We start from the raw sequence: 140726 nt of genomic DNA, 5'->3' as shown, positions 1-140726 counted from the left end.
TAGCAAATACCATTTAATATATAACATTTTATAGACATCATTTAACAAATAACATTTAATAATTAACATTCACAAATAACATTTAATAATTAACATTCACAAATAACATGTAATAAATAACATTCAACAAATAAAATTTAATATTTAATACCATTTAATAATAAATATTTAGCAAATACCATTCCATAAGTATGTTTGGTGTGTTTGTTTTGAATTTCGCGCAAAGCTACTCAAGGACTATCTGCGCTACCCGTCCCTAATTTTGCTGTGTAAGACTAAAGAGAAGGCAGCTAGTTATCATCACCCACCGCCAACTCTTGGGCTACTATTTTAGCAAGGAATAGTGGGATTGACCGTCACATTATAATGCCCCCACGCCTGAAAGAGCGAACATGATTGGTGAGTCTGGGATTCTAACCAGCAACCCTCAGATTACGAGTCACACGCCTTAACACGCTTGGCCATGCCGGGCCCATTCCATAATTGACGTTTGATAAATAACATTTAATAATTAAGATTTCACAAAGACGTGTTATAAATAGCATTTAACAAAAACAATTTAATAAACAACATGTAACAAATACCATGTAATAAATAACGTTTAAAAACACCATTTAATAATTAACATTTTACAAATTACATGCAATAAGTAACATTCAACAAATATAATTTAATAATTATCATTCGACAAATACCATTTAAACAAGTGACATTTACCAAATAATAAACAACGTTAAACGACTGACATTACTGAATAACATTTAGCAAAGATTATTTGATTAACAATATATAACAAATACAGCTTAATAATTAACATTTAACAAATATCGTTTAATAAATAACGTTTACAAAATTCAATTTAATAATTAACATTTTGCAAATAACATCTAATAAAGAACATTTATCAGATACGACTTCATAATTAACATTTCACAAATAACATGTGATAAACAACATTTCACAAATAACATGTGGTAAACAACATTTCGCAAATAACATGTAATAAACAACATTTCACAAATTCCATTTAATAAATAACATTTTTAAATACCGTTTAGTAACTAATATTTTATAAATATAATTTAATAATTAGCATGTCAAAATAAACATTTAATAAACAACAATTGACAAATAACATGTAATAAACAACATTAAATAATTAATATTTAAGAAATACTTTTAATAATTAACATTTCACAAATAACATTTAATAAACGACATTTAACAAATCCCATATAATAATTAAAACTTGACAAATATCATGTAATATATAACATTTGACAAATACCATTTAGTAAATCACATTTAACAAACAACATTTAATAAAGAACGTTTTACAAAATCATATAATAATTAACATTTGAATAACGCAATTTAACCGTTAAAATTTCAGAAATACCTTTAAATAATTAACAGTTAATAAATACCATTTAATTATTAACATTTTACAGATAATGTGAAATAAATAACATTTAACAAATACCATTTAATAATTGATATTTCGCATATACCATTTAATAATTGACAATTAACATATATCATTTAATAAATAACATTTAATAAACAACATTTAAAAATTACCATATAGTAATTACTAGTTAACAAATATCGTTTAATAATTAAAAGTTCAGAAATACCATTTAATAATTAACATTTCACAATTATCATATAATAATTAACATTTAATAAGCAACATTTAATGAATAACATTTAACAAATACCGTTTAATAAATAACATCTAATAATTAACATTTCAAAAATGACATGTAATAAATAACATTTAAGAAATACTAATTAAAAACATTTAATGAACAATATTCAACATATACTATGTAATAAATAATGTTTAAGAAATACAATTTAATAATTAGCATATCACAAATAACATATACTAAATACCATTTAACCATCATCATTTGATAATTAACATTTGACAAATACTCTTTGATAATTAATATTTATCAATTAACTTTTGGTAAACGATACTTATCAAATAACATCTAATAATTAACATTTCACAAATAACATTTAATAAACAATATTTCACCAACACCATTCAACAATTAATATTTAACAAATACCATTTAATAAGTAACATTTCCCAACTAACATGTAATAAGTAACATTTAACAAATAATATTTGATAAATATCATTTCACAAATAACATTTAAAACTTAACTATCACATACAACATGTAATAAATAACATTTCATAAACAATATTTAACAAACAACTTTCAATAAATAATATTTAACGAATACCGTATAATAAATAACATTTCTCAAATATCATGTAATAAATAGCATTATTAATACCATTTAATAAACAACATTTAACAAATACCGTTTAATAATTAACTTTTGACAAATAACATTCAATAAATATCATTTCACAAATAACATTTAATAATTAACATTCTAAAAATTTGTGAAAATAATGTGTAATAAACAACATTTGACAAATTCCGTTTAATAAATAACATTTAACAAATACCACTTAATAATTAACATTTCACAAGTAATATATAATAAATAACATTTAATAATTGACATTTCACATATAACATTTAACAAATTTTATTTAATAATTAACATTCGACAAATACCATTTAACAAATAACGTTTACCGAATAATAAATAATGTTAACAAATACCATTTAATACATGTGTGTGTTTTTCTTATAGCAAAGCCACATCTGGCTATCTGCTGAGCCCACCGAGAGGAATTAAACCCTTGATTTTAAGGTTGTAAATCCGTAGACTTACCGCTGTACTAGCGTGGACCCGTTTAACAAACAACATTTAACAAATACCATTTAATAATTAACATTTCAGAAATAATATGCAATAAATAACGTTTGAAAATACCCTTTATTGAATCCCACGAGAGTTGGTTAATCATCTACAAAAACAATAATTTTTTTCTCACATGTCTGGGTGAATAGGTGTGTGTGTTTTAATATTTATATACATATAAAAAGCTTGCTTTTTAAGCCTGTATAATTCAGTATTGTGTGGACATACGACATGCTAATTTACCGTTGTTATTTCGTTTCGTTTTTTTCATAACCTGTTTTTCTATAATCATATCATGATAAAATACAGTTTATATAATCAGTGCTTGAAGTGGGAAAAAGGAAGACGAGGAAGGGCTTGTGAAATTTTTGAAGTTTAAAAAAAAGCATTGATATGGCTTTGTGAAATTATCGAATTTGAAACCTAATTATTTTGTGTAGAATGTTAGATTAGGCCAACTTGTATCAGCCTAAACTATCCACTCTAAATTGTCTTAGTTTATTAACTAAATTTGTTGCATTGTCACACCTTTTCGCCCTTTCTTGAAGAAAACACAGAGTGAGAGAGTGTGTGTGTTTTCTTATAGCATAGCTACATCGGGTTATCTGCTGAGCCCACTGAGGGGAAATCGAACCCCTGATTTTAGCGTTGTAAGTCCGTAGACTTACCGCTGTACTACCGGGTGACAAAGGAGAGGGTAGGTAAAATATTTATTGTATCCATAGCAACTGTAAAATTTCTGAAGCTATTTCAATTCTACTAAATGGTTTTGGGCTCCTCTGAAAAGAAGTGGGGTGATAAGTGCCCTACCTGAAGCATTAAATATATAATATAAAGTATTTTAGATAGTCTGACAATTGTAATTTTGAAGTATCCGTATATGTTTGAAGAATTATCCATCAACGTTAGGCTTAAGATATTCTGTACGCTTTACCAAACGACGCGTAGTTGGACCCGTGTAATCTCGACTGCAACGAGATCACAAATATATCAGTAAATAACTCTTGACGACGAGAAACCCACTTGAAATAAAAGTGTATCTCAGAATGGCTGGTATGGGTATTAATCTGAAGATGACCTAGGAAGGTCGAAACGTTGTTCTCTGCTTATCAATAAAAGTGTGGGTATAGATCTTAAATATGTAGTTTGAAATTTGTTTATTTTGTTTTTAATCTCGAAAAAAAAAATCTCAAATCTCACGCTACAGATTTAAGATCTATACCCAATGAAATTTGAGGATTACTTTATTTCAAGATATTCTGATGTTGTTCTTTATGGTTAGAGACAACAAGAGTCCTGTTAGTTCATCTAAACTGTCCCATCCTCTAAATTAAACTAAACATATTAAATAAAAACTCAAAGTCAGCCCTTACCTTTCATATAATTATCATGTTTTGTCTTAAATTTCTTTAAATTTACTGCATCTACAACATCCGAAGGCAACCCGTTACACAGACCAACCACCCTGTTAGTAAAATAAAACGTCTTAGGTGAAAATTATTTCTATATTGCCAAAATTTATATTTGTGTCTCCTAGTAGTACCACTTTCACTGTTAAATATGAAAAAACTACCTTTACTCGTAAACAAAAGACTAACATGAACAAACTGCGTTGGTAATATTGTTTGCTTTCAAAGAGGTGAACACTCCATTGAAAGACAAATTAATATATTATTTAGTAATGAAAGATTTTTAAAAGCATTTTTTAACAAGATATTTTAACACACGCTACTTCCTTCTGAAAAGTCGCCCCGTGAGAGAGTCGTAAGTTTACAGGCTTGCAATGGTAATATGTGGCTCAATTTTGCGCGAATGCAATGAAAATACGATATGACTTTGTTTAAAAAAAAGTCGGACTCCTTACAAAAGTACTGGTAATAATGATCAATATAATATACTCTACAACACAAAATATATTTAACTTTGTATTTGAAAAGTAGGGAACTATCACCACAGTGTATCATACAATCTCGTATACATCGGTTTATGATATGTTTCTATTTATAAATTATCACCAGTGCTATTTATATCTAGGTCCAAAAAAGGCAGTCGGTTGTAGTTTTCTTCTACTACAAACTTAATACGTGGTTACTGTTCATTCACATATTTTTACTTTAAAAATAATTAATTTATTCTTTTTCCTTAAACATAACGAATCTGTTGCTAACATACCTAAGATATCTGATAAGTTTAAAATTTCAATGACAGTTATTCAATTTGATAGACGAAGTGCCGTTTCTAGACCTATTATGGTTTCATCTATTTGGCCATAAATGCAACTGTTAAACTTAAAGTGAGTTTTTTGCGATGTTTTTTTTCGGCGGCACAGTTCAATAATTCAGTGAAAACTGTTTGTTTGTTTTACGATAGCAAAGCCACATCGGGCTATCTGCTGAGACCACAGAAGGAAATCGAACCCCTAATTTTAGCATTGTATATCCGTAGACTTACCGCTGTACTAGCGGGGGTCCAGTGATTTAGTTAGGCATTGTATTAATGTATTATTTTGAAACGTCATATCTTCTATTTAAGAATCATAATAACAAACACAATTCCAAAGTATTAGAAAAGATGTGAATAATTATACCAATAGAGAGACTAAATATTTGAAGAAAAATATTAGTTTTGTTTATACAGAAGGAATGCATAATTTAGTATCATGAGCGGATTTTGCTCATTTTAAGGTTTCTTTAGCAACAGCACATAACTTATCTCAGCATAAACTTAACAGAATAAAAAAAAAATTATCTGCAGACTGTAAAATCTCAGTTGCACCACAAAAGGGAGATAATCATAAATACATTTATTTTGTAAAAAAAAAAAATTATATGGAGTTATTCATACCTTAAATGCTATATAAAAATATAAAGTTACAAAGGTTTTAGTTTGAAATACTGTATTCAACAATCTAGATGTAAAATTGTTGACCTGCTAATATTAGAGCATACGTATACGTTTTCAGTCTTAAATGTTTATATTTTTGAGAATATGACAACGTTAGTAACGTTTACAATTTTCCAAATTCAAATAATTCAGCGCCCTCTACTGCTCTGCGATCGAATTGCAATAGCTTGGAACGCGCTAAATGAGAAAAGCGCATCAGCTGCCATCTATAATATGTGGCCAATTAAAACCATGTAACTATGTGATTTTGCTTAATCTCAGCATACGGCGCCAATTTCTGGTATTATTTTTTTATAAAATGGATGTTGACAAATGTATTCGGTTTACAGAAAGCAAGTACGAGTTGAATTAAAAATATAAGTGTATAATGCCTATCAAATCAAAATTTTTAAACAAAAATAGAAAATTGTCTCTTGTTTTCCCGTGGTTTCATACACGATACATTTATACTATTTTTCTAGGCATGGCCTAGCGCGTTAAGGCGTGCGCTTCGTAATCTGAGGGTCGCGGGTTCGCGCCAGAGTCGCGCCAAAACATGCTCGCCCTCCCAGCCGTGGGGGCGTTATAATGTGACGGTCAATCCCACTATTCGTTGGTAAAAGAGTAGCCCAAGAGTTGGCGGTGGGTGGTGATGACTAGCTGCCTTCCCTCTAGTCTTACACTGCTAAATTAGGGACGGCTAGCACAGATAGCCCTCGAGTAGCTTTGTGCGAAATTCCAAAACAAAACATTCTAGGTTTGAGGTGCTTTCACATTAAATACATGCAGGTGTTATTTTATTTATCTAAAGTGGATGGAATATAACGACTGAATAAGTAAAGTTAGACAAATTCCTAGTAATTTATTTGTTTGTTTTTGAATTTTTCGCAAAGCTACACGAGGGCTAACTACGCTAGCCGTCACTAATTTAGCAATGTAAAACTAGTCATCATCACCCACCACCAACTCTTAGGGTACTCTTTTTACCAACGAATAATGGGATTGACCGTACATTATAACGTTCCCACGACTGAAGAGACAAGCATGTTTGGTGCGACGGAGATTTAAGCCTGCAACCCTCACAGCCTACGAGTCGAGCTCTCTAACCACTGGGGCATTCTCTAATAAGCTTTCGTTTTCCATCTGTGAGCCATCTACTGATCTAAATACAATTTTTTTGTCTTTTATTTTTGAAGTACATATCTGTCAAACCTAAATGTTAAAATGCTTAAAACAAATTTATCAATTTCGCATTTAGTATATATATAATAAAATAACTGGTTTCATCTGTGTTGTTATGTTAATACTGTTGACGTACTATTAAATGTACTTCTGGTTATTTCTATTCTTCCTTGAATTTTCACTTCTCTGTTACCATCTTCATGGCCCGGCATGGCCAGGTGGTTAAGGCACTCGAGTCACAATCTGAGGGTCGCGGTTTCGAATCCCCGTCACACTAAACATGCTCGCCATTGAACCATGTCCAACACTCGGCCTCAAAATTCCACCTAGCCAAAGAACAATACAAACATATCAACAGTGTCATAGCTGAGATTTGAGATGAGTTGATAGCGGTACAGGAAAGACACATGCAATGACTCTACGTACGTGAAGGATCACACATTTTTGAACTAGTCTTAAGCCATTATGTAAAACAGCAAACCGCCACTTGTAGACGTTAAGTAAAATGTATAAATTGCAATTTTACTTGTCATAAGCCATTGTTATTACTAGAATTTCAGTTTTTAAACACCACATTATCAATCTAGTCAAGTACTGTTTAAAAATGAAATAGGCCTAATATTAATGTCTTGTAACAAAATTGTAAACCTTTTTTCTCCAACTTGTAAAAGGCGTACACAACACTACAAAATGTCTAAGTTGTTAGTCACTCTTAAATAAAATATGAAAACTGTAAACAAGTAATTACATTTCACAAATCCATTGCTTTAAATATAACTTGATATTCATCTTAAACCAGGCTTTAACAAATATTTTCACATCTAGGAGTCAGCCCAACAACATACAACAAAGGAGTCAACCTTTATTATATAACATATATTAAAGTTAAACTTCAATATGTGCAATTATTTAAATAGTAGGCTAAATATATGTGTGTATTTCATTGTTGGATTCATGCACTAAATGAAAGTGAAATGAAAATAATCATTACGATATTGATAGGCCAATTAGGATTTTAGAATAGATCAAATCTACTAACCACTAAAACAATGTACAATGATAAGCAAAGATCTTTTGTTGTGCCTAACCTAACTTTACTACTGTTTGTACCAGGAAAGGGGGTTACATATATTTACTTTCATAGCAATGAGTGCATGCAAACAATCACATTATATCGACCACTTGATAGTACTATCTTAACTAACTGCCTTTGGTCTCGTCTGAGTCAAAACCTGCGCATTAATCGATTGAATTGAAAGAAAGAATAAAAACAAAATGACGCAAAATTAGTAATGTGTTGTACAATTGTAATGCTTCATTCCTAACAAAAAAAAATGAAGAAATGGTAAATCTGCCACTAAAATCCTAGAAACCAAGTTCAGCTTTGGACTCTAGGAATACAAAAAATAATTCCAAACTTCCAACAATCCAGAACTATTTTTTGTTTGTTTTTTTTAATTTCGCGCAAAGCTGCTCGAGGGCTATATGCGCTAGCCGTCCCTAATTTAGCAAAGACTAGAGGGAAGGCAGCTAGTCACCACCACCCACCGCCAATTCTTGGGCTACCATTTTATCAACAAATAGTGAAATTGAGCGTCAAATTATAACGCCCTCACGGCTGAAAGGGCGAGCATGTTTGTTGCGATGGGGATTCGAACCCGCGACCTTCAGATTACGAGTCGAACGCCTTAATCCATCTGGCCTAGCCAGGCTACTATTCTTAGTTAGAGTTCTATTTAGCACCTGCGATTTGTTGAAGCTTCGGTTAAGACAACTCTAATTCTGGGTTAGGGTTGATACTATTAAATCTCGTTTGCAGTATTGTCTGACAACCTAAATATAACCTAGTTAGCAATTAATGGATTAGGCTGGAGGATCCTTGGAGTCCAGATTTGAGATATAATGCTACTAAATATACTTTACATTATTACCTGTCAGCCTAAGCATGTCCAGTGGTTAATGGAATTGACTGAAGGATCGAGAATTTCAAATTTGAAATGTGATTCTATAAAACATACTTTAATTTGTTGGTACGTTATAGAGTGATAGTTATGTCAATCAGGCTATAGGAATAGCTGCTTTAGGCCGTAGGTATTGCTATTTGGTTACCTTCTTTCTGGTTCACAAGTCAAGATTAAAGACGACTATGCCTAGCTCTAAGAGGTCTCTGATCTCTCTTATTTAACCAATTCTGGGTCTAAGGTGTCATTCAGATAAACAAACAAAACCTTCATGGGCTTACTTTGTATTATTCTACTTGCTAATATAATTATCCCTAATACATCTATTAACCAAAGAAAACTCATTAAGCCACTCTTACTATGTAACGTTAGAGAATATTGGCCTGTGGCAATTGATGAGACGCGTATTACTGTTTAAACTATGTTAGTTAGTAGCAGTACTTTTTCTATAACACAACTGAAACCCTGTGTTTATAAAGATACAAAATAATAAACAAGAAAAGGTAATAACATATGAACAATACATGGAAATATGACAATGCTAAATGCCTTTTTAAATGTGATTCTTACGTGACGATGACTCAATACTATAGGTCGAAACGTTGTAATTATTAAGATCAGAACCTGCTTAGTTTAAATGTTTCTACTATTGTATTTCTGAATTAATTATTAAATTTAGTAGGTTCCTCATTAATACTTAGGAGGTTTTAAGTCTGTTTCACTTTATTACATAGTACCCTAAATCGATTTTGTTTACTATAAGGTGAAGTAAAACGAACTTAAGATCAAAAAGTATGATTATTAGTTTCTTAAACGACTTCGAAAAGTATAAACTTTTGTTTCATAAAAACATATGTTGAATCGTTGATGATGATTGAATTGTATTAATTATGTATAATATTTTCATAATGTTATTGTTTTTGCTTTTGGTAAAATTTGCATAATTTCAAACTTAATCAGTGTTGTCGAGAAAACCCACTTGTAGAGAAATATATACGTAAAAACGGCTCGTTTGGGTGTAGAAAAGTAGCTCCATAATCAGTTCATATTATTTATATTTCCTTTATAATCAGAATTTTATGAGGCATAATTTCAAGTTGCAGTCCACATTATTTATTTATTTTTTCCACATACAAAATCGTTTCCTTGCAATAAATCTTATATATAATATAATAAAGCAAATATATACAAGATCTCGCAAAGTAACGATATTTAACGTTTTGGACGATAAGTTCTCTTACTGTTTCAGTTGCATATTGGAAAGGTTAGTTTTTCTTGGGTGTGAAATATCTATTTACATCTTAATCTACTTTTGCATTATATACCAGCCAGTTTCAAAATAATGTGACTAACGATTTTAAAAGACTAAAGGAGTATTTTATTTTTAACTCTGTATTTTAAGTAAGCTTGTCAAATTTCCTCTAAAACGTTCGGTTTCGTGGCTAGGACTCGTGGGAAAGCCATAATTGAAACAACTCATGTCTCAACATTAGGATTACTTGGTTACGCAAAAACGTTCAGTAACTAGAACTAAGTTAGACTAAATATGATTTGTGTAATTTTCTTAGGCATAACCATGCAAATAATCTTCCTCCTACATAGCTTTATTAATAAATATTAAACGTGAAAGTATTAGTAGAATCACTACCACCAAGTTCAGAATTACAATGTAATTTATTGCGTAACTGTAATTATAATGTTATTTAATAATAGCAATCCTGATAATATTAAGTAATACATTACGTTTTTTTATCTTGTAATGTCTTGTGTATATATGGAGTCTTGTGGTTTTTAACGGGTAAGAAAAAGACCAGAACATTAAAATGATGGACATGTCTTATTAATACCTCATATTTACTTGTTGATATTACTAAAGTGTGTGTAATCGTCTTTCTTCCATTTCACCAGTAGCTTTATTTTTCTGTTTTTATTTGGATACCTGTTTAATGTGTGTTCTTTCACAGTGCTCACTGGTACATGAGTGGCAAGGTGAACATTTTCATATTTATAATTTCCCCTCAAATACATAAGATGTGTTAGTAAGGAAGGAAAAAAAAAGTTATTACCAAAGACATTTTAACATTATAATTAATTTAAGAAACAGTGAAAATGATAATCTTATGAAATTTTGGTGCTTTAACCAATTTTATGAAAAATGGATAGATAAACATTAACCACACAATATCTACTGCATGCATTGTATAGTGTTAGTGAGGCCTCTGTCTAAGTATTGGGGCTTCTCAGGTTAAATAGGATATTTCATTGAATGAGAGAGTGCATTGTTCCAGCAGTAATGGACATTGTGGTCAGTCTGTTTCTAGATATTTCTATAGTGGAATTATTGTAGTGAGAGTTGGGAATGTACTTCCATATTTGTGTTTTAAACTTTGATCTTGCTGTCAGTATTGTGGACGAAGAAAGACTTAAAGTGATTTTTTAGTAGACTGTAAACAAAAATTACAGGTACTGTCCTTTACATTAATGTTCAGTAGTAATGTGGATATTCATACACCAAATTTTAATGTTATTGCCAGTGTAAGCAGTGGGATAATTACAGGTTTAGGATATACTTTACTCCAGAACTAAAACACGAAGTCTATTATACTTTACAAAAAAATTGTGCAGATACAACTGGGGTTGGACAGTTTTAATGTTTCACAGTTGCTTTGAAATACCTCTCTCATATAGTGAGATACAATGTTGTAAGTAAGAAACCAAGATTGAGTGTAGACAGTTATTTCTGTGAAGATGATTGGCTTATAAAATAAGCTGTTGGCAACTGTAGTGGGGGACTGCTTTTTACAAGAGTTTAATGAAAATTAATTTCTTTAAAAATGAGTCTTCAAATTTATTTTCCTCAGAGATGCTTATGCAAGAAACAGCTTTGAATGACTAAATGGTCTTTTGTTGACTATGTTATATTTTACTATATGATTATTAGGTATTTCAGATTGGCTGTGAAACAGTAAAACTATCTAACACCAGTTGTATAAGTACATCTTTTATAAATATGATGGATTTGGTGTTTTAAGTTCCTGAATAAACTATGTCCTAAAGCTGTAATTATCCCACTTCATACACTGGCCACAATATTAAGATTGGGTAAACAAACATCCACATTGCTACTCAGTATAAATGTAGAAACCAGTAGGTACAATAGTTTGCTATCAAGATATGTTACAGATTGCAATCTCTTCCCCAAGATAACCCTTCCATTCCTGAATTTCCAGAAAGACTCAAATAAGGTGCCACACAAATGATTAGAGGCTAGGCTAAGACTATAATCAGTGATGACAAGAAAACCCACTTGTAGAGAAAATTATATATGTAAAAACCACTGGTATGGATAGAAAAATCACCAAGTAGAGGAGCGAACAATGTTTCAACCTGCTGCAGTCATCGTCAGGTTCACAAAAAAAGGGTTACTGTTCAATAGCTGACCACATGTTTGAAGGCTATATATGTACATGTCATAATGAGACTTAAGCTACTTAAATTAAACATTAGTATTTTTGTGTTATAATATGTAGTCATTCTCGCATGAAAAAAGCATAATTTGTATTTCCTAATTTTTTTATGTTTGAGTTTTGTCAAGTGACACCCTACATAGAGTATGGAAAATGATAAAATCTCGCTGAACATAAATGTTTGAAATATGTTTAGGAGGTTTTAATGATTACATAAATAATTGTGATTTTGGGATGAATAGTTTTTAAATCATAACATGAAATCACTTTGTACTGACACTGGAACAAAAACTATTTTCAAAAATAGTTCTTTAGTAAACTTAAAAAACCTGATTTTTGTTTACGTAAATAAGTAATCTTTTCTAAAAATCTACCAAATTTTGTAAAACACATGCTGTATCAAAATTTGTAGTGCAAATACTTAGTATGTGCAAATATCTAGATGAACTTGTGTATACTATACTGAGCCCTTTGTGAAAGTTTTTTCATTGAGTTTGATTGTTGCTTGTAAGATCATAAATTGAGAAATCCTTGCTTGTTTATAAACTTTATGGGTGAAAAGGAAATGCTTATTCTGATGTGTATTTATTTCACTCAGCAGATTATATATATAATATAATAACCTTTCATCTTGTTTCACTGTGACTGATACTTCCGTTTAAAACGTTGAGATATAATAAAGTTGGTAGAAGATCCGACCTTTGTGTAGATGTAACAGTGTATCACATACTATTATATTACAATATTAAATTTGTTTCTAATTTCAAATAACATGCATTATCTTTTCATGGGAAGCAACAAGTACCTACAATTGAAATAATTGAGCATTTGAAACTAATGTTTTGAATTTTTTCAAACAGTTGTAACGGTGTGTAGATTGACTATTGATTATTGTTAAGGTGAGGAATTTCATAAGGACTGATTGAATTGTTTTGAAGAGTTTGAATTTCATTTTGTACAATACCATTTAAATGTCAAAAATATTGCATTTTTTGTAACTTTTCAATCTTCAATCGTTTTGCAATGTCCGTTGCAAAAAAGTCTCAGCTCAACTAAAAACTATCAGAGTATGAAAACTGACATTCTCATAGTGGTTTTTAATTCAGATCTGATCATGCTGTAGACTTCATAGTTAGCATAAATATACATTATAAATTTATAAGTTGTACTAAGGTAAGTAAGCCAAAATGATCATTAACAAGTCACTGTTCCCAGGCCATACTCAATAATGCTGTAATTTCACCTTGAATTAATTTTCAAAGCTTTCCTAGTTCAGACTAATTCTTCACATTCCTTTAATATCTGGCCACATTTTGGGGGCAATTAGTCATGTTTGTAGAAGTTATTTAACAATATAAGACATTTCTTTATTTTTATAATATGCATGTTAGTAACATTGGTACTATTAACTAGTTTTAGAATATCGGGAAATATCTTTCTACATTTTTCAGCTCATACAAAAGATGTGGTATGAAGATGTTATTTGTTTTGTTTTTATAAAAAGGTAAATAAGTTGTAAAGGGTGTATGCTATGTTAAATCATTTTATATAGCCATTAAATTTGACCAAGCCAGATAGAAGTGTTTAAAATGTACAGGTCTTTCAACTGACTGTTCTGAGGTCATCAATAGATCATGATTATAAGTTGTAATGAGTGGACAAATAGGATTCACTGGACGATTGAGCTTCATTAGAATCACTAGCAATGTGTCATTCTGTGTGATCCAGTATACATAGTAAATATTGAAATCTAAGAGACTCTTTTGTGGTGTTCAGATACTAATCATAAATAGTGAATACATTATGGCATTGTTTATTAGTAATGACTGAAAGATTTACACACTTTTATAGATGATTTAGGCAACCTTTATGGTGGATCAACAGTGGTTTGACCTGAAGGTGAAAGACCAGTTTTTTCATCTGATATTTTTGTAGATTAGTCCTCACAGACTTACTCTGTAGTAGTCAATACAATATCTGTCCAGATGTAGAAGTTTTACCAACAGTTTGAGACTTCTGTAATTTATTATCTATACCACTGATGCTGTCTTATTTAAGTACTTCATATTTAACAGGGATTTTATTTTCAAGTCTCATGTTTGATTAATTAATTAAATGGCAGCTGGGAAGAGAAGTAAAGAAACAAAATTAATCTGTATCTATAGTTTTTACTCATGAAGACTTGAGAGGTATTCCTTATCTTGAACAACTGATAGATGAAAACAAAGTTGAACAAGACAATTACATAAATGTTGAGCTTGTTGAAATAAAATTTGGAAGTTTAAAAATTATAAGGCCTCTTGGCCAGATATTTACTCAAGGATTGGATGTTTGAGCCACCTGCCAAAATTATTTGTAAATCCTTGAATAGTGGACACATACCAACAGATTGGAAAATAGCTAATGTCAATTCCATCTTCAAGGAAGATGATAGTTCTCCAGTAAATATATTAGTCTTATATCAATTATGGGAAACATTTTGAAAAGTCACATGACAAAGTTTAGAATTATTGGATAGTTAACATGGTTTCACTAAAAGAAAATCTTACCTTACAATTCTTTTAATATGCTTTGAAAATGTTGCTACATATCTCGATAAGGGTAAGGGCATAGATTTGGGTATTCAGAAGTGCATTTGACAATGTGCTACATAAAAGACTTGTAAATAAACATCTATAGATGTAGATAAGTTATCTAATTAGATTGAAGAGTGGCTTGATGGAAGTTGTTATAAAAGGAATTCAGTTAAACTGGGTCAGTGTCAAAAGTGGTGTACCTCAGGGCTCAGTCTTAGGACCTTTGCTAATAGTCAATAAATTACTTAAATTTGCAGATGTTATTAAGGTTTTGGGTGTTGCTAGCTCGGAAGAGGATGCTACTAATTTAAAAAAAATATTTAGGTTATTATTTAGTGGGGCAAATGTTAGATGGATTTTAATTATAAATAAAAGATGTTGCATGTAGGTTGTCATAATTTGAATTATAAGTATAATTAACAGTGTCATGAAAGATAAGGATATTGATGTAATGGCTGATCATTCTCTTAAACCATTCAAGCAGTGTGCTGTTGCTAGAATTATGGCAAATAGGATTTTAGGTTGTATCATCAGAGGTATTGAATACAGGTCTAAAAAGGTTATTTTGTTGTACAGGTCACTGGTTGGGCTGGATTTAAACTGTTGCCTTCAGTTCTAGGTTCTTTACTTTAGGAAAGATATCAGATTGTTGGAAAGTGTTCATAGGAAGGTTACTAGAATAATGTTTGGGATGGAAGGCTTGTCATGTGAGAAATTAAGATCATTAAAATTTTCTCTTGAAATAAAAACTAAGAGTTAGAGGAGATGTGACTAAAGTGTTTAAGATTGTAAAAAGAATTGACAGTGTTAATGTATTAACATTTTCCATGATTAATAGAAAGCATTATAGAACTAGGAACACAGATTTAGGCAAGATAGAAGCTGTCATCAGCTAAGACTGTTCTATTTTCAGAGTGGTTGGCTAACGGAATGATTGGTCTTCAGATGTTTTGGAGGCTGTAGATATGAGTAAGTTTAAAAGAGAATGCTTGATAGATGTATGAATGATAAGGGCTGACTTTAATTTTTTTTAATAGTGTTAGTTTGGCTAAGAAGATGGGACAGACAAGATGAACCAACATGTCCCTTGTTTTCTGTAAACATTGTTACTTGTGTAATGTTTTTGATTTTAAAAAAGTGACAGCATGGTACTCAAATATTCATCCTTCTTTATTTAATCATTCATTTTCAGTAGAGATAATTATTCAAAATTCTGATTTTTTTCTGTATAAAAGGCTTAACATTTACTCAAAAGCTTGCCAATTTTTATTTTTTAAGATACATAATTATTGCATTGAGGCTTCACAACACAATTAACTGTCCAAACTGATAGCAGAATAAGGAATACACTAGTATTGTCCTTATCAGAATAGTCTATAAGAGTGACTTGCAGACCAAATGCTGTGTTCAATAAATTGGTTCAAATGTCTTCTGTGGTGGCAAATTACTTTTAGCAAAGATGTAATGAATAAGTAACCTTACTGAATTAACACTCATCTACCAGGCTACATGGACTTGTCACATGCTCTTTGTACCTACTTTTGTGTATCTTAAAACTCAGTCACTAACTGCAATCTTTTAGGTTCTTCATCTTTAAAAAGTCAATCATTTTGAGATAATTTCTAATGTTTTAGACAAGCAAAGAAAGCTGACTTGCATCATACAGTTATACATTCTTTTCAGTCAGTGGACATTTTCTTCTCAGCATCATGAAATAAATTCTGGTTGTACCATTACTGGTTAAGTCAGTATGATGCATTGCATATCAGAATCTTGGGTGGAACAAAGTTACTATATTTATGATATAAATAAATATTTTTTTTCATACTGCTCTTTCTGTTATTTTTTGAAAAGAGACCCAGAGAGTGTTTCTAATAGTTTTATGTTTCAAGATATTCCAGAACCTATCCACCACAGCAGGATTATATTTCCAGTAGATGTTTAGTAGGATCACAGATACATTCTTATTGATAAAGAAAACCCTGCTGTAGTACACTTATTTATTACTCATTTTGTGCATGCTGCAGCAGTAAGTGTACCTAGTGTATTGATTTTCATTCTGTTACATTTTTACTTCTCTGTAATCATTTGCTGTTATTTTCCAATTTCAGAAAAATGGCTCCACGTAAAGGAAAGCAAAAGGAAGATCAACCTGTTTTAGCCCTAGGTCCTCAGGCTCTCGAAGGAGAAAATGTCTTTGGTGTGGCTCACATCTATGCTAGTTTCAATGATACTTTTGTCCACGTTACAGATCTTTCAGGAAGGTACATATGCTGTATTTATATGGTTTCTTTATTCAGCTTGTGTAATAAATTCATGTTTTTGCTATTTGATCTTCAGATAGTATTTTTATTGTCTTGTAATCTTAAAGTGTTTGATTTTCATCCACATTTTACAGGAATTAAGACAATTTAAATGTGATACTTAATAGTAAGCATACTATAATTTAAATGATATACCTACTTTCAGAGAGACTATTGCCCGTGTGACAGGAGGTATGAAGGTAAAGGCTGACAGAGATGAAGCATCTCCTTATGCAGCCATGTTAGCAGCCCAAGATGTTGCTGAAAAGTGCAAAACAATTGGAATAACAGCTTTGCATATTAAGCTGAGAGCCACTGGTGGAACCAGGTAAGTGCTGGATATTTTAAATTCAAAGAGCATCCACTGACATTTATGCTAGTGACCTTGTGTTTGACCTCTTGGTGTGGATTCCTGTACATGGTGAGGGGACCTCCCAGAGAAGGTTCTGTTCTTTTAGTTTACTGCCTCTCGGTTTAAACATCCACCCACGTGTTTGCCGTGTGTGGTGACTCATGAAGGGGAGGAAAGGGATCCTGGAGATTGAGGGGTCCAACCCTAACACATTACTTTGGCCTTGAATTGCTGTCGGCAGATTTACTTGGATAAGGGTCAACCAAGTACCAGTATTGAACTTGACTGGTGTTGTGGACATTGGGTATAGTGCTTCCAAATGCCTGACGTTATTGCAGTATCCTTGTTTGGCATTATAGTTCATCCCCTTGTAGAGCTTTCTGGTGGGTGGGGTCAGTGGGCACCAAAATAATCTTTCTTTATCATGGATCCCCCAAATAAAAATAAAATAGTGGAAAAAACAGGCCACAGGTAATCAACCACATCTTGAAGATTCTGAGCAGCAATCTTCAACACCTTTACTTCACTTTCTGATGTCACATTCCCTTTCAAACAAATCTTTAAGGCAAATGTCTCCCTCTTTTATTTAGAGGGGGGCTGGCTGGCTCTCCATAAGTCGGTCAGAAAGCTTTGTTCTGGTGACATATTGGTGGAAATATTCACTTCTAAAACACGCTGAACTCCTTTTGTATTTGAAGGCCATTAGGGATATACCCAATGAGGTTACTCCCAATGTTATTTTGAATTCATCATGAGGAGTTATTTTTGAGAGGGATTTAAAAAGCATCATCAAGTTGGAGATCCTTGTTGGTTTCTCCACCCAAGTAATTTCTGCAGTGAGGGAGGGGTATCTGTATTTCCACTTGCAAAGATGGAATTATGATGCTCACCAACAATGTCCTAATTATTGTCCCACTTTTCATGGGGATTGCCAGTAACCCACACGACAGTGATCATTTTGATAGAAGCTGGCCATGGTTGATGCCACTCAACCCACATGCCCTGGTAGAAGCTGGACCAAGTCAGTTGGCCCTCTTTCACTGCTCTTGTGGAACTTGATCCCCCTATCATCTGTAAGCCATCAATAGATGACTGCATGGCAGCATTGACTGACTGTATTGTTCAGGTAGTTCCTCAATGTGTTCCTAAAACCTTGACATGCTTTTCCACAATATCATTTTCTGTGGTGGAATACTGCCTGCCACATGGCATGGAAGGCTCAAAAATGGGCTTAGGATAACTTTCATAGGTATACCACACTTTTGAATTGCATTGCTTGTCAGCAGGCCCATGCACGTGCTTGGCAGGTCAGAAACCATATGGGACAAGATTCGGAAGGTCAGTGGGCAGTATAATTCTGTCCCCCTTGCAGTCTTGCTCTCTGATGGCCAGGAAGTTGCTGATGCCTAGAACATTGCCAATACTCTCGATAAAAACTTTTACCAGGTGTCTAGAACTTCTGCTTCATCCTCCACCTTCTTTGACATCAAGACTTGGGCAGAGTGATTGACCTTTATACTGGTAGAACTGAAGCTGGCTCTTCATCAGCTAGACCTGATGATATACATTATGAGATGCTGTGCCATTTCTCTCCTGCTTCTATTACTATTCTTCTGGTTTTTTTAACTGGATCTGGCAGGAGAATGTTTTTCCTGATGCAGGGCACCAGACTTTGTCCTACCTTTCTCTAAGCCTGAGAAGGATCCCAAGATTCCTTCAAACTACCATCCAATTCCTTTGATGAGCTGTCTTTGTAAGACCTTAGAGATGATGGTTAATGCTCATCGTATTTGATTCTTTGAATCAAACATCCTCCTCTCACCCACCCAGTGTAGGTTCTAACAACAGAGCTCCACCGTAGACCACCTGATTAGACTTGAAACCTCAATTAGAGAAGCCTTTCTGAAGCAACAACATCTTGTGTTAGTATTCTTTGCCATTGAGAAGGCTTATGATACTATGTGGAAGTATGGCATTTTGCAAGATCTACAGCTACATGGCTTGCGTGACCCTTACTACCCAATCTTTATTTTAAAAAATTTTAATGGGCTGGAAATCCACGTTTGTGGGTTCAACAATTCCCTGTTCTTTCCTACAGGAACTTGGAGTCCCTCAGGGCTATGTCTTGGGTGTCACACTTTTTAGTATAAAGATTAATGCCATCACTGGGCAACTCCCTCTTACTCTTGCAAAACTGGCTTCATGTCAGTGACTTCCACATCTCATGTCAGTTGTCGGACATGAGGTTTATCGAGCAGCAGCTACAGGATGCCCTGAATTGTTTACTGAAGTGGACCACAGCGAATGGTTCTAACTTTACTCTCTAAAACCATCTGCATGTGCTATTGCCACTAATGGGGGGTATTCATCCCAATCCTGAACTCTGTGTTGGTGAGGTTGTGCTTCCCATGGTCCCTGAGACAAAGTTCTTGGAGCTTATCTTTGTCCTTAAGCTAACCTTTATACCACACATCAAGCAGCTACGAGTCAAGTATACAGGGGAACTGAACATCCTCTGTGTTCTCTCTTCCACCTCTTGGAAATTGGATCGATGTTTTATGCTAAAGATCTGTTGTGCCCTCATTCTATTGAAACTGGACTATGGGTCTTTGATCTGTGACTCTGCCAGGACCTTAGCCTTGAATATGCTGGATCCCATTCATAATCGGGGAATTTTCCACACCTTCCTAGTCCAAAGTTTGTACAGTGTCGTGAACATCCTCTAAACCTCTTTCTTTTGTAGCTGTCTTTACTCTATGCTCCAAAACATCAATCCTTGTCATGCTTTTTCAGAACAGACATTCTGCTATTGCTCCTTTTGACCTTCCTACCCAGGCACAGTGGGATTAATTGGGTCTGTTTTTGGATAACTTTGCTGTATCCACTGGTCAGCCCACCCCAGCATGGCTTATTACCATCCCCAAGTTTGACCTTACTTTGAATCATCTGAAAAAAGCAGATACTCATCATTGGAAGTACTGTCTTTTATTTGTTGAACATCTTTCAAACCATCCTTCCATTTCCCTCTACAGTTTGTGTTTGCTGCAGAACTCTATGGCATTTCTTGTGCCTTGGATCATGTAGAAGTTAAGCAGTACTTTGAGTCATATTATTTATACCAACTCGCTTAGCTCTCTCCTGACCCTCGAATCACTTCACATTAGTTCTCACCCTATTTTAGTCGATATTCAAAATCAACTGGCCCATTTCTCTTTAACATCTACTTCCATCCAGTTCTTCTGGATATTTGGCCACATTGGTATTCGTGGGAAAGAGCTCGCTGACATTGCAGTTAAGTCTGTCTGATCTAGCATTATCACTGTTGTGCTTGTCCCACAGATGGATTATGGTCCTGTATTCAGGGCTCAGCTCTGCACCAGTTGGCAGTCAAATTGGAGCGAGCAATGTGAAAACAAGCTTTTTCAAATGAAACCCTCTATTGGACTTTGGCTGTCTTGTTTCCCTAAGGATCGGAAAGAAGTTACCAAACTAGAATACGTATTGGTCACAATTTTTAACTTTAATTTTTTTACCAGTTGTTTGGTGCAGATAGGTTAGTTGCTTTGCACCATAAAATGCCAACCAACCAAGTGTTTAGGACACTTTCAAGTTTGTGTATATATTACTAGAAAGTCAAATTTTGATTGAAAGTTAACAGAACATTGCTACATACAAACAGTATAAAACAATAATTGAATGGTACTTAGTGATTGATTATACATTTTTCATTGCTAAAGTTTTTACTGTTAGAAAATCACATTTAGTAAAGTTTGTCCAAACAAAACTTAGTGTTCTTATTTTAATATGATTTCATTGTTTTTACCTTTATAAATTAATAAAGACTAAATGCAAAGTTTTCTGCATACTGTTACATAATCCCTTGGCATGAATACCTGCATGTGGTGAGGGGACCTCCCAGGGAAGGTTTTGTTCTTTCAGTTTACCTTCACTAGAATCTAAATATCTACTGACGTGTTTGCCGTTCATTGTGAACCATGAAGGGTAGGAGAGGTTGAGGGGTTCAACCCTAACACCCGACTTTGGCCTTGAATTCCTGTAGACGGCAGCCTTGGGTCAATCAGTTGGTCCACTTGGGCTAGGGTCAACCAAGTACCAGTGTTTGATTTTCTCAACAGGTGTTGTGGACATTGTATCTGATACTGATGTTTGGATATAGTACTCAAGAAACCCTCGAGTTGTTGCAGTGTCCTTGTTTGGCATTGTAATGTTTCCCCTCATAGGGCTCCATGGTGGGTGGGGTCAGTAAGAACCAAAATATTCCCATTTTATTATGGATCCTCCAAATAAAAACTTAAATAAAAAAAATAGTCCATAGGTAAACAACCATTTCTTGAAGATTCTGAGCATTCAGACAAACCTTTAGGGCACGCCTTCGTTTTTCATTCAGAAGGGACTAGAGGGACTTCATGGGTCTCCATAGTCAGTAAAGAAGCTTTGATCTGGTGACATTGGTGGAACCATCCATATCTCAACACAGTGAACTCCTCTTGCATTCAAAGCCACTGGGTATATACCTATTGAGATTACATCTTATGCTACTTTGAATTCATCATGAGTTATTGTTGAGAGGGATTTGAAGAACATCCCAAGTCAGAGATTCTCACTAGTTTCTCCAGTCGAGTTTCTACAACGAACACACGTCAAGGAACCATGATGCTTATGTGTGAAATGGATCCTCATTGCATCAGTTGCAATGGCCTTCTTTGGTTCTTGCCCTAAATGGTTGGAAGAAAAAGAGATGCGGCATTTGAAAGTGATTCAAAACATTACTTATCCTGAGGCTCGAAAATGATGCTGTCCACCACTTCATCTCGGATGTGCGCTGCTGCATATCATTCTACAACTACAGTGGCAGTGCAGACAGATCTCTCTCTGCCTCCAAAAGAATCATTCTCAAAACAAATGAAAAGCTAAGTCTTTTGACCTCCATGGTTAAAAAAGTTGATGAATAAACTTCAACACCCATCTTTGTCCGTTACATACATTCCAACATATCCCAAGATTCACTTCCTTTGGTTCCAAGTACAGGCATTTCCTTGGATGCATCTTCTTCTCTTACCCCAAAATGCAAAATGATCATTTGTTTACATCCTCAGTTGCTGGAATCCTCTTCCTACAGCAAAGACCTGCCCAATTGACCCAGGCAGGATCCATGGAGGTCGACGGATCTCCCTCGAATAAGGACACAAAGGAAAAAGATGTGGTCGTAAACCGAAGGGTTCTCCATCCAATTTGCCTACACATAAATAAAAATGGCCACCTTGATACAATGGAACTATCGAGGTTTACGTTCTAATCTGGATGATATCAAAACACTGATTGCTTCCTACCATCCTGTATGTCTTTCCTTACAGGAAACATTTCTGAAACCTGCTGATACATTCACCTTTTGGCAGTTTTCTTTGTACAGAAATGACAGGCTGTGTGATGGATGAGTGCATGGTGGGGTGGCACTGTTGTTTGATCAGCATGTGCCCACCCTGTCTTTGCCACTTGACACACCCTTGGAGGCTGTAACCATTTGTTTCCTTGGGTCATACCATCACTGTTTGTTCTTTCTACCTGTCACCTGGAGAGACATAGCATCAATCAGACATTGATGCTCTCATTGAACAGTTGCTGTCTCCCTTTTTGATCCTGGTGGACTTTCATGGATGTCATTTCCTCTGGGGAAGTGCTAATATTGATAGGACGGTTTGCTCTGTACAGTTTATGCTCTCTGATCACCACCTTTTTCTTTTCAATAGCAGTTCTTCTACTTATTTCCATGTACCTAGTCAGTCCTTTACTGCTATTGATCTCTCAGTTTGCTCCCCTTCATTATTCTCCCATTTTTCATGGAGGGTTGACAATAATCCCCAGGTGGAAGCTGGATCAGGCAGACTGGCCCTCTTTTACTTCTCTCGCAGAACCCGATCCTGCCATCAATGGACGACTGAATGATAAAAGCAGCGGCTCAATGTATTCCTAACACCTCAACATGTTTCCCACTATATCCTTGTCCATGGTGGAATCCTGCCTGCTACATGGTGCAGAAGGCTGCAAAACAGGCCTGGGATATTTTCATTAGATATTCCACACTCTTGCACTGCATCGCTTTCCAGCAGCCGTGTGCACATACTTGGTGGACAAAACGTCAAAGGCAGAAGGAATCTTGGATCTAGTTCACAATCAGCATATATTCTACTGCCAGCTCCAAAGTCATATAAGACAAGATTCGAAAGGTCAGTGGGCAATATAATTCTGTCCCTCTCTTGATCTCCCTCTCTGTTGGCCAGGAAGTAGCTGATACTCTAGGTGAAAGATTTTGCTGGGTATCTAGCACTTCTACTTCTTCCTCCACTTTCTTATCCATCAAGACTCTGTAGAATGATCACCTCTTTCCATTCAAGCTGATTGTCTCTGTGATTATAATCATCCCTTTACACTGGTGAAACTAAAAACTGGCCCTTCATTGGTCTGGCTGTAAATCAGTTGGACCTGGTGATGTACACTATGAAATGCTGTTCCATCTATCTCCTGCTTCTCTTGCTATTCTTCTGATTGTTTTTAACCAGATCTGGCAGGAGAATTTTTTTGCTGATGCAATTGTCCTATCTTTCTCTAAGCCAAGGAAGGATTCCAAGATTCCTTCAAACTACTGTCCAGTTGCTTTGACAATCTGTCTTTGTAAGACCTTAGAGAGGATGGTTAATGCTCATTTTGTTTGGTTTCTTGATTCAAACAACCTTCTCTTGCCCACCCATTGTGGGTTCCAACAACAGCGCTACACAGTGGACCACCTGATCCAACTTGAAATGTTAATTGGAGAAGCCTGAGACAAAGTTCTTGGGCTTTATCTTTGACCATAAGATGACCATTATACCACACATCAAGCAGCTATGGGTCAAATGTACAAGAGCACTGAATATCCTCCATGTCCTCTCTTCTGCTTTGTGGAGTGGATTAGTGTTCTATGCTAAAGATATGTCATGCTCCTATTTGATCGAAACTCAGCTATTGATCACTGGTTTATGGCTCTGCCAGACCCTCAGCCTTAAAGATGCTGGACCCCATTCATCATTAAGGACTTTGGCTTTGCACTGGGGCTTTGCGCACTTTTCCAGTTCAGAGCTCATACGTAGTCTCATGAACCTTGTTTGCACCTCTGCTGTTTGCAACTGTCTTTACTATGTGCTTCGAAACTTCATTCCTTACCAAAACATCCCACCTGGGGTTTTCCTTCCTCGGTGGGCAATACTTTTTCAGAACAGACGATCTGTCATTGCTTCTTTTTGCCTTTGTATCCAGGCACAGTTGGATGAATTGGATCTGTCCTTGAATAACATTGCTTTATCCACTGGTCACCACATCCCATCATGGCTTATTACAATCCCCAAATGTGACCTGTCTTTAAGTCATCTTGGAAAAGCAGACATTCCCAATTGAAATTACTGTCTGTTATTTGCTGAACATCTTTCAAACCATCCTTCCATTCCTATTTATACAGATGGTTCAAAACAGGTGACTGTGTGGGCTCTGCCATGGTTTTTTGTGGTTCAGTGGTTGCACACAGAATCCCCTCTACAGCTTCTATGTTCACTGCTGAACTGTATGCCATTTCTTTTGCCCTGGATCATGTAGAAGTTAAGCAGTATTCAAACTGCACTATTTATACTGACTCGCTTAGTTCTCTACTGGCCCTGGAATCGCTTCACATTGGTTGACACCCTGTTCTTACTGATATTCAAAACCGACTGGCCCATTTCTCTTTAATATCTACTTCTATCTAGTTTTACTGGATACCAGGTCACGTTGGTATTTGCAGGGAACGAGCTCACTGACACTGCATCTAAATCTATCTGCTCTTGCACTATCACTGCTGTGCTTGTTTCATACCTGGACTGTGGTCCTGTATTTGGGGCTCGGCTCCATGCCAGCTGGCAGTTGACTTGGAGTGAGCAACACGACAACAAACAAAAAGCTTTTCCAAATAAAACCCTATATTGGACTTTGGCTGTCTTGCTTCCATAAGGATTGGAAAGAGAAAGTTGTTCTAACTAGATGCTGCATTGGTCACAGTTTTTTAACTCATCGTTTTCTTTTATCTGGAACTGATGCACCAGTGTGTAGTTTGTGTAACACTCAGGTCACAATAAGCCACATTTTACTTTCCTGTCATCATTACGACTCTCAATAATGGCACCATTTTAAACATGTTCTGTCCCAAGGTTTGTCCATAACGTTAGACAGTGTTATTAGTAATGGTGACACTGTCCACCTTGGTAATGTTTTTAGAGTTTTAAAAGGCCATTAAAGTTTTTAATTTATACGTAACTTCAAATAACTTGGAACCAGGACTTGAAAGGCCATCTTCAAGTGACTGATGGTGGTTTTTGTACTTATCTGTAAGTTTTCCTGGCAAGTTATGATAATTACAATTATACTACAGAAAGTCCTTTACAATTTGTATTACTGTTGTTTTTCTATTTACGTTGTTGTTGTTGTTTAAACTTTGTTTTACCTTCATCTCCTTTTATGAATTTTACTAAATTTACTTTAATTTTAACTTTTTACTGGATGCTTTGTGCCATAAAACACTAAATCTACCAACTTGTTACTTAAATGTTTTTCTCTGTGTATTATGTGAAAGATACATTCCTATTTTATATGTATATTTTATTCTTAGGACAAAAACACCTGGACCTGGTGCCCAGTCAGCTCTTAGAGCATTAGCTCGATCTGGAATGAAGATTGGACGAATTGGTAAGGGATTGATTAAAAGTGTTAAAAAAAAAATTGAATACAAAAAAAATTATCTAATGAATTTTGTATTGTAAGTTATAAGCTGTAAAATCCTAGAAATGTATTAGAATTAATATTTACCTTTTGAGGGCTTATACTGGTCAAACAATGTCGCAATTTTATTGTGGCTTTAGGTTATATGGTGCATATAAATAGTAGATAACTTTCTAGAAGTGAAATGTACTTTATAAGGATTTATAGTGTCTATTGATTACGTTAAAAGTTGGAGTGTCAAGAAATTGTCATTTCTGGAAGGAAGTACTATTTTTATACAGTATGTTGTTGCTCCCTCAAGATAAAGCATCTAGATGGGTGTCCAAATGAACATACTAGCAAATGCAAGTACACATTGGAATTTCTGCTCACATGTGATGGTATTCTAAAAACCTAGATAGATTGGTGGGCAAAACACTGAGTTGGTATATTCCAAAGAATCAGCATGTGTAGGAGATTACATTGCAGAGCAATAGTTGTTACTTTCACATGTAGCAATAGTTGTTACCTTCATGTATAGTTGAATAAATCCTGTGATACCTACATACTTTTCATTGTTTGCATAGGTTATAAACACTTCCATATACTTGACACTGAACATTTTTGGAATTTCAACATTTTCAGTGTGATAATTTTATTAATGTTTATTGAAAAATAATTTAGATTGTTTTTTATAGTTTTGGTAATTACTTGGTTATTTACTTTCCACTGGTGACATTATTTTTAATAGTGAATAATATCTTACTAATACATGTTTGTTAACATTTTTGGTTACTCTAGAAAGAACTTTATGATCAGTGTTCTAGTTTATTTTATCAACTGGATGTGGCCAAACTTGTGCACATTACACTGAGCCAACTGCTAAAGAGTTAATCACATTGTAACTGAATATTTACTATGTGATTTCATACTGAAAGTATTCAGTTACTATGTGATTAACTCTTTTACAGTTGGCTCAGTGTAATATGCACAAGTGTGTATACACATTTGCACACTAAGTATTTATACTATAATGTTTCATGTAGTATATGTATATCCACAGAAAATCAGATTTTTTTGATGAAGTATTTTTACTGAAGATTTGTTTGGAAATATATCAAGTGTTTCATTACTGGTTCAAGTATGAAGTGATTTTGTTATGATTAAAAAAAAAACTATTCTACATTTCAAAAATCTCAAATATTATTTGTATAATCTTAAACCTTTTAAATATATTTCAAATGTTTGTTTTTAGTAAGGCTTTGTATTTTGTGTATTATTTTCACTATGTGTGGGGTTTGTCAATTTGACTGGCTTCATAATTATCATAAAAAAAATTAGAAAATATAAATTTGTGTGTTTGTGTGTGCTAAAATTACTACACATCATAACATGAAAATACAAATGTTTAGTCTGAGTACCTTAAGTTTCATAATGTTATATTAGTTTTTTATTATATTGACTTTCCAGCTGTGCCTGGCTAAAATTACATGCTTGCATTGATGCAGTGCATGTGCATTTATGTTACCGTATCCAGTAATATAAAACTGACCTTTATTTTTATATCTTTACAAAGTGACCCTGTCTTAGCTGTGTCTTAGTGGACTAGAATTTTGTAAAATAGTCACATTTCAATTGTAATACATTACATATTTATATAAATACATTTCAATCATAATACATTACATATTTATATAAATACATTTCAATCATAATACATTACATATTTATATAAATACATTTCAATTGTAATACATTACATATTTATATAAATACATTTCAATCATAATACATTACATATTTATATAAATACATTTCAATCATAATACATTACATATTTATATAAATACATTTCAATTGTAATACATTACATATTTATATAAATACATTTCAATCATAATACATTACATATTTATATAAATACATTTCAATCATAATACATTACATATTTATATAAATACATTTCAATCATAATACATTACATATTTATATAAATACATTTCAATTGTAATACATTACATATTTATATAAATACATTTCAATCATAATACATTACATATTTATATAAATTATTACTATTGTAATACATTACATATTTATATAAATTATTACTATTGTAATACATTACATATTTATATAAATTATTACTATTTAGAAATAAGCTATTGAACTTATTTTTCTTAAAATGGAGAAAAATAAGTAAAGCAAACTTGACCATGATCTTTGAACTCTGTTACTGCTGAACATTGATTGCTAAGCCTTTTAAAATTTTGCATGTGGAAAATATGAAACAAAAATGTTTTTAGGTTTTTTATATACAGTTGAATAACCAAAAAAAAATCATAAATTACTATGTCGATACCATAGAATTTTACTAATTTTATCAAGCTTAGTAACTGAGTTGTATTTACGTCTGAAAAAATTTAATAAATTTGAAGAGACTAAAGACAAAACCTTCCTCCTTGAAATTTGGTTCAGAAGAACATTGTAGTATTTGAACAGATTAAAGTGGTTGAGAAAACCAGCAGGGGGAACATTGTAAGTTGTTAGTTGGCTATTCACGTGTCATGTATTGAAGTGTACATAAGGTACTGTTTCTAAAAATGGAAAGAGTCGAACTGTGTTTCATTCAGTACATGAGTCATATCTTGGCACAATAAAAAAATATACAAGGTTCTTATTTTATATTCTAGCTTGGTAATTTGAATTTGTAATTTATATAGAACTCTAGACTTGGTATTCTGACAAACAAATTTAGCCAGTGTTGCATTCAAACATGTCACTTGAATTGCAAAAATTGTTATTTTAGTGTGTTCTTTTAATTTTGAAGACTGGATTATAATTACAATTGAAGACCAGGCTTACTGAGATAAATTCATAAAATAGTAGTGTGGTAAAATTTTGAAATTGCCTTTCACCTGTGACCCATTACAACAGGGTTAAAGGAGTAAAAGATAACTGAAGGGCTAATCCATTCTATGTTATATAGTTGAAAGCTGTTTGACACTGCAGCTAACATTACAAACATGTAGAGAAATGACATTTGATCAGAAGGCTGATACAGTTAAGATAAATAACTTCTGAGTAAGGTTAGAGTTAATTTTTTTTAACTACTTTGTGTTTTGTCTGTTTTTCCTCCAATTTTCACTTATTTGCTACATCAGATACTTGAGTAAGTTATGAAATTGAAAATTGTATGTACATGATGTCTTATAATAATTGGCAGTGGTAATTTGTAATTTTAGTACAGTGCATCTGGCTGTATTATATAAAGTTATTGTTTCTGTTGAATGAAAACCTGTTACATAAGTTGATACACAGTACTGGTTATCTTACAGAGGATGTGACTCCTATTCCATCAGACAGCACAAGAAGGAAGGGTGGTCGCCGGGGCCGACGTTTGTAAGATTCTGATGATGTGGATACTTTGTAACCTTTAATAAATGACAATGTCAATGGCACGTCAACTGTTGTTGGTGGTTTCTTTATTACATGTATCCCAAACCTCTAATGACAAACAATATCACAGATTGCAAAGGGTAAAATAAATTCAATTTTAAAGTTTGAATAACTGTCAAAAACTCTGGTGAAAGATGTTTTATGTTTTGATGGCACAGTATTCCAAAAATATAAACTTAAATTGATATGAATATAATTATACTACATTTACATTTTTTGTAAATTTTCACAGTTTTGAATGAAAAATATAATTTATTTCTTGTGTCATACAATAGATTCCTTTGTTTGTCTTGGTATTGAAATAGGTTTTAAAGTGTGTAAGAAATTAGTTTTAAACAAGCTTCAATTTATACCTGGTCATTTAACCATTCTATACTTAATATAAAATCAGTTTACTGTAAGAACTGGTTTCTAAATTCCTACTTATTTATGAATGGTATGAACACTCACATTGAACATCTCTGTTCCTTTCATTCATAGAAGTGTGGATAAATCTCACAGAATATGTTACAATAGTTTCTTGTTACAGTCCAAAGTCTTCCAAGACTGTTTGTGTCATTGAGATAAAATATGGGAAGGTTTGAAAGGTGAAGCCTAATTAGGCAAGCTACTATGCATCCATCAGCTTATTTAGGACACAAGGAATAAAAAACACCCCAGAATATTGGTATCATGAAATAAGATTGGGCATATGATATGAAGTCTCAGTAGCACAGTCAATTACTCAATCTTCAGTAGCACTACATAAAGCTAGGGTGATGTCTATACTGTCAGTGACTTTGAGTCTTAATGCTTACTGACGAAGCTAGTTTTCTGTTTTGATTTTTACTGGCTGCTGGGGTTTAGAAGAAGCCATCAGATTTATACATCTGTTACATACTGAAATCTCACTAGTTATGTGTTGAAATGGACAATGTTATGTGGATAAGGTTAGAAATTGAACCAATAAATTCCATCTGTTGTATATCTAAGTGTGACAACTATACAACCAGTTCCTGTGTTGACATGTGATTATCTAATATTTCAATAAATTCCATCTGTTGTATATCTAAGTGTGGCAACTATACAACCAGTTCCTGTGTTGACATGTTGTGATTATCTAATATTTCAAGTGTGAAATATACCCTAAAAATGTGTTAAACGGAATTGTTCAGACAAAGGAAGTAACCAGTGTTGAACATAAAATCTTTAGTACACTACTGCTGCTTTTTCCATAACATTTCACATGTTTCCAGAATTGTCACAAGTAACTGTACTGTGTTCTGTTGCACTTCAAAGGTTGTTAGTGTGACACTTTGTTCTCATATGTTTTATTACTGTATGCAGTTTTAGAGGACACTTTGATCATTCTCTTCACAATTGGGTTTGAAGTCAGTAGTAGTTCTTTGATTCCCAATACTTATTTTCTGGGCATGTATAACAAACCGTGCCATATTGTATAATAAAGTTAAATCTGAAATATTTTTCTGTGCAAAATCTTTATATTGAAAACATCACACAATAGAAACTTGTTGTGTAATGATCATTTTTATGTTCATCAGTCTAGTCGATGCTTTCCTTTGATTCAGATTGAACAACTTGGTTGTAGCGTGGGTAACCAAACTTTTGTTCTCAAACAGACATGTATTAATTCACTTATTTTTTCCAACTTTCACCAATTCTAATAATTACTAGGTAGTACATTCTATTAATTAAATACTGGTCATATTTTTGTCATCAAAATATGTTTAAACAGTTTTATTTATTGGGTGAATAAAACATTACAATCCATTGTATGATCTGCTTCATCATGGTAACTTTAAAATGTTGATTTTATTAAGAAGATTAAGTAGGCTTCATTAATTACTATTACCTGGTTAAGGTTTGGTAATAAACCATATTTTTTATTACAATGTAAATATGGTTTCAATAAATGTGATTTGTTCAGATACTGCCTCCAGTTTCAAGATCACAGTCATGGAGCTGTGTTTTCACAACATCGTGTTCCATATCTTAATATAAACATTATTTTCATACTATAACTTATATACAAAGTTAAAATTATATTTAATATACAGTACATAGAAATATTGAATACACTAGCCCTGAACTGAATGTTGCACCAAAAGGCCACACCATTAATATGGAAATCTAATCTTTCTATAGGAAAACGACTGTTGAATGGAATTCGTTAACCTTTTCAGTACATAACTATAGGTTTGTATTTTTATTGTGTGTGTGTAGGACCCATAAACATATTTTGCAGATGGTACCTCTAGGTGTGTCATAGGTCATTTATACTTTTCATTTTAAGGACACAGAAGTTGTTCTGGTGATCAGTGTGGCCACACACTTTAGACTCGTAATTGGGTAATTTTGACACTGGCCAACATTATGTTGTATCTTTGAGCAAGACACCTTATCTTATATATGCAAAAACGGCTCGTTTGGGTTGAGAATATGTGTTACATAGAAGGTCGAAACGTTGTTCGCTCTTCTATGTATAATATTTTCTCAACCCAAACGAGCCGTTTCTACATATATATTTCTCTACAAGTGGTTTTCTCGACATTACTGACACCTTATCTTGTTCCTGTCCAGGAGGCAATAGGTCACTATTGAAATCTGAGTTCAAAAGTACTGACCTTAAGTGCCTAGTAAATTAAAGTCATCTAGAAAGGTTTTAACAACTTGTTTTTAGTACCTGTCACTCTACTACATGAGACTAATCAACGTGTATAAAACAAGGAATAATTAGTTTTGCTACAAAACATTTCTGACACTTTCTACTACAGCTGACACTTCAGTTTCTTCATCGTCTGTAGAAATACGATGTTAAGTAATCTTCAAGCTATTGTTATGGAATACTCTTGATATGTATCTTGTGTTTCAAGTACAACCCTCAGTAAACATTATAGAATACTTTTGATATGTATCTTGTGTTTCAAGTATAACCCTCAATAAACATTATAGAATACCTTTGATATGTATCTTGTGTTTCAAGTACAACCCTCAGTAAACATAGAATACTCTTGATATGTATCTTGTGTTTCAAGTACAACCCTCAGTAAACATAGAATACTCTTGATATGTATCTTGTGTTTCAAGTACAACCCTCAGTAAACATAGAATACTCTTGATATGTATCTTGTGTTTCAAGTACAACCCTCAGTAAACATTATAGAATACTCTTGATATGTATCTTGTGTTTCAAGTACAACCCTCAGTAAACATTATAGAATACCTTTGATATGTATCTTGTGTTTCAAGTACAACCCTCAGTAAACATAGACTACTTTTGATATGTATCTTACGTTTCAAGTATAACCCTCAATAAACATAGACTACTCTTGATATGTATCTTACGTTTCGAGTATAATCTTCAATAAACATAGACTACTCTTGATATGTATCTTATGTTTCGAGTATAACCCTCAATGAACATAGACTACTCTTGATAACTTTCAAGTATAACCTTCAATAAACACAGCTACAGAACTTTAAGGAAATTAAACTCGAAGAATGGAACTTATTTTTCCTTCCAAACCGGATTTATACATTGAAAAAGTGATTATTCTTAAAAGTAGAATATATTCAGTGAGAGCTGTCTGCAAGTTGTCTTTCTTACATTTATAGCTAAAAATAAGGTAGCCTAAAACAAAATTTCTAATTAAAATTAAATTACCATCTTCAGGATCTGTGATATCTTCATTATAGTAACCGACAAATGTCATACCATCGTGATTTTGAGCCCGAGCTAAATGGTCTTTAGGACGTCCATGGAGCATTACCTTAGATGAATGTAGACAGTCGAATAGCCTCTACCCATGAGTCAGTGAATAGTGTGAGCTGTCTCTTGTACGATTGTGTGAGGTTGATGGAAGCCCATTTCAGGAGAAAAGGTGACAGAATCTGATATATTAAGGTGCTTGTTTCACATCTCTATTCCAGTAGCAGTGAAAAAACACCCAACTTGTTCTAAAAATGGGTTTTAAAATTTCTACTTGATTTAATAAATTGAAATATTTTATTAATCAGAAAAATTTCATTCATGTTTGTTGAGTTATAGCTGTTGTAGTACTGTTTGCTAAGTGGTATTTGCAAAATTTCTTTGGCGTGGTATAGTACTTAACCCATAACAACATGTTATTTGATGAAAGCTCCATAAGAAGATAGATATATTTTAAAATTCATTACATGTTTCTCGGCCTTAACCAATTATAATACTACTAACAAGAGATGTCCAACGTAGGTCACCTGTATTAGCTAGCCTTTCTTCAGTAGCATTTCAGCTTGTCAACAAGAAATACACATGGAAACAAAAATTATAGGGTGTGAAAAAAATCTAATATTTACACATATTATTGTAAAAAAAACATGTTTGCTAAATTAGGCTTTACTTTAATTAAAAAAACAACATTTTAGCCTAAATTACACAGACTTATAGCGTTTTCAACTGACTAAAGATACAAGTTTAGAATGTAAAAAGCAATTCATTTGCTTCGTTTAACACTATTCATTCACGATTACTACAGAATTAACAGTAAAATATCATGGATGTCTGGGCAATACATCCCAATAACAGCTGGTGAGTGTGAAACTAAAAATGTTAATTGAGAAAGAAAATCAGTATATTTTTAATGGTACTCTCAAACTTTCCTATATTGAATGCACTAAAATAGGTCTAAAAGTAAACAATGGCAGAATCAGAATGTAGTTAAATACATCAATATATTCCAGACACTTGCATAATTAAAGTTAATTTTAAATCCAGTGATGAAAGGAGTTCCAACATATGTACAGTAAATTCTTTAAGTAACAGAAACATTTCATCAAAAGTATAAAAATACTACAGTTTTTATATTACCTGTTTCATATATAAAAACTTTAGAGATACTTGACTTTACGTCAACGATATAATTACTGATCCAAAAGCATTATCATAAAAAACCCTTTGTGATTTAAGCATAAGGAGTTTTGGCAAGTTAGAATGGTTTTCATGATGGTTACATCATAAATTTATATATTATGTTGAAATACATAATAAATTTATGTTAAATTATCAAAATGCTGCTAAATACAAAAGTAGTGATTCGTGTTTGTCTTCATTATGTTCACCTCCATTCTTCCCACCAATCATAAACATTCCAAGTTCTATTTTTACATGCCTATAATTTTAATTTGGTGATTTTGGATTCAAAATGCCTTTAATTTTGAATCCAAAATCACCAAATTAAAATTAAAAGGAAAGTGAGAAATAATAGTGCAGTTCACGTGCCTTACATATTCTAGTCCCAATGGTTTCTAATCTTTTGCTAGCTTTTCACATTCAAACCATAATTTATAAATGTTTTAATACTGAATATAATCAACTGAAAAACTGACATTTTTTATTAGGAACAACTCTGTTTAGATTGTGATTATTTTTAGAGAATAAATTGGTTTCTTTTAGATCTACATGTAATAATATAGTCTAAAAGCTCAAAGACAACTGAGAGTTACCTGCAAGAAATGTTTTGATTTTGTTACTAAGAGTGATTGCAGTGTTAGTGCTAGAACAGAGAGATCTGATTCCCACATTTTGATGTGTAAGAAATGAAAAGTTCAGGGCAAGAAAAAAAAAAAAGATATTCAGCCTCATCCAACAGATTGGATCTAACAATGCTTGAAAGATGGGTCGTTCCTCGTAAGATTTCCAGAACTTCAGCATGACTAACATGTTCAAAACTTTGTCTCTTTGCACCCAAATCTAAACATTAATCAGTTATAACGTTTAAAATTATCTCTGAATAGTTAAGTTAAAGAAATTACATTTTTTTTTCTGAAAGTCACAAGACAGAAGCAATAGTACTTACTGAAATAATTTAATTTTAATACACTACTCAAAAATAGCCAATTGATAAAACTGATCTTAACTTATAATAACAATAATAAAAGACAAAAATAGAATAACAAACTGGTTTTCCAACAGTTGTTATACAAAACCTATTTCTGACCACTTCTTACATTGTGTTTATATTAGTTTTTAACATTGACCAACCTGGTCTCCTTTTGTTAACTTTAGAGATGAAAATCCCAACTCCCCACTCATAGTCACCAAGAATAGAAAAGTAAATGACATCATCTCGTGTGGACCGAACCAAAGTAGCAGTTCTACTACGAGCTTTAGTAGCACAAACAATATTAAATAACAATAACTGACTCTGCATTTTCTGAAACAAATGATAAACATTTCAAATACTTTACATATTCCATGTTTATTTCATATTTCAACTGATTTAATACCAACAGATCAGATTTCTATGTGAGAACTAAAAAACCTATTCAAATTCATCCATGTACGAGGATATAAGTTTAATTTTTGTGAAATATTACACAAACGTTTTAACTAAAGCAACAATTTTATTTATATTACCTCTTGTTCGAGAACAGACCCAAATTTTTCCAAAACTTCCATGTCTGCATCCTCTTAAAAATTTGGAAAGTGGTAAGTCACCCACAGCAAAACAACTCTTGTGACCTGGAATATGTTTGCTTAAAATAGATATAGATACGACTCCTCTTAAACTTCCGAACTAACTATTTACACATGAAACTGAAAAGAAAACATTACAGATAAGATTTAATCTCATTAGAAACAAGTTACAAAATAAAACAATTAATTGTTATTATTGCATAATGCAGCCTGGAGCATCTTAGACATTTTGTAGACTGACACTGATTTACAGGTATTTCCTCGAAACATCTTAAAACAATATCTTAAACAACTTTTTCAAATAATTTTCACATAAAACCATCAACATAATTTCACAGAAAAGAAACCTAAAAAACAGCCTCACACGAAAAGATATTAATTCTATAAACAACTAAAAACAAGACAACAACATCAAAATTCTAAAAGCAGATAAAAGCAATAAACTCAAATGAATACATTCAAAAAATGAACATCTTATCAGATACAAACAAATTTAAAGTAATAAACAAATTCAACAAAAAACACCTGAAACCCAATTGAACAAAATACTACTAGAAATGACAAAAACAACAGAATCTCATAAAACCTTTATTCTTACCTACGAAAGACCGACTCACGCACACCACAACTATATGGCACCCCCAAACCTCACAAACCCGACTGTCCACTACGACCTATGAATCATTTAACTGTAACCTCGGTGAATATATGGCATGAGCATTTTCTAAATGTGTAACATCAGCCGGTTCCTTTTTCAAAGACTCTTTTAGCTTTAGATATATTCTTAATCAACTAAACCATACAGTCTTAACGTCCAGTTCTGATGTAATCTCCGTTTTCATAGAAGTCCCAACCACTGAAGCCTGCAAGATAGTTTTAGAGCTTTATATCCAAGACCCTAACCCACTGATATACATTCCCAGCAGCCAATTAGCAACCCTTATAAAAATCACTACCACCAAAACTAACTTTATGTTCAACAACCAAAACTACCTACAAATAAATAACCTTAGTATGGGAAATCCCGTGTCACCAGTTCTAGCCAACATTTTTATAACACAGATTGAATCACAAGCGATCAATTTAGCCTTACACCCACCACTATACTGATACAGGTATGTTGATGATACAAATGCTGGATTAATATCTACAAAACACACACTTAGATTTTTGTTAAACCACGTTAACGCGATACACCCCAACATTAAGTTCACCAGTAAATAATAAAAAGACTAACCAAATAACATTTCTTAACCTTAAGATTACTGGAACTGATACACAATTCAAAACAGAAATCCACAGAAAAATCCCCCATACTGGATTATACATTCCCTGGGACTCAGCACATGAAACAAAACAAAAACTCAACATATTAAGAAACCAAATAAACACAGTCACAAAACTGTGTTCATCAGATAAAATTAACGATAAAACTATCAAAATAAAACAACACTTCATCAACATCAACAAATTGCCTCAAAAAACCGTGGAAAAAATTATACACACACACCTAGACCAACAACAGACAAACAACAATAAATTCCAAGACACAACAAGCTACCAAACCTTATACTGCTGCATACCATATGTTCCCAACATCAACGTAAGAACAACCACCATTTGCAAAAAGCATAATAAAACACAACAATCCAGTAAACATCAATTTTTTTCAAAATCAGGTACAAAACTACACTGACAAACACAACACCAACATAATTTATAAAATACAATGCAACAACTGCCACCACTTCTGTATTGGAGAAACAAGCAGAAAGAATGAAATTAGATTCAAAGAACATAAAGAAAACACCTTCACATGTTTTTGAAAACTGCAACTTAAATAAACACAACATAACCATAGAAAACACTCAGATACTAAGTAGGGAAACAAATATAATCAAACGCAAAATAAAAAAAAAACCTATTTATACAGCAACTAAAACCAAAATTAAACCAATGTAAAGCAACCTTTATACCTATACTAATTAATAATCTAACATTCAACTGCAACGCCCCCTACAATCCTGTACTCGTTTATACTCTCGTCCCTAAAACGTGTCTGTTAACGGTCACATTCAAACTCTCTCTGTTAACTTGAAGATGACATAGGAAGGTTGAAACGTTGTTCTATGCTTATCAGCAAAAGTGTTTCTATCTTGAAAGTATGTATAAGCAATGTGTGACAAAGAAATATTTCAAATGATTGACGCAATTTGAAAAATAAATACAATCATACAATTATTGTTTTACCAGTTATGAATATAAACAGTGTTTTTGTCCTAAATATAAAAGTAACAAATAAAAATACACAAACTGTATGTATAGTCCATTTAATGAAAGAACAAACTGGAAAAAATATCACCAGTATCCATAGTGGTTACCCTAACTGTCTGATGTAAAACCAATACCCATAGTTGTAACCCTAACTGTCTGATGTAAAACCAGTACCCATAGTGGTTACCCTAACTGTCTGATGTAAAACCAGTACCCATAGTGGTTACCCTAACTGTCTGAAGTAAAACCAGTATCCATAGTGGTTACCCTAACTGTCTGAAGTAAATTTAGCCACCACAAGAGCTATGAAATATATACATTTTAGAAGAAAAATAACTTCTTAACACAGTTCATTAAACCATATTCTACAGGTTTAAGTGCAAAATTCTGTAAGGAGATAGAGAACAAACAAGTTTCTGTCACATTGTACTAGAATACGTGTAATAACTCAAACTAAGTAACAATAATTGCCAAAGATTGGCAACCAAAAATAATGAGAAAATAGGGTAAAAAATGTTGGTTTCTTTCTGTATTCTTTATAATTTTTCTTCCAAATCATATACTGGTCAGACATATACGGATATATTGGAAAACAAGTAAAATCTTGAACACACTCTTAATTTATGAGGAAATCGTCGTTTCTCATCTTAAACTTTCGTTAAGTGCTTACCTCCATTACTACTACTCACTCATCCTGTTTGAAAAGCTCCCCAGTGGCACATCAGTATGTTTGAGAATTTACATCACTACAAACTGGGTTTCGATACTTGTGGTGAGCAGAGCACAGACAGCCCATTGTGTAGTTTTGTGCTTAATTCTAAACAAACAAAACAAACCTATTTAAAAAAATAAAACTATTTTAATTGTAATTTGGCCTGTCGTTTACACATCTTAAACGTGTATATATTTTTTTCCTTTTATCCTTTGAACAAAAAAATCAGAGGCCTTTATTGTGTTGAATCTTCGCCTGATGAGACAGAAGAAGTTTACTGACTTACAACGCTAAAATCTGGGGAAAGATTTTTCTGCAATAAATAGAGAAGATAGAATAGATAACCCAATGTGGCTGTTCTATAAAAGACAAAATAACACGTAAACTTTAGTAGAATCACCGCTTATTCTTTAGAATGAAACTTAACAGATCCTACCAAGCTTTTACCTGTAACATAACCGATCCGTCTCCAGCTTAGTAGATGCTACTAAGCTTTTACCTCAACATAACCGGTCCATCTCCAAAACGTCCCAGTAGGCCTCATATAAGCTATTTACCGTAAGTAAATACCTTTTATTTTAGGTAATTCTAACCTACCTGGTGATTTATATAGAGATTATTATCTATTTCTAGATGTTTGTGAGTGTACTCTATAATTAAATTAGCTTTGCTACTACCAGTAATAGATCACAGCTTTGATGACATCAGTGACTTGTCCATCACTGTGTCTAAATACTTTTATTCGGTCACGTAAGAGACTTAACGTGAGGTCAGCGAGTTGTTTAGAAAACATGTTTATCAACAGTGATGAGTCTGTATCTTAACATTTAATCAGTGCGTGTGTTTCTTATAGCAAAGTTACCTCGGGCTATCTGCTGTGCCCATCGAGAGGAATCGAACCCCTGATTTTGGTGTTGTAAATCCGAAAACTTATCGCTGTTACAGATGGGAACTTTAATCAAAGAAACCAGAACTTTCCACGGTTCTGTTTTGTGGTCTTAAAGTCTTCCCCGAGCGAAAGGAACAGTGTTTGACATTTCTCCTTAAAAGATTGTTTGTTTAAAGTTAAGCACAAAGTAACACAATGAGTTATCTGTGTTCTGCCCACCACGGGTATCGATACTTGATTTCTGTCGTTGTAAGATATACCGCTCTTTCGCTGGAAAGTTTAAGTGTATCTTTGCCTTTCTTTTGTTTTCCACATAACAGTTCATTGACAGATTGTTCAGACAGAGTATTCATGATTAAACTAAACTGAATTGGCAGTAATTGCAGACGAAAGGCGAAAAACCTTCCGGAACTTTGCCCTCTACATTCGTGTTTTTACAGCAGGAAGTTGCCGTCCATTCAACTTATTTCCGTCGTATAATAATGTTTTATTCATCTATACTAATAACACAGCGCCATAGCTTCAACAGAAACCTAGAAACCTGAAATGTTCTACGCATACTAAGGACATATTTGACCTATAATTTGGCCCTATTAACACTTAAACCATAAAAATAAAGAAGTATATGCTGCCATTATTAGAGAATAAGTATTTAATAACACTAATTTTCTAACAATAGTTTTACATTTACCACAAAAAAGTGATAGAATTCATATTATTGGCTTTAATGATTACATTTAAACGTTCGTTTTTTAACTTTTCAAACTGATAAAATATATATTTTAATAAAATTCTTCATGACTCTTGCAGCGATAAAAAAATGAACAAATATGAAATTCCCCTAGGTGGATACAGCAGATATTTCTATGTTATAGCGGTATGTCTTCAGACTTAAAATGCCAAAAACCAAGTTTTGATACCTGTGGAAAGCAGAGCACATATAACTCTTTGTGCTAATTTCGAACAAACCGTGTATAACGTTAAGACATTTCAGCTTAAAATATTTCTAATAGTTTGTAATAATGATAATTCTTTTGTAGACAATGTTCTATTATTCATAAATAAACTGAAAAGTATTGGTTTCAAATACTAGCAATTATTATTTTTTAGAATGTTTTATAATATATATGAAAATATTTTTAAAATAAACTTTCGATACTTCATGACACTAGAGGCCCTCAGCTACTTTAAGTAGCCAAATTTAAATTTGTCGCATTGGAACAAAAAGAATAACTATAAGTACATGAGCTTGTCTCGGCTAATCCTAAATACACAATAACTTTTCAAGAGAAAGAGAGGCGATTGGGAACTACAAAAGGACTATTAAGATAGGGCTTCTAGTTTTGTGTAAGATCATTTTCTTGTATTTTATCTCTTTTGTAACAGCAGAGTTTAGGAGTTTCGAAGAGTAGAAATTTTAGAGTAGGTTCATTTCTAACCTAGGAACTTTAAGAACTTCCAAGGGTAACTGCAGAAAATGAAGGGCAGTGACAGTTGAGACGTTGTGGGTGTAAGTTTACTTATGTTTTCAACTGATGTACCATGTTCGCTGGCTTGTTTAACATCAGAGTTTGTATTTAGTTTGACAAAAGAAATATCCCAACGTATTTCGGAGCTGCTGACACAGGCATTAGCCACTAAGACTTCAAGCCACTAGGACTGATAGTGGAATTTCTACCATATCTCTTTATGCTTATTTTATATATATATATATATATAATTCAAAAACAAGCCAAGACAAAAACAAATTAAACAAAAAACGCTGCATTAGCTAAAAAGATCCCAGGGTACAAGCTACAATGTAGGTTTATAAAATTACTCTCAGTTTGGAGGTGACTGAGAAAGTAGGATCCACACTGCAGTGGGGATTCACCATCTACCAGCCTTAGCCTCCATTCGCCAGTTTCACGTAAGAAATAATGAGTAGCAATAGATATAGAATTAGAAATAGAAATTTGGAGAGAGAGATCTGGGTGCTGAAGCCCACAACATCCCACATCTATATCACCCTTCACTGCCTCCAAACAATTCTAGGGACCCAAGTAAAGAATTACTTCCAATAAAAAATTAAAAAGAAAATAAAGTTTGTTTGTTTTTTTAAATTCACTCAAAGCTACACTAGGGCTATCTGCGCTAGCCGTCCTTCATTTAGCAGTGTATGATTAGAGGGAAGGCAGCTAGTCATTATCACCCACCGCTAACTCTTGGCCTACTCTTTTACCAACGAATAATGGAATTGACCGTAACATTATAAAGCCCTATGACTGAAAGGACAAGCATGTTTGGTGCGACGGGGATTCAAACCCGTGACTCTCAGATTACGATTCCAGTGCCTTAACCACCTGGCCATGCCAGGCTTGGAAATAAACTACTACCATTTGGGGGTAAGTAAGATGAGAATCTTACCTCTTGATGTGGCAGAAAGGCACTAACTGACAGCACAGCAAACTCACTATACCAACAGGAAATGTCCCAAGAAATGAAAGTCAGAGAAATTTTACTTAAAATTTCTAATAATTGTTTTTAGTTAACAATAAGGTCATTTAACAGCTTGTCACTACTTTATGTGGATGTACACCTTGCCGCATAAAGAAGCTTCTTTAGAGCATAATAGTCACAGTAGACTTGGTGAATGGGTGGTGGTTGAGAGCTATACTAGTTTGTTTGGACAGCTGGATGGGACGCTTCATACTGGTAGAGTTAGTCTGCTGTGCTGTCAGTCAGTGCCTTTCTTCCATACTGGGGCCTGGAATGCTAACATCAAGGGGTAAGTTCTCATCTTACTTATCCCCAAATGGTAGTAGTTTATTTCCAAGCCTGGCATGGCCAGGTGGTTAAGACACTCGAATCGTAATCTGAGAGTCGCGGGTTCGGATCCCAGTCATATTTAACATGTTTACCTTTTCAGCCGTGAAGGTGTTATAATGACACGGTCAATCCCAGTATTCGTGAGTAAAAGGATAGCCCAAGAGTTGGCGTTTGGTGGTAGTGACTACCTGCCTTCCCTCCAGTCTTACACTGCTAAATTAGGGACGGCTCGCGCAGATAGCCCTCATGTAACTTTGCGAGAAATTCAAAGTATTGTTTTTGAGTTATAACAAACTAATATAATTAGTCATAGGTTTGGATTTTCTGCTTTCGACGCAGTCCTTTCTTGGGACTTTTGCTTATTTTATTATTTAACTTCACTATAATGTATTTATTTTCACTTATACATATATATAGGTCTCACTCAATCGTGACTTGTTACTTTGGAGGGAATCACAAATTATGTGTTAATTATTCATGAACCATAAATTGGTATCTATATATTTTAATCGCGTGGAGAATGTCAAGTGGTTATAAACCAGCTTGTCACAACAGGTTGTTACGAATTGGCTGCAAATGTAGTTAAAATATATTGAAAATGTTCTCAAGCCATTGGAACAGTTTCTCGCCACGGAAAACAAATCATTATAACAGTCAATTCTGGCTCATTGTAATCATAGGGTACCTGCTTCGAGACTGAAATAGATGTTCATAGCTACAAATGCAAACTGTGTGAGCACGCAGATAGATACAAATATAATTCATAAAGTCGGCTATGTGATATTTAATAATATGCATTCCGCTCTTAGTGGATGAAGTACGTGACATATAAATAATATTAGATGATACAATACACCAATGATAAACGACCTTAAACCACAAAATTTATTTTCCTTCTTTAACTGGAAACTCAACATTTTGATTTATAGCTGTTTCACGATCATTCCATTAAAGCACGAACCGTAACTGACAGAACAAAGCTTCAACTGGTCTAAATAGTAAGTTTCAATCTAATCTGTATCGTGCTTTTCTGCAGGGCGTCGTGCTTGATATATTATGTGGTAAAACTAGTTGGTAAAACAATGAACTGCTACTCGTAGCAAACTAACAAACTATCTTTGTTACAGAAGTAACAAAAGACAAAATAAAATTATAATTGTAGTCACCATTCTCTGTCCACGGTCGTTGTTGTTTCATAAAAATATATTATTTTAACCATGACCACAGCCGACCCGTTATTGTTACAAGAGGTCAAGCTTGCCAGTTCTTCTGTATAATTGTAATATTAATTCAGAATAATATTGTGTTATTAATACTTACCCTAATTGTAATTTGTAAATTACTTGTACAAAAATTAATAAGTAAAATTCACTAAAACCTAACTCACATTATAACAGTTGTTTGTCATAAAACTAAAAATATGAACAGTACTTCAAACACTGCTATGCCTGGTGTATCCTAACTCTGATGAGCATTATGCGAAAGGCCTCATCGGCATTATATCTGGCAGATGCCGTGCGGTTGATATATCGTTACATATTCTTCTTTTATTTTACTTACAAGTTATTAAAAATACATACCGTACACAGGATTATGTGTCAGCTTCAAATAATACAGATTTGATGTATAGCCGTATATACAAAAAAATAGAGGCAATCCTTCCTAACTACGTCTTGTGACCAACGAAACCTTATTAAACAGCTCCGACAGTTTCACATCTGAGATAAACTGTTACGACAAATGTCATTATCTCTACTACATAAAGCCGTTTGTCACAACGCTATCTCGCCCCTTTTGGTACTGCAATCTGTACGAAACAACGGCGCTCTCTGTCACCACAAGTGAGTTTGTAAGCCTTTTTCTGTTATCGCCAAAACTCGGGTCATTCAGAATCACAAAAACTCTCAGATTTTTGCTATTATGGTTGCAGATAAAACCAGAAGAAATTTAAAATTTATAATAAATGAATATAAGAGAAATGTTAAAAACCAAAATGAAATATCTGCTCTATCTGAATATGTAAATTATACCAGACATATCATCCAGTGGAATAACATATTATTGTAGCTCAACCGAATAATATGACTGATAGAAATATTACATAAACCATTGAAATGACGAAAAACAGCAATAAAAACTTGGCCTTAAACAAGGATAAAAGGATAGAAAATCAGAAAATATGTAGGTGGCGCGACCTTTTATTATTTTGTAAATTAGTGTCACATGACCATGGCTTTTCTATTTATACAGCATACAGTAATTGTTTTTCGTTCTTGTAGTAACTTTTAGAACTGCTGATCGCTTTAAATAAAAACTTAATTCTGTGCTTCATAAAACTTTTTTCATTTATGGACTTTAATATTTTAAAGTTCCTTGAATTGTAATCTTAACAGTTAACCAAATAGGAATGTGTCTTTTTGCATATTTCACTTTATAAGAACATTTGAACATAAAAAGACCCGCCATGGCCAGGTGGGTTAAGGCGTACGACTCGTAATCTGACGGTTGCGGGTTCGCATCCCTGTCGCACCATACATGCTCGCCCTTCCAACCGTGGGGGCCGTTATAATATGACAGTCAATCCCACTATTCGTTGGTAAAAGAGTAGCCCAAGAGTTGGCGGTGGATGGTGATGACAAGCTGCCTTCCTCTAGTTTTACACTGCTGAATTAAGGACGGCTAGTGCAGATAGCCCTCGAGTAACTTTGCGCGAAATTCAAAAGCAAAGTTGAACATAAAAATATACAGCAATACTTGAAGATGACCGAATATACCAAAAAATGTGTTATTTTAGTGAAATTCTAAAAATAAGGTAGTCATTCTCCATATATGTATTGTTACTATATCACAATTAATTTATAGAAAACATGTTCGTATAACATTTATCTCAAAAGTAATTAGTATTTTCTGTTATGTGAGGGACACTCGTCTTGTTACATATCAGGTCGAATACGCAACAAAATATTACAGTCAAACACAATAAATACGTGAGATGTACAACAGCTAAAAGCGTGTCTAACTCAACTAGTTCGACCTTAACTAACCTTTGTCACCTTTAAACAGACACGTAATGATATTAAATTATGTGTAATTTAATCTGTTGAAAGTAAATTGTTAAGTTTCATTTAAAATAACGTTCTGCCATTCATCTAGTTTACTCCTTTGAAACGTTTTTCTAACATATACAACTTTTAGGTCGAACTGTTAGTCTTAAGTGAACCTCGGTTTAACATAGATTTTATCCACAATCTTGGTACTGGTATGAAGATAAGAATCACCCCTCGCTAATCCCCATTCAGAACTTTTTCTGACCATTCTATACAACCCAGACACTGGTACTAAGGTACCTAGTATTTCAGTCACGGTCGCTATCTTTTAATGTAAATTATACCTACACTAACTTTGTGTATACTGAGACAAAACAATTCTCACATTTTATGCACTAACATAATCAACATTAAAAACTTTATCTCAAGTAATATAGAAAAGACAAAGTATTCTTTTCTTCAAATTCATAGGCACATTGTGTAAACGAGTGCTTAGAGCAGTAGTGCTCAAAGTCCGGCCTGCGACAAGTTGCCGAGTGGCCCGCGATGTCCAACGGGAAGTCAAACATATAGAGTTCGCGCCTGCGCGAAGGTTAAGCGCTATAGAAGAATATACATTAGATTAGATACTGGATGGTTCCATATTTGTGTCGAGCAATAAAGAAAATTTAATAAGCAAATCTCGTTAACACATAGGTATTTAATCATTGGTGCAATAATGTAATATTTCCATAATTACGAAATCTCACGCGTTCCAATTGTTTTTCGAGATTTACCTACGAGCTCTATTTTGATATTATTTCGTAACAAGAATGGCAGCTAATCGTAAAAGAAAAGTTGACGACGAAAACCGGCAGTTTAATAATGATTGGACTGCGCAATACTGTTTTGTTCAACAACAGAAGAACGAGATTTGTCTACTGTGTCATTCGACAGTAGCAGTGGCGAAGGTATCCAATATAAAGCGTCATTATGAGTCGAAGCATAAAGATATCCACAACGTTGTCGGTAATGAACGGACAGCTCGAATTAAATCTCTGCAGCGATCGCTGAATCACCAGCAGAACGTTTTCTCAAAGCAGTCAGCAGATTTAGGTGCAGCATGTGAGGTCGGTTGCGATATTTTGCTGATGACAGCGAAATCTGACCGACCGTTCACTGATGGTGATTTTGTTAAGCAATGTATGATTACTGCATCGGAAAAGTTGTGTCCGGAAGCAGTTCGCAAGCTACATACGGTAGCTTTGAATCGTGTGACAGTTCAACGAAGAATTTCACACCTCTCAGCAGACCTGACAAGGCAGCTTACAAATAAAGCAGCCAACTTTGTCTACTTCTTTTTGGCAGCAGACGAGTCGACTGACATCAGTTCAACAGCACAGCTACTAGTTTTTGTCCGTGGTGTGTGTCGTCATCGTTTGATAACACAGAGGAACTAATCGGCATGGGTTCCATGAAGGGTCAGACAACTGAGTCTGCTCTATTCGAGGAGACAGTAGGACTGTGTAGTAGTGTTTCATGGGATTTCACGAAACTGGTGTGACAACTGATGGAGCACCAGCCATGACCGGAGAAAGTAGCGGGCTGATAGCACTGTTGATGTAGCACCGAGGAAAGCAGAACAGACAGTTGGTGAAATTGCACTGTATTATTCACCAACAGAACCTGTGCAGTAAAGAACTTGGTTTTCAGGCACTGATGGCATTAGTGACGAAAACCATTAATTTAATCAAATCAGGAGGGCTCAATCACCGTCAATTTCGAAGTCTTCTTGAAGAAATTGATTTAGACGTGAGGTATCACTGTGAGGTACGCTTGCTGAGTCGAGGGAAGATGCTCAGAAGATTCTAGGAGTTGATTGATGAAGTGATAGAATTCCTCAGAAGTAAGAACAGAGACATAGAAGTGATTTCCATGACTGATCCAGCATGGCAAGCTGATTTGGCCTTTCTGGTCGACATGACACAACACTTGAATGATCTGAATTTGAAGTTGCAAATCAAAAATCAGCTTGTCTGTCAGCTTGCAAATCACGTCTCAGCTTTCAGGATAAAGTTGCTGTTGTTCCAGCAGCAAGCAGCATCAGGCAACGTCGTGCACTTTCCCACTTTTCAGTCACAGCTACAGAAGAATCAGGACATTGATACACAAGTTTATGTTGGTAAGCTAGATACCTTGATTCAATCCTTCAACTCACGGTTTCATGACTTTGACCAATGCAGATTGTTAATGAAACTTTTGGTGATCCGTTCAGTGTGTCAGTGGATGACTTGTCAGCAGAATATCAGCTCGAATTTACTGATCTCTAGGCATCTGATGAACTGCGTGTTATTTACCGAGAAAATCAGTTTGCTTGACATCTACTAAACGTTGCCTGATACATTTGCTAATCTGAAAGAGAACGCACTTGTCCACACCAGCATGTTTGGGAGCACGTATTGCTGCGAACAGGTTTTCTCGCATATGAAACTGAACAAAAACAACACTCGCAATCAGCTGACTGATGATAATCTGGAAGCAGTCTTGCATCTTTCAACGTCAAACATCAAGCCGGACATTTCTTAGCTCGTAGATAACATGCAGCACTATCCATCGCACTGACTTTGTGATAGTTGACGTATCATAACATTTCTTAGAATAACGTGCAAACTCTTTGATGTAATCGTTATTTGTGTGTTCTTAAATGTGACGTCCATCTTGTGTGAAACAACTGTGGGACGATTTTAATCTTCACTTTTTTTGTGGTATCCAACGGTTACGAGAAGTCTGTTTGTGGCCTCTGACTCAAAAAGTTCATGCACCACTGGCTTAGAGTTTAAGTACCCAAGAAACTTGAACTTCATCCACTGTTTGAAAGAAAAATAACGAAAGTGACTTCAACGTAACGTTTGTAAAATATTGGTTTGAAATCTGTTGACAGTTGTTCAAGTAGGATAGCATTTGTAAAATATTGGTTTGAAATCTGTTGACAGTTGTTCAAGTAGGATAGCATTTGTAAAATATTGGTTTGAATTATGTTGACAGTTGATCAAGTAGGATAGCATTTGTAAAATATTGGTTTGAATTATGTTGACAGTTGTTCAAGTAGGATAGCATTTGTAAAATATTGATTTGAATTCTGTTGACAGTTGATCAAGTAGGATAGCATTTGTAAAATATTGGTTTGAATTATGTTGACAGTTGTTCAAGTAGGATAGCATTTGTAAAATATTGGTTTGAATTTTGTTGACAGTTATTCAAGTAGGATAGCGTTTGTTAAATATTGGTTTGAATTTTGTTGACAGTTGATCAAGTAGGATAGCGTTTGTAAAATATTAATTTGAATTCTGTTGACAGTTGTTCAAGTGGGATAGCGTTTTTAAAATATTGATTTGAATTCTGTTGACAGTTGTTCAAGTAGGATAGCGTTTGTAAAATATTGATTTGAAATCTGTTGACAGTTGTTCAAGTAGGATAGCGTTTGTAAAATATTAATTTGAATTCTGTTGACAGTTGTTCAAGTGGGATAGCGTTTTTAAAATATTGATTTGAATTCTGTTGACAGTTGTTCAAGTGGGATAGCATTTGTAAAATATTGATTTGAATTCTGTTGACAGTTGTTCAAGTGGGATAGCATTTGTAAAATATTGGTTTGAATTTTGTTGACAGTTGTTCAAGTGGGATAGCATTTGTAAAATATTGGTTTGAATTTTGTTGACAGTTGTTCAAGTGGGATAGCATTTGTAAAATATTGGTTTGAATTTTGTTGACAGTTGATCAAGCAAGATAGCGTTTGTAAAATATTAATTTGAATTCTGTTGACAGTTGTTCAAGTGGGATAGCGTTTGTAAAATATTGATTTGAATTCTGTTAACAGTTGTTCAAGTAGGATAGCGTTTGTAAAATATTGATTTGAATTCTGTTGACAGTTGATCAAGTAGGATAGCGTTTGTAAAATATTAATTTGAATTCTGTTGACAGTTGTTCAAGTGGGATAGCGTTTGTAAAATATTAATTTGAATTTTGTTGACAGTTGTTCAAGTAGGATAGCGTTTGTAAAATATTGATTTGAAATCTGTTGACAGTTGTTCAAGTAGGATAGCCTTTGTAAAATATTGGTTTGAATTTTGTTGACAGTTGTTCAAGTAGGATAGCCTTTGTAAAATATTAATTTGAATTTTGTTGACAGTTGTTCAAGTAGGATAGCGTTTGTAAAATATTGATTTGAAATCTGTTGACAGTTGTTCAAGTGGGATAGCCTTTGTAAAATATTGGTTTGAATTTTGTTGACAGTTGTTCAAGTGGGATAGCCTTTGTAAAATATTGATTTGAATTCTGTTGACAGTTGTTCAAGTAGGATAGTGTTTGTAAAATATTGGTTTGAATTTTGTTGACAGTTATTCAAGTAGGATTATTCGTGGTGTCTCAAATAATGTCAGCTAGAGTTTGTCCTAGTGGTGGTCCCATCACAGCCACTCAATTAATTCTGTCATGTTTTTCAACATTTAAACAAAATGATTGCTCTTTACAGAATAGATAATTAGGGATATAATTTGTTCCTTAGTTAAGGCATTAACAATAGAGTGGTATTGAAATAGTATTTTCTAAGAAGTGTGGATGACCTCATCCAATGGAATATTTGTGAATAAAGAACGTGTGTCAAAACTAGCCATAAAACATTCACTGTGAGAGAGTAGATCTTTTAACTCTTCCAAAAATGAGAACTAAATGACATATATCGAGAAAATTAAGCAAAGTTTTACCGTTTGCATGAGCACATAGTAATATCACTCAGATTAGGTAACATTCTTTTATGTCCATCCAATCTTGCAACTCCATGTTTTAAGACCACGTGGGAAATATGTGTTAAAATACCAAAAACAATATTTATTAATTAACATTTATTCACCATCTAAAATTGGGTAAACACTGTCAATATAACGTCAGTAACAGTAGGCCTACTTGCAGTCTAATTTATACATTAGGCCTAACATACAAACGTAAGGTTACCTGAAACAATACTTGGTAAATTTTATTTTGGTTTTGGCTACAACTCAATGCCATAAGCCTTCTATATTCAATTATTTTGTTGTTATATCACCGAAATTACCATAAACATAAAGAATATAAACAAACCTTTCTAACAAATTAACATGAATATAAAATTATACAACATAAGCGCCATTGTTGGCTTAAAAACAAAGAGATGATAGTTTTATCGCTAAGAGAGGATATATATTGTTGACCTTTACCAAAAAAAAAAAAAAAACATGAAAGCGTTATTGACACAGTTATAAAGGGAATAAGCCTTTTATATTTAGTGATTGCAGCGAGCGTTAAGTAACTGAATACCATCACAGTATTATTGCCTTGATTTCATTGTAATTTATTAAAATTACGTTAAGTAACATGAAAATAAGTATAAAAGCATTATTATTGTATATCATGCATTACTACGTTACAAAACAGTGTATATTATACATTAAAATATTTTTAGTATAAAAATGTATACTCTCGAGTGCTGATCAGTATAATCAAACAACTGATGTTCAGATAATTTCATACTGCTTGTGAATGACATTTTAACTTTCAAGTAGCTTATTAGTAGATAGTGCTAGTATTAATCACTTGTATCTATGAAGAGACGACTAGAAACACGTATAACATTACTAATAAAGACATGCATTTATGATAGCTGTAGTAATAAACACGTGTATTTATGGTACCACAACTAATAAACGTGCAACTAAGACAATACTGATATTAAATAAGTGTATCTATAATAGCTCTAGTAATAAACATGTGTAACTGAGACAATACTGATATTAAATAACTATCTATGATAGCTCTACTAATAAATACAAACAAGTACAATAAGACAATAAATAAATATATGTATGTAAGATACCATTAGTAGTAAACACGTGTAGCAAATATAATACTAGTAATGAACACGTGTATATATGGTAGCACTAGTAGTAAATACGTGTAACCACGATTATACTACATGTATATCTATGATTGCTCTACTAATAAACACATGTACGTATGATAAGACAAGGAATAAATATATGTATCTAAGATATCACCAATAGTAAACATGTATAACTAAGTTAATACTAAGTTATAAACATGTGTATGTAAGACACCACTAACAATAAATACGTGTATCTTTAATAAATGTGGTAATAAATATGTGTACCTATAACAACACTAGCAATAAACACGTATACCTATGATAGCACGAGTAATAAACACGTGTATCTGTGATAACTCTGGTAATAAATAGATGTATCTAAGATATCGCCAATAGTAATCATGTGTAACTAAGTTAACATCAGTAATAAACACGTGTATCTAAGAGACCACAAATAATAAACACGTGTATCTTTATTAGATCCAGCAATAAATACGTGTACCTATAACAACACTAACAATAAACACATGTATCTGTGATAACTCTAGCAATAAACACGTGAATCTGTTATAGCTGTAGCACTAAACACGTGTGTCTGTAATAGCTCTAGCAATAAACACGTGTATCCGTGATAGCTCTAGCAATAAACGCGTGTATCCGTGATAGCTCTAGCAATAAACACGTGTATCCGTGATAGCTCTAGCAATAAACACGTGTATCCGTGATAGCTCTAGCAATAAACACGTGTATCTGTGACAACTCCAGCAATAAACACGTGTATCTGTGACAACTCCAGCAATAAACACGTGTATCTGTGACAGGTCTACTGATAAACACATGTACATACGATAAGACAAGGAATAAATATATGCAGCTAAGATATCATGCTAACGCTACGAGTAAACAAACATCAGTACCTAACAATAGACGTGTTGTCAACTTCAAGAATTCGTTATTCACAGCGTGATTTCCTCAGAGCATTATTCCATTTTGAAATCATGCAACTCATTTATTAACCTTCATTCCCAATCTTTAGTTTTTAAAACTTATCAACAGCTCATACAAACTTAATTTAAAAGTACTCCACACTTATAAAGCTCCTTACTTCAATATAAAATTTAGAAACTATTTTATACCTAAAAATATAAAACATACAGGCAGTAATGTTGTAGAACCAAACATACTCAAACAGAAATGTTGTAGAACAAAACACATTCAAGCAGTAATGTTGTAGAACAAAACATATTCAAGCAGTAATGCTGTAGAACAAAACATATTCAAGCAGTAATGTGGAAGAACAAAACACATTTAAGCAGTAATGTTGTAGAACTGAGGAAGGTGAACAACATAAATAGTTCATAAAATATATCATTATTGTGTTATAAACACTTCTTAACTGACATTACAAAACTATAATATCCAAAAATAACTTAAGATGTTTCATCATCATTCAATACAAATACCGTGCAATAGAAAACATAAGAGTTGTCAAAATTTATTAGAGTAGACAAACAATACACCAGTCAAACAATAAGTACAACTATGTATCCTTACAAAGTTTTCTTATTTTGGCCTGAGTTGAAGTCACCTTCAAATTTTTACTTTAACTTCGATTTTTAGCGTTGTAAGTCCGTCAAAATGATGTTGAGCCACCGGAGAAGTGAAAGATTTTTAAAGTTTGTTTACTTTTAAAACCCAGCTGTATGTTATAACTTTGTTTTTTAAAGTTTATCATTATAACGTTTCATGATAAAAAAGGATGTTGGCAACAAAACTTTCAAACAGTGTGTCACGTGATCGTTTAGGGTATTTAGGAAACGTTGCATAACAAACCATCCCAGCCAGTAACCTGAAGCTACTACAATGTCGTAAAAACACTCAAAATTATATTAAAAGAGGAAGAGATGTAATAATAAGTGAAGAACGTTTGACGTATGTAGAAGTAAAAACATTTAAAATAACAAGTGGAGAACGATTGACGTATGTAGAAGTAATAACATTTAAAATAACAAGTGGAGAACGTTTGACGTATGTAGAAGTAAAAACATTTGAAATAACAAGTGGAGAACGATTGACGTATGTAGAAGTAAAACATTTAAAATAACAAGTGGAGAACGATTGACGTATGTAGAAGTAAAACATTTTAAAAATAACAAGTGGAGAACGTTTGACGTATGCAGAAGTAAAAATACATTTAAAATAACAAGTGGAGAACGTTTGAAATATGTGGAAATAAATAACGTTTAAAGTAACAAATGGAGAAAGTTTGAAATATGTAGAAGTAAACAACAATTAAAACAACAAGTGGAAAACGTTTGACGTATGCAGAAGTAAAAAAAAACATTTAAAATAACAAGTGGAGGACGTTTGAAATATGTAGAAACAAACAACATTTAAAGTAACAAGTTGAGAAAGTTTGAAATAGGTAGAAGTAAACAACATTTAAAATATCAAGTGTAGAACGTTTGATATGTGTAGAAACAACATTTAAAATATCAAGTGAAAAATGATTGACCTATGTAGAAGTAAAAAAGATTTAAAATAACAAGTGGAGAACGTTTGAAATATCTAGAAGTAAACAACGTTTATCTCAAGTTCTGAACTTGTGTCAAGACAAAAATACATCTACACACAGTACGACTCTTAACATCTGTATGGCTATCGAATGGTTTGTAATATTGTAATTAACAAATATATAACAGAATGGTGTATCAAAGGCTAATTTGATAAAAATAAAAGAGTTAAAATACTCTTTGATAGAAAAGATAATCAGACCGTGTTTGGCATTATCTGCGTGACTTTCAGCACCATCAAGAAGAAAAACGAGGAATTAATAATAATAATAATCATGGCAGCTATTCCGATTTAACACTTAGCATCTAAAGAAGAGATGCAAAGCAATCGAGGGCGCTCAGAAGAGTCCTTCTCTTCGCCCTATTCGCGAAGTTAAATTTAACTGGGCTAGTGATTAAAGGTTAAACCGACAAGATTTAAAGTTAACGAGATTATGCTGCACTCTGGTGGCAACGATCTGTTGGTGGCCCGCGAGAGGTTAAATATTGACCCTTAAAGTACAAAAAAAAACCCAACAAAACACACACAAGAGGATATGGATCTGTAGATTCAAAAACCTCAGAATTTGCTGTGGGGGGAAACGTCAATGTCTTGTTAAGATGACTGTTTTTTTCTTTGGTTTGGTTTGTTTTGAATTTCGCACAAAGCTACTCGAGGGCTATCTGTGCTAGCCGTCCCTAATTTAGCAGTGTAAGACTAGAAGGAAGGAAACTAGTCATCACCACCCACCCTCAACTCTTGTACAACGAGTAGTGGGATTGACCGTCACATTATAACGCCCCCACGACTGGGAGGACGAGCATGTTTAGCGCGACGCGGGCGCGAACTCGCGACCGTCGGATTACGAGTCGCACGCCTTACGCGCTCGGCCATGCTATTCGTTTATTAAAGTTATAAAATGATATTAAAGTATGATATCGATAGTAAGGGATTTTACTAAAAATACTCTGAAAGGTTAAAAATGTATTAAACCATTGAATTTAAATTAGTAAACGACAAGTGATGTTTTATTATGATTAATTCCTTAACACGTCGGTTTCTAAGTCTATTTTGCTGATACTTTCCAGGGTCTCACTTGTCATTTTACAATTACTTTTATTAGGAAGAGTGTATGTATAGCCGTTGTGTTCCAGTCAATAAGTGACCATTTAAAAAAGAAAACGGAGCACGTCTCACCGGTGGGTCGTGTGGGAGTCAACGTGTTAAGCCACAAACACGATTGTTTAGCTTTCGCATCATCTATTTACAGAACATATAACACTCATATTGTAATCAGCCTGATGCCAATGAATATTTCATACTTTCAACAGTTCCTTTTCATTATTCTAAATATGGTTTAAATATGATCTTTAGTTTTGAAGAGGGACTGCAGAAGAAGGAGAACTCCAAACGGACATTGAGTTGTTTTTTCATAACCCAAACCTCCAAACTTACTGTACGTACATACAGTCAATCAGGCCAAGGTGACGTCGGTTTTATGGAAAATAATTATACAGATGTATGTTAGAACTTTAAAACTTTATGAGTTGCTTTAAATAAAAAGAAATATTGAAGTGCAGAAAATGGAAGTTAACGATGTCAAATGTAAAGGACAGAAATACGCAAATCAAATACATGTATGTATATGTGACACATGACAGCAAATAAAAGCATTGAATTAGCATCTAAAGAAATGAAAAACCACGTGACCATCAATAATGGTAAAAATGGTTGAAACATCAGGCTTAACGAATGATCTATGTAGATATATTCTACCCTGTTCATCAGATGAAAATAATATTGTACTTCACTTATATAAGACACTGATGAAAGTATCTGAGAACTTTAAAAAACATATCGATCAAACAGATAAAGTGTATAAAGAATTTAAACACACTTTAATGAAAGCAAAAATGTTGGATACATTAAGATCAGGACATGGTAAAGAAAGTCTTAAACAAAAACATGACACAGAATAAAGAAAGGATTTTACTAAACCCTCACAGATAAGGCTGTATTCAGTGGTGTTAGTATACAGATAAAGTAAGATTCAGTGGTGTTGGTATACAGATAAAGTAAGATTCAGTGGTGTTGGTATACAGATAAAGTATGATTCAGTGGTGTTGGTATACAGATAAAGTAAGATTCAGTGGTGTTGGTATACAGATAAAGCAAGATTAAGTTGTGTTGGTATACAGATAAAGTAAGATTCAGTGGTGTTGGTATACAGATAAAGTAAGATTCAGTGGTGTTGGTATACAGATAAAGTATGATTCAGTGGTGTTGGTATACAGATAAAGTATGATTCAGTGGTGTTGGTATACAGATAAAGTATGATTCAGTGATGTTGGTATACATATAAAGCAAGATTAAGTTGTGTTGGTATACAGATAAGGCACGGTTTAGTGGCATTGGTATAGAGATAAAGCAAGATTTAGTGGTGTTGGTATGCCTAAGGTATATGTGGTGATGCCACAGTGTGAACATTAGGCCAGCATAGAATTTATATATCTTGTTAGGTACCCCACACTAAATTCTGTTCCATGGTAGGTGAGGGAACTTCTATCCAAAACCTGTGGAAGGTTGCAGATGAATAACCTTGAATCTCTTTGTTTTATATCAATAACGTCAGATATACTGTATTTAGGTTTTTCAGAACTACTTTTTCTTGAAAACTTGAAACTATTTGAAGTTAATATATTTAAATTTTAGAATATATAGAAATACAACGTCAACATTCTCTGGGAAATTATCTTATATGATGGTTTGTAAGCATGATTAAAAATTGCTGTATATCATAAGAAAAAAATCAAACTTCGAAATGTGGGACTTTAACATATAAATTATTATACATGAAAGGTACTTCTGGCTATTGTACAATACTTAACGAACTTTGTAAAATACGAATCAAATCGTTTAACCTGTGCTTGATAAAATTACATAAAACAGCTATATAGCCATTTTATGTATATATATACACACACATATGTATAGGTTTTAAAAATATTGAACCATACCAGTAAAGTGATAGTTTACTGTGATTGTCATGGTTTTACACCGTGTGGCTCAAGGTGTAAATCTGCATAAAGTAGTATGAAGTTCTTAAGGAACATTATTTTTAACTAAGTGTCAATTAGTACCTCCACCATACTGGGAGCAGGACTGCTCAACAAGAGGTAAGTTTTAGCCTACTTACCCCCAAGTGGTAGTACCTTATTTTTTATTTATTTTACATCTTTTTACGTTTATTTTTTTTCTTATTTTAACTTGGGAGAGCAGTCACCTTACCATAACTGTCTGCAGGCAGTGAAGGGTGATACAGATGTTGAATGTTGTGAACTTGAGCACCCACATCTTGCTCTCATAATTTCTAATCTTCTTATGTGATGTGAGACTAGCGAATTGGAGGTTAAAACTGATAGATGGTGTATTACCACTGTATTGTGGGTCTTATTTACCAGCCACCTCCAAAACCTAGGGTACATTTTATATCCTACATTATAGCTTGTACTCTGGGATCCTTTAAGTTAATGTGGCATTTTTATTTTTATTTATTCTTGTTTCGGCTTGTTTTTGGTTATGACAAACTAATATAATTAATCAGAGGTTTAGATTTACTGGTTTAAAATAGTTCTTCCTTTTGATTTTGTATACTTAAAAACGGCTGGTATGGATAGAGAAAGCACTATGTAGAGGAGCGAACAACGTCAGGTTCACAAAGAAGGAGGTAACTGACCGACAGCTGACCACATGTTTGAAGGCAGTTGTGTAATTGAGTGTAGGAATGTAGAGGGCGTGCTTTCTTTTGATTTTGCTTTAATTTTATTTACTTAACTCTATCAGTAGTAATTTTCTCTAAAAAGTGAAAGGTGTATATTTATAAAAAATCATTCTAAGATATTACCACAATATTAATTAAATTAATATATGTTGATTTCTCTGGAAACTTGCTAATTTTATGATATGTTTTTGCAATAATTTTGAAGTTAAACAGCATGACGGGTATCATGCTCATTTATAGGTATTGTTGCCTATATATGTGTACACGAAAAACTTTACAAAATCAGGTATAATACGTATATGTCAATAACTATATTTATATTATTGCCTAAACTGCTTGTTAAGTTTCGTCTCTAAGTAATTCAGACTTTGAGTAACCGTAACAGTAATAAAATAAAGATATAAAAAGGACAACGTTCAGATATTTTATGTCAATGATTACATACATATGTTACATATAATTTTTTTCCAATTTCACTAAAGTTAAAATTGAAAGTATTTTGACGACTTATGTAGAAGTTCGAAACGTTGTCTGGTCATTTATATACATACGTGTGTATACCTCTGTGATAAACATTTAACAAGTTAGAAATAAAGAAGTATATAATTTTTTGTGGTTACAACAATTCTAATTTTTCTCGTAAAAGTTCGTTTTCCGCCGGAAAATCGATGGGCGATATATTGATTCGAAGATACGGTCAAATGCATCATTATCTTTCCGCTCACTAGAGAAATCTGACCTCAAACTGAAGAAAGTAGATATAGATACAGTTTCTATTAAATTACAAAAGTAAAAATGTTATATCCGAGTCCTTCAATTTCAAATTAAAATGTTACAATTAACATCAAAAACAGCTGATACATCAACATAAAGGTCATTTAAAAGTTCAACAGTAGTAAGACTGATTTTAAGAACATCGTTACTTGTTAGACTTTAAACATTTAGTATGTTTAATTTTTAGATGTAAGAATTGATGTTGTTTTGAATTAAGCACAAAGCTACACAGTGATCTGCCCACCACGGGTATCGAAACCCGGATTTTAGCATTGTAAGTCCGCAGACATACCGCTGAACCATCGGGGGCCTAAGAATTGAAGACTGCTCGTCATGAGCATTTACAAAATAAGAACATTATTAAGCTGTGTATAGTTACTGGCAGCAAAAATATGCTGTTAATCTTTAACTCAGGGATTTTAAAAAATAAAACAAGCAAACAAAACAAAAAAAAACCATTACAGACAGTGTGTAATGGATCACTATCTTGTATAATGTATGGGCTTCCTAAGGTTCATGGCCCGGTGGTTAAGGCATTCGACTTGTAATCTCATCGTCGTAGGTTCAAATCTACTAAAACCAAATATGCTCGCCCTTTCAGCCGTGGGGGTGTTATAAAGTTACAGTCAATCCCACTACTCGTTGGTAAAAGAGTAGCCCAAGAGTTGGCGGTGGGTGGTAATGACTAGCTGCCTAGTCTTACACTACTAAATTATGAACGGCTAGCGCAGATAGCTCTCGTCTAGCTTTGCGCGAAATTCAAAACAAACCAAACAAAAACGTAAGGTTCATGAACAGGATCAATCATTACTCCCTATACGTTCTGCAATCAGAACGCACAGTTATAAAACAGCCAAATTCCTTGTACCTGTTCTTAAACCATTAACGTTTAATGAATTTACTGTCCTCTACTCATTTTCATTGTTAAAGAGTTAAAAGATCAACATCTTTGTAATGACTGTTTACTGTTTAGTTTTGATATAAATTATTTATTCACAAACATTCCACTGGATTAGCTTATTGACATTTGTTTGCCAAAACTCTTACAAGAGGAGTCCTTTGTTTATGGCTTAATTAAATAACAATTTAGATCATTAGTTACTGATTATTTAAATAACTACCATTTTGTATTTATTGCAAAAACTTAAAACGTTTATGGAAAGATTTCAATGAGAAGGTTATATTACATCAATTTATTAACTAAATTGTTATAGGTCTTTTGACATGAACCCAAGTAAGCAACTACTAACAAAATCTAAGGCATATTTTTACCGGATAATTCTTTATAGCCAATTTTGTCATATTTAAATCAATTTGTTTTACCTTGTTTTGTTTGTATCGAGAATTATTGGTCAAATTTCTTTGTTTTGTGTTTACTTTCACTTAATTAAAAAAGAAATTTTCTTTTACTAATACTTTCAAGTTGTATTTGAAACTTTACTCATAATTTGAATTATTGTTTCAGTTTTTAAATTTCCGTTAAGATACAGTGAGGCTTAACAATACATCTTGAACTATCAGTTACTGAACGTTGCACGTGCGGTGGTTGTTAAATTACATGTATATTTACGAACCAATGGTTCAGCTTTGGTAAGAATTTCAAAGTAACCTTGATTTACTATCTTCAAATGTTTTTTTTTTTATTGATATGTAAATCTTATTTTATACTTTTACAATTTTTATTACTTATTTCAATCACTTTGCGACGTTCCAAGTAACCGTTCTGTTTTTAGTTAACCGACAAACTCAAAGGAACGTTTTGAAATGAAGGAATATATATAAAACCATAATGTAACACAGATAGGGCAACGATAATAAAACTGTCTCATTTTTACATTGTTACGTATCGTTTTATTTCAAACGAATCTCCAGTTTATCATGGTATGTAAGTTTTGTATAATCGGAAGTTCGAATTTGAAATTAGTAGTTAATTAAATCTTAATATGTATTATTTTTTTTATTTGCCAACGAGATTAATACACACAATTTCCTTTTTTTAACACAACCATATTTTAATATAAAACAACACAATTTATAATTACGATTATTACTAACAGTTATTGCAAACGATGGTTTATATACAATAGTTTTACAAACTTACAGACGGTACCAAGTCCTATACCCGGTTTAGATCTGAATATTTTATCGACGATCGAAATCCACCCCAACAAATCAATTTGAGTTGATATTGTTGTACCTCACTTAAGCTAACACTGTCTTTCTTAGCTAGTCCCACACCCTTACTAACTCATTTCTTTCGACGAAGATATTTAATGCCTCAGTATGAATGGTAATGTCCGAAGTTATTCACTGAAGTTGAATGGTTGGTAATGTTCGAAATCAATAAACGTTCCTGGTTCAGTTCTGTAGTTTTCCTGTTGATAGACGTTATCACCGTTACAGCCTCCTTGCGCTACTGCGCACTGACGGTAGATCACCAACAATATTCTGTTTCTCTTCTCTCGGCTTTTTATAAGCAGCACGTGAGTTTGTAGAAATTTGAACACTGCTCAAACACTTATGTCAAACAAATAATATTGCTTTTCGCTTTCAAGAATTCTCTATAAGTTTGGAAAACAGGCGGGACCTACGTAAAACATACACAAAATAAAATCACATAGAAACAAACGTAGATAGTGGTGGGTTTGGCGTTCTATGGCCCAAAGCAACTAGACCATCTGCGCTACAAACATAAGTACTAACATAAATGTAGAGATGTAAATCAGTTTCACCTTCCTGCTCAAAAAATTAAAAATTGGAGTTGAGACAATTTTTAATTGAGATATTACATCAGTATATATATATATATACATTGTCCAAAGACTATACAGTTTCAAAAATCATGACAATATGTAACACAATACAAGTAACTTTATAATAATAAAATTGCCCCCCGCTAGTGCAGCGGTATGTCTCCGGATTTACAACGCTAAAATCAGGGGTTCGATTCCTCTCGGTGGGCTAAGCAGATAGCTCTTTGTGGCTTTGCTATAAGAAAAACACACAAACACACACAATAATAAAATTACACAGCAAAAGTGCTTAAACACAAATGTTGGCTTAGCCATTATTTACACTACTTATGTGTTCTTCGGAAGGTGAAATAGGTTTTAAACAAGTTTTCTCATTAGTACATCATTTTTGAAGAAGTAACTTTTGGAACTTTTTCCAGTTCATCCTTTGGGAGTGTATACTTAAATAGTGATGATATCTGTGGATCCTCTTCTTGCTTATCAGTCAGTTTACTTTTAACAAATGGAACTTCACCAGTGGAACCAGATACCTCCATCATTGCCATTCACCATAGTTTTGTCATTAAGATAATAATTCAAAAAATGTATCTGAGGAATTTATTCTGTCGTCCTTTGAACGTGTGTCTATTATTACTTTCTGGCTAAATTTCTTAGACTTAGCTCAAGTCACAGTACGTGAGGAAACACTTCTGGATTCTTTTCAACAACACCATCATCCTAAGATGAAACAGTGACCGGCCAGCTTCCCCTTTTGTGTTCTGAAACGATTTGGCTGGCGAAAAAAACTGGCAGAGTAGGACTTACTCCAACCACAACTGGTCCTAAAACTAGGTCTGATGTTAAACAAATGTTTTGAAAAGGAACATTAATAAAATAACATTTAATAACCTGAGCCACAATAGACTCACCAGTGACAGAACTCCAATCTAAAGGCAATACATCTTCTAACAAATATGATTGAACCGCCCCAGTATCACCTAAAATACGTATGAGTATGGGATTAACATTTTTATCTGTCAAAGTCACAGAACCAAGAAACAGAAAAGGGGTAAATTCCTCCTAACTTCATCAGCCTTTTCATCAGTGACCAAATAAACATCAGGTGGACAAAATCACACTGGGTGTTGTATCCTTTTCTGTTTTCTTTTTCAAATATCAACAATCGGACACAACATGACCAGACTTTTTACATAAATAACTAGCAAGCTTTAATGGTTTTGATAAAGTTTTATCATGAGTGTCTGAAGATTTCGAACCATAGGATGTGGAATTTTTAGAAGAATCCTAAGTTTTGGTGTATTGAACAGATACAAAAACAGATGGTTTTTGCTGAGACAACAGGAACTTCTTTTCAATAAAAAGTGGTTTTGTGTGTTAAAGTGTAATCATCGAAAAGAGCCTCTGCTTCCTGTAGTGTTTCTACTTTCTTTTCATCCAAATAAGTTTTTAGGTCGTCACTCATACGGCGTATAAATTCCTCAATTAGACATAATTATCTTAATTTGTCGAAACTGTTGCCAACATGCATAGAATTACACCATCGATCAAAATAAACTTCTTTTTTGTAGACAAATTCCATATAAATTTGATTTTCTTGTTTGTGATAACCTCGAACGTTTTGGCGTTAAGCTTACTTTACTATCTCGTAAGACTTAAGGATAGCTGATTTTATCGTATCATGACTGATACAATATTTTAAAGATACATTGCGGTGGAGTTAGATGATTTACGAAATACCAATTTTATGTGTGTATATATAACTGTTTTATGTGTGTGTGTATATAACTGTTTTATGTGTGTGTATATATAACTGTTTTATGTGTGTGTGTATATAACTGTTTTATGTGTGTGTGTATATATAACTGTTTTATGTGTGTGTGTATATATAACTGTTTTATGTGTGTGTATATATAACTGTTTTATGTGTGTGTGTATATATAACTGTTTTATGTGTGTGTGTATATAAAACTGTTTTATGTGTGTGTGTGTATAAAACTGTTTTGTGTGTGTGTGTATATAACTGTTTTATGTGTGTGTGTATATAACTGTTTTATGTGTGTGTGTGTATATAACTGTTTTATGTGTGTGTGTATATATAACTGTTTTATGTGTGTGTGTGTGTATATATAACTGTTTTATGTGTGTGTGTGTATATATAACTGTTTTATGTGTGTGTGTGTGTGTATATAACTGTTTTTTATTGTGTGCGTGTGTATATAACTGTTTTTATGCGTGTGTGCGTATTATTATAACTGTTTTGATGTGATGTATATATAACTGTTTTTTGTGTGTGTGATATATAACTGTTTTATGTGTGTGTGTATATAACTGTTTTATGTGTGTGTGTGTGTATATAACTGTTTTATGTGTGTGTGTGTATATAACTGTTTTTTGTGTGTGTGTGTGTATATAACTGTTTTGTGTGTGTGTGTGTGTATATAACTGTTTTATGTGTGTGTGTGTGTATATAACTGTTTTATGTGTGTGTGTGTGTGTATATAACCGTTTAACGTGTGTGCGTATGCATTGAATGTGTGTGTGTGCGTGCATGTTTTATTGTATGTGTGTGTGTATAAAACTGTTTTTTGTGTGTGTGTGTGTATAAACCTGTTTTTATTGATGTGTGTATAAAACCTGTTTTATGTGTTGTGTGTGTGTATAAAACTGTTTTATGTGTGTGTTGTGTATAAAACTGTTTTATTATGATGATATTATTGATGTATAAAACTGTTTTTATGTATTATTGATGATGATGTGTATAAAACTGTTTTTTGTGTGCGTGTATTATTATTGTATAAAACTGTTTTTTGCGTGTTGTGATGATGTGTATAAAACTGTTTTTATGTGTGTGTGATTGATGCGTATAATATATAAACTGTTTTTATTATTGATGTGTGTGTATATATATAACTGTTTTATATGTGTGTGTGATGTATTATATAACTGTTTTTATGTGTGTGTGTGTGTATATATAACCTTTTTTTGTGTGTGTGTATATATTAAACTGTTTTGATGTGTGTGTGTGTATTATAACTGTTTAACTGTTTGTATGTTTTTATGTATATATAACTGTTTTATGTGTGTGTGTGTATATATAACTGTTTTATGTGTGTGTGTGTATATAACTGTTTTATGTGTGTGTGTGTATATAACTGTTTTATGTGTGTGTGTGTATATAACTGTTTTTATGTGTGATGTGTGTGTGTATATATAACTGTTTTATGTGTGTGTGTGTATATATAACTGTTTTAATTTGTGTGTGTGATATATATAACTGTTTTTTATTGTGTGTATTATATATAACTGTTTTTATGTGTATTATGATGTGTATATAACTGTTTGTGTGATGTGTGATGATATATATAACTGTTTTATGTGTGTGTGCGCATATATAACTGTTTTTTGTGCGTGATGCGTATATAACTGTTTTTATGTGTGTGTGTGTATATAACTGTTTTATGTGTGTATATAACTGTTTTATGTGTGTGTGTGCATATATAACTGTTTTATGTGTGTGTGCGTGTATAACTGTTTTTGTGTGCGTGTGTGTATAACTGTTTTTTGTGTGTGCGTGTGTATAACTGTTTTGTGTCTGTGCGTGTGTATAACTGTTTTGTGTCTGTGCGTGTGTATAAACTGTTTTGTGTCTGTGCGTGTGTATAAAACTGTTTTATGTGTGTGTGTGTGTATAAAACTGTTTTATGTGTGTGTGTGTGTATAAAACTGTTTTATGTGTGTGTGTGTGTGTATAAAACTGTTTTATGTGTGTGTGTGTATAAAACTGTTTTATGTGTGTGTGTGTGTATAAAACTGTTTTATGTGTGTGTGTGTGTATAAAACTGTTTTATTATTATATGTGTGTGTATAAAACTGTTTTTTATTGTGTGTGTGTGTATAAAACTGTTTTATATGTTATTGTATGTGTGTATAAAACTGTTTTATGTGTGTGTGTGTGTGTATAAAACTGTGTTTTATGTGTATTGTGATGTGCGTGTGTATAAAACTGTTTTATGTGTGCATGTATAAAACTGTTTTTGTGTGTGTGAAATGATGTGTGTATAAAACTGTTTTATGTGTGTGTGTGTATAAAACTGTTTTTTGTGTGTGTGTGTGTGTGTAAAACTGTTTTTTATGTGTATGTATGTGTGTGTAAAACTGTTTTTATGTGTGTGTGTGCGTGTATATAAAACTGTTTTTGTGTTTATTGATGTGTAATAAAACTGTTTTTATGTGTGTGTGTGTGTGTAAAACTGTTTTTGTGTGTGTGTGTGTAAACCTGTTTTATGTGATATGTAAAACTGTTTTGTGTGTGTGTGTGTGTGTATAACTGTTTTATGTGCGTGTGTATATAACTGTTTTGTGTGTGTGCGTGTGTATATAACTGTTTTGTGTCTGTGCGTGTGTATATAACTGTTTTTTTATGTGTGTGTGTGTATAAAACTGTTTTGTGTGTGTGTGTGTATAAAACTGTTTTATGTATTGTTTTGTATGTGTGTATAAAACTGTTTTTGTGTGTGTATAAAACTGTTTTTTTATGTGTGTGTGTATAAAACTGTTTTTTGTGTATTATTGTGTGTATAAAACTGTTTTATTTGTGTGTGTGTGTGTGTATAAAACTGTTTTATGTGTGTGTGTGTGTGTATAAAACTGTTTTATGTGTGTGTGTGTGTATAAAACTGTTTTTTATTGTGTGTGTGTATAAAACCTGTTTTATGTGTGTATGGTGTATAAAACTGTTTTTTATGTATGTGTGTGTGTGTGTATAAAACTGTTTTATATTGTGTGATGTGTGTGTATAAAACTGTTTTTTATGTGTGTGTGTGTGTAAAACTGTTTTATGTGTGTGTGTGTGTGTAAAACTGTTTTGTTGTGTGTGTGTGTAAAACTGTTTTGTGTGTGTGTGTGTGTGTAAAACTGTTTTGTGTGTGTGTGATGTGTGTGTAAAACTGTTTTTTATGTGTGTGTGTGTGTAATAAAACTGTTTTTATGTGTATTGTGTAAAACTGTTTTGATGCGTGTGTGTGTGTAAAACTGTTTTGTGTGTGTGTGTGTGTAAAACTGTTTTGTGTGTGTGTGTGTAAAACTGTTTTGTGTGTGTGTGTGCGTGTGTATAAAACTGTTTTGTGCGTGTGCGTGCGTGTGTATATAACTGTTTTGTGCGTGTGCGTGCGTGTGTATATAACTGTTTTGTGCGTGTGCGTGCATATAACTGTTTTGTGCGTGTGCGTGCGTGTGTATATAACTGTTTTGTGCGTGTGCGTGCGTGTGTATATAACTGTTTTGTGCGTGTGTGTGCGTGTGTATATAACTGTTTTGTGTGTGTGTGTGCGTGTGTACATAACTGTTTTACGTGTGTGTGTGTGTATAACTGTTTTACGTGTGTGTATACATACTGCTAGTAAGAGATTTTCGTTTTACATGTCACTGTACAGATTTATACTACTGGACAAACTGTGATTATAGAGGTATTTCACAGTGCCTAATACCATCTAATTATATTTTATAGGTGTAAGACTTCCTTCTGGTTTGTATTGCCCAAGGTGATTGGCAGAAATGACAATTGTTTCCTTAACTAAAACTTAAAGAAGCCACGATTGAACAGTTATCTTGAAAACGTTTAATTTTGCCATTTTTCTTTTAAAGAAAAACACCTCTAGTACAATTTGTTCCTATTAGAGACATTGCAATTAGGATTCCATTTACCAAAAGAAATAACATAGAATGCTATAGCCGTGCTCAAGCTTACTTGTGAAACACACAAGAGAAGTTAGTAATGTACTTACAGTTGATTTCAGACAATATGGTCATGAATATAATTATGAAATTTAAATAATTAGAAAATTTGAATTTTTGAACAATATTTTTTTTCATGTAAAGAAATCTTATATATTACTGCCAGCTATCTTTCAGATCTGAAGTTCGACTCCAAATAATGGTGTCTCTGATCCTGGAAAGTGTCACACTTTTAGTTTGTGCCACTGTGCTGACGTACTCTTAGGACTGGAGAGCATGTCCTGCCAGTGTTGTATGCCATGGTCCGTTAGGCAGTGAGTGCCTACCTGCGTACGGCCGATCACTCGCTTTCCTCCAAATGCAGCTTTATCACAAAGTGATACCACAATATCCACGGCACTCAGCGCCGACTGAGGAAGCTGAATATTGAAACTATCCGAAAACTCAACATCCGGGGTCTTTTTCTTGGAGCACGTCTTTTTAGTTCGAACAAGTTTATTTCTTACATATAAAGAAACTTTCACGTACACAGCTGAAAGAAAAAAATAGAAAGAAAAGTTATTCTTTGACGAGTTACTAATTAAACACAGCTTTGTAGAGATTGTAGTTAAACACAGCTTTGTAGAGATTGTTGTTAAACACAGCTTTGTAAAGACAGCACTTAAACATAGCTTTGTAGAGATACTAGTTAAACGTAGCTTTGTAAAGCAGGTTTAATAGATTCCTGGTTGTTGTTTACTGAAATGCTAATTAAGACATAGCTAGGTAGAGCAGGTTTAAGAGGTTCCAGATGGATGAGACTGATTTTTAAGCGATTAGGTTTACAACGTCTCCATATATTTTATATTGGTAAAGGGAAGATAAACTCCCTTAAGGTACTCAGTAAGAGGTGAAATTGGTTCATACCTCTAAGTAGATTATAATTATACACTGTTTTTATCTGATTGTACATAAAAGGAATGGCAGTGAGGAGGTTTATAGAAAAATGCACCTAAAAGGGATGATTAAGTGACAGTTTTATCTTTCGTGATATTTCTGTACTACCTTAATACCAATGAAATAATTAAAGGTTTTCAAAAATACAGTTAAAAGGGCGGGTATGTGAATGGCTCATCGTTGTTTTTTGAGAGGTGGGTGAAACTAGTTTAAAGTTTAATATATCAAAATATTTTCGTGAGGTTCAGAGAGACGAACATTTCTCACCTGTTCCTCGTTCTTTGTCTTCTGTTGGAATTATTCGTGCTTTCAAAACCCCTAAAGTAAGAACTGCAGTTCCAGGGTTGTAGCTTAGTGTTAGAAGTAACTCACCGTTGTGGTGAACTCTCTGCTGGCAAAGAAACATAACATTTATTTTCATTATTTAGAGCCTGTCTGTGATTTGAAGATTATTTCCACATGCTCACACTTGGTTTGTATTGGTTAAATTATTCCTCCTGAGTTTGTTCAGACCAAACTATACCTCACTGCGCTGGAAACATTTCTATTAATGTCAACAGAACATCGACCTGTATCTCTAGAATGTATTAACATTTCTATTAATGTGAACAGAACATCCGCCTATATTTCTAGAATGTATTAACATTTCTCTTAATGTAAACAGAACATCGACCTATATATCTAGAATGTATTTATATTTCTAATAATGTGAACAAAACATTGACCTATATCTCTAGGGTGTATTAACATTTCTATTAATGTGAACAGAACATCGACCTATATTTCTAGAATGTATTTATATTTCTAATAATGTGAACAAAACATTGACCTATATCTCTAGGGTGTATTAACATTTCTATTAATGTGAACAGAACATCGACCTATATTTCTAGAATGTATTTATATTTCTAATAATGTGAACAAAACATTGACCTATATCTCTAGGGTGTATTAACATTTCTATTAATGTCAACAGAACATCGACCTGTATCTCTAGAATGTATTAACATTTCTATTAATGTGAACAGAACATCCGCCTATATTTCTAGAATGTATTAACATTTCTCTTAATGTAAACAGAACATCGACCTATATATCTAGAATGTATTTATATTTCTAATAATGTGAACAAAACATTGACCTATATCTCTAGGGTGTATTAACATTTCTATTAATGTGAACAGAACATCGACCTATATTTCTAGAATGTATTTATATTTCTAATAATGTGAACAAAACATTGACCTATATATCTATAATTTGCATGTATATGTATATATATATCTCAGTTAATCATAACCTTAGTAACACGGACATATATATATAACTCAGTTAATCATGACCTCAGTAACACGTACATATATATATAACTCAGTTAATCATGACCTCAGTAACACGTACATATATATATATATAACTCAGTTAATCATAACCTCAGTAACACGTACATATATATATAACTCAGTTTATCTTAGCCTCAGTAACACGTACTTATATATATATATATAAAACTCGGTTAATCATAACCTCAGTAACACGTACATATATATGTATAACTCAGTTTATCTTAGCCTCAGTAACACGTACATATATATATAACTCAGTTTATCTTAGCCTCAGTAACACGTACATATATATATATAACTCGGTTAATCATAACCTAAGTAACACGTACATATATATATACAGGGTGAGCCAAAAGTAGGTGGACAGCATTTGGAATAGGTTTATGTATCGGTTATATTAATGCAATTGTATATTATAAATATGTTGCAACTATATTATTTGTGTTATATAATTACAATTGTATAATTACATTTGTTTTAATTTAATCTGTTTTCTTTCTCTTAGATTGTTAATAGAACCCATAATGTCAAATACTTTAAATACAGATAAAAGAATATGGGTGTTAAAAGAGTATTGGAAATCTCAACAATTTGAGCATTTGCGTTAATAAATAACATTTTATTTTCATTAATATAATTGTCTTATTACATATAGTTGTACGTATACGTGATCTCTAAATAAAGGTTTTTTTACTGTCCATCTACTTTTGGCTCACCCTGTATATATAAAACTCGGTTAATCATAACCTAAGTAACACGTACATATATATATATATAACTCAGTTAATCATAACCTCAGTAACACGTACATATATATATAACTCAGTTAATCATAACCTCAGTAACACGTACATATATATATAACTCAGTTTTATGTGTACTTTTCTACACCAGCTTGTCTCACGAAATAACTAAACAAGTAAAATTGTTAATATTCTTACTTATTTATTGTACCAAAGGATAAACATTAATAGCAAAATATGATAAATATAAATAGTAAAATAACGTTGAAATAAATATTTTGTGTATTTCCCTTTTAAAACGTTTCATTTACTTTTGTAGTTAACTGAGTTTTAAAGGTTATGAGAAATGGTTTTCCTAAGAGACCAAAGGACAAAACGGAAATCGTACAGCGTTCTTTTAGTCAGAATAATTCAGTACATTTCTGTACAATAACTTCATCAGTTGCTTTTAATTCTTTGACCTTGTTGTAAGTGATTTGTTTTTCACCACAGAAGTTTTTTTTATGTTGAAGTTTTACGTTACTTGCATGTTGTTGTAAGATTGGATAAATATGGTAATATATATATGTACATTAATCTAGAAGTGTTGAATCGTTGATGGATTTAGAAAAGTGAAATAGACATATATCTTAATCCTATATCGACCTACTTATCAGTGGGAAAAACTCTGTAGGTTTCTTTCGCTAACACCTGTGGGATTAGACAGCTGCTATAATATATGGTACTTACATTTCCTACATATACCAAATGAATTGCATAAGTTTGAAATACTCTAACAATGCTCGTCACGTGATATTATATAATAGAATGTTTATGTTAAAGGAAAAAAGTATTGCTCTAACATTTTTATTTCGTTCTTCATAATTATTTAGTTTTTACCTAACGATAACACATTAAAAAGTGTAAAACAATCTTCTTACAAATAAAAGGAACACAAAAACTACCTGCCTTTTTCACGTTTGTGTTTAAAATATGTACTTACAATTGTGAGGTGAGAGTTTCTTAAAACATGTAGCCAGAGACACGGGAAATGCACCCGAAATTATTGATAGATTACATAATAAACATATCAGTAAACTACGAATGTTAAACTGTTCAAGACTAAAGGAAGAGTTAAAGATTGTTTACCATATCTTCGAATATTATCCACATAACATAATGAAAAACTACATAGAATGACATCTCTTAAAATGTTATCCACATAACATAATGAAAAACTACATAGAATGACATCTCTTCAAAGGTTATTCACATAACATAATGAAAAACTACATAGAATGACATCTCTTCAAAGGTTATCCACATAACATAATGAAAAACTACATAGAATGACGTCTCTTCAAAGCTTATCCACATAACATAATGAAAAACTACATGGAATGACGTCTCTTCAAAGGTTATCCACATAATATAATGGAAAACAACATAGAATGACATCTCTTCAAAGCTTATCCACATAACATAATGAAAAACTACATAGAATGACATCTCTTCAAAGCTTATCCACATAATATAATGAAAAACAACATAGAATGACATCTCTTCAAAGCTTATCCACATAATATAATGAAAAACAACATAGAATGACGTCTCTTCAAAGCTTATCCACATAATATAATGAAAACAACATAGAATGACATAGAATGACGTCTCTTCAAAGCTTATCCACATAATATAATAATGAAAACAACATAGACATCTCTTCAAACTTATCCACATAATATCAAAGGTTATCCACATAATGAAAAACTACACAGAATGACGTCTCTTCAAAGGTTATCCACATAACATAATGAAAAACTACATAAAATGACATCTCTTCAAAGCTTATCCACATAATATAATGAAAAACAACACAGAATGACGTCTCTTCAAAGGTTATCCCCATAACATAATGAAAAACTACATAAAATGACGTCTCTTCAAAGCTTATCCACATAATATAATGAAAAACAACATAGAATGACATCTCTTCAAAGGTTATCCACATAATATAATGAAAAACAACATAGAATAACGTCTCTTCAAAGCTTATCCACATAATATAATGAAAAACAACATAGAATGACGTCTCTTCAAAGGTTATCCACATAACATAATGAAAAACTACATAGAATGACGTCTCTTCAAAGGTTATCCACATAATATAATGAAAAACTACATAGAATGACATCTCTTCAAAGCTTATCCACATAATATAATGAAAAACAACATAGAATGACGTCTCTTCAAAGCTTATCCACATAATATAATGAAAAACAACATAGAATGACATCTCTTCAAAGGTTATCCACATAATATAATGAAAAACAACATAGAATGATATCTCTTCAAAGGTTATCCACATAACATAATGAAAAACTACATAGAATAAAGTGTGGCATTCTCTCCGTGTTTTAAGTTAAATAGTCTCACAAGTACACAAAGTAGAATGGAAGAAATTGATAAATGTGGAATTTACAAGTTTCTTTGTATCTGTGGTCGAGTTTATGTTGGAGAAACAAATAGAGATTTAAAATTCAGAATCAAAAACACGAAACACGGTAAAAAGTATAAAGTAGAAAAGTTGGTATTACCGGAACATGTGGTAGAAACATCTCATGTTATAGACTGCAGCAACACTGAGTTGATCAAACATGTAGAATTTACAACTGAATTAACTATCAAATAAACTATTGAAATACAAAACAACAACAAATGTATTAAACAATGAAGCTGGTCCAGGTCTATAAATAAAGTACTGGAAAAATCATTTGTAACTTTATTAAACACTCTACTAATTAGGTACTTATTCACTACTTTCTGTTCGATAAAAACAAAACACCGATTCTTGTATTTATATTTTAGGCTCACTTATCTATATTTCACGAATTTATTAGATTTTCATGACATCAAACTTAGTACACTCCCTGGTCACATTCCCAGATCAAACACCTATATAGATGTGGGTCAAGTTAACAGATCAAATGCCTACGTGGATGTGAGTCAACTGACCAGATTAAATACCTGCATAGACGTGGGTCAACTGACCAGATCAAATACCTGCATAAACGTGGGTCAAGTATACAGATTAAATACCTACGTAGTTGTAAGTCAAGGTAACAGATCAAATGCTTACAGAAATGTGGGTCAAGTTACAAGATCAAATACCTACAAAGATGTGAGTCAAGTTACCAGATCAAATGCCTACAGAGATGTGGGTCAAGTTACCAGATCAAATACGTACGTATTTTTGTGCTGCCTAAATGTTAAAAAGCCCTCTAGGATATCTTTTGCTCTCGTTTGCATTACGGCATAGTAACAGAAGCACAGAGGAGGGTGCATACTTTGGGCAAAACAGCATTGACACCGAGTCTGTTGTAATTAAAACCACTGTAAAGATGGACATTCGTCAGACATGGGCGTAGCAACAGGAAATGTAGCGACGTGGTGAAGCTCAATTTCATTTTAAATAAACGAAATATGAAATCTATAGTTCTTAAAAACGTAAACTTAGCACTGTTAAGAAAATTACTGTCTTTTTAACGTGTCTGAGCCCGGCATAGCGAGATGAATAAATCACTCGACTCATAATCGGAGGATCCCGGGTTCGAATCCCCGTCACACCAAACATACTCGCCCTTTCAGCTGTGGTGGCGTTATAATATGACGAGCAATCCCACTATTAGTTGGTAAAAGAGTAGCCCATGAGTTGGCGATGGATGGTGATGACTAGTTGCCTTCTTTCTAGTCTTACACTGCTAAATTAGGGACGGTTAGCGCAGATAGCCCTCTTGTAGCTTTGCGCGATATTTAAAACAAACAAACAAACCAAACTTTCTAATGTGAGTTATTTTAGGGTTTTCTTTAAATTTTTGCTCTAAAGCTATATATTACTAAGATACTTACAGCCTTAGGTTGCAAGTCACACAAGATGTCATTCGTTTTTACGTCCTCTGAAATTTCAGAATCAATACCGGAATTTATCAAGGGATATATAATTTGACCAATCAGAACTTTTCGAGAAAATCTGTCATAGTCCCAAATAGTAATCTTTACTGCTTCATTGACTAGGCGTTCTACAGTCACATTAAAAACAAAGGATTCGTCGAACACCGGGTTAGCTGTCTTCTTATGAACTTTAGTCACGAACTTGAGAGACTTTTCAGAAGTCAACGCAACTTTAGCGAAAGGACTTGTTACATGTTTGGAGTTGTTGGAAGTTAGATCCATGGCACTGTTGAGTCTCACATAGAGCTGCTGACAAAGTATGTTATAGTGTAGGGAGAAAGAAATTCTTCCAGTCCCAGTGTCTGAGCTCCCTCGTCCAGGATCTGCTTTATACAGTGCTTGTTCCAGTTCTGTCGGGTCAATGTAAAGACGATCAATGATCGACTTCCGTCTCAGATGATCCTCCCCTTCGGACAAGGAGTAGCGATTAACGGAAGACTCGCTTTCCGAAAAGGAGTCTTCCGCTGTTTCGCTGTACACAGGAATCGTAGGGACAACAAATTGGATAGGTTGATCCGCGCGTATGACACTCATAGACCTTGTCTTGGATGCCGCAGGGGTCATCTCGGCTAGCTGTCGGGCTTTCCTTCGTCGCAGAGCGATACAACGGCAAAAGAAAAACAAGAATGCGCTCGCGAGCAAAGCGCTAGCAACGATGATTGGTAATAATACTGATAAGGACAGTGTTTGTGGTGATAACTCAGACAAAGCTTCGTTGTCAGTCATTTCTTATAGATCCTTAATATGATCCTCAATCAATGCAATCCAGTTGCTACATCAGAGTAAAACTATTATGTACACCAGTAACAAAATGCCAGAACATTTGGTCCACCCAGATGTAACCATACATGTCAGCTTTCCCTAGTTCTTGAACTACACGCAACCGTTTCTGTTCTGGGCCTGTGAATCACATCGTAATGGGTAAAATAACAGATGTCCACATTTTTTTTTTCTTCTGCGTTATGACGTCATTGCTCGAGATTGATATGATATGCACCTGTGTGAGCATACTATGTAGCTTTGAAAGTACTACTGTCAAGCCATCTCACCTGCCGGTTGCGTGAAAAATTAGAGGTTATAGGTAACGAAATTTTGTTAGACCTGTGTATTAACAATAATTATGATACTTCTAGAACTTCCGGTTAGACAACATACTACACGTATGACGTGTTATCAGTGGTTGAGGTATTCCTAATCTAAATAACGTAACACTTTTGCTCATATCATGAGGTAATAACCTTTATTATAAACCGTAACAAAATAAGTTAGTTATCACAACAGTACAAATATAAAAGAAAGGTCAAACTAAAAAAATCAGTTCATTAAAAACTTTATATGAGAAACCATAAAAGTATAAAACGAAATGTTGAAAAGTTAAAACTCAACAATTTATAAACACGAGAAATGATAGAATTGAAACTATTAAAGTTAAACAACTGAAAGCTTTATAAACCATAAACAAACTACAATTTTCAATGTGTAACAAGTTTCCAATCTTAAAACGCAGACACTAAATACTTAAAAAGTCAAAAACTACAAATATTGAATTGTTATAAACTACAACACATGGATTGTTAGAAACTACAACACATGGATTGTTAAAAACTACAACACATGAATTGTTAGAAACTATGACAAATACAATTTCAGGAATCACAACAATGCAGATTTCTGGAACGTTTTCTTTTAATTAACCTCCTGGAAAATCAATACCTGACATTGTGTCCAGACAATGTTAATGTTGGACGTAAGTGACCTGACATTGTGTCCAGACAATGTTAATGTTGGACATAAGTGACCTGACATTGTGTCCAGACAATGTTAATGTTGGACATAAGTGACCTGACATTGTGTCCAGACAATGTTAATGTTGGACATAAGCGACCTGACATTGTGTCCAGACAATGTTAATGTTGGACGTAAGTGGAAACAGAGAGATAAGTAACAGCTCTCTTTGGTATGTTTGGACACATTTTTAACCAGACAACTAGGACAAGATCATGAAAGGTAAACAACTTCATATAAAGAAATAGCAGGCAAGAATTACGAATAGATTGTGTAATGAGGAACACAACATGGTCATAACGAATCACAACTTTAATACCTATAGACAAAATATGGGTTGTATAACACGATATGGTCATAACGAATCACAACTCTGCTATCTATAGACTAAATATGGATTGTAGAACACAAGGTCATAATGAATCACCGCTCTACTACCTATAGACCTAAAATGGATTGTAGAACACAACATGGTCGTAACGAATCACCACTTTATCATTTATAGAATAAATATAGATTGTAGAACACGCCATGGTCATAACGAATCACAACTCTACCATCTATAGACTAAATATGGATTATAGAACGCATCATGGTTGTAACGATTCACCATACCACAATTACACACTAAATATGATTATAGTAAAACATGGTTGTAATGAACCACCAGACCATAATTACACACTAAATATGGTTGTAGTACACAACATGGTTGTAACGATTCACCAGACCATAATTACATACTGAACATGATTGTAGTACACAATACATTGGTTCAATCAAGCTGTGGCACTTTATGTAGATTACTCTCTGTCCGTGTTATAAATTTATTTTTATCAGTGAATTTTATTTTCTCAATATAAGACTTTCTTTCTCTCCAATGAGTGTTCTTTAACACAACATCAAAATTAACACTTTATATATTTTAACACACCATGACAATGAACATTTTATGAATTTTATCACAATATGACAAAGAACACTTTATATATTTATTAACACAATATGACAATGAACATTTTATATATTTTAACACAATATGGCAATGAACATTTTATATATTTTAACACAATATGGCAATGAACATTTGATGTATTTTAACACAACATGACAACGATCACTTTTCATACTTTAATAATCTTTATAATGGATACTATATTATCACGTGATGACGTATTGCGTATTATAACACCGGAAATGTTACAAATATACAAAATACAATAAACAATATCATTATTACTTTATTTAGTTTAACATACTTTATCGTCAAACACGAAATTTTTCAACTTTTCTCTTCAAATTTACTGCCCATCTGCTCAGTACCTTAGCTATTGCTGACTTGAAAGTTATATTACTTTAGCTTCGTAAGGGCCTGGCATGGCCAAGCGCGTGAGGCGTGCGACTCGTAATCTGAGGGTCGCGGGTTCGCGCCTGCGTCGCGCTAAACATGCTCGCCCTCCCAGCCGTGGGGGTGTATAATGTGACGGTCAATCCCACTATTCGTTGTTAAAAGAGTAGCCCAAGAGTTGGCGGTGGGTGGTGATGACTAGCTGCCTTCCCTCTAGTCTTACACTACTAAATTAGGGACGGCTAGCACAGATAGCCCTCGAGTAGCTTTGTGCGAAATTCCAAAACAAACAAACAAGCTTCGTAACGAAACATTCCTAATATCGTGTATGCCTATAGAATACGTGCTTGTATCCTTGTCACCAAGGGACGGTAAAAACAAAACTACCTTTCTGATAAATGGCAAATAATCTTTATTTGGTCCATAAATCTTATTCTCTCTGTTTTGATTGTAATTTACCACGTCAGTAAGCAAGCAGATGCTTACGTTATCATAGTCTGTAAAGTGAATTAAACAGCCAGAACCACGACATTTAATAAAGTGATATTGTAATGTTGAATCAGTGATACTGCATATCTTCCAGAGAAAACAAGTTGCCATTCTGGCGTGAATTAATATTTCATGTTAATACGTCTTTTGACATCCAGATAAGGATTTAACTGTTTTTAAGTAAGCACTATGTTGTAAAAAACTTTATCAATTTTGTTCTTTCTGTGTCCTAATCTTGGACGATTTCTTACTGGTACTTATAATTAGCAAACCAAATATCCAGTGATATAATATTTAGGTCCTCCAGAACTAGTGCATTTTACTCTCGTCTATTATCCTGCTTTCTACACCATAACCTATGTCAGTTCTTTACAAGTACTGTAACAAGCCAAATATCCAGTGATATAATATTTAGGTCCTCCAGAACTAGTGCATTTTACTCTCGTCTATTATCCTGCTTTCTACACCATAACCTATGTCAGTTCTTTACAAGTACTGTAACAAGCCAAATATCCAGTGATGTAATCCTTGGATCCTCCAGGACTAGTACAGGTTATCCTCATATAGTAGCCTGCCTTCTGCACCATAACCTATGTCAGTTCTTTACAAGTACTGTAACAAACCAAATATTTAGTGATGAAATCTTTTGGTTCTCCATTTTGAAACTAAAAGTCATAAAAAATACTGATACTACCAGTAATTATGAAAACAGTGTCATTACAGTAAACTTCATATCAGACATAAGTTTCATGTATAATGGTTTTATAATGATAAAATCGTAATCGTACGTGTTTTTCGTTTTAGTTTAAACAGAAACAACAGTCTAATTTACTATTTTTAGAAAAAAACACAATTATTTCATTGCAATAAAGTAAAAAAAAAAATTGCTTAAACAGTTTTCGTCCTAAACAGCAACTGTTGTTATCAAGTATCAACAGATAGGACAACGTCTGAAAATATAAGTGATAACACTTTGAAAGTCAAAATAAGACATGCTAAATGTCAGTGTAAATATTCACGTACATATCATTTAAGATAGTCATTTCACAACAGTTTGTTTGATGTTGGATTATTCAGAGAGATTGGAAAGTGGTGTTACAGATAAGTGTCGTTACCGAACATGAAGCGAAATGGAAAATTCATGTGAACAGTATTATCAAAGTAAGTGGAGGAATCAGATGTCAGATAAGAAAATATAGACATGTATAAATTCAACTAAACGAGAACTCTCAATTAAAGAAATGTCTGAGATCAGTTTTAATTGAAAAATCTCTCCAACCTTTATTTTGTTCCAAACTCTGGAGTGACATGGGTTTTATTTTGTTCCAAACCCTGGAGTGACATGGGTTTTATTTTGTTTCAAACCCTGGAGTGACATGGGTTGTTTTAAAACAACTTATAATTCAGTGATATTGTAGTTTATTAGTTTATTCCTGTGCATTTCTAATTACCTTTTACAATCTAGAAAAGTGATACACCTATAGTTACAGCTTGTCGTGAGGTAACATTGTTGAGCTCTGTAAATCTTCCTAGAAACCATCTTATTAATGTCACATTTAATGGTTAATTAGTCTTTCACATAAAACAGACTCAAGTTAAAAGTAGCAGATGTAATGTTGTCTTAATAACTAGGAGTATGTGAATTTGATAAAACACAGTTCACGTCACTAAGTGAACGTTATATAGTTTAATAAACTTTATACAAACTGTAGCATTTGTCAAGTGAACGTTGTATAGTTTAATAAACTTTATACAAACTGTAGCATTTGTCAAGTGAACGTTGTATAGTTTAATAAACTTTATACAAACTGTAGCATTTGTCAAGTGAACGTTATATAGTTTAATAAACTTTATACAAACTGTAGCATTTGTCAAGTGAACGTTGTATAGTTTAATAAACTTTATACAAACTGTAGCATTTGTCAAGTGAACGTTGCATAGTTTAATAAACTTTATACAAACTGTAGCATTTGTCAAGTGAACGTTGTATAGTTTAATAAACTTTATACAAACTGTAGCATTTGTCAAGTGAACGTTGCATAGTTTAATAAACTTTATACAAACTGTAGCATTTGTCAAGTGAACGTTATATAGTTTAATAAACTTTATACAAACTGTAGCATTTGTCAAGTGAACGTTGCATAGTTTAATAAACTTTATACAAACTGTAGCATTTGTCAAGTGAACGTTATATAGTTTAATAAACTTTATACAAACTGCAGCATTTGTCAAGTGAACGTTGTATAGTTTAATAAACTTTATACAAACTGTAGCATTTGTCAAGTGAACGTTATATAGTTTAATAAACTTTATACAAACTGTAGCATTTGTCAAGTGAACGTTGTATAGTTTAATAAACTTTATACAAACTGTAGCATTTGTCAAGTGAACGTTATATAGTTTAATAAACTTTATACAAACTGCAGCATTTGTCAAGTGAACGTTGTATAGTTTAAAAGACGTTGTGAACAGCGTACGTATTCAGAATTTTAAAACTAGAGAGATACTGCTTCCATCGATAAGTGAACGTAATGTGTTTTCAAGATTTTATAAATGTATTTGTTTTGTTTTGTTTTGAAATTCGAGCAAAGCTAATCGAGGACTATCTGTGCTAGCCGTCCCTAATTTAGCAGTGTAAGACTAGAGGGAAGGCAACTAGTCATCATCACCCACCGTCAACTCTTGGGCTACTCTTTTACTAACGAGTAATGGGATTGACCGTCAGTATATAACGGTCCACTGCGAGCACGTTTAGTGCAACGGGGATTCGAACCCGCAACCCTAGAATTACGAGTTGCACGCCTTAACCACCTGGCCATGCCTGGCCTTTATACTTGTATACAAACACAGTGTCTGTTTAATATATTCTAACAACCTTAAATGTGTATAAAAATAACGACATATTAATAGTATTTATATTCCAAAAATATAAATTATGTAAAATTTATTTTTCTTGTAAATCAACATAACTGCAACAATCAATAAGAAATTAGTGAAATGAATATAATAAAGTTAACCCAGAGCTGTTCGGACTTATTAGTAGCACACTTTAAAATTTTCTGTTACGCAAACTATCCGCCCATAGTGGTAAACTCTGAAAGTATACATTACTAGAAACACAGTTTTGAACTATTCCCTTCTGGTGGTAGTTTGTGGAACCATATCATCACTTGACCTCCCCGGCCTCAAGAATATCTCCCGCTAAAGGCACCCTTTGATCCTCCCTGCCAGTCATCCCCAAAAGCCTAAGGGATCGGCATCCATTGGTATCAAGTTAGGTGGATTATCTAATCACATCAATAACGACGAACTAGTTCTTTATTTCTGCAGAATCATAACTGTCTGAATATCATGACAGTTTTAAGTCATGTGTCTCTGTTTCAGCTATTTTTGAACAATGAATAATAAAGTTGTAGTCAAGTCGGAATCTACATTTCAAGTTACCGTTTTTCGACAGATGTATTGGAAAAAAACAATAGGATTTTAATATTATAATTTTTCAAAAGACTGTTTCTTATAGACATGGAGAACTAAAGAATGCTAATATTGAAATATACACCATATAATTTACAAACAAAGAATGTTACTGTTTAGATATACACCATATCATGGACAACCAAACAATGCAACTGTTTAGGTATATACCACATCATGGATAACCAAATAACGCTTCTGTTTAGATATATACCATATCACAGACAACCAAACAATGCAACTGTTTAGGTATATACCACATCATGGACAACCAAATAACGCTTCTGTTGAGATATATACCATATCATGGACAACCAAACAATGCAACTGTTTAGGTATATACCACATCATGGACAACCAAATAACGCTTCTGTTTAGATATATACCACATCATGGACAACCAAACAATGCAACTGTTTAGGTATATACCACATCATGGACAACCAAATAACGCTTCTGTTTAGGTATATACCACATCATGGATAACCAAATAACGCTTCTGTTTAGATATATACCATATCATGGACAACCAAACAATGCAACTGTTTAGGTATATACCACATCATGGACAACCAAATAACGCTTCTGTTTAGATATATACCACATCATGGACAACCAAATAACGCTTCTGTTTAGATATATACCACATCATGGAAAACCAAGGAATGCTACTGTTTAAGACATACACCATATCATGGAAAAACAAAGAATGCTTCTCTTTAAGACGTACACTATACCATGGACAACCAAAAAAATGCTACTGTATAGGTATATATTACGCCATGAGCAACAAAAGAATGTTACTGTTTAAGATATACACCATATCATGCACAAACTAAGAATGCTGCTGTTTAAGATATATACCATACCATATAGAGCCAAAGAATGCTACTTTTTAGATATACACCATATCATGAGCAAACAAAGAATGCTACTGTTTAAAATATACACATCATGGACAAACAAAGAATGCTACTGTTTATATATACACCACATCATGAACAAACAAAGAATGATACTGTTTAGATATAAACAATCTCATGGACATGGACAACCACAGGATGCCTTCTCTTCGGTCTTTGAATCAATGTAAATATTTATGTATAATTACTTTTTACAAAACTCACGTTTGGATAAATACGATTAGTTAATTTTGTTGTTGTCATTTTGAATTTATATACATATTTTCAACATTTTGTGAGGTAATTTTATGGAACTAAAAGTGCGGCAAATTTAACAACTCTTCCCTTTTATATTTCTCAATAGAAAATAAAAAGTTCTGTTCTTGAAATAATTATTTAGTTCTCTACCTTTTCAGATCAGTTCATAACTTTTGGTTCTCCATTAAGGAATAATCACTAACTTCTAGTTGTTCTATAAAGAGCATTTTGTAACTTCTAGTTGTTCTGTAAGAAACATCTTGTATCTTCTAGTTGTTCTATAAAGATCATCTTGTATCTTTTAGTTGTTCTATAAAGATCATCTTGTATCTTTTAGTTGTTCTATAAGAAGCATATTGTATCTTCTAGTTGTTCTATAAGGAGCATCTTGTATCTTCTAGTTGTCCTCTAAAAAGCATCTCATATCTTCTAGTTGTTATATAAGGAGCATCTCGTATTTTCTAGTTGTTCTATAAGAAGCATCTCGTATCTCTGATTGTTCCATACGAGGCATCTCATATTTTCCAGTTGTTCTATAAGGAGCATTTCGTATCTTCTAGTTGTTCTGTAAGAAACATCTCGTATCTTCTAGTTGTTCTATAAAGAACAATTCATAGTTTATAGTTGTCTCATAATTAACATTATTAACATTCGGTTTTAAGTTCAAGTGATATACTTTAGATATCAAACTATTGTAATGTATTTACAATTTTGCAAAAATGGTCTGTGGAGAAACTGTAATGTTAAAATCCTATTGTTTTTTTTTTCCAATACATCTGTCGAAAAACGGTAACTTGAAATGTAGATTCCGACTTGACTACAACTTTATTATTCATTGTTCAAAAATAGCTGAAACAGAGACATATGACTTAAAACTGTCATGATATTCAGACAGTTATGATTCTGCAGAAATAAAGAACTAGTTCGTCGTTATTGATGTAAGTAGATAATCCACCTAACTTGATACCAATGGATGCCGATCCCTTAGGCTTTTGGGGATGACTGGCAGGGAGGATCAAAGGGTGCCTTTTAGCGGGAGATATTCTTGAGGCCGGGGAGGTCAAGTGATGATATGGTTCCACAAACTACCACCAGAAGGGAATAGTTCAAAACTGTATTTCTAGTAATGTATACTTTCTAACAAAAATTAGTGTGCTACTAATAAGGAATAGTTCCAAAGAGTGCCACTTGGAGTTGGTGATGTTATCATTACGTTATACGAGTTTTAATTTACAACCTATTTAAAGCACACTTTTTTGTATCAATAAATTATTTCAAATCTAAATATATATCATTTGCATCACATTAGGTAAAAGCTATTATTTCATTGTCTAAAAACAACCTTTCTCTCTCTCTCTATATATATATATATATATTTGCGCAAATAGCCCTCGTATGCATTAAATTGTATCTCAAGACGGCTGGTATGCTGTCATCACGCATGAACAAATATGTATCTCAAGACGGCTGGTATGCTGTCATCACATATGCACTAATTTGTATTTCAAGACGGCTTGTATGTTGTCATCACGTATGAACTAATTTGTTGGGCCTGGCATGGCCTAGCGCGTTAAGGCGTGCGCTTCGTAATCTGAGGGTCGCGGGTTCGCGCCCGAGTCGCGCCAAACATGCTCGCCCTTCCAGCCGTGGGGGCGTTATAATGTGACTCTCAATCCCACTATTCGTTGGCAAAAGAGTAGCCCAAGAGTTGGCGGTGGGTGGTGATGACTAGCTGCCTTCCCTCTAGTCTTACACTACTAAATTAGGGACGGCTAACACAGATAGCCCTCGAGTAGCTTTGTGCGAAATTCAAAACAAACAAACAAAACAAACTCATTTGTATCTCAAGATGGCTGGTATGCTGTCATCACGTACGCACTAAATTTTATCTCAAGATGGCTCATATACTGTCCTCACGTATGCACTAAATTGTGTCTCAAAACAACTGGTATGCTGTTATCACGTACGCACTAATTTGTATCTCAAGATGGCTGGTATGCTGTTATCACGTACGCACTAATTTGTTTTTCAAGATGGCTTGTGTGCTGACAGGGGCGTAGATCCTGGGGGTTGGGAGTATATATCCCCCTTCATTTTATGTGGGGGTATGATGCATACAATCATCCCCCCCATACAGTTTAGTCTGTTGAATTGTTTTATTGCATCACAGGCTAACAAATTGTGTGTTTGTTTTTGTGATTCTCGTGTTCTTACCAATCGAATTACATAATTAGGCCTAGACGTAGGCTTTTTCAGTAACCGAAATGTACATCTTTAATAATAGGTGTGCTTCTAAGCTTTTCGATCTAAGCGATAGTTCGTAAGCATCAGTCAGTAGGCCTAAGTATACATGCAAGTATCGTGGCAACAAGATTACTCTGTGACTGCATGTGTACAGCTCTCAGGTTCACGTAATCAGAGATTACCAATTTGCAAATTGAACAGTCCACATAAGTGGCGCAAAAATCATCCCCCCCATCAGGTGTAAAAAATATACGCCCCTGTGTGCTGTCATCACGTACGCACTAATTTGTTATCTCAAGATGGCTGGTATGCTGTCATTACGTATGCACTAAATTGTTTGTTTACCACGCATTTATCACAGTTAAAACAGTTTGTTAATCATGAGATTAACTGGACTGAAATAATTTAGCTAAATTTGCTTTTAAGGTTATCGAGCACGAAATGAAATGACTGCTGAATATCAGGTAATAACTGCTTGATTTACCTCAGAATAATTGGAAGGGCATTGTGACCATTACTTCCTGAGCCTGCTGAGAAAGTTTTCTGGCGCAAATGATTGTTCAACATTCACTGAGAATCACTCCTGTGATAGAGCTGAGTGGTGAGTCTGACTATCTGACGAAATATACTTTTATATCTCTGACAAATAATAAAGTTTTTAAATCAATAATTCTGCGAGAACTTAATTAATCCTCGCTAAGAAGTAAATTAAGTTAAAATGTCTCTGCATTAAGTAACAAAATACAAACACTTTGGTATGTTATTGCTTACACAAGCATTTGTAAGTTTTGTGGGTTGCAAGTTCGAATTCCATCATCGAACATGCTCACCCTCTCAGCTGTGGGAGTGTAATAATGTGAGGCTCAACCCCAGTTTATGTCAATAAAAACGTACCTCCAGAGTTGGCAGTGGGTGATGGTGACCTGTTGCCTTTCTTTTTAATCTATCATTTCTAAATAAGAAATGGCTAACAAAAATAGCACTCGAGTAGCTTTGTGCTAAATTCGGTACCCAAACAAATACAAAATTGTAAATTGTGCCAGAAAAATACAATTGTGTACATATTTTTCTAAAACAAAATGGAATCCTCAATAGCTGCGGTACTTGAAATTATGTTAGGCAAGATTAGATTAAAGTAATCTATGGTAACTTTGTTTCTCTTTTTACTAGTTCTATTTTGTGTACTAGCAGTATTAAACGTGGGGTGCGCGTATACCTTGTTCGATTTTATTATCCATCAGGGTCTCTTCTAACCTCCTCTTAAATTGAAATATTTTAGGCAGGTTTGGTATAAAGTAATCTCTGAGGCTCTGGCGTGATTAATGAAAACGGTTTGACTTACTAAGTACAAAAATGAAGTTAGATTTCAAGTCAAGCAAGAGTTGACGTGGCTGTGTGAGCTAAAAGGGGAGGATTAATTTATAGCGTCAGATATCACTTTTGCCTACCGCAGTTATATTAAGTTAAGCGTGTCAATACTTTGTCGGTGAATACTTCAGTGAAATAAGTGTTTTTATTTGCTTGGTTGACTAATTACTGCCTGCAGAGTAAATGAAACTGCCTAAAATTAAGTAAAAGTGAAATAGATGGTTATATAAAAGATTATTAGGAAATATACGTCAAATAATAAATAGGTAACACAAACTAATTCCTATAACTTAAAAGTTGCTAGTGTCGGCTATAGTACGGTGCGAGTACAGTAGTGCTATATTAGTCTTAGTAATAGGGCTGTTTACTAATACTACTAATTATTATGCGTTAATAACATTAGTAGTAATAATACTAACCGTAGTAGAACTCGCGGTATAAATTTTAAGTTTATTTTAATTTACTTTGAAATAGTAGATACGAAGAACATAGTCATATTTAGTGTAAAAATTGCGTGTACTGTATTGTAGGACATTGCTTTTAAAAGTCTAAGGTTTGTAATAGGTTTGAAGTCTGATGCACAAAATGCAAGTAGTAACATCTTAGGAAAGCTAAGATGTGAGTGTTTGTTTACATTTTATTAAATTTAAAAGTAAAGCAATAATATATGGCATTTCATAGGTTCTGAGATACTTCCAAAATTAACAATGATAAACTTTTGCTGTTTTTGGAGCAGTATGTAATAATAATAACAGCCCTTTCTGACTTAAAATATTAGTCTTAAAGATGTACTGAAACTAAAGATTTAGAGTTTTTCGAGGTGAAGATATTCTTTATGTTTAATGACATAAAAAACCAAACAGATATGTATGAACTGTTGAAATGGGTGATGAGAAATATATTGAGTCTTCTACACTGGATAGATGTGAAATATGGTGTGATTTAAACTTTGGGCATGAAATATTTATCTCGGAGCCATTTGTAATGGTGACTGCTGTAAAACTATTTTTAGAATTCACTGTTGATAGATAACTAGGTATAGCAACAAGAACTGTAACAACTGGTGAACTTCCAAACTTGTTATGATATATTGTGTTCATCCTATGTGTGATAGAAAATGTCACTCTTTCTTCTTTTTTTGTGTGAAAACAAAATCCATTTATTTTGTTATCTCTGTAACATAAGAACAACAATAGAGTACACATATCCATGCCCTGTGTCTCTTCATTTGTACCATTCATCTCTTACTTGCACTGGAATATGAAGATGAGAACACATGAATAAAAATTAGTTGTTTTTTTTCATAATTGTAAGACAGGATGAAACTTCTAAATATATTTAGCTGTATACCTTAGTTTATGAAATCAGTTTTCACATAGATTTTTATTTAAGTTGAAATTCTGTTACTTTTACTAGCTTGTTTATGTAACTATAACAAAAGACTTATCTGTCCTGTAGTATAACAGCCTAAAACCTTGTACTACACTCTAGGATCTGGCTAAAGTCTTGTTTTTGACAGTTATATCCTTATTCCAAAGTTAGAAAGCTACATAATATATTCTGGAATTATTAACTCACTTAAAGGTTTTATAAGCATTTAATGATGTATCAATTTAGTTATAGTAATATTGGTATTTGTATTGATAAGTTTAAAGTCTGCTATAACAGTAAGCCTTAACACTGTGTTTAGAAATATATATGTATGTCAAGTCTATGAAACAGTGTGTTATTGTATGAGTGACTAGAAATTCCTGGTAACTTTCTAGCTGTGGTAGTCAAACATTTGATTTTTATAAAAAAAACCTTAGATAATATCATTAATGGATTTCTGGCCACAGAATGGAATGACAACACAAGAAGTAAAGAGGATGTTGTTATCCTTTGACAGAATGTAATGGAATCACTTGAGTCAAGAAGCTAAGGTTTTGAACACTTTCGTCAAAATTGTGTAGCTGTTTTAAACTTGTGTCTGGTTGAACTACTTGCTGTTGAGGTTTAGTGATTGTGCAGTAGAATCCACTTTTCTTTTACAGTGAAGTGGATGTGATACACAACCAGAATTTCACTTGAAAACCATCAAGTACTTAAATGCTCCATGGCAATCAGTGAACTTAGGTTATCACCAACCAGTCTGAAACGTTTTCAGTACAGCCATGGTTTCCAAGATGTGTCAATTTAACTGATAAATCTTGTTTACTGAATATTGCTGAGACAGCTTCTTCTGTCACATTACACGTTGCATATGTTGAAGGTAAAGAAGCATTGAACAAGTTTAGTCAAGACTGTTGTTTGTGTAATAAATAAATATCTCTATTAGCAGTTGTAGTTGAAGACACAAGACAAGAACAACTACAAAATGAGTATTTGTGTGGAGTTATATCATTTGTTAAACTATTACACGATGTAACATAAATTTTGTTCCTGGACAGTATGTGTTATTTTTTAATTTCTTATGTTGTAAAAATACAGAAAATGGCCATTATTCCCTTCAAACTTTGCTTTTGTGACCTGGATAATGAAATTTAGAAATTAATCTATTTTCTATGTAAAAATGGACAAATTTGCACATTTTCATTTACATAAGGTCTGAATAAAACAACATATGAATCAAGACTTACATGTATTTATACTAAAGTTATACAAAAATCAACAAAAATGTTTAGAAGTGAATAGTTTTTCGAGATTTGTGACTGTAATGTAAATCACTTTCACATATCAGCCCCCAAATATAGTCGCAACATTGAACTTTGTTGGACCAGGATCTCTGATAAGGTCATTGAGATTTCTTTGAGTGGGATAGTATGGGTTTCTCTCACCAGTTGTACCTCTGAAATTCTAGTCTGTATCTTCAATGTCTACCTCCTCTTCTGAGGATGGCTGCTCTCTTCTGAGGATGGCTGCTTTCTCTCTGGCAGAGTGAGTACAGGGAGCTCAGGGCAGTGTGGCACTTGGGCAATGAATGATGGAAGGTCTTGATATATGATAGCAGATGCATTCTTACCAGCCTGACATTTGGAAGGGTCCACCATATAGAAGTAGCAATTGCTTGAGTGGTCAGTGGGTTCATGCAGAATTGTTGGAATGGCAAACTTCATGGCTCTCTTTTTCCCCTCTGTACTATCCTGCAAAAGAACCAAATAAATTTACTTCATCCACAATTAATGTGTACAAGGTTCATGCAAAATATTTTATGTAATATTTTTCTATGCTATTGGAGATTTAAAAAAAAAAAAAAGATATTTGTGAAAGGTCCAAAATTTGTATAACATAAAATCTTACTATACAAGCAAGCAAAAATTGTCCGTCTTACCATCAAGAGTTTTTTACAGTGCTCACAGGTAAAATGAGGTTCCCAGGGTTTATCTTGATCCCTGACAAGCATGCCAAAATGCACCTTGTAGGCTTCACACATTTTAGCAGATGCTGTCACAGAGTACTTTTTCACTCTTGTCCTGATAAATTGGCCACATATGTAGCAGAATGTGTCTGGAGAATGCTTGCAGCTTCTTGATGCCATCTCGGATAAAATCAGATAGGTCTATGTCAAGGACTAAATTGAAGTGGTGAGCTCCTGTATATACATTACTATGGAAAGTTCTAGAAAATTCTAAAAGGTTTTTGAAACTTCTTGCAAGTTCTACAACATTCTAGAAAGTTCTTGTAAGTTTGAGAAAATTCTCTATCAGCTACTCAGCACTGAATCTACCTGGAATGTTCTGGAAAATGGATAAATTTGAAAATTTCATTACCCAGGTCACAAAAGCAAAGTTTGAAGAGAAAAATAGGTCTTTTTATTTTTCCATTTACTTTAGGCATAAGCAATTGGGAAATAACACCTTTTGCCCGAGTGTTATTAGCAGTTGCAGACAAGAAATTTAGATAACTACAACATGAATATTCACTTGGAAGCTATTTCTTGAAGTATTGTTAGCAGTTGTAGGGAATAAATGGAAACAACTATGACATGAACATTCACTTGGGAGTTATGTCATTTGTTAAAATATTTTTAGTAGTTGTAAACAAGAAATGTAGATAAGTACAACATGAATATTCACTTGGAAGTTGTATCCTTTATTAAGGTATTGGTTATTTTTTACTTGTAAAACAGCTATAATACAAATGCTTCATAAGTGGATTTTTCCAACATACATTTTATTTTAGTTTTATAAATATTTTGTTTTTACATCCAAATGGACTGCCAGTAGATATAATGTAAACAGCCGAAGCCTGTTTTAGCATCTCATTATGCTTCAATGTGAATATATGTATGTTATGAAAAGTTTGTTACACGGATATTTTTACATAGTGATTTGATACTTTAGACCAGAGTTTTAGTAGATGCTCAAACAAACTGTTTAGTGATCAAATACAAATTGACCAAAGTGTTATATATCATCAAGAAGGCTGTAAACTGGTTGAATGTAGTAAAGTTCCTTTCATCTCGTATAATAGCAACTTTCTCTTAGCAGTTCTGTATCAGGCAGACTAGAGCAGAAAATCACAATATCTTGACATGTCACATTCTCTATTAAACTATTCCTCTACTTGAAAGTCAGTACACATCAAACTTTCAATTAGAAGTAGTGCACATGTCAACAAGATTAGCACACACCAGACAATATTCTGCACACTGATAAAATAAACCTACACTTGGTTATCAGGGAAGCTATTTTGTAATATAACAAAGTACACATCTCATTACCAAGTAGGACAAGTATGCATGTCATTACCAAGTAGGACTGTTCTAAAAATAAAATCATGATACACTGCATTATCAGGTAAGTTACTTCAAAAATGAACGAAATATGTGTCACACGGTCAGCAAAATGTTTCACATGTAAACAAAATAAAATACTCACACCATCATCAAAGAAAATTTAAATGATGAATGCATAATATCGGAATGATATGATAATGCTTTTATGTAAATGCATCTTGACAATACTTCTACACTGAGTTGCAATTACAAAAGGATCTGTTGTAATGCTGTCACATCCAAAGCACAGTATTCCTCCTTGCAGATTTTTCATAATCCACCTAGCATACAAGGATAGGTTCCTAGCACCCATTTCAACAGAACAGTTGCAATGAAAATTATGGGTGCTACATCTGAAAACTGAACCGGTATGTCTATGGAATAGCATAAATATCCAGTTGCTTGAGGTGTGCTCTATCTGGATGGGTATATCATACAAGCAACTTGTATATCCATGAATTGTGTCATTTTTCCATGTAGAAATCCTTCAAAGTTTTATTGTAGTTATTTGTGTGAGTGTGTATTTATGGTTTTTCACCTTTTACAAGATGTCATACTTTGATCAGGTATCATTTGTTAAAGGTATTTTTCTGGATAATGCTGTTGCCTCAGTTTGATCCATTTCTTTTTGTCTTCTGATACCTTTAAGTACAAAGGATATGCTTACCTTGGAAATTCTAAACCCACAACCTGAATATGATTTTATAATTAGAGAGTATGAATATTTTGTGCTGTTATGTACAATTCCAAAAAGCTATTACTTTATGGTATCTTCACAGTGCCCACTAAATGCTGAGCATTGTAAAAAGTGAAATACAGTTGATTCCCTCTTCACTTTATGTTAATTGTGGTTGTCATATAACTTGCTAATATGTATGTTCACAACCTTATCACATAATCAGTTGTATATACCTCCTATCAAAAAGTTAAACTCGCACATAATGATCATGAAAACTATACTGTGTCACCAGTATCAGCACCTACTACATCAGCAAGGAAACTTTCATGTGTCATCAATATTAATATACATTACATTAGCAAAGAGGCTGTTCCATCTGTCAATAATATCAACATTAATTACATCAGGGACACTGTTCTGTGTGTCACCAATATCAACATACACCACATCATCAGGGAAATTATTCCACATGTCAACAACATCAGCACATCATCAAGCAAACTTCTGCATTTACCAAGAGCAGCACACTGTATCATCAGTCAGACCTTTCAACAAGGCCAATACACACCACATTATCAGATAAATTATTCCACAAGTTACTGTTATCAGTATCTAACAACTAAAACTATTCTGCACCTCAACAAAACCAACACACACCATCACATAAACTATTCTATAAGTGAGCATCATTAGTACACACTGACAAGTAAAACTATTCCACACATAAGTAAAACCAACACACACCATCACATAAACTATTCTATAAGTGAGTCTCATCAGTACACTGACAACTAAAACTATTCCACACATAAGTAAAACCATCACATAAACTATTCTATAAGTGAGTGTCATCAGTACACTGACAACTAAAACTATTCCACACATAAGTAAAACCATCACATAAACTATTCTATAAGTGAGTGTCATCAGTACACTGACAACTAAAACTATTCTACACATAAGTAAAACCAACACACACCCTCACATAAACTATTCTATAAGTGAGTGTCATCAGTACACTGACAACTAAAACTATTCCACACATAAGTAAAACCATCACATAAACTATTCTATAAGTGAGTGTCATCAGTACACTGACAACTAAAACTATTCCACACATAAGTAAAACCATCACATAAACTATTCTATAAGTGAGTGTCATCAGTACACTGACAACTAAAACTATTCTACACATAAGTAAAACCAACACACACCCTCACATAAACTATTCTATAAGTGAGTGTCATCAGTACACTGACAACTAAAACTATTCCACACATAAGTAAAACCATCACATAAACTATTCTATAAGTGAGTGTCATCAGTACACTGACAACTAAAACTATTCCACACATAAGTAAAACCATCACATAAACTATTCTATAAGTGAGTGTCATCAGTACACTGACAACTAAAACTATTCCACAAATCAGCAAAACCAATGCAAACCATGAATGTCTTTTTTTTTTTAATAAACCATGTGATTGTGAAGTTAGTATGGCTATTGTATGACAAAGTTAAATGTTATTTGAGATTAAAAAACATTAAGAGTAAGGTGAAAAAAGAGAAATGAAAAATAAATAATTTTTAATATGTGTTAGAGTCAGATGCTGTGGGTATTGCAAACTTTCATGTATACCACAAAACCAGTATCAATGTTTCAAACTCTTCAGGTCATCATGTTTAAAAAAAAAAAGACTGTTAGTGATCATGTGTGGTGGAGATAATGTAAGAATTACTCTGAAAAACACAGTACTAACATTATTTTTAATTTACAATGCAACAACTGCCATCATTTCTATCTTGAAGAAACAAGCCAAAAATGAAAGCCAGATGCAATTAATGCAAAAAAGGCAACCTCCCAAGTTTTTAAACATTTTATCTTCAATAAATACAATATAAACAAAGAAATCACTGAGATGTGAAGCACACATTGAACCAGTACCAGGGGACACTTATTTAAGTACTAACTAGCATATGTAATAGGTTAAAAATTTACAATGTCACCTAAAGTGTTATACTTATCATTATGGTAATCCCACCACATGGTTCCCTGCTAGTACAGTGGTAAGTCTATAGATTTACAACACTAAAATCAGGGGTTTGATTCCCCTTTGTGGACTCAGCAGGTAGCCCAATGTGGCTTTGCTATAAGAAAAACACACCCACCCACCATGTATGTTCAATAATGGTTACTTTTTCAAATTATGATCTCAGTAAAAATGTTACTTTTGTTTTTAAACAAGTTTTTAGTATCCATATCAGTTGGCTCTCCTACATATATATTTACTTCAAGTTGGTTCCTCATTATCATGAACTAATTTTAAATATTTGAATTGAAACATATTCCTTGTAATAGAATAGAACACAATATAAAACTATTGAGTACCCCAAAAATAATGTAAATTAGTACACAACATAAGTGTAGAGTACTTTTGTTTATATCACATAAAAGTTTATAATTCAAAAATAACAAAACATAACATAAAAACCATGCCCAAGTAATAATACTAATGAATACACAGCCTTGTTTGGTTAGATCTCAATTATAAAGACCAAACCATAAACACCAAGTGTATCAGGAAATAGTTGTGTAACCAAAATGAAATCTGTAAGTCAGTAAACAAATAAACAAAGAAAACAAAATAACATTCAGATTATTAATATATTGTAACTTTTATAATTATAGATAAATGTTTCAACATTTTTCATGCAAATATTTGTTTTTAAATACATATTTGTGTTACATCTGTTTGTTTTATCTGTTCTTTTTATATTTGGTTTGTTTACTATTATTTAGTGCAAATTATATCATATTTCTGGTGTAATTACTATGTTCTGTTTTGTACGTTTAGCTTACTGAAGATGGAATTCTAAAGATTCTAAATGTCTAATAAATACTTCATATAATTATGTTAGAGTTTTCTTTGTGTTATTTTTACCTGTTTTTAAACAGTTTACATTCATATATATCTTGTAATTACAATCCAAACAAAAATGCGACTTAAAATTATTACAAAGTAAGAACTAGCTAAGGAGTTAACTCCAATTGTTGTGTGGAGTTATTTAAGATATAAAAGTAATTTTTACAGGTGTCACACAATGTCCATTAATAACATGAGGGAACAATACCAGTCCATCAATGAAGATAAGGTATGTTAGATGAAAGTTTTACTGTAAATATAAATTAGTTATGTGAATATTAGTAAATTGTTATTGTTTAATAATAAATATAACTATTTTAAAGTGTGTTATAACCATTATTTTAGAAAGTGTTATATAATTTTAATTAAACATGTTCTATTCCGTCTCTTAATTGCTGTAGTCATAAAAATATCATATTTTAGGGACTTAAGCTTTAGATGTTATTCATTTCAGTTAATTATATAAAAATATATTTTTGAATAAAATATTACTTAAACCAAAAAATGGACATGGTATACAGTGTATAATAAGTTTTGCATCTCTGAAGTTTTCCCTTTTAAGTATCATAATGAAGATTATTTTATATGTATTTTTCTATTATATTTCCCTTTTATTTTTTCCAATACAAACTTTAATATGAATTTTGTTTTGTATATCTCTCTTGACATCATAAAATAGAAGGTTATTGTGGTTATCACCCATAAAGGAACCAACAACAAACAATTGTTTTCTATTTTAGCTGTTTTCTAATCATACTGATGTAAGCTGCATCTTTTGAAGTGTGTAGGATAAATCATTCTTGATTGTCAGTTTATAGAAGGTCATCTCTATTTGAACAAAATTTGTACATCTTGTAGTTGTTTTTTTAAATACCTTTATAAAAATAAACACAATTGTTTTTAACATTAAGGTTTTGCTGTGCAACATTTAGAGTACTTAAGCTTGTGATAAGTGCTGACACATTTCTTTATTTCACAAGTCTGGACATCTCTAATGTGTGTGTGTATTAATGTATGCGTCATGCTTTAAAACTCGAGTAAAATTGTATTCTAAATACAGTTGGTATGGGTATTAAAACTTTAATTAAAATAAAGTACAGAACAACACTGCGACCTTCTTAAGTCATCTACAGGTTAGCAAAGAGAGTTTGCAACTGATCATTGCTGGTCATGTGTCTTAAGGACAAGAATGTACATGGGGACAATATTGTAGGTGTGTTACAGTTAGATATTATGTTATTAATTAATATAGGTATTAAGGTGTTTCCTTATATTGGATTACTTTTAGTTTGAGTTTTTGTATAAATAAGGCTTCTTTGATTTTGCGTTTGTTTGAATTTGTTTCCGTACTTATCATGTTGGTGTTTTCTATGGTTATGTTGTGCTTATTTGACTTGCAATGTTCAGAAATCTGTGAAGGTGTTTTTTTCATGTTCTTTGAATCTGGTTTCCATTTTTCTGCTTGTTTCTTCAATACAGAAGTCATGGGAGTTGTTATATTGTATTTTATAAATAATATTGGTGTTGTGTTTGTCAGTGTAGTTTTCACATAGTATGGACTTTAGTTTTGTACCTGGTTTTTGAATAAATTTGGTGTTTACTGAAATGTCATGTTTTGTGAGAAGTTTCTTCCAAATGTTGGTTATTTTTTCACTGATGTTGGGAACATATGGTAGGCAGCAGTGTAAGGTTTTGTAGCTTGTTGTATCTTGGGATGTATTGTTGGTCTAGGTGTATGCATATATTTTTTTCCATGTTTCTTGGAGGAAATTTGTTGATGTTGATGAAGTGTTATTTTATTTTGTTGATTTTATCGTTAGGTTTATCAGGTGAGTGTAATTTTGTGTCTTTGTTTATTTGGTTTTTTAATATGTTGCATTTTTGTTTTGTTTCATGTGCTGAGTTTCAGGGAACGTATAGTCTGGCATGTGTGATTTTCCTATGGATTTCTGTTTTGAATTGTGTATTGGTTCTAGTGATCTTGAGGTTGGGAAATGTTATTTGGTTAGTTTTTCTTGTGCTCACGGGTGAACTTAATGTTGGGGTATATGGAGTTAATGTGGTTGAAAAATCCAAGTTCTGTAGATATGAAACCAGCAATCGTATCTTCAACATATCTGTACCAATATTGTGGTGGGTGTAAGGCTAAATTGTTGATGTAAACCTTATAACAAACTTCTTTGCAATATAGGCAGGAAGAGGAAGGTTCAACCAAGTAACAGCTATGAATATCAGAAATACTGTACTTTTCGAGTGATGTTAGGATTTTTTTGGAATCATGTAGAAAATACATTTATCTTTCTAAAAAAGAATTAATAATTAGTTTATATACATATATAAGGACATGACCTCAGTTGACAATCACAAGTATTTCTTTTCCTTTCTTTTTAATATGGCCCGGCATGGTCAAGTGCGTTAAGGCGTGCGACTCGTAATCCAAGGGTCGCGGGTTCGCATCCCCATCGCGCCAAACATGCTCGCCCTTTCAGCCGTGGGGGCATTATAATGTGACGGTCAATCCCACTATTCGTTGGTAAAAGAGTAGCCCAAGAGTTGGCAGTGGGTGGTGATGACTAGCTGCCTTCCCTCTAGTCTTACACTGCAAAATTAGGGACGGCTAGCACAGATAGCCCTCGAGTAGCTTTGTGCGAAATTCAAAAACAAAACAAATTCTTTTTTAATATACTTCATTTCAGGATACATTGTTCTCCCTTCATTACAGACATGTTTGTGTGTATTTCATATTTTCAAAGTTAAACAAATGTACTGGTTTGGTTTTTAAAATCAGATAAAACAACAACAACATGGAATTCTTCAGATCAGATTGTTATTGACAGACAATATGGATATTTGTCACAAACTTATTAGTACCCAGTACTTGAATTGATGAAGAAGACTTGATTTTTTTGCCACAAACTAAAATGGAGCTATGATATGTAAAACTGCTTAGTGCTTTTTGTAATATTTACTGCATTTGTATTTTTTTTAGAGCTAACAGGAAAACTCTGTTAGGTTTCTATCATTGGTAAAAACAGTAATACATCATTGCATTAATCTAAGTATTTGAAATACATGTGACTGGGGATTTGTGAATGAGATGGATATGCACATGGTTTTGATTTCAGGTTTATTGGTACATATTTTGCAAATATTTGTGTTGATGCTTTAGACTTTTACTATTATAAATTTTTAGGAACTTGCAAGGCTTCCTAGAAACATACTCAGTGTAATTCTAACAACAGAATAAATAGTATGAAAACTAACTCCTTGCCTAGTAGGTAACATAACAGTAACAAAACTTGGTGTAGGTAAATGAGTTTAATACTCATGCAGTAATTTTGCTGTTAGTAATGTAACCAGTACAGTAAAGCTTATGTTCCAAATATTTTCAGAGCATTATAAAATAGAATGGTTATTATTAATACAAAGCTGATATTGTCTTATACACTAGTGTCACCTTGGTAAAGTTTTAAATTGTGTTAAGTATTCACATAAGCTGTGTTGATAAGTTTTGTAACGTTATAACAAGTGTTTAAGAGGTCTGCTAATTTAAATAATTATATATATATATATCTTTAAAAAAAGACAAAAGTTAAATATAAGATGCAAAGTTTTCAAGTCTCAGAACTATAATGCTATTTTTAAAAGGTTTAAGTTTTCCAAATCAAGAAATAAGGATGCCTTGAGTACTGATAAACAGATTTCATTAAAAGCAATATTATTTATAAAAGAAAAGGATGTACTTTAGCTAATGATATAATTTTTTTTAACTTTTGTTTTGTTTTCAGATTCTCTTACAACCATTCAACTATATATTACAAGTGCCAGGGAAGAAGATTAGAAGTGAGCTAACAAAGGTGTTGCTTCAGGTTTTACTTGTCTGAATATGTTCATTTGTATGAATTGTAATGGTGTTAAAAATATTGTTCTTATAGTGTATACTATGCAGTTTTCATTCAAGAGGATTCATAAACAAAGTTATAGTGTTTGTATAATTTACATATTTTCTGTGTATTTGGTAGTTTTAAGCAAGAACAATAAATTCTCCAAGAATAGACTGTAATGTATGTTCTAAACTAAGAAAACTATATAATGTCAGATTTATGTTTGTATAATATACAAGTATAGCAAGCATATTTATGGGAAGACTTCCTTTGTGTGTAACACAAAATATTTTACTTAACCTAATTTTATAAAAGATACTTTCTGTTGTAATAATTTCATGTACTTGTTTATTTTCTTCAGGCTTTCAATCACTGGCTGAATATTACACCTGAAATGTGTCATATAATAGGGGAGGTTGTTCAAATGTTGCACAATGCTAGCTTGCTGTAAGTTATGCATTTTGATCTTTGTATGAGAAAATCATGTAGTATATATTAAGTTGTATGTGTTTACATAATTGTAAAGGTTTGAGAGAATAATTTAAACACACAGTTAAAAGATTGGAGTGTGGATACAAAACGGGTCATTCTGCACTTGGTCACTATTAATTAAGTGGCAACTTGCAGGTTGGTATAAATTTTCTAAGATGAAGGTAAAAAATATCTGTTATCCAGATAGGTGTAACTTATTATAAGGAAATACAGAATTATACTAGAACTTAAAAATCCTTAACTTGGAGTCTGTACAACTATCAATACTGTGTGTACAATAAATATTTTCTCAAAAGCTACTTAGGCCTGTTATGTTATGTTATATTTCACATATATTTTTTGGTAACTTGCAAGAAATTTTCTACTTCAATTACCAAGAAATTAAATGTACAGTTTACACCAAACTTTCTGTTGTGACATGAACTGTTTTTATACCCAGTTTTATTCTGTAGGATAGATGACATAGAAGATAGTTCCTGTTTAAGACGAGGGGTTCCAGTTGCTCATCACATTTTTGGTGTTGCTAGCACTATCAACACAGCTAATTATGTATATTTCTTGGGCCTGGAGAAGTTGCTGAAACTTGGAAAGCCTGAGGCTACAGTTGTGTACGCAGGTATATTATTTTTGTGTTTTAGTAGGCCTACACTGTAGTTGTACATTTAAAAAGTTTTTATAAATTATACTAAATAGCAAACCTTGTAGTACTGGTCAAAGGGTTGACTTACATTTTCAGTAATTCAATTGCATGATATGAGCCACATCAGCTGGTTTGGATAATTTGTAATGGTTCTTGCCACACAGTAATTCAATAGCATGACATGAACCACACATTCCCTGTGTGATTTACAACTTATTTTATGACAGCAAGAATACTGTAGTTAGACATGGTTCAAAGGTTGATAAAACAAAATTTAGGTATAAAGGTTACAAGTTTAAAGTTACCTTCTTTTTCTTATGATTACGTGGTCGGTTGAAGTGACCGAACGTGTATAGTTAGTGTATAGAAAATAACAGATACAATATTCAGTTTTACTGGAAAAAACAAGTTTCAAATGGATTTAGGAAGATTTAAAAATTATGTAAATGGCTTTTGAGATGAAGAAAAGTATTTTTAATTTTAACACAATTTTTTCTACTTGGACTGGTTAAAAACATACTTATTGTATTTGTATACAAATGACATGTAATGTTTATTGAGTCTGCCAAATGATGTGAAGATAGAAATCATGTAGTAAAGGTTATAGTATTAATACTACATAAAAGTAAAAATGGTCACATGGTCTGTTCATGAGAATGAGGTTGTATTAACCAGCTCAATGCTAAATGTGAATTATTTGTACTGAATATATATGGTCTAGTTTATTTGGTTAGGTTTCATGAACTGAACTGGTGCATTCCAAACATCATGAACAAATTAGTACAAAGTGTATGTGATATGTTCATGACAAAGTGTATGTCTTGTCTGGCAGGACATTTCTTAGAAATGAACATCAGTTTTGGCTTTGGTTTAGAAGTTACATATGTGACATTATGCACTTGGCTGGCTTTGTTTTATCCACCATATTGGACATATGGACAAACTAGTAAAATAACAATGAACCTAGCAGTTAAGTTCTTAGAACTGGAACATGTGACAATGCCAGTTGGTTTTGTTTCTGTTGGTCATGTTTGTTGCTCTCTCCAAATAGAATAATGTGGTAGTTAAACGGAAACAACACTTTCCTAGTCCTGTTATACACATGCAACATGCAGTCAAAATTTGGACCCATAGTTGAACTATAACCCAAACACTGTAATTCACTGTGAATTACATACCTACAAACATATTTGTATTGTATTAAAAGTGTTTTCTTTCAGACAATGAAAATATTATTGATGCCAGTACCACAAAACTAATATAATTCTCTATTTCATAGTTATTAATGTTTGATAAATGTAGCATTAGTTCATAAACTTTTTTTAATGTGTGATTATTTAACAACCTTATTAGTCCTAACATTTTATTGTCAAACACCATCAGTACTTTACAAATGTGAAAATACAACTTTCACTGCAAATTGTCATTTTAACACAATAAATCACCTTTTAATTACACATGCATCCACACACACATTAACAAATTACTTTATTTCAGAAACAAAACGTATATTTAAGAGCCTATAGCTGATGTGCTTGTTTCATGAAAAATATGAATATTTGGGTAGAATCATGCATTAACAGTTTTGTTAATATAGCTCCTATAAAAATATAGATGTAACATAAGATTACAGTCCATTGTTAAACAATTAAATATAAATTCTAGGCCTGATACTAATAACCTAGCAGATGTAAGTAACATTAGCAAATGACCTCACAAACGTGTCAATTCTCTTTAGACTTAGAATGATATTAATCATTAGCACATGTGAAATACTGCTAAAGGTGACTTAGTAGAGCTAATCTTATCCCTGTTTGATAGTTACAAAAACTTGTCATACTTTAACACTGTGCACTCAGCTTGTCACAAAGTATTTATAGAGATCTAAACTTTGTCTATATTCAGTATGAGACACTAAAAACTAGATAACTGAAATTATCTGAGTATTCCATGTTGAGAATGTCCATAACTGTCTGTCTGTCTGTCAGTGCTACTAATGAAGCAGCAGCTAAAGTTGTGGTCATTGTCAGGGATATAGAATGCAGGTCCATTGTAGCCATTCCAAAGTGCTAATACTTTACCTTGTACTGACAGTTTATCTTACTTAGATGGCTCATATAAATCCTTTGTTAAAGTGTTAAGTGTACATAGCCTAGCTGCTTTGTTCCGTAAAATGCCTCTTAAAGTGCTAAATGCAAAGTTTTCCTGTATACAACATAATGTTGCCATTAGGAAAGTCATCATTTTTACATTCCAAATGACAGATGGAAAAACCAGCTCCACTTTTAGTCATGTGACTGCATAACCTTGATGTCAAACTTAAACTTTACTGCTCATTTACCATGTTGGATGTTTAGAGGACAACGCACAAGAGAATGTAATGATTAACACATTATGCTGAGCAAAGGGATTTACAACTGTACTTTTCCAATTTGCAACTTGAGTTGCAAACTAATATTTTCTTCCCCTGCTTTGTACAGAAGAGTAAATGTATCTGGTACTTTTCTATAATCTACGTGCCTGTTGTAAGATGAAGAAAACAAGCAATGTTCAACTCATTTTCTGTAATTTACTCTACAGAAATCTGCAAATTTTAATTTTTTTAGCTCCATAGATCATATATAAAGACAGTTGAAAATTTCTCACTAGAACAATTGCTGGAACTCCATCGTGGTCAAGGAATGGAGATATACTGGAGAGACAATTTTGTTTGTCCTACAGAAGAGGAGTACAAACACATGGTTAAAAGAAGTATGTTATATTAGTTCTTATAAATAAACAGTATTGAATTTATAGTTTCAATGTAATAAATTCATGACATACCAGTAGTAATTAACTCTTTCACAATGGGACATGGGTGAAAGACAAATGTCATTCTTTTTGTTCACTTGCACGCAAGAGTTGTTGAACTTCTATTTTATGAATCTCTGTCGATAAGTTTATAATCAAATTGTAGATTATAATTCGAACTTTAATATTATATATGAGTTAATTTTTTAATTTGAAAGTAAATGTTAAACAAATACATCTAAATATAGATTTTAGTGAGTCATGGTATGTTGAATGCAGCATTGTTTAAAATTAGATGTTTGTGATGTTAAAATACTAAGTCTAGTTTTGTAAAAATCAAGAACTGCAGTTACTAATGCTGATAAGCTGAAATATAAAATAAAACTTCATATTTTTTTATTCTCCTGAGATGGGGCTTATGTACTTGAAGAAACACAATGGCCCTATTCATCTTTCTAGAATTTTAGAAACAGTCCGTTATATATTCTTACGGCGATATATGACGTGAATAACCAATCAACAGCCCAGAATGTCCTCCCAGTGGCTTTTCTCAGCCATTTTGATCTGTGAAAAGGTTCCCACGTTCTTTCTCTCCAAGCTTTTAAGGAGGTAGATTATGTCTTTAGACTGCTGGAAGTTTCATACTTTTTTAGACCTAAATGCATTGTAGTTACTAAGCTTAACAAATTATAGTGGAATTCTGTGGTATCAGTATAGTTATTTATGATTATTCAGTTATTTAAGTGTATATATAAAACCTAAAAATTTTTTTTTAATATCTTTTTATATATCCTTTTATATGCAAAATTTTAAAAGGCTTAACAACTTATGTCCAGCAATAACTGAGTTCAAAAGTCATAGCTAAAAGAGGTAATCGTTTGCTTTACTTCTTTATTTCTTGTTCTATATTTGGATAATTTAAACTTTATAACATAATATAAAATACTTGTCCACTAAAACACAGTCAAGACTGGGAGAGTTTTATATTATTGAATACAGTGCACAACCAAAAAATCAGTAAAATAAAAAGAAATAAATGTATATATAAAACTTAAACTAAAGATTGTATTTTTGTGTTATTAATATGTAGTCATTCTAGCATGAAAGTAAACATAATTTATATTTATTTCCTAATTTTTTAATTATGATAATTTTTAATCATAACATGAAATCATTTTTCACTCTGACTAATAACAAATTAGCTTTATATTCACAAACAATTCTTTAGTAAAAATATTTCATTAAAAAAATCTGATTTTTTGTTTGCAAAAACACTTGTAATATTTACTAAAAGTCTACCAAATTTTGTGAAGGGGCACATGCTGTATCAAAAGTTAGTGTTAATACTTAATGTGTACAAAGGTATAAGAATTTGTGTATATTACACCAAGCCAATTGTGAAAGGGTTAATTTATAGTGTACTGTAAGATATTTGTAAAGTGTCACCAATATTGATTTTGTAGTCATGTAAGAAATTCATGATATACTAGTAGCAGTGAATGTATGGTTATTATGTGAAATAGCCACTGTATGAAACTATAATTATTATGTAAGGTATTATGAGGTATCTGAAATACTGAAGTGTTCATCACATATGCAACAATAAATTGACTGTTAAAACCCTTTGATTGAGCTGTCACAACAATGTTTAATAATAATCTTTTTTTTCATACATATAATTTTTTCCTCCTGCAGAAAGTGAGCCGTATCGATAATCGACATTCACTGATAAAACAGTAACATGACACAAATATGTTTCATTTAACATTTCTAATCACCTTCTTATAGTATACCAATAAATTCCTTGAGGGCATTTTAAATTTGTATATAACATTATATGTTCTCAAATATTTTGAATTTTATAAAATGTTGTAACCTACTTTCAAGGTTAAGACTGATTCATATAAATAAAGATCTTTAATACAGAACTGATGTTTCACATTTAAGACATGTTTGTCGATATATGGCCATACTATTGATTTATCAGCAACACTTTTTCATTTTTGTTGAAAAAAACATTTTAAAGCATGAAGATATTCATACATACTAGTGATTTTATAAGTTTTGTACATTGATATCATAAATTTAGTTTCAACAAATGATTCTGTTAACACTTAAAAGCAAGTTGATGTTCCACTGTGAATGCATCCCAGTGGCACAACAATATATCTGTGGACTCACACTACTAGAAATCAGGTTTCAATTTCGATAGTGGGCAGAACACAGATAGTCCATTGTATAGCTTTGTGCTTAATTCTAAATAAACAAATTCACTGTGAACTTTAAAATATTTTGTTGAATATTAGAATGCTTCAAGAACTGATAGTCATTTATATACTTTTACTAATGTTCCCCAGTGGGACAGCTATATGTTTATGAACTTGCAAAGCTAAAGTCCAGGTGGACACAGCAGATAACTAAAATGTTGTTTAATATAAGTATCCAATAAAATATAAATTTGAAACTTAAAGAACCTTGTTTTCATACTAGTAAAGGAACAAGTTAACAAGTGGTTATGTTACTTTGTATCCTATTTCAGCTCCATCAGTTTGATCATTTACACAATGTCAAGTAAAAAAATTGACTGTTGGGGTATGCCACAAAAGTGAATTTCAGGAAGACAAATTTCCTGGAAGTTATTGGATTACTTTTGTGATGCTCTTTCCTGTCAGTCCTATATGCTTTGGAGTTTCATGACTAAAACTAAGCCTTGTTATTGTGTTTTTGTAACACCTTACAAAACACCTGTTTCACAGCCTTATGTTGTTTGTGAGTTAATAAGATATCCTTTTTCAGTTTTAATAGATAACTGTATAGTTTCTCTAGTATTAGGTAATACATCAAATTACCTTTACCAGAATTCATAATATCTATTTTATCATTTTTTATTACTCAAATAAGCAGCTTTATTTTCAGATTTATAAATATTTAAAGAAAATAGAGATATTCCTTTCATTTCATATTATTAAATGATTCACAACTACATGAGTATTTTGAAACATATAACAATCATTTAAAGAAAAACCATAATTTTCAAACATAACTTCCCCTCGGTGTGGATTCCTGTACGTGGAGAGGGGACCTCCCAGGGAAGGTTCTGTTCTATCTGGTTACCTTCTCTGGGATTTAAACATCCACCCACGTGTTTGCCGTGCGTGGCGACCTGTGAAGGGAAGGAGAGGATCCTGGTGGTTGAGGGGTCCAACCCTAACACACCACTTTGGCCTCGAATTCCTGCAGACGGGCGGCCTTTGGGTGGCCCCCCTTGGGTCAATCGGCTGGTCCACTTGGGCTAGAGTCAACCAAGTACCAGTGTTGGAAGTTCTCAACGGGTGTTGTGGACATTGTGCCTGATGCTGGTGTTTGGGTATAGTGCTCACGAAACACTGGTGTTGCTGCATTGTCCTTGCGTGACTTTGTGGTGCATCCCCTTGTAGGGCTCCATGGTGGGTGGGGTCAGTGGGTACCGAAATTTTTTCTTTTTCCTATGGATCCTCTAAAAAATTTAAATAAAATTGTAAAAAAACAGTCAATGGGTAAGCGACCACGTCTTGAATACTCAGAACAGCAATCTTCAACATCAGTAACACACGTACCTCATTTTCTTATATTACATTCTCTCTCAGAAAATCCTTTAGGGCAAATGTCCCCTTTTTTCATTCAAAAGGGACTAGAGGGACTTGTTGGCTCTCCAAAATCAGTAAACAAACTTCGATCTGGTGACATATTGGTTGAAACATCCACATCCCAACACAGTGAACTCCTCTTGAATTCAAAGGCAATTGGGGATATACCTATTGAGGTTACACCCCATACTACCTTGAATTCTTCACGAGGAGTTATTGTTGAAAGGGATTTGAAGAACGTTCCCGAGTCAGAGATTCTCGCTGGTCTCTCCACTCAAGGAGTTTCTGCAGTGAGGTGCATCTCCACTCGCAAAGATGGAGTTACACTGCCAACAAATACCCTCGTTTTAACATTTACTTCACCACGTGCACCTGCCACCATCAAGGCAGGTTATCTCATTTGCAGGGTTCGGCCATACATACCAAACCCTCTTCGATGTTTCCAATGTCAGAGATTTGGCCACTCAAAGACATCTTGTTGTGGTTCCCTGACATGTGCTCGTTGTGGAGGCAAGGACCACGATGCCTATGACTGTGACATGAACCCACATTGCGTAAACTGCAATGGTTCTCACCCCTCTTACTTTCATTCTTGCCCAAAATGGTTGGAGGAAAAAAGAGGTGCAGCGTTTGAAAACGACACATAACATTAGTTATCCTGAGGCTTGGAAATTGTTGTCCACAACTCCATCTCGGACATATGCTGCTGCACTTCATTCCACAACTACAGTGGGAGTGCAGACAGATCTCTCTGTGCCTTCAAGAGAATCGTTTTCAAAACAAATGAAAAGCCTTTTGACCTCCGTGGTTAAAAAGGTTGATGAATCGACTTCCACACCCATCTCTGTTTCTCCCATACCTTCCAACAAATCTCAAGATCCACATCCTTCAGTTTCAAATATAGGCATTTCTTCTGATACATCTTTTTCTCCCACCACAAGAGACAAAACAATTATTCGTTCGCATCCTCAGTCACTGGATTCCCCTTCCAATGACAAAAACCTGCCCACCCGACCCAGAGCAGGATCCATGGAGGTTGATAGACCTCCTCGGACTAAAGACAGTAAAGAAAAAAGACGTGGTCGTAAACCGAAGGGTTCTCCAGCCACTTCACCTACCCGTTCTTAAAAATGGCCACCTTGATACAATGGAACTGTCAACATTTTTGTTTTCACTTCGTCTTCAAGCAGATATTAACGCGGAATGCTGAACCAAAACACCATTCAGTGAGAGATTTTAAGTTGGTCTAATAAGTTGCAACTCATTTTGTTTCAGAAACTGGAGGACTGTTTGGATTAGCTGTACGTTTGATGCAGCTCTTCAGTGATAATAAAAGGTACAGTCGTCAAGTTAAAGTTTTTTTAAAAATGGTTGTTTGATAAAAGTTGTAATCTTTGAATACGTTTAGCAATAATAAGCTTCTAATCAGGGATTTTAATGATTTTTATCATTAATGTTACTATTCCTTTTCAATTTCTGCATTGCATACATGTAAGAGATTGTTCAATTTACTATTTAAATATGCTTCATAATAATTAAGTAGTTCAGTTGGAAACAGTAAATTACTTTGTTAAAGAAATTGTACACAGTTGTTAGTTCAGCAGTTGTAGGAACAATACCTAAGCAGAAGCAAATTGATAGTTTTTGATAAGTTTTCAATTAAATTTGGTTTGTAGATCCCTGGATAGGAGAAGGTTGAACCCTATTAAAATAGGGTTTTAATAACACTGTCTAACACTTATTTATAATGTTAGAAATCCTGTATCTCAAGCTGAGTGTGAAAATTGTTGAACATTGTCTTATTAAACGTTTATGAAACTTTAGTGCCTCTAAAAGTTATTTTAAGATGAACTTTTTCTTATTTGTATCCAAACAAATTTCAGTGTGAGGTTTAAAGTTGCATGAACAAATGAATAATAAAGTTGTAGTCAAGTCGGAATCTACATTTCGAGTTACCGTTTTTCGACAGATGTATTGGAAAAAAACAATAGGATTTTAATATTATAATTTTTCAAAAGACTGTTTCTTATAGACATGGAGAACTAAAGAATGCTAATATTGAAATATACACCATATAATTTACAAACAAAGAATGTTACTGTTTAGATATACACCATATCATGGACAACCAAACAATGCAACTGTTTAGGTATATACCACATCATGGATAACCAAATAACGCTTCTGTTTAGATATATACCATATCACAGACAACCAAACAATGCAACTGTTTAGGTATATACCACATCATGGACAACCAAATAACGCTTCTGTTGAGATATATACCATATCATGGACAACCAAACAATGCAACTGTTTAGATATATACCACATCATGGACAACCAAATAACGCTTCTGTTTAGATATATACCACATCATGGACAACCAAACAATGCAACTGTTTAGGTATATACCACATCATGGACAACCAAATAACGCTTCTGTTTAGGTATATACCACATCATGGATAACCAAATAACGCTTCTGTTTAGATATATACCATATCATGGACAACCAAACAATGCAACTGTTTAGGTATATACCACATCATGGACAACCAAATAACGCTTCTGTTTAGATATATACCACATCATGGACAACCAAGGAATGCTACTGTTTAAGACATACACCATATCATGGAAAAACAAAGAATGCTTCTCTTTAAGACGTACACTATACCATGGACAACCAAAAAAATGCTACTGTATAGGTATATATTACGCCATGGGCAACCAAAGAATGTTACTGTTTAAGATATATACCATACCATGCACAAACTAAGAATGCTGTTGTTTAAGATATATACCATACCATGCACAAACTAAGAATGCTGTTGTTTAAGATATATACCATACCATATAGAGCCAAAGAATGCTACTTTTTAGATATACACCATATCATGAGCAAACAAAGAATGCTACTGTTTAAAATATACACATCATGGACAAACAAAGAATGCTACTCTTTATATATACACCACATCATGAACAAACAGAGAATGATACTGTTTAGATATAAACAATCTCATGGACATGGACAACCACAGGATGCCTTCTCTTCGGTCTTTGAATCAATGTAAATATTTATGTATAATTACTTTTTACAAAACTCACGTTTGGATAAATACGATTAGTTAATTTTGTTGTTGTCATTTTGAATTTATATACATATTTTCAACATTTTGTGAGGTAATTTTATGGAACTAAAAGTGCGACAAATTTAACAACTCTTCCCCTTTTACATTTCTCAATAGAAAATAAAAAGTTCTGTTCTTGAAATAATTATTTAGTTCTCTACCTTTTCAGATCAGTTCATAACTTTTGGTTCTCCATTAAGGAATAATCACTAACTTCTAGTTGTTCTATAAGGAGCATTTTGTAACTTCTAGTTGTTCTGTAAGAAACATCTCGTATCTTCTAGTTGTTCTATAAAGATCATCTTGTATCTTTTAGTTGTTCTATAAAGATCATCTTGTATCTTTTAGTTGTTCTATAAGAAGCATATTGTATCTTCTAGTTGTTCTATAAGGAGCATCTTGTATCTTCTAGTTGTCCTCTAAAAAGCATCTCATATCTTCTAGTTGTTATATAAGGAGCATCTCGTATTTTCTAGTTGTTCTATAAGAAGCATCTCGTATCTCTGATTGTTCCATACGAGGCATCTCATATTTTCCAGTTGTTCTATAAGGAGCATTTCGTATCTTCTAGTTGTTCTGTAAGAAACATCTCGTATCTTCTAGTTGTTCTATAAAGAACAATTCATAGTTTATAGTTGTCTCATAATTAACATTATTAACATTCGGTTTTAAGTTCAAGTGATATACTTTAGATATCAAACTATTGTAATGTATTTACAATTTTGCAAAAATGGTCTGTGGAGAAACTGTAATGTTAAAATCCTATTGTTTTTGTTTTTTTTCCAATACATCTGTCGAAAACGGTAACTTGAAATGTAGATTCCGACTTGACTACAACTTTATTATTCATTGTTCAAAAATAGCTGAAACAGAGACATATGACTTAAAACTGTCATGATATTCAGACAGTTATGATTCTGCAGAAATAAAGAACTAGTTCGTCGTTATTGATGTAAGTAGATAATCCACCTAACTTGATACCAATGGATGCCGATCCCTTAGGCTTTTGGGGATGACTGGCAGGGAGGATCAAAGGGTGCCTTTTAGCGGGAGATATTCTTGAGGCCGGGGAGGTCAAGTGATGATATGGTTCCACAAACTACCACCAGAAGGGAATAGTTCAAAACTGTATTTCTAGTAATGTATACTTTCAGAGTTTACCACTATGGGCAGATAGTTTGCGTAACAGAAAATTTTAAAGTGTGCTACTAATAAGGAATAGTTCCAAAGTGTGCCACTTGGAGTTGGTGATGTTATCATTACGTTATACGAGTTTTAATTTACAACCTATTTAAAGCACACTTTTTTGTATCAATAAATTATTTCAAATCTAAATATATATCATTTGCATCACATTAGGTAAAAGCTATTATTTCATTGTCTAAAAACAACCTTTCTCTCTCTCTCTATATATATATATATATTTGCGCAAATAGCCCTCGTATGCATTAAATTGTATCTCAAGACGGCTGGTATGCTGTCATCACGCATGAACAAATATGTATCTCAAGACGGCTGGTATGCTGTCATCACATATGCACTAATTTGTATTTCAAGACGGCTTGTATGTTGTCATCACGTATGCACTAATTTGTTGGGCCTGGCATGGCCTAGCGCGTTAAGGCGTGCGCTTCGTAATCTGAGGGTCGCGGGTTCGCGCCAAACATGCTCGCCCTTCCAGCCGTGGGGGCGTTATAATGGTACGGTCAATCCCACTATTCGTTGGCAAAAGAGTAGCCCAAGAGTTGGCGGTGGGTGGTGATGACTAGCTGCCTTCCCTCTAGTCTTACACTACTAAATTAGGGACGGCTAGCACAGATAGCCCTCGAGTAGCTTTGTGCGAAATTCAAAACAAACAAACAAAACAAACTCATTTGTATCTCAAGATGGCTGGTATGCTGTCATCACGTACGCACTAAATTTTATCTCAAGATGGCTCATATACTGTCCTCACGTATGCACTAAATTGTGTCTCAAAACAACTGGTATGCTGTTATCACGTACGCACTAATTTGTATCTCAAGATGGCTGGTATGCTGTCATCACGTACGCACTAATTTGTTTTTCAAGATGGCTTGTGTGCTGACAGGGGCGTAGATCCTGGGGGTTGGGAGTATATATCCCCCTTCATTTTATGTGGGGGTATGATGCATACAATCATCTCCCCCATACAGTTTAGTCTGTTGAATTGTTTTATTGCATCACAGGCTAACAAATTGTGTGTTTGTTTTTGTGATTCTCGTGTTCTTACCAATCAAATTACATAATTAGGCCTAGACGTAGGCTTTTTCAGTAACCGAAATGTACATCTTTAATAGTAGGTGTGCTTCTAAGCTTTCGATCTAAGCGATAGTTCGTAAGCATCAGTCAGTAGGCCTAAGTATACATGCAAGTATCGTGGCAACAAGATTACTCTGTGACTGCATGTGTACAGCTCTCAGGTTCACGTAATCAGAGATTACCAATTTGCAAATTGAACAGTCCACATAAGTGGCGCAAAAATCATCCCCCCCATCAGGTGTAAAAAATATACGCCCCTGTGTGCTGTCATCACGTACGCACTAATTTGTTATCTCAAGATGGCTGGTATGCTGTTATTACGTATGCACTAAATTGTTTGTTTACCACGCATTTATCACAGTTAAAACAGTTTGTTAATCATGAGATTAACTGGACTGAAATAATTTAGCTAAATTTGCTTTTAAGGTTATCGAGCACTAAATGAAATGACTGCTGAATATCAGGTAATAACTGCTTGATTTACCTCAGAATAATTGGAAGGGCATTGTGACCATTACTTCCTGAGCCTGCTGAGAAAGTTTTCTGGCGCAAATGATTGTTCAACATTCACTGAGAATCACTCCTGTGATAGAGCTGAGTGGTGAGTCTGACTATCTGACGAAATATACTTTTATATCTCTGACAAATAATAAAGTTTTTAAATCAATAATTCTGCGAGAACTTAATTAATCCTCGCTAAGAAGTAAATTAAGTTAAAATGTCTCTGCATTAAGTAACAAAATACAAACACTTTGGTATGTTATTGCTTACACAAGCATTTGTAAGTTTTGTGGGTTGCAAGTTCGAATTCCATCATTGAACATGCTCACCCTCTCAGCTGTGGGAGTGTAATAATGTGAGGCTCAACCAGTGGTGGGATTCAGGGGGTTCGCAGGGGTTCGCGCGAACCCGTTCTTAAAAATGTTTGAGCTTAGCGAACCCGTTGATGGCTTCAATTATACCGTCGAATTGTTGATGTCGTGGAAACTGATTGCGTCACACTTCATCACACATTTCGACAAGAAAGATTTAATGAGAAAATCACAGACCGTATTATTGACAAAGTTCGTCAAGTGAATGCAGTCAGTTTCTTAATTGTCCATACGTTGAACCCCATCTCGTCGATGTAGATGACACGGGGTGCGCGAAGTGCCGTCTCCATGAACCACAGGGCATAGTCTTTCCTTTCAGCCTTCACGTCAGGCCGATTTCTGTCGGCTGGGGCGGCTTGCAGTTTCTTCAGACTTCCGGAAAAGTAAGAGAACCCGTTATTATTGAGGCCTTCCCTTGAGAGAACCCCTTCTTAAAATTTTTGAATCCCACCACTGGGCTCAACCCCAGTTTTTGTCAATAAAAACGTACCTCCAGAGTTGGCAGTAGGTGATGGTGACCTGTTGCCTTTCTTTTTAATATATCATTTCTAAATAAGAAATGGCTAACAAAAATAGCACTCGAGTAGCTTTGTGCTAAATTCGGTACCCAAACAAATACAAAATTGTAAATTGTGCCAGAAAAATACAATTGTGTACATATTTTTCTAAAACAAAATGGAATCCTCAATAGCTGCGGTACTTGAAATTATGTTAGGCAAGATTAGATTAAAGTAATCTATGGTAACTTTGTTTCTCTTTTTACTAGTTCTATTTTGTGTACTAGCAGTATTAAACGTGGGGTGCGCGTATACCTTGTTCGATTTTATTATCCATCAGGGTCTCTTCTAACCTCCTCTTAAATTGAAATATTTTAGGCAGGTTTGGTATAAAGTAATCTCTGAGGCTCTGGCGTGATTAATGAAAACGGTTTGACTTACTAAGTACAAAAATGAAGTTAGATTTCAAGTCAAGCAAGAGTTGACGTGGCTGTGTGAGCTAAAAGGGGAGGATTAATTTATAGCGTCAGATATCACTTTTGCCTACCGCAGTTATATTAAGTTAAGCGTGTCAATACTTTGTCGGTGAATACTTCAGTGAAATAAGTGTTTTTATTTGCTTGGTTGACTAATTACTGCCTGCAGAGTAAATGAAACTGCCTAAAATTAAGTAAAAGTGAAATAGATGGTTATATAAAAGATTATTAGGAAATATACGTCAAATAATAAATAGGTAACACAAACTTATTCCTATAACTTAAAAGTTGCTAGTGTCGGCTATAGTACGGTGCGAGTACAGTAGTGCTATATTAGTCTTAGTAATAGGGCTGTTTACTAATACTACTAATTATTATGCGTTAATAACATTAATAGTAATAATACTAACCGTAGTAGCATTCGCGGTATAAATTTTAAGTTTATTTTAATTTACTTTGAAATAGTAGATACGAAGAACATAGTCATATTTAGTGTAAAAATTGCGTGTACTGTATTGTAGGACATTGCTTTTAAAAGTCTAAGGTTTGTAATAGGTTTGAAGTCTGATGCACAAAATGCAAGTAGTAACATCTTAGGAAAGCTAAGATGTGAGTGTTTGTTTACATTTTATTAAATTTAAAAGTAAAGCAATAATATATGGCATTTCATAGGTTCTGAGATACTTCCAAAATTAACAATGATAAACTTTTGCTGTTTTTGGAGCAGTATGTAATAATAATAACAGCCCTTTCTGACTTAAAATATTAGTCTTAAAGATGTACTGAAACTAAAGATTTAGAGTTTTTCGAGGTGAAGATATTCTTTATGTTTAATGACATAAAAAACCAAACAGATATGTATGAACTGTTGAAATGGGTGATGAGAAATATATTGAGTCTTCTACACTGGATAGATGTGAAATATGGTGTGATTTAAACTTTGGGCATGAAATATTTATCTCGGAGCCATTTGTAATGGTGACTGCTGTAAAACTATTTTTAGAATTCACTGTTGATAGATAACTAGGTATAGCAACAAGAACTGTAACAACTGGTGAACTTCCAAACTTGTTATGATATATTGTGTTCATCCTATGTGTGATAGAAAATGTCACTCTTTCTTCTTTTTTTGTGTGAAAACAAAATCCATTTATTTTGTTATCTCTGTAACATAAGAACAACAATTGAGTACACATATCCATGCCCTGTGTCTCTTCATTTGTACCATTCATCTCTTACTTGCACTGGAATATGAAGATGAGAACACATGAATAAAAATTAGTTTTTTTTTTTTTTCATAATTGTAAGACAGGATGAAACTTCTAAATATATTTAGCTGTATACCTTAGTTTATGAAATCAGTTTTGCACATAGATTTTTATTTAAGTTGAAATTCTGTTACTTTTACTAGCTTGTTTATGTAACTATAACAAAAAGACTTATCTGTCCTGTAGTATAACAGCCTAAAACCTTGTACTACACTCTAGGATCTGGCTAAAGTCTTGTTTTTGACAGTTATGTCCTTATTCCAAAGTTAGAAAGCTACATAATATATTCTGGAATTATTAACTCGCTTAAAGGTTTTATAAGCATTTAATGATGTATGAATTTAGTTATAGTAATATTGGTATTTGTATTGATAAGTTTAAAGTCTGCTATAACAGTAAGCCTTAACACTGTGTTTAGAAATATATATGTATGTCAAGTCTATGAAACAGTGTGTTATTGTATGAGTGACTAGAAATTCCTGGTAACTCTCTAGCTGTGGTAGTCAAACATTTGATTTTTATAAAAAAAAACCTTAGATAATATCATTAATGGATTTCTGGCCACAGAATGGAATGACAACACAAGAAGTAAAGAGGATGTTGTTATCCTTTGACAGAATGTAATGGAATCACTTGAGTCAAGAAGCTAAGGTTTTGAACACTTTCGTCAAAATTGTGTAGCTGTTTTAAACTTGTGTCTGGTTGAACTACTTGCTGTTGAGGTTTAGTGATTGTGCAGTGGAATCCACTTTTCTTTTACAGTGAAGTGGATGTGATACACAACCAGAATTTCACTTGAAAACCATCAAGTACTTAAATGCTCCATGGCAATCAGTGAACTTAGGTTATCACCAACCAGTCTGAAACGTTTTCAGTACAGCCATGGTTTCCAAGATGTGTCAATTTAACTGATAAATCTTGTTTACTGAATATTGCTGAGACAGCTTCTTCTGTCACATTACATGTTGCATATGTTGAAGGTAAAGAAGCATTGAACAAGTTTAGTCAAGACTGTTGTTTGTGTAATAAATAAATATCTCTATTAGCAGTTGTAGTTGAAGACACAAGACAAGAACAACTACAAAATGAGTATTTGTGTGGAGTTATATCATTTGTTAAACTATTACACGATGTAACATAAATTTTGTTCCTGGGCAGTATGTGTTATTTTTTAATTTCTTATGTTGTAAAAATACAGAAAATGGCCATTATTCCCTTCAAACTTTGCTTTTGTGACCTGGATAATGAAATTTAGAAATTAATCTATTTTCTATGTAAAAATGGACAAATTTGCACATTTTCATTTACATAAGGTCTGAATAAAACAACATATGAATCAAGACTTACATGTATTTATACTAAAGTTATACAAAAATCAACAAAAATGTTTAGAAGTGAATAGTTTTTCGAGATTTGTGACTGTAATGTAAATCACTTTCACATATCAGCCCCCAAATATAGTCGCAACATTGAACTTTGTTGGACCAGGATCTCTGATAAGGTCATTGAGATTTCTTTGAGTGGGATAGTATGGGTTTCTCTCACCAGTTGTACCTCTGAAATTCTAGTCTGTATCTTCAATGTCTACCTCCTCTTCTGATTTGCTGCTCTCTTCTGAGGATGGCTGCTTTCTCTCTGGCAGAGTGGATACAGGGAGCTCAGGACAGTGTGGCACTTGGGCAATGAATGATGGAAGGTCTTGATACATGATAGCAGATGCATTCTTACCAGCCTGACATTTGGAAGGGTCCACCATATAGAAGTAGCAATTGCTTGAGTGGTCAGTGGGTTCATGCAGAATTTTGGAATGGCAAACTTCATGGCTCTCTTTTTTCCCCTCTGTACTATCCTGCAAAAGAACCAAATAAATTTACTTCATCCACAATTAATGTGTACAAGGTTCATGCAAAATATTTTATGTAATATTTTTCTATGCTATTGGAGATTTAAAAAAAAAAGAAAAGATATTTAATTTGTGAAAGGTCCAAAATTTGTATAACATAAAATCTTACTATTCAAGCAAGCAAAAATTGTCCGTCTTACCATCGAGAGTTTTTACAGTGCTCACAGGTAAAATGAGGTTCCCAGGGTTTATCTGGATCCCTGACAAGCATGCCAAAATGCGCCTTGTAGGCTTCACACATTTTAGCAAATGCTGTCACAGAGTACTTTTTCACTCTTGTCCTGATAAATTGGCCACATATGTAGCAGAATGTGTCTGGAGAATGCTTGCAGCTTCTTGATGCCATCTCGGATAAAATCAGATAGGTCTATGTCAAGGACTAAATTGAAGTGGTGAGCTCCTGTATATACATTACTATGGAAAGTTCTAGAAAATTCTAAAAGGTTTTTGAAACTTCTTGCAAGTTCTACAACATTCTAGAAAGTTCTTGTAAGTTTGAGAAAATTCTCAATCAGCTACTCAGCACTGAATCTATCTGGAATGTTCTGGAAAATGGATAAATTTGAAAATTTCATTACCCAGGTCACAAAAGCAAAGTGTGAAGAGAAAAATAGGTCTTTTTTTTTTTCCATTTACTTTAGGCATAAGCAATTGGGAAATAACACCTTCTGCCTGAGTGTTATTAGCAGTTGCAGACAAGAAACTTAGATAACTACAACATGAATATTCACTTGGAAGCTATTTCTTGAAGTATTGTTAGCAGTTGTAGGGAATAAATGGAAACAACTACGACATGAACATTCACTTGGGAGTTATTATGTCATTTGTTAAAGTATTTTTAGTAGTTGTAAACAAGAAATGTAGATAACTACAACATGAATATTCACTTGGAAGTTGTATCCTTTATTAAGGTATTGGTTATTTTTTACTTGTAAAACAGCTAGAATACAAATGCTTCATAAGTGGATTTTTTCAACATACATTTTGCTTTAGTTTTATAAATATTTTGTTTTTACATCCAAATGGACTGCCAGTAGATATAATGTAAACAGCCGAAGCCTGTTTTAGCATCTCATTATGCTTCAATGTGAATATATGTATGTTATGAAAAGTTTGTTACACGGATATTTTTACATAGTGATTTGATACTTTAGACCAGAGTTTTAGTAGATGCTCAAACAAACTGTTTAGTGATCAAATACAAATTGACCAAAGTGTTATATATCATCAAGAAGGCTGTAAACTGGTTGAATGTAGTAAAGTTCCTTTCATCTCGTATAATAGCAACTTTCTCTTAGCAGTTCTGTATCAGGCAGACTAGAGCAGAAAATCACAATATCTTGACATGTCACATTCTCTATTAAACTATTCCTCTACTTGAAAGTCAGTACACATCAAACTTTCAATTAGAAGTAGTGCACATGTCAACAAGATTAGCACACACCAGACAATATTCTGCACACTGATAAAATAAACCTACACTTGGTTATCAGGGAAGCTATTTTGTAATATAACAAAGTACACATCTCATTACCAAGTAGGACAAGTATGCATGTCATTACCAAGTAGGACTGTTCTAAAAATAAAATCATGATACACTGCATTATCAGGTAAGTTACTTCAAAAATGAACGAAATATGTGTCACACGGTCAGCAAAATGTTTCACATGTAAACAAAATAAAATACTCACACCATCATCAAAGAAAATTTAAATGATGAATGCATAATATCGGAATGATATGATAATGCTTTTATGTAAATGCATCTTGACAATACTTCTACACTGAGTTGCAATTACAAAAGGATCTGTTGTAATGCTGTCACATCCAAAGCACAGTATTCCTCCTTGCAGATTTTTCATAATCCACCTAGCATACAAGGATAGGTTTCTAGCACCCATTTCAACAGAACAGTTGCAATGAAAATTATGGGTGCTACATCTGAAAACTGAACCGGTATGTCTATGGAATAGCATAAATATCCAGTTGCTTGAGGTGTGCTCTATCTGGATGGGTATATCATACAAGCAACTTGTATATCCATGAATTGTGTCATTTTTCCATATAGAAATCCTTCAAAGTTTTATTGTAGTTATTTGTGTGAGTGTGTGTTTATGGTTTTTCACCTTTTACAAGATGTCATACTTTGACCAGGTATGATTTGTTAAAGGTATTTTTCTGGATAATGCTGTTGCCTCAGTTTGATCCATTTCTTTTTGTCTTCTGATACCTTTAAGTACAAAGGATATGCTTACCTTGGAAATTCTAAACCCACAACCTGAATATGATTTTATAATTAGAGAGTATGAATATTTTGTGCTGTTATGTACAATTCCAAAAAGCTATTACTTTATGGTATCTTCACAGTGCCCACTAAATGCTGAGCATTGTAAAAAGTGAAATACAGTTGATACCCTCTTCACTTTATGTTAATTGTGGTTGTCATATAACTTGCTAATATGTATGTTTACAACCTTATCACATAATCAGTTGTATATACCTCCTATCAAAAAGTTAAACTCGCACATAATGATCATGAAAACTATACTGTGTCACCAGTATCAGCACCTACTACATCAGCAAGGAAACTTTCATGTGTCATCAATATTAATATACATTACATCAGCAAAGAGGCTGTTCCATCTGTCAATAATATCAACATTAATTACATCAGGGACACTGTTCTGTGTGTCACCAATATCAACATACACCACATCATCAGGGAAATTATTCCACATGTCAACAACATCAGCACATCATCAAGCAAACTTCTGCATTTACCAAGAGCAGCACACTGTATCATCAGTCAGACCTTTCAACAAGGCCAATACACACCACATTATCAGATAAATTATTCCACAAGTTACTGTTATCAGTATCTAACAACTAAAACTATTCTGCACCTCAACAAACCAACACACACCATCACATAAACTATTCTATAAGTGACCATCATTAGTACACACTGACAAGTAAAACTATTCCACACATAAGTAAAACCAACACACACCATCACATAAACTATTCTATAAGTGAGTCTCATCAGTACACTGACAACTAAAACTATTCCACACATAAGTAAAACCATCACATCAACTATTCTATAAGTGAGTGTCATCACTACACTGACAACTAAAACTATTCCACACATAAGTAAAACCATCACATAAACTATTCTATAAGTGAGTGTCATCAGTACACTGACAACTAAAACTATTCTACACATAAGTAAAACCAACACACACCCTCACATAAACTATTCTATAAGTGAGTGTCATCAGTACACTGACAACTAAAACTATTCCACACATAAGTAAAACCATCACATAAACTATTCTATAAGTGAGTGTCATCAGTACACTGACAACTAAAACTATTCCACACATAAGTAAAACCATCACATAAACTATTCTATAAGGGAGTGTCAACAGTACACTGACAACTAAAACTATTCCACACATAAGTAAAACCATCACATAAACTATTCTATAAGGGAGTGTCATCAGTACACTAACAACTAAAACTATTCCACACATAAGTAAAACCATCACATAAACTATTCTATAAGTGAGTGTCATCAGTACACTGACAACTAAAACTATTCCACAAATCAGCAAAACCAATGCAAACCATGAATGTCTTTTTTTTTTTTAATAAACCATGTGATTGTGAAGTTAGTATGGCTATTGTATGACAAACTTAAATGTTATTTGAGATTAAAAAACATTAAGAGTAAGGTGAAAAAAGAGAAATGAAAAATAAATAATTTTTAATATGTGTTAGAGTCAGATGCTGTGGGTATTGCAAACTTTCATGTATACCACAAAACCAGTATCAATGTTTCAAACTCTTCAGGTCATCATGTTTAAAAAAAAAGAGACTGTTAGTGATCATGTGTGGTGGAGATAATGTAAGAATTACTCTGAAAAACACAGTACTAACATTATTTTTAATTTACAATGCAACAACAGCCATCATTTCTATCTTGAAGAAACAAGCCAAAAATGAAAGCCAGATGCAATTAATGCAAAAAAGGCAACCTCCCAAGTTTTTAAACATTTTATCTTCAATAAATACAATATAAACAAAGAAATCACTGAGATGTGAATCACACATTGAACCAGTACCAGGGGACACTTATTTAAGTACTAACTAGCATATGTAATAGGTTAAAAATTTACAATGTCACCTAAAGTGTTATACTTATCATTATGGTAATCCCACCACATGGTTCCCTGCTAGTACAGTGGTAAGTCTATAGATTTACAACACTAAAATCAGGGGTTTGATTCCCCTTTGTGGACTCAGCAGGTAGCCCAATGTGGCTTTGCTATAAGAAAAACACACCCACCCACCATGTATGTTCAATAATGGTTACTTTTTCAAATTATGATCTCAGTAAAAATGTTACTTTTGTTTTTAAACAAGTTTTTAGTATCCATATCAGTTGGCTCTCCTACATATATATTTACTTCAAGTTGGTTCCTCATTATCATGAACTAATTTTAAATATTTTAATTGAAACATATTCCTTGTAATAGAATAGAACACAATATAAAACTATTGAGTACCCCAAAAATAATGTAAATTAGTACACAACTTAAGTGTAGAGTACTTTTGTTTATATCACATAAAAGTTTATAATTCAAAAATAACAAAACATAACATAAAAACCATGCCCAAGTAATAATACTAATGAATACACAGCCTTGTTTGGTTAGATCTCAATTATAAAGACCAAACCATAAACACCAAGTGTATCAGGAAATAGTTGTGTAACCAAAATGAAATCTGTAAGTCAGTAAACAAAGAAAACAAAATAACATTCATATTATTAATATATTGTAACTTTTATAATTATAGATAAATGTCAACATTTTTCATGCAAATATTTGTTTTTAAATACATATTTGTGTTACATGCTGTTTGTTTTATCTGTTCTTTTTTATATTTGGTTTGTTTACTATTATTTAGTGCAAATTATATCATATTTCTGGTGTAATTACTATGTTCTGTTTTGTACGTTTAGCTTACTGAAGATGGAATTCTAAAGATTCTAAATGTCTAATAAATACTTCATATAATTATGTTAGAGTTTTCTTTGTGTTATTTTTACCTGTTTTTAAACAGTTTACATTCATATATATCTTGTAATTACAATCCAAACAAAAATGCGACTTAAAATTATTACAAAGTAAGAACTGGCTAAGGAGTTAACTCCAATTGTTGTGTGGAGTTATTTAAGATATAAAAGTAATTTTTACAGGTGTCACACAATGTCCATTAATAACATGAGGGAACAATACCAGTCCATCAATGAAGATAAGGTATGTTAGATGAAAGTTTTACTGTAAATATAAATTAGTTATGTGAATATTAGTAAATTGTTATTGTTTAATAATAAATATAACTATTTTAAAGTGTGTTATAACCATTATTTTAGAAAGTGTTATATAATTTTAATTAAACATGTTTTATTCCGTCTCTTAATTGCTGTAGTCATAAAAATATCATATTTTAGGGACTTAAGCTTTAGATGTTATTCATTTCAGTTAATTATATAAAAATATATTTTTGAATAAAATATTACTTAAACCAACCAATGGACATGGTATACAGTGTATAATAAGTTTTGCATCTCTGAAGTTTTCCCTTTTAAGTATCATAATGAAGATAATTTTATATGTATTTTTCTATTATATTTTCCTTTTATTTTTTCCAATACAAACTTTAATATGAATTATGTTTTGTATATCTCTCTTGACATCATAAAATAGAAGGTTATTGTGGTTATCACCCATAAAGGAACCAATAACAAACAATTGTTTTCTATTTTAGCTGTTTTCTAATCATACTGATGTAAGCTGCATCTTTTGAAGTGTGTAGAATAAATCATTCTTGATTGTCAGTTTATAGAAGGTCATCTCTATTTGAACAAAATTTGTACTTCTTGTAGTTGTTTTTAAATACCTTTATAAAAATAAACACAATTGTTTTTAACATTAAGGTTTTGCTGTGCAACATTTAGAGTACTTAAGCTTGTGATAAGTGCTGACACATTTCTTTATTTCACAAGTCTGGACATCTCTAATGTGTGTGTGTGTATCAATGTATGCGTCATGCTTTAAAACTCGAGTAAAATTGTATTCTAAATACAGTTGGTATGGGTATTAAAACTTTAATTAAAACAAAGTAAAGAACAACACTGCGACCTTCTTAAGTCATCTACAGGTTAGCAAAGAGAGTTTGCAACTGACCATTGCTGGTCATGTGTCTTAAGGACAAGAATGTGCATGGGGACAATATTGTAGGTGTGTTACAGTTAGATATTATGTTATTAATTAATATAGGCATTAAGGTGTTTCCTTATATTGGATTACTTTTAGTTTGAGTTCTTGTATAAGTAAGGCTTCTTTGATTTTGCATTTCTTTGAATTTGTTTCTGTACTTATCATGTTGGTGTTTTCTATGGTTATGTTGTGCTTATTTGACTTGCAATGTTCAGAAATCTGTGAAGGTGTTTTTTTCATGTTCATTGAATCTGGTTTCCATTTTTCCACTTGTTTCTCCAATATAGAAGTCGTGGCAGTTATCACATTGTATTTTATAAATAATGTTGGTATGGTGTTTGTCAGTGTAGTTTTTACATAGTATGGACTTTAGTTTTGTACCTGGTTTTTGAATAAATTTGGTGTTTACTGAAATGTCATGTTTTGTGAGAAGTTTCTTCCAAATGTTGGTTATTTTTTCACTGATGTTAGGAACATATGGTAGGCAGCAGTGTATGGTTTTGTAGCTTGTTGTATCTTGGGATGTATTGTTGGTCTAGGTGTATGCATATATTTTTTTCCATGTTTCTTGGAGGAAATTTGTTGATGTTGATGAAGTGTTATTTTATTTTGTTGATTTTATCGTTAGGTTTATCAGGTGAGTGTAATTTTGTGTCTTTGTTTATTTGGTTTTTTAATATGTTGCATTTTTGTTTTGTTTCATGTGCTGAGTTTCAGGGAACGTATAGTCTGGCATGTGTGATTTTTCCTATGGATTTCTGTTTTGAATTGTGTATTGGTTCTAGTGATCTTGAGGTTGGGAAATGTTATTTGGTTAGTTTTTCTTGTGCTCACGGGTGAACTTAATGTTGGGGTATATGGAGTTAATGTGGTTGAAAAATCCAAGTTCTGTAGATATGAAACCAGCAATCGTATCTTCAACATATCTGTACCAATATTGTGGTGGGTGTAAGGCTAAATTGTTGATGTAAACCTTATAACAAACTTCTTTGCAATATAGGCAGGAAGAGGAAGGTTCAACCAAGTAACAGCTATGAATATCAGAAATACTGTACTTTTCGAGTGATGTTAGGATTTTTTTGGAATCATGTAGAAAATACATTTATCTTTCTAAAAAGAATTAATAATTAGTTTATATACATATATAAGGACATGACCTCAGTTGACAATCACAAGTATTTCTTTTCCTTTCTTTTTAATATGGCCCGGCATGGTCAAGTGCGTTAAAGGCGTCGCGACTTCGTAATCCAAGGGTGTGGGTCAGATCCCCATCGCGCCAAACATGCTCGCCCTTTCAGCCGTGGGGGCATTATAATGTGACGGTCAATCCCACTATTCGATGGTAAAAGAGTAGCCCAAGAGTTGGCAGTGGGTGGTGATGACTAGCTGCCTTTCCTCTAGTCTTACACTGCAAAATTAGGGACGGCTAGCACAGATAGCCCTCGAGTAGCTTTGTGCGAAATTCAAAAACAAAACAAATTCTTTTTAATATACTTCATTTCAGGATACATTGTTCTCCCTTCATTACAGACATGTTTGTGTGTATTTCATATTTTCAAAGTTAAACAAATGTACTGGTTTGGTTTTTAAAATCAGATAAAACAACAACAACATGGAATTCTTCAGATCAGATTGTTATTGACAGACAATATGGATATTTGTCACAAACTTATTAGTACCCAGTACTTGAATTGATGAAGAAGACTTGATTTTTTTGCCACAAACTAAAATGGAGCTATGATATGTAAAACTGCTTAGTGCTTTTTGTAATATTTACTGCATTTGTATTTTTTTTAGAGCTAACAGGAAAACTCTGTTAGGTTTCTATCATTGGTAAAAACAGTAATACATCATTGCATTAATCTAAGTATTTGAAATACATGTGACTGGGGATTTGTGAATGAGATGGATATGCACATGGTTTTGATTTCAGGTTTATTGGTACATATTTTGCAAATATTTGTGTTGATGCTTTAGACTTTTACTATTATAAATTTTTAGGAACTTGCAAGGCTTCCTAGAAACATACTCAGTGTAATTCTAACAACAGAATAAATAGTATGAAAACTAACTCCTTGCCTAGTAGGTAACATAACAGTAACAAAACTTGGTGTAGGTAAATGAGTTTAATACTCATGCAGTAATTTTGCTGTTAGTAATGTAACCAGTACAGTAAAGCTTATGTTCCAAATATTTTCAGAGCATTATAAAATAGAATGGTTATTATTAATACAAAGCTGATATTGTCTTATACACTAGTGTCACCTTGGTAAAGTTTTAAATTGTGTTAAGTATTCACATAAGCTGTGTTGATAAGTTTTGTAACGTTATAACAAGTGTTTAAGAGGTCTGCTAATTTAAATAATTATATATATATATATCTTAAAAAAAGACAAAAGTTAAATATAAGATGCAAAGTTTTCAAGTCTCAGAACTATAATGCTATTTTTTAAAAGGTTTAAGTTTTCCAAATCAAGAAATAAGGATGCCTTGAGTACTGATAAACAGATTTCATTAAAAGCAATATTATTTATAAAAGAAAAGGATGTACTTTAGCTAATGATATAATTTTTTTTAACTTTTGTTTTGTTTTCAGATTCTCTTACAACCATTCAACTATATATTACAAGTGCCAGGGAAGAAGATTAGAAGTGAGCTAACAAAGGTGTTGCTTCAGGTTTTACTTGTCTGAATATGTTCATTTGTATGGATTGTAATGGTGTTAAAAATATTGTTCTTATAGTGTATACTATGCAGTTTTCATTCAAGAGGATTCATAAACAAAGTTATAGTGTTTGTATAATTTACATATTTTCTGTGTATTTGGTAGTTTTAAGCAAGAACAATAAATTCTCCAAGAATAGACTGTAATGTATGTTCTAAACTAAGAAAACTATTTAATGTCAGATTTATGTTTGTATAATATACAAGAATAGCAAGCATATTTATGGGAAGACTTCCTTTGTGTGTAACACAAAATATTTTACTTAACCTAATTTTATAAAAGATACTTTCTGTTGTAATAATTTCATGTACTTGTTTATTTTCTTCAGGCTTTCAATCACTGGCTGAATATTACACCTGAAATGTGTCATATAATAGGGGAGGTTGTTCAAATGTTGCACAATGCTAGCTTGCTGTAAGTTATGCATTTTGATCTTTGTATGAGAAAATCATGTAGTATATATTAAGTTGTATGTGTTTACATAATTGTAAAGGTTTGAGAGAATAATTTAAACACACAGTTAAAAGATTGGAGTGTGGATACAAAACGGGTCATTCTGCACTTGGTCACTATTAATTAAGTAGCAACTTGCAGGTTGGTATAAATTTTCTAAGATGAAGGTAAAAAATATCTGTTATCCAGATAGGTGTAACTTATTATAAGGAAATACAGAATTATACTAGAACTTAAAAATCCTTAACTTGGAGTCTGTACAACTATCAATACTGTGTGTACAATAAATATTTTCTCAAAAGCTACTTAGGCCTGTTATGTTATGTTATATTTCACATATATTTTTTGGTAACTTGCAAGAAATTTTCTACTTCAATTACCAAGAAATTAAATGTACAGTTTACACCAAACTTTCTGTTGTGACATGAACTGTTTTTATACCCAGTTTTATTCTGTAGGATAGATGACATAGAAGATAGTTCCTGTTTAAGACGAGGGGTTCCAGTTGCTCATCACATTTTGGTGTTGCTAGCACTATCAACACAGCTAATTATGTATATTTCTTGGGCCTGGAGAAGTTGCTGAAACTTGGAAAGCCTGAGGCTACAGTTGTGTACGCAGGTATATTATTTTTGTGTTTTAGTAGGCCTACACTGTAGTTGTACATTTAAAAAGTTTATATAAATTATACTAAATAGCAAACCTTGTAGTACTGGTCAAGGGTTGACTTACATTTTCAGTAATTCAATTGCATGATATGAGCCACATCAGCTGGTTTGGATAATTTGTAATGGTTCTTGCCACACAGTAATTCAATAGCATGACATGAACCACACATTCCCTGTGTGATTTACAACTTATTTTATGACAGCAAGAATACTGTAGTTAGACATGGTTCAAAGGTTGATAAAACAAAATTTAGGTATAAAGGTTACAAGTTTAAAGTTACCTTCTTTTCTTATGATTACGTGGTCGGTTGAAGTGACCGAACGTGTATAGTTAGTGTATAGAAAATAACAGATACAATATTCAGTTTTACTGGAAAAAACAAGTTTCAAATGGATTTAGGAAGATTTAAAAATTATGTAAATGGCTTTTGAGATGAAGAAAAGTATTTTTAATTTTAACACAATTTTTCTACTTGACTGGTTAAAAACATACTTATTGTATTTGTATACAAATGACATGTAATGTTTATTGTTTGACATTGAAACAATTGTTTTTAAATGGTGAAGTATACTCCAAAGTTTTTTGGTTTTTTTTCTATTTGAAGTGATTTCACCATGCTGATTGGAATCATGGGCCTGTACTTTCAAATTAGAGACGACTATGCCAACTTGAGATCCGATGAAGTAAGGTCATCTAAACTCTACCTAGGGTGTGAAACAAATAGTGTAAAAAATGTGTGTCAAGCACTTAAAATAGTTTTTACTGTTTTCTTTGAAAAAAGTGATGTAAGTTTGGGAATTAGACATGCAGTAGGTACGTTGTTATTGTTCTGTGAAAATATTAATATTTAGTTCTATACAGCAAGGAGGCTTGCAAAGTAACTGACTTAATGAAACACCTCAACTGTTTTTTGTGATATATAATTTTATTCTAGAAGGCACTCTGGAATTTCTTTATTGTACTTTGAAATTGTATGTAACAACACATGCTTTCCTTTATGTTATTGTAACTCTAATCTTTATATCCCAACATGTATACTTATATTATTGAAACTCTGTATTTTTTATAACTTAGCTCTGATAACATGTGTACTTAAGCTGTTGAAACTCTGTATTCTTTATATCCTAGCTCTGATAACATGTGTACTTAAGCTGTTGAAACTCTGTATTCTTTATAACTTAGCTCTGATAACATGTGTACTTAAGCTGTTGAAACTCTGTATTCTTTATATCCTAGCTCTGATAACATGTGTACTTAAGCTGTTGAAACTCTGTATTCTTTATATCCTAGCTCTGATAACATGTGTACTTAAGCTGTTGAAACTCTGTATTCTTTATATCCTAGCTCTGATAACATGTGTACTTAAGCTGTTGAAACTCTGTATTCTTTATATCCTAGCTCTGATAACATGTGTACTTAAGCTGTTGAAACTCTGTATTCTTTATATCCTAGCTCTGATAACATGTGTACTTAAGCTGTTGAAACTCTGTATTCTTTATATCCTAGCTCTGATAACATGTGTACTTCTCATTACACCTCATGCTACTTTGAATTCATCATGAGGAGTTTTTGTTGAGAGGGATTTGAAAAACATTCCTGAGTCAGAGATTCTCTCTGGTTTCTTAACTTTCTACAGCGAGGTGCATCTCCACTTGCAAAAATGGAATTATGATGCTGACCAATATCCTCATTCTGATATTTATATCACCACCTCCACCATCAAGGCAGATTATTTTACTTCCAGGGTAGGGCCATACATTCCAAACTCTCTCTGATGTTTCCAGTGTCAACAATCCAGTCACTCAAAGACATCATGTCATGGTTCCTTGATATGTGCTTGATGAGTGTGAAATGGACCCTCATTACATCAATTGCAAAGGCTCTCACCCATCCTACTTTTGTTCTTGCCCCAAATGGTTGGAAGAAAAAGAGGTGCAGTATTTGAAAATAATTCTTTACATTACTTATCCTGAGGCTCGAAAGTTACTGTTCACTACTTCATCTTGGATATATGCTGCTGCACTTCGTTCCACTACTACAGTGGGAGCGCAGGCAAATCTCTCTGTGCCTCTAAAAGAATTGTTCTCAAACCAAATGAAAAGCCTTTTGACCTCCATGGTTAAAAAAGTAAAAGTTGATGAATTAACTTCAGCAGTCATCTCTGTCCCTAACACACATTCCAGCAAATACCAAGATCCACTTCCTTTGGTTCTGAGTACAGGCATTTCCTTGGATACATCTTCTTCTTCTACCCCAAAATGCTAAATGATCGTTCGTTCACATCCTCAGTTGCTGGAATCCTCTTCCTACAGCAAAGACCTGCCCAATTGACCCATGGCAGAATACATGGAGGTCGATGGACCTCCCTCGAATAAGGAAACAAAGGAAAAAGATATGGTCATAAACCAAAGGGTTCTCCATCCAATTTGCCTACACATAAGTAAAAATGGCCACCTTGATACAATGGAACTATCGAGCTTCACGTCTGATCTGGTTGATATCAAAACACTGATTGCTTCCTACCATCCTGTATGTCTTTCCTTACAGGAAACATTTCTGAAACCTGCTGATACAGTCACCTTTTTGTGGTTTTCTTTGTACAAAAATGACAAGCTGTGTGATAGATGAGTGCATGGAGGGATGTCACTATTGGTTGATCAGCATGTGCCCACCCTGTCTTTGCCACTCGACACACCCTTGGAAGTCGTAGCCATCCGTGTTTCCTTGGGTCGTACGATCACTGTTTGTTCTCTATACCGTTCTCCTGGAGAGACATATGACCAATCAGACCTTGATGCTCTCATTGAACAGTTGTCATCTCCCATTTTAATGCTGGGGGGCATTAATGAACATCATCCCTTTTGGGGAAGTGCTGATATTGATAGGAGGGGTTGCTCTGTAGAGCGTATGCTCTCTGATCACAAACTTCCTCTTTTCAATACTGGTTCTTCTACTTATTTCAATGCACCTAGTCAGTCCTTTACTGCTATTGATCTCTCAATTTGCTCCCCTTTGCTATTCTCCCATTTTTCATGGAGGGTTAACAATAATCTGGGAAGCAGTGATCATTTTCCTATAATTTTGAGAGAAACTGGCCGTAGTCGATGCCACCCGACCCACGTGCTACAGTGGAAGCTGGATGAAGCAAACTGGCCTTCTTTCACTGCTCTCACAGAACTTCATCCTGCCATCAGTAGATGACATTGTGGCAGCAGTAACTGACTGTATTATACAAGCAGCTGCTTTATGTATTCCTAAAGCTTTGACACATTTTACACGATATCCTCCTTGGTGGTGGAATCCTGCCTGCCACATGGCACAGAAGGCTCAAAAATGGGCCTGAGATACTCCCACACTCTCACACAGCATCACTTTCCAGCAGGCCCGTGCACATGCTCGATGGGTAAGACGTTAAAGCCAGAAGCAATCTTGGATGAAGTTCACAACCAGCATATCTTCTACCACCACTTCCAAAGTCATATTGGACAAGATTTGAAAGGTAACTGCGCAATATAATTCTGTTCCCCTCTCGATCTTGCTCTCTGATGGCCATGAAGTAGCTGATATCCAGAAAGCATCGCCAATACTCTTGGTGAAAGCTTTTGCCAGTTATCTAGCATTTCTGCTTCTTCCTCCACCTTCTTAGCCATCAAGACTCGAGCAGAGTGATCACCTCTTTCTTTTCGAGGTGATTGTTTTTATGACTATAACCATCCATTTACACTGGTGGAACTCAAACTGGCCCTTCATAGGTTTGGAAGTACATCAGTTAGACCTAATGATATGCACCATGAAATGCTGCACCATCTATCTCCTGCTTCTCTTGCTATTCTTCTGATTGTTTTTTAACTGGATCTGGCAGGAGAATGTTTTTCCTGATGCGTGGCACCAGGTTATTGTCCTTCCTTTCTCTAAGCCTGGGAAAGATCCCAAGATTCCTTCAAACTAATGACCAATTGCTTTGACAAGCTGTCTCTGTAAGACCTTAGAGAGAATGGTTAATGCTTGTCTTGTTTGGTTCCTCGAATCAAACAACCTCTTCTTGCCCACTCAGTGTGTGTTTCAATGACAGCTGTCCACCGTGGACCAGCTGATTCAACTTGAAATGTGAATCAGAGAAGCCTTTCAAATGATAACATCTTGTATCAAAATTCTTTGACATTGAGAAGGCTTATGATACAACATGGAGTATGGCATTTTGCAAGACTTCCATATATATATATGGGTTACGTGGCTATTTGCCCATTTTTATTAAAACTCTTTAATGGACAGGAGGTTCCAAGTTCATGTGTGTCAAACACTTTCTACAGGAACTTGGAGTCCCTGAGGGCTGTGTTTTGAGTGTCACTTTTCAGTATAAAGATTAATGCCATGACTGAAGAACTCCTTCTTACTGTTGCAAACGGACTCTATTTCGACAGCTTTCACACCTCATGTTGGTTGTCAAACATGAGCTATGTGGAGCAGCAGCTACAGACTGCCCTAAATTGTTTACTGAAGTGAACCACAGCAAATGATTTTAAATTCTCTCTCTTTAAAATAATTTGCATGCACTTTTGCTGCCAACGGGGTGTTCACCCTGATCCTGAACTCTGCATCGGTGAAGTTATGCTGCCTGTGGTTCCTGAGACAAAGTTCTTGAGGCTTCTCTTTGACCATAAACCATGTAGTATAAACCTTTATACTACACATCAGACAGCTACAGGTCAAATATATAAGAGCACTGAACATCCTCCATGTCCTCTCTTCCACAACTTGTGGAATGGACAATGTTCTATGCTAAAGATATATCCTGCTCTTATTCCATTGAAACTCGACTATGGATCACTGGTCTATGGTTCTGCCAGACCCAAAGATGCTGAACCCCATTCATCATCAAGGACTTTGGCTCTGCACTGGGGCTTTCTGCACTTCCCCAGTTCAGAACTTATAGATAGTCTCATGAACCTTCTTTGCACCTCCACTGCTTGCAACTGTCTTTACCGTATGCTTCGAAACTTCATTCCTTACCAAAGCACCCCACCTGGGGTTGTGTTTTCCTTCCTCGGTGGGCCACACTTTTTCAGAACAGACGATCTGCCATTACTCCTTTTGGCCTTTGTATCCAGGTGTAGTTGGATGAATTGGGTCTGTCCTTGGATAATATTGCTCTACCCACTGGTCAGCTCATTCCACCATGGCTTATTACAATCCCTAAATGTGGCTTATCTTTAAGTCATCTGAGAAAAGCAGATACTCCCAATTGGAAATACTGTCTGTTATTTGCTGAACATCTTTTGAATCATCTTTCAATTCATATTTATACAGATTGTTCGAAATTAGTTGACTTGTCTGGGCTCTTCCATGGTTTGTTGTGGTTTGGTGGTTGCATGCAAAATCTCCTCTACAGCTTCTGTATTCACTGCTGAACAGTACTCCATTTCACTTGCCCTGGATCATATTGAAGCTAAGCAGTACTCAAACTGCACTACTTATACTGACTCACTTAGTTCCTTACTGGCCCTGGAAATGCTTCACATTAGTTCACACCCTGTTCTTGCCGATATTCAATACCAACTGGCCCATTTCTCTTTAACATCTACTTCTATCCAGTTTTTCTGGATACCAGGCCACATTGTTATTCACAGGAATGAGCTCACAGACACTGCAGCTAAATCTGTCTGCTCTAGCACTATCACTGTTGTGCCTGTTCCATACCTGTACTATGGTCCTGTATTAAAGGCTCAATTCCATTCCAGTTGATTTGGAGTGAGCAACGTGAAAACAGTCTTTTCCGAATAAAATCCTCCATTGGACTTTGGCCGTCTTGCTTCCATAAGGATCGGAAAGAGGAAGTTGTTCTAACTTGACTATGTATTGGTCACACTTTTTTAAATCATTGTTTTCTTTTATCTGGGACTGATGCACCATTGTGTTGTCTGTGAAACACTCAGGTCACAATAAGCCACATTTTACTGTCTTGCCATTATTATGACTCTCAACGACAGCACCATTTTAAACATGTTCTGTCCCAAGGTTTGTTCATAATGTTAGACAGTGTTATTGGTGATGGTGACACTGTCCACCTTAGAAATGTTTTTAGTTCTTTAAAGGCCATTAATCTTTTTAATGCTATTTAAGTTTTTAATTTATACATTAGACCTTTTTTAATGTGATTTCCTTTTAAGAATCAAAGTACGTCTAGTTTGATTTGAAATTAGAAAATGGCCATAACATCAAATACCTTGAAACCAGTACTGGAAAGGCCAACTTCAGACAACTAATGCTATTAGTCATCCTGGCGAGTTATAATTAAAATTTTGCTAGAAGTTTTTTAAAATTTTTATTACTTTTTGAAAATGCCCACAACATCAAATATCTTGGAATCAGGACTGGAAAGGACTTTTGTACTTACCTGTTTGTCTTCCTGGCAAGTTATGATAATTACAATTACGTTGCAGAAAGTCCTTTACAACTTGTATTACTGTAGTTTTCTCTTACTGCTGTAGAAATAAATTTCCTTTTATGAATTTTACTAAATTTATTTTAAGTTTAACTTTTTACTGGATGTTTGGTGCAAATAGCCTAGTTGCTTTGCTCCATAAAACACCAAACCAACCAACTACGTATGTTATTGACACTGTATTCTTTGTATCTCACTTGTGATAACATGTATACTTATGTTCTTCAAACTCTGTATTCTTTATATTCTAGCTGTTATAACATCTTGATCTGTAGTGACATCTACCTCAAAATATACTACAGTGCAATCATTGTACCACTTCTCACTCTTACAGCTGTTCTAGATTTGAGTATTCTCTTGTGTGCATGTTTGATTGCTACTAGCCCTGAAACTCTTAGTTCCTCATGTATGCCATATGGTTTAGCTGCATTTAAGTGTGTACATCAGCATGTGACACTCCTCCACTGATAGGAGTGTGACACACCCTCTTGTTGCAGATTACTTCTGTGCAGTTCAGCATTTTTCAGTTTGGCATACCAGTGCTAAGATCTAGTGGTTGATTTTGAACATTTTTTGTCTTCTTTTCCACTTTGAAAATATTCAGTTGCTGATATTTGCATTTCACAGTATTCTTTATGGTAAATGATCATGTTTGATCACTTTATTCCATTGTGGGTTCTATTTCTCACTCAGTTACTGGTATTCAACCAATATTTGTGAATTCACAATTTAATATTATGACTTTGGAGGCTAATGATTGTACTGCTGTTCAACAACCTAGTGACAGTGGCTGCAGATGTTGCATTATTGATGAAAGAAGTGTCAGGCATAGGTTGTCAAGAGATGGTTTTTTTTTCTGAGAGCTGAGGAATCTCTAGATCTACAAGCATTTCTGCTACTACAACAGAATGATGCAAACTTTGACAATCCCCCCCCTTCCTTTGCTTGTGATTTTACTGTGGTAAAATGCAGTTTCACATAATGAATGAATGTCATTTTTATACACTGGTTTTCCACCACCATTTTTATAATGATTTTCAGTAATGTACATCATGAAAAAAATTACTAAAAGTTCCTTATATCTTATCTTAACATATTCTTGAAAACAAATTAGGTTGTAGCACTTGGAAACAGTTTTTTTAAATGTTATGATTATAAGTAAACATAGTTTCTAGCGCTTGGAAACAGTTTCTTCAAAATATTATAAGTAAACATATATCTCTATGCAGAATATCTTACTTTTTTTTTCCAGTACACTAATAACAAAGGCTATTGTGAAGATCTCACAGAGGGAAAGTTTTCATATCCAATAATTCATGCCATTCGTTCCCATCCTGAAGACCCTCAAATGATAAGTATCCTTTAAAAGTACCACCCACCAAAATGTTCACTTCTCATTCTCTTTAAAAAAACCATTTTGATTATATTGTGTGGTTTTCAAAATTGTTCTAACTTCTAGTTCTTTTGCTTTAGCTAACCTTTTAACAGGTGATTGTATCAGTTTACCATACTGTCATTACCTTCCAGTGAGTACCACATCAAAATGAAACTAAAACATCACGTTTGGATGGTTGTCCTTGATTTCCTTTAGATATTATACGTCAAAGAACTCAAGATGTAGAAATTAAAAAGTATTCAGTGGATCTCATGGAAAAGCTTGGTTCCTTTGAATACACGAGAAAAACATTAGAAGAACTTGATCAAGAGTAAGTATCATGATAGTTTGTAAAGAGTAGATTAGACATAAGTTATCACAATAGTTTGTAAACAGTAATTAGACAAATCAAGTTATCATAATGGTTTGTAAAAGAGTAATTAGACATAAATCAAGTTACCATAATAGTTTGTAAACAGTAGATTAGCCATAAATCAAGTTACCATAATAGTTCGTAAACAGTAGATTAGATATAAATCAAGTTATAATAGTTTGTAAACAGTACATTAGATATAAATCAAGTTATAATAGTTTGTAAACAGTACATTAGATATAAATCAAGTTATAATAGTTTGTAAACAGTACATTAGATATAAATCAAGTTATAATAGTTTGTAAACAGTACATTAGAAGTGCTTGTTTATTTTCTGAAAGATATTTTCCTTTACAAGCTCTAGGTTTTTGGTAGTGAAGATAGGAGATTTATAACTTGTAAATGGTTGGTCTTCTGATACAGTATCTTACCTCCTCCTATATATTAGCTTTTCTTGATTTTGTGCTGCCTTCTATATGTACAGTTTTTTGCTTACCTTGAGACTTCTACCTAAATTCCATATGGTCTTTCTGTGTTGGAATATGAGACACACCCTTCTAACACAACTGTCTCTTTCTATATTCTCATTGTTCACTCATCACTTCTTGATTTAGCACTCATTCCTAACAAGATGTCTTTTTCCTTTTTTCCTTATCAGTTCCTCAGATACAGAAATTTTTTTAGTGAAGTATCTGTTATTGGATTTTTGCTTATGAACACTTTCAGTTTCTGTACAATTTGAGTAACTTGATGTCTAAAAACTACAGTAGTGTTGTTCAGGTTTGTCATTGTGTTTTGGGAGAAGTGATGACTGATGTGCAGTGGGTGGTGGAGTCTTTCATGTGGCCTTGGCAGTCTTTTGTACCTGCAACACCTGTGCCTGTGTTTCTTATTCACAATGGAAACAATTTTTCTTGCCATCTACTTTTGTCCAATCTTCTTTCCATGCTGTCTCGAATCTACCTAAACCTTCATTTTGATACTGGGTTTGTCAGGTGTATTTCTTTCCTTCACTTTGTTTTGTTCCATCTTTCTTCCTTTTAGGTTCACCTCCTATCCAGATGTGCACATCCATATTCAGTTACCTATACCACTATACTGATGCATACATGCCTCATTCTCCGTCGTCGGTTATCTCGTGAAGCTAAACGTACCTTCCTGCTATACTACCTTTCTCTAACTCCTACTCTGTGGAGCCTTTTCTTCAGACCTGGGAGTCAGGTCTTTTGTTCATCTCTCATAGGTTTAAGTTTTCCTACTTTCATATTTCACTCTCTGCTCTTTTCTATTATTTTTACTTTTTGTTTTCCATTCTAATCCACCATACTCCTAAGGAGTCCTAGGTGGCTGCTTGTTGACTTATCTTCTTCCCAGTACCATGTTTATTTTCCTTGGCCTTAATAACTTCATATTTAATTGATGTATTGCTGAAGTTTGTTAAGGTGTGATGCCCTTTCCTCTTCTATATCTTCATCTGTCTGTATGATTTTATTGGAGTGCTTGTTCCTATTGAGTCAAATGTTAAAGCAATATGGCAGTGTTGTAGTAAATAGTCAGTCACTGCCCATTTCACATTCAACTCGGTTTGAACACTAAGCCTAAACTATCTATCAGAAAATTTATATTGGTCAAAAAAGGATATTACAGTATTCAAATCATTAAATATTTTATGTATACACAAGAAAACGTTTCTGCTAAAGTATATATGTGAAGAAAAGATAAATAATTTAATATATTATTTGACTATGAACAAAATGAAAGCCTGATTTTAGTACCACTTGTTTAGCTCATGCAATAAGTGTAACCAACATTATCATCAACATCTGTTTATAATAACCTACATATTAAGTGAATAAATAAGTGTGAAATACTTAACAGTAGTAGTTTTCATAACCACACTATTTTTTGGATATTTAATATTTTATAAATTTTGTTTCTTCTTCCTAACATGACAATGTATTATTACCTTAGTTGTCCTTGTAATAAACAACTAAACTATTTCCAAATTCTAGAGCACGAGTAGAAATTGGAAGACTTGGAGGAAATCCTCATCTAATAGCAGTGCTGGATGAATTAAAGACTTGGTAGTAATTTATTAATGATTCAAGTTAAATGTAAGTCTGGTGGTAACTTGAATTTCAACATATGTGTTTGGTATTTGCCAATTTTCATATATTTGTCATTTTAATGAAAATAATTTATTTTATATCTCTAATTCTTTTGATTGTACTGAGAAAACTTCTAAGGAAGGTATTTTAATAGCTTTACCAGTTTTATTATAAAATTGATGATATAAGACTTCTGTGACTTTCTACAAATAATTACTATATTTTTATTTGCATAAGAATTTGAAAAATAATTTACACCTCATGTAGTAACTAATATACCTTCAAATAATGTTCAAAAGGTAAAACTTTAAATACTGGAAACTGCATGATGCAAACAAATAAACCAAACTTGTTTTGAGTTTTTATTTAATGTCAACTTCTGTGGTATCAGTAATCTGTACGTGTACAGTACTTAGCTATCGTGCTTTGTTTTTATGTAAAAGTTGTCATCAGACATTCCAAGATGTATATTAAATAAAGATTCATGATGAATATTAAACTGTATTGAGTCTGAAGTAAATTCACATATTATCCAGTACTTACACAAACCTTGTCCCTCATCTCAGGGTTTTATATATATGGACTGAATTCTTTATAGCAGGTATCTGTAATTTGTTGGTGATAAATTTACATGATAAGCAGCACACAATCCATTTGTTTCAAAATAAAATAAGTCAAATGTATATACAAATGTTTATTACACGGTTGTATCTGGAGCTTTAAGTAATTGATCCTTTCTCATCAAATTCCACACAAGCCAGTTCAGTTATTTTAGAACATATATTATTCTTCCTACAGTGTTGATTGTCACAGATGTATCCAAAGCATGAAATAATTGTCTCTTTTCATCAAAATATTTATCTAACTAACTTTGTCTTACTTATTTGAACTGCATTTTATATATGTATTTGTAGAGTGAAAGAGATCTAGAACATTCTACATGCTGTGAAATATTATTATGCAGTGAGACTCAGTCAAAACAACAAACTTACGTGGTTCTAATAAAATCATGCAATACACTAATTAGCACCAATTCACAACAGTTGCACTACATGACGTACGATTCATACACAGTTACATAAATTTACAATAAACCATCATTCCTAAAAATAAATTTAACACTAGTGCTATACTTAATCCATCAAACTCATAATACTTGCATTAAACTTAAACAGTTGTGTATATCTAACAATAACACCTCTAAGTAAAACACTTTGTATACTATATACAAAGTATTTTCAGTTCATGCACAAAATCTACTTGTACAGTTTGCACCACCAGGTACCATTCCTCTGATGGCTTCAATGCAGTACTGGTAGTTCAGGAGGTACAACATTCACCTCATGATTGATGCAGTTGATTTTGCACCTCTGGATATATGCAAGGGGTTGATAGTCCATCTGGATGATTAACTCATTCCTGTAGAGGTAGTTCTGAAATTTCTAGATGGCAGATATGATGACCATACATTCTCATTTAATCACAGAGTAGTTCTTTTAATTTGTTAATGGGTTTTAACTTGTGTACATTATGGGAAACAGTCGGTCTACATGTTCTTGCAGAAGTACTGCTTTGATTCTAATGCATTGGCCAGAACAATGAATGGTTTGTTAAACTCTGGCATTCTAAAGACTGGAAAACATCCTGACATGTCTATCACCTTCTGGAATACCATCTGCTGTGATTTTTCCACATTTGATTAGTTTGCCTTTCTTGATCAGGTCAGTCAATGGTACAGCAACTTCAATGTAGTTTGGAATGAACTTCCTATAATCGTCTGCTAATCCCAAGGAGAATCTGATTTGCTGCTTCTTCATCAGAGCTGATGCATCAGGTATGTGGGTTAGCTTCACCTCTTCCATGGCTATCTTTTGGTTGTCCACCTTGTGTCCAACAAAGTCCAGCACATGTTGTGGTTTGTTGGAACCTCTCAATGTTTGTCATATATTCCAAGCACTTTTGATCCATTTGCTAACTTGAGCTAACCATCAATCATGCACTGTTTAATTATGGTGAATCTGGTAAGTTGTCTCTATTCTGTTTCTTCTGGCACCAGTATCCAAGGTGACAGTCACTCTTTTGTTGCTTCTTTCCAACCTCATCTTTGTATTGAGATTTCTGCAGTTACTTGTTGGTAACAGAATTGCACTAATTTGCAGTGTGCCCCATTTCATAAGAAATACAGCATCTCTTCTCCCATTTGTCTGTAAAGTTATTGTCACCTTTGGTTGTATGCCATTTCTGATCAAGTACTCTGATTTATACTTAACTAGTTATTTTTAGTTATACTCACTCAATGGACTTCAGTATATTGTTATGTCAGTGTGATAATATCATCCTCCAGTGCTTACTCTTTTAGAAACAGTGACATTTCAGTGAAGCATGTATCAATGAACTGGTCACATTTCAATAGATTGTTCAGTCCTTCAAAAGTATCTTAACACTTGGCCATATCAGTCTTGACTTCTCTGAACTCCTGGCAGAAATCTTACTCAGTAAATACATCGTATTTTAACAGTTTTAATTTGTCATAGTCCATGACATTCTGATGTCATGCCCAAATACACTTATGGGCCTTTTCCTATGAGAACAGGGCTGTGAAAGACTACCTAGTTGCCTTTGTATCAGTTCTGTATTTGGGAAGATCTTTCATACCTCTCCAGGAAAGCATCCATGTCATCTTTGTATTCATCAGATTTGACAGTTTGGGTTGGCTGATCCTAAACCCATTGTCAAGAGCCCTCATCTTTCTGTTGGGTGAGCTTAGCAACCTCAGTTTGTGCTCTTATTCTATTTTGAGCTTCTCTTCCCTGTCAATATGCTTCTCTAGTTCTTTTTATTCTTCAAATTACATTGATTAAGTCCAAGTCGCTCACTCTTTTATATCCACGTATCAAAAGTCAGTCAACATTTTTTCATAGTGCAGTTGTAATCTATAACATTTTTGTCACCACTACAGCTATATGTACATATTAGCCTATTTCTACTGTCTTTCACGTTTTTTTCACCACTCTATAATTCTGGTAGGCTTGCCAATGTCAGTTGTTTTTTTTATGTGTGGTTCAGGTTCTTTACAGTAGGTGTCTGTAACTTGTTAGCAATAAATCTCGATAAGAAAAAAAAACAATCCATTTGTTATAAAATAATTATCAAAACAAGCATGTTCATAAATATTTGCTACACTGTGTGTTATGACAGTTGTATTCAAAGCTTTAAATTAACTTTGTAAAGTACACATGCATTAGTTCAGTTACTTTTGTAAAGTACACATGCATTAGTTCAGTTACTTTAGAACACAATTTACCTGTCAAATTATACTGCTCCACAGTGTGTTTAAATATGGCTAAACTCACAATCATACAGTCAAGATATAACTAACTTTGTCTTACTTGAATTACATTTTATTTATTAGACTGAAAGATATCTAGTTCGATGATTGGTTTGGTGTTTTATGGTGCAAAGCAGCTAGGCTATTTGCATCAAACATCCAGTTATAATTAAAGTAAAATTCATAAAATTAAGGTAAAACAAAACAAAGTTTCATTTTTGAAATAAAAACATAAATAACATTAAAACCAATTTTTACATCTAGTCTACAGCAGTAAGAGAAAAACTACAGTAATACAAGTTGTAAAGGGTTTTCTGTAACTAATTGTTATTATCATAACTCACCAAGAAGACTAACAGGTAAGTACAAAAACCACTGTTAGTCACCTGAAGTTGGCCTTTCCAGTCCTGGTTAGGAGTTATTTG

General features: G+C 33.3%; 4 protein-coding genes across 12 annotated transcripts; 3 read left to right on the top strand and 1 right to left on the bottom strand.

The window, feature by feature from the left end:
• The first annotated feature begins 3338 nt into the window (after window positions 1–3338).
• Window positions 3339–29765, top strand: LOC143256149 (small ribosomal subunit protein uS11). 2 transcript variants are annotated; one of them, XM_076512955.1, is made up of 5 exons: window positions 3339–3493; window positions 16977–17129; window positions 17335–17496; window positions 26210–26286; window positions 29637–29765. In XM_076512955.1, exons 2-5 carry the CDS (start codon window positions 16981–16983, stop codon window positions 29702–29704), a joined length of 456 nt encoding a protein of 151 aa, XP_076369070.1. In that variant the 5' UTR covers window positions 3339–3493; window positions 16977–16980; the 3' UTR covers window positions 29705–29765. The 2 variants fall into 2 exon arrangements, with proteins under 2 accessions (XP_076369070.1, XP_076369069.1); XM_076512954.1 differs by lacking the exon at window positions 3339–3493 and adding an exon at window positions 9970–10086.
• Window positions 29766–67300: 37535 nt separating this feature from the next.
• LOC143256148 (synaptotagmin-C-like) lies at window positions 67301–75476 on the bottom strand. Of its 2 annotated transcripts, none has more exons than XM_076512951.1 (3): window positions 74345–75476; window positions 68635–68758; window positions 67301–67963 (listed from the first exon to the last, which is right to left on the bottom strand). In XM_076512951.1, exons 1-3 carry the CDS (start codon window positions 75170–75172, stop codon window positions 67656–67658), a joined length of 1260 nt encoding a protein of 419 aa, XP_076369066.1. In that variant the 5' UTR covers window positions 75173–75476; the 3' UTR covers window positions 67301–67655. The 2 variants fall into 2 exon arrangements, with proteins under 2 accessions (XP_076369066.1, XP_076369067.1); XM_076512952.1 differs by having other exon boundaries at window positions 68635–68755; window positions 74345–75472.
• A 10049-nt stretch (window positions 75477–85525) lies between these two features.
• LOC143256146 (terpene synthase-like) lies at window positions 85526–137472 on the top strand. Of its 4 annotated transcripts, none has more exons than XM_076512944.1 (11): window positions 85526–85547; window positions 94842–94902; window positions 98462–98530; window positions 98919–99004; window positions 99502–99665; window positions 102339–102440; window positions 107381–107441; window positions 127280–127358; window positions 134370–134472; window positions 134709–134823; window positions 136878–137472. In XM_076512944.1, the coding sequence occupies exons 2-11, from the start codon at window positions 94852–94854 to the stop codon at window positions 136951–136953; spliced, it is 906 nt and encodes a 301-aa protein (XP_076369059.1). In that variant the 5' UTR covers window positions 85526–85547; window positions 94842–94851; the 3' UTR covers window positions 136954–137472. The 4 variants fall into 4 exon arrangements, with proteins under 4 accessions (XP_076369059.1, XP_076369060.1, XP_076369061.1 ...); XM_076512945.1 differs by lacking the exon at window positions 85526–85547 and adding an exon at window positions 86149–86580; XM_076512943.1 differs by lacking the exon at window positions 85526–85547 and adding an exon at window positions 86641–86932.
• On the top strand, window positions 111847–126767 carry LOC143256147 (terpene synthase-like). Of its 4 annotated transcripts, none has more exons than XM_076512949.1 (5): window positions 111847–112123; window positions 121805–121865; window positions 125425–125493; window positions 125882–125967; window positions 126465–126639. In XM_076512949.1, exons 2-5 carry the CDS (start codon window positions 121815–121817, stop codon window positions 126589–126591), a joined length of 333 nt encoding a protein of 110 aa, XP_076369064.1. In that variant the 5' UTR covers window positions 111847–112123; window positions 121805–121814; the 3' UTR covers window positions 126592–126639. The 4 variants fall into 4 exon arrangements, with proteins under 4 accessions (XP_076369064.1, XP_076369065.1, XP_076369063.1 ...); XM_076512950.1 differs by lacking the exon at window positions 111847–112123 and adding an exon at window positions 112448–112777 and having other exon boundaries at window positions 126465–126767; XM_076512948.1 differs by lacking the exon at window positions 111847–112123 and adding an exon at window positions 113177–113624 and having other exon boundaries at window positions 126465–126637.
• Window positions 137473–140726: the final 3254 nt, after the last annotated feature.

Source organism: Tachypleus tridentatus, chromosome 7, assembly GCF_004210375.1.
Source record: "Tachypleus tridentatus isolate NWPU-2018 chromosome 7, ASM421037v1, whole genome shotgun sequence".
In the NCBI taxonomy this organism is placed as follows: Eukaryota; Metazoa; Arthropoda; class Merostomata; order Xiphosura; family Limulidae; genus Tachypleus; species Tachypleus tridentatus.
The sequence above is the reverse complement of the archived record's forward strand: the minus strand, read 5'-3'. Positions and strand labels throughout refer to the sequence as shown.

Excerpts from the sequence above, each read along its gene's own strand:
- LOC143256149 (XM_076512955.1), top strand. The coding sequence starts at position 16,981 with ATGGCTCCACGTAAAGGAAAGCAAAAGGAAGATCAACCTGTTTTAGCC. Across the intron at positions 17,497-26,209 it reads AGAGCCACTGGTGGAACCAG|GACAAAAACACCTGGACCTG; the intron begins GTAAGTGCTGGA and ends TTTTATTCTTAG. Across the intron at positions 26,287-29,636 it reads AATGAAGATTGGACGAATTG|AGGATGTGACTCCTATTCCA; the intron begins GTAAGGGATTGA and ends GTTATCTTACAG.
- LOC143256148 (XM_076512951.1), bottom strand. The coding sequence starts at position 75,172 with ATGACTGACAACGAAGCTTTGTCTGAGTTATCACCACAAACACTGTCC. Across the intron at positions 68,759-74,344 it reads GTGACTTGCAACCTAAGGCT|CAGAGAGTTCACCACAACGG; the intron begins GTAAGTATCTTA and ends TTTCTTTGCCAG. Across the intron at positions 67,964-68,634 it reads AGACAAAGAACGAGGAACAG|CTGTGTACGTGAAAGTTTCT; the intron begins GTGAGAAATGTT and ends TTTTTCTTTCAG.
- LOC143256147 (XM_076512947.1), top strand. Across the intron at positions 121,866-125,424 it reads AGTCCATCAATGAAGATAAG|ATTCTCTTACAACCATTCAA; the intron begins GTATGTTAGATG and ends TTTTGTTTTCAG. Across the intron at positions 125,968-126,464 it reads TTGCACAATGCTAGCTTGCT|GATAGATGACATAGAAGATA; the intron begins GTAAGTTATGCA and ends TTTATTCTGTAG.
- LOC143256146 (XM_076512943.1), top strand. Across the intron at positions 134,473-134,708 it reads TGAAGACCCTCAAATGATAA|ATATTATACGTCAAAGAACT; the intron begins GTATCCTTTAAA and ends GATTTCCTTTAG. Across the intron at positions 134,824-136,877 it reads TTAGAAGAACTTGATCAAGA|AGCACGAGTAGAAATTGGAA; the intron begins GTAAGTATCATG and ends TCCAAATTCTAG.